This window comes from Heteronotia binoei, chromosome 14, assembly GCF_032191835.1.
Source record: "Heteronotia binoei isolate CCM8104 ecotype False Entrance Well chromosome 14, APGP_CSIRO_Hbin_v1, whole genome shotgun sequence".
In the NCBI taxonomy this organism is placed as follows: Eukaryota; Metazoa; Chordata; class Lepidosauria; order Squamata; family Gekkonidae; genus Heteronotia; species Heteronotia binoei.
The window spans coordinates 72,238,970-72,377,232 of record NC_083236.1 but is presented as its reverse complement, the minus strand read 5'-3'; the positions used below and the strand labels follow the sequence as shown (position 1 = coordinate 72,377,232).

At 52.0% G+C, this 138,263-nt stretch overlaps 8 protein-coding genes across 8 annotated transcripts; 2 read left to right on the top strand and 6 right to left on the bottom strand.

The window, feature by feature from the left end:
- Positions 1–10,264: 10,264 nt before the first annotated feature.
- CHST6 (carbohydrate sulfotransferase 6) lies at positions 10,265–13,280 on the bottom strand. Its single transcript, XM_060254391.1, has one exon. The coding sequence runs from the start codon at positions 13,272–13,274 to the stop codon at positions 12,096–12,098; it is 1,179 nt and encodes a 392-aa protein (XP_060110374.1). The 5' UTR covers positions 13,275–13,280; the 3' UTR covers positions 10,265–12,095.
- Positions 13,281–18,364: 5,084 nt separating this feature from the next.
- On the bottom strand, positions 18,365–31,268 carry TMEM231 (transmembrane protein 231). The gene is made up of 7 exons (XM_060253881.1): positions 31,154–31,268; positions 30,901–31,064; positions 30,053–30,181; positions 22,098–22,241; positions 21,514–21,595; positions 21,296–21,404; positions 18,365–18,545 (listed from the first exon to the last, which is right to left on the bottom strand). The coding sequence occupies exons 1-7, from the start codon at positions 31,266–31,268 to the stop codon at positions 18,365–18,367; spliced, it is 924 nt and encodes a 307-aa protein (XP_060109864.1).
- A 111-nt stretch (positions 31,269–31,379) lies between these two features.
- GABARAPL2 (GABA type A receptor associated protein like 2) lies at positions 31,380–35,641 on the top strand. The gene is made up of 3 exons (XM_060254217.1): positions 31,380–31,565; positions 31,655–31,883; positions 35,157–35,641. Exons 1-3 carry the CDS (start codon positions 31,532–31,534, stop codon positions 35,245–35,247), a joined length of 354 nt encoding a protein of 117 aa, XP_060110200.1. The 5' UTR covers positions 31,380–31,531; the 3' UTR covers positions 35,248–35,641.
- A 5,951-nt stretch (positions 35,642–41,592) lies between these two features.
- Positions 41,593–52,432, bottom strand: ADAT1 (adenosine deaminase tRNA specific 1). The gene is made up of 9 exons (XM_060253704.1): positions 52,268–52,432; positions 51,929–51,994; positions 51,781–51,835; positions 51,113–51,243; positions 49,921–50,461; positions 47,284–47,429; positions 46,781–46,880; positions 45,344–45,430; positions 41,593–41,900 (listed from the first exon to the last, which is right to left on the bottom strand). Exons 1-9 carry the CDS (start codon positions 52,428–52,430, stop codon positions 41,768–41,770), a joined length of 1,422 nt encoding a protein of 473 aa, XP_060109687.1. The 5' UTR covers positions 52,431–52,432; the 3' UTR covers positions 41,593–41,767.
- Positions 52,433–54,547: 2,115 nt separating this feature from the next.
- KARS1 (lysyl-tRNA synthetase 1) lies at positions 54,548–68,181 on the bottom strand. Its single transcript, XM_060253676.1, has 14 exons — positions 68,091–68,181; positions 67,706–67,829; positions 67,309–67,474; positions 66,175–66,268; positions 61,531–61,717; positions 61,329–61,454; positions 60,833–60,952; positions 59,880–60,042; positions 59,537–59,710; positions 59,180–59,265; positions 57,381–57,466; positions 56,928–57,054; positions 55,220–55,363; positions 54,548–54,728 (listed from the first exon to the last, which is right to left on the bottom strand). The coding sequence occupies exons 1-14, from the start codon at positions 68,144–68,146 to the stop codon at positions 54,639–54,641; spliced, it is 1,743 nt and encodes a 580-aa protein (XP_060109659.1). The 5' UTR covers positions 68,147–68,181; the 3' UTR covers positions 54,548–54,638.
- Positions 68,182–68,296: 115 nt separating this feature from the next.
- On the top strand, positions 68,297–77,384 carry TERF2IP (TERF2 interacting protein). Its single transcript, XM_060253675.1, has 3 exons — positions 68,297–68,381; positions 73,952–74,070; positions 76,555–77,384. Exons 2-3 carry the CDS (start codon positions 73,972–73,974, stop codon positions 76,993–76,995), a joined length of 540 nt encoding a protein of 179 aa, XP_060109658.1. The 5' UTR covers positions 68,297–68,381; positions 73,952–73,971; the 3' UTR covers positions 76,996–77,384.
- A 9,780-nt stretch (positions 77,385–87,164) lies between these two features.
- CHST4 (carbohydrate sulfotransferase 4) lies at positions 87,165–88,412 on the bottom strand. Its single transcript, XM_060253880.1, has one exon. The coding sequence runs from the start codon at positions 88,410–88,412 to the stop codon at positions 87,165–87,167; it is 1,248 nt and encodes a 415-aa protein (XP_060109863.1).
- Positions 88,413–101,575: 13,163 nt separating this feature from the next.
- TAT (tyrosine aminotransferase) lies at positions 101,576–115,294 on the bottom strand. Its single transcript, XM_060254197.1, has 12 exons — positions 115,154–115,294; positions 110,027–110,257; positions 109,829–109,933; positions 109,412–109,479; positions 109,050–109,208; positions 107,360–107,498; positions 107,067–107,119; positions 106,662–106,814; positions 106,346–106,474; positions 102,907–102,990; positions 102,628–102,726; positions 101,576–102,013 (listed from the first exon to the last, which is right to left on the bottom strand). Exons 2-12 carry the CDS (start codon positions 110,253–110,255, stop codon positions 101,879–101,881), a joined length of 1,353 nt encoding a protein of 450 aa, XP_060110180.1. The 5' UTR covers positions 110,256–110,257; positions 115,154–115,294; the 3' UTR covers positions 101,576–101,878.
- Between the last annotated feature and the right edge of the window lie 22,969 nt (positions 115,295–138,263).

Sequence of the window (138,263 nt, the reverse complement as noted above, 5' to 3'; positions counted from 1 at the left end):
TCTTTCCTGAAACAAAGTAAACTTTTCGCTGTTGTTGAAGTCCACATCTGACAATTTCGTTTGTACAAAAAGTTATATTATGGTGTAATTATGTAACGGTATAGCTTTTAATTTCTGTAACCTAGGGTATGCAGGATCAGTATATGATGTATTCTATGGTACTTAGAAAATGTAAATGACATATTATGAGAGACATATCTGTATTTGAAATAATTTCTCTTTGTTTGTATGTGGAAAGGATAATTTAAATAAAAATCATTATTTTCCTAAAAAAAAAAAAAATCATTATTTTCCTAACCCTAACCCTAACCCTAACCCTAACCCTAACCCTAACCCCTAACCCCTAACCCTAACCCCTAACCCTAACCCTAACCCTAACCCTAACCCTAACCCTAACCCTAACCCTAACCCCTAACCCCTAACCCTAACCCCTAACCCTAACCCTAACCCTAACCCTAACCCTAACCCTAACCCTAACCCTAACCCTAAACCCTAACCCTAACCCTAACCCTAACCCTAACCCTAACCCTAACCCTAACCCTAAACCCTAACCCTAACCCTAACCCTAACCCTAACCCTAACCCTAACCCTAACCCCTAACCCTAACCCTAACCCTAACCCTAACCCTAACCCTAACCCAGGCCGCAGGGTGACCATTATACCTATCGATGTTCCTGTTTCATTTGTTGGACCCGTCTGATGTCTGAAGCATAATCTCCCTTCTCCACCTTCTGGAAAGATGGCTGCTGCACAATTTCCTTACTTCCTATTCACAACCTTACTTTTTTACCCAAAGCGATCGTTCAAACTTCTGGCAATTTCAAGTGAAAAAGTAGGAAACCCCAGAATTTCACCAGATCCAATTTTTTTTGGCACTTCAGGAGTTAAAAATTGTAGGCCCTGCATCAAAGGAGCCTTCTTCACTGTTGGCCACTGTTCCAATAATTTGTTTTCTTTGGTCATCATTATTTTTCTCGGGGTGGTTTGTGGCATAATGGTATTTGAAGGTTTCATCCCTGTCAGTGGCAAAACCTCAGGGAAGAACAAATGAAATAAATCTTGGTGTAAAGCCACCTTATTTCCCTTTCCCATAGGTTCATCTGATACCATGCTCTCCTGATGTAATAGGACCCTTCCTTCTTCTCCCTCATATTCCAGTACTGTATGTACATCTTGTAAGTTTTGTCCCTCCTGTCCCTGAGGGTATCAGTTTCATTTTTCACACTGAGCACTTCCAAGGGACTCTAGATCCTGAACATGCTCTGACTTTGGATAATCCTGTTCTTGGGGAATGTCTGAATTTTCTTCTTCTTCCCCTAAAGACAAAGGTAAATTTGTAGATGTAATTTTAATGTCTTCCTCCATCCTTCTCTTTTTAGGGTGTGGGGGGGCTGGGAGAGAAATAGGTGATCTTTCCTGATCAGGAGAGAAAAGTCTCTGTTGTTTTTGTGAACTCTGTTCCCTATAGGTAGTTGTCTCAGGGCCTATGGTCTTAGATCTAGACTGGAAAATAGTCTGAAGAACATGTAGTTTTTCCTTCTTTAGAAGCCAAAGTATTGCATAATATAGTTTTCTGTCTAGCCAATTAGACAGAGCAATTCCTCATCTTCTTGTAATTTCTCATCTAAATAATTCACATTGCTTTCCAACTGAGAAAGACTGGATCATGAGAGAATGAATATAGTGAAAAGGAGGAGGGAAACCCCATTGCACCCGGGGACTCCTGGCAAAAACAGCTGAGGGGGGGAGGGGCAAGACAAAAAGCTCTTACCTTGAATTACACTGTGTTGGTCTTAAAGGTGCTTTTTGTATTTCTTCCCTGGGATTGAGGAGCCCAGCAAAGCAGCGTTTCTCTTTTGCCAAAGGGAGAGGGAGGGAGGAAGAGTCTCAGCCAATGGAGGAGCTTGGCTCTGGAGCTCTGCTGTGTGATTGAGAGAGCCTGGCATAGCTCTAGCTTTGACTGAGAGAGCTTTAGCTGTGCCAGGTTCTCTCAATCACACAGCAGAGCTCCAGAGCCAAGCTCCTCCATTGGCTGAGACTCCTCATCTCTCCCCATCCCTTGAGGAAGAGGGAGGGGAGAAGGGAAAGTGTTAGGAGAGGCTGCTTTGCTGAGCTGCCTCAATCCCAAAGAGAAAAATGAAAATTGCAGCAACAAAGGCAGAAGAGAAGGAGAAGGAAGCAGACCATGGCGGACTGCATAGAAGCCCTCTGGGGGCCAGATTAAGTAGCAGGATGGACATTTGATACACCTATTATAGGGCATATATAGCAAGAGGGACACTGTTTGTTTTGAATCCCTTGCTCAGTCTGGTGCTGTGCTAAAAGTATTGTTGTGAACATTTTCTTTTAAATAAATACTTTATACCTTTGGACACTGGTAGTGGGCTCTCTGTACCACATTGTCTTGAACATGCTAGCGTGAAGGTGGTCAGTTGGTATAATATATTTGTTTCAACGCAATGAAGAGGAGAGGTGGTAGTGATCATAACTCTTTTATTAGATACAGCGTGGTATAGAGCTGCACTTGAATACTGGAAACTGGGCCAACAGGGCCAATGATATATACACTCAAAGTTCCCACACTAGCATGCTATTGGACTATTCAAACCATCAGGGGGGCCTGTGATTGGAGGAGGGCAGCAGGGGTTTGGATCCTGCTGTCTATTGTTCCTGAGTCCCCAAGCTCAGTCCTAGAGGCTCCAATGAGCCAGGCAAGAACTCCATATAATAGCCACAATTCAGATCACATATACAACATTTGGCAAGGGGTTGTTCCTCCAGGGGTACACAAGGCAGTAAACGGTCCCAATGATGACCAGGTGTTGGGCAGTGGAAGTTGCAAAGCCTGGAAGGGAAGCTGGGAGTCCTGACCCTCCCAGCAGGCAATTCCTACAAAGGCCAGGTGGTGGCAGCAGTTACCCAAGAAAGAGAAAAGCTTCTCAAGGTGTTGAGAAAACTTTTGAGAGCAAGGTGGAACAGGCCCTGCAGGCCTGAGCAGGCCCGTTCTGCCACACCAACCATCTGAATTGCACCCAGAAACAAACTGGTAGCCAGTGATGCTCTTTCAGTACTGGTGAGATCAGGTTTCTTCCTGTTTGTACCAGGAAACAGCTTGGCAGCTGCATTCTGAACCAGTTAATAGCCTCCTGAAAAGCATGTGGTGTCAATCTACCCTGGATGTTATCTGGGCATAGATCATTGTGGCCCGGTCAGGATCACAGCCCATATTCCAGCTAGAGTTGCTATGGATAATATGTGCCATGGATTAATTTTTGGACCTTCTCCTGCAGGGCTGGATCTGATCTAAAACAGAAGCTGGAAAGTTCACAGCTGTAAATACTACACCATAAATGTATTTATAAATAATTACAGGTATATTTTCTGCAAAAATACAATTACAAATACTGTACAACTCCGTGATATCAAAAGATGCAGAAATCTCAAAAGATACAACATTGACTCAAAGGAATTGATTCCTGCACTGCTGAGATGAGTTGCTTCTCAACGGAGAAAAAGTCTCAGTGCACCTAAGTTTTGCAAAATCCCCAGTCTGGAGTATAATATCTTATACAGAGATGCAGTCTCTTCTCAACCGCCCATGTAGACTATGGAAGAGTATGGATGTCCCCCAAAATGACAAAGGGTTGCTAGCTGAGATCAGCCATTTCAGTGTGACGCAGTAACAAAAAAGGCTAATGCTGGGGGTGTATCAACAGAGGCATAACATCCAAATTGGAAGATGTCATAGTCCTGCTGTACTCTGTACTCAAGACTGATATCTGACAGCAATGTTGATTCTGTGAACTAAGGCAGATCATGAAAAGGAGGGCAGAAAGGCTTGCGTCAGGGCCCCTTTTTACACACCCCAGGAAATGCTGTTCAATACTTTTGCAGTCAGGCAACAATTTCTCTCCAGGCCAGTTTTGCCAGGGATCCTGGAGAGGTTTTTGTTTTTGTTTGTTTGTTCGCCATCTTCTGTGAAGGTTGGAGAAAACTTAATGAGAATGACATAGAAGTGTGAGAAATATAAGCAAAATATTGGAAAATGTGACTTGGATAAAGCAGTTGCGAAACAGGAGAATTTAGACCGGCTATGTCTGTAAACTGATACTGAAAGTGTGTTGGAGTATTTTGTGCCTACATTGTACAAATCCGGACTTATTTTTAAAAGTAAAAGTTGAAATATCAAACCAATATTTTTGAGTGGCTTTTTTGAAGATCAGAGACTGATAAGAGGTGTATTCTACACGGAGCTGTTGCTTATTTTCTGTCTCCTATCCATGTGACTTTTTTTCTGTTGTTCATCTTCTGGAACAAAAGCAGGGGTCACTGGGGTGTGTGAGTAGGGGGAAGGCACTTCTGAATTCCCTGCATTGTGCATTCCCTGAATTCCCTGACATTGCTGTCAGATAGCAGTCTTGAGTACAGAGTACAGCAGGACTATGGCATCTTCCAATTTGGATGTTATGCCTCTGTGCATTATGCAGGGAATTGTACTAGATGGCCCTGGAGGCCCCTTCCGACTCTATGATTCCTCCAAATCCCTCACCCTTGCAATTGAGACAGTGGGCTTCTTCAGAGCACAGGCCTGTCTGTTTGGCTTTAGCAACACAGAGGGATGACGCTAGATAAACAGGAGGCCCAATAATGAGCTCACTGCAAGGCACATCAGATGGGGCTGCTCTTCAAAAACAACTACTACAATTAGATCCAAATAAGGTGGTTTGCCTGTGAACCAGAAAAACTTATTTCCTCCATGTGACACCTGCCAGTCCCCCCCCCCACACACACACACACCCTGGCTCCAGTGCTGCTGCTGCTTCTAACCTTCAGAGCCTGGCCTGGCCTAGATCTCACCTGCCCAACAGACAGCCTCTCCCTTGATGAGGCCAAGTACAAACTGTTCCTCCAAGCCAGCACCTTCCTTTCTCTGCCCTCCCATGGAGATGTTTGTTCTGTCACACCCGCGCCAGGTGCTTTGGAATGAGCTAGCAACAAGGAGAGGATCTTTAGCCTCAGCACCTTTAAGAAGGGCACATGTCTTCCCAAAGGACGTCAGAACAGTCTGAAGAACGCAGGCAAATTACAGAGAAAATAGATGCCATCTCTTGTGGGTCAGCCAGGACTCCCCAGGAGAAGATCCTCTGAGTCAGCAGAAGCTTTTTCAGCCTCTCCCTGTTCTGGAGGAACCTGCGCGCCCTTGAGATCAGGGCCCTGCGGGACTTATTGCCATTCCACAGGCCCTACGAAATAGCTGTTCCATCAGGCTTTTGGGCATCCAAATTACTTCAGCTTCACCTTTCCATAGCCCCTCCCCAGTGCCTTGCAGTCCTCTGATATTTCCAGACACTGGAGTTTTTGGTGTTACTTATATGTATGTCCACCCCACACATACGCAACATAAGGCATGGGTTCTTGTTATTAACTGTGATTCATTTATTTATTGTTTACTATTTATTGTTTACTGTTTTATCTTCTGATGTTTATGATGTAAGCCACCCCACCCATTTTGGGGACAGGGTGGAGTATAAAATGAATAAATGAAATGAAATGGAAGAAGTTGGCAAGCAAGAAGATGAGCTGCAGGCTGGTCGGAGTTTACGGTTGACAGCTGATGCAGAGCCACCAGCACCTTCCAGCCCTTCTCCAACAGAGGAGACCCAGGTGAGCGCTGGGAACAAAGGCTTAGAATGGAGCTCTGGGAAGGAAGATGAAACGTGCCTCTCCTGGCCTGACCTCAGCTGCTTGCTGAAGATGTGTAGCTACAGGGTTCCTCTCAAGCAGCTGGCTGCAAGAAAGACCTTCCAGCAGACCCTTCTAAATGCTAGCCAAGGGAAACTGCTCCATGTGGAAGCAGCAAGTCACTAACCTCTTGATTCAGTGGCCACAGTTCTCTTCTGCACCTCCTGGACCAGCTCTTGACTCTCACTCTGGAATCTTGCTCCCTGTGCTTGTGAATGGCCTTGGACTGTTGAACCTTCCTTCCTGTATAACGCTCGGAACTGGCCTTTGCCAGGGGCGGATTAACCATTAAGCAGACTAAGCACACGATTATGTGACTTATTGGGTTGCTTGTGGACCCAGTGAATGTCAGCACCACAATGGGCCATTTGACAAATGGTGTTGCAATTTTGTCAGTGGGAAGCCAAAGAGATACTGTTCACAGAGGATATTTTTTAGACTAAAAGCCAATGGTGAACACTACAAGAGAGAATGGCTGTTGTACTCTCCTTCAAAAGGATCAGTTTACTGTTTTGTTTGTAAACTATTTGCACCCAAAGGGTCAACGCATTTTGCTAGAAATGAGGGATTCAGTGACGCGAAACACTGCTGTAATTGACATCCATGAAAAAAGTACAACTCACCGAGATGCCATGTTGACATATTTAACTTGGAAACAAGGCTTAGGCTTGACACAGCCACTGGAAAAACAAATTGAAGAGGAGTACAGTTACTGGGAGAATGTACTTCGGTGTGTTGTAGCAGTCATTTGCACACTGGCTGAACGAGGATTGGCATTCCGAAGAAAAGTGGAAAAAATTGGGTCTCTCAATAATGGGAATTATTTGGGGCTACTCGAATTGATGTCGGTTTGACCCATTTTTGGCTGCTCACATCACAGTATGGGAAAGGCAACCCTTCATACCTGTCCAAAAACGATATGTGAGGAACTTATTGAGTTAATGGCATAGAAAGCGTACTCCGTCATCATTGACAAAATTAATGTTTCTGGGTACTTCGGTCTGTCTGTGGACTCAATGCCTGATCTTTTGCATGTTGACCAACTGAGCATGGTGCTCAGATACTTGCAAGGACAGCCAGTTGAATGATTTATCACATTTTTGGAATTACAAAACCACACTAGTGAAACTATGGTACAGCAGGTGTTGAAGTACTTATGTGATTGTAAATTGGATTTTGCTAAATGTAGAGGGCAGTCATATGACAATGCTGCCAACATTACAATGGCATGCAGCAAAAACTTTTGGATGCAAATCAGTTTGCCATTTATGTACCCTGTGCAGCTCATTCACTAAATTTAGTTGGATGAAGTGCTGTGGTGGCAACCTCTGAATCCCAGAGCCAGGAGGCAACATCAGGAGAAGGCCTCGGCCTCTATGCCCTGTTGTTAAACCCCCAAAGGAAATGGCTGGTCATTATGTGAGACTGGATGCTGGACTACATGGGCCCTCCCTGGTCTGACCCAGCAGGGTTCTTCTGAAGTTCTTCTCAGGGGAAGGCCTTGGCCTCTCTGTCCTGTTGTTGGCCTTCCAGAGGAACTGTCTGGCCACTGTGTGAGACAGGAGGCTGGACTATGTGGACCCTCCTTGGTCTGATCCAGAAGGGTTCTTGTGATGTTCTTCTTAGGGGAAGGCCTTGGCCTCTCTGCTCAGTTGTTGAACCTCCAAAGAAAATGGCTGGCCACTATGTGAGACAGGATGCTGGACTAGATGGACCCTCACTGGTTTGATCCAGCAGGGTTCTTCTTACGGTCTTCTCAGGGGAAGGCCTCAGCCTCTCTGCCCTGTTGTTGGCCCTCCAGAGAAACTGGCTGGCCACTGTGTGAGGCAGGAGGCTGGACTAGATGGATCCTCACTGGTCTGACCCAGCAGGGCTCTTCTGATGCTCTCCTCAGGGGAAGGCCTCAGCCTCTCTGCCCTGTTCTTGGCCCTCCAGAGAAACTGACTGGCCACTGTGTGAGACAGGATGCTGGACTAGATGGGCCCTTACAGGTCTGATCCAGCAGGGTTCTTCTTAAGTTCTTATGCCGAGTCAGTGATTGTTTTATAATGAAGAAGAGAGACGAGACTGGATGCATATGTTACCCTTCTCTTGGAGTCTCAGAGTGGCTTACCATCTCCTTCACTTCCCCTCTCCACTACAGACACCCTGTGAGGTAGGTGGAGCTGAGAGAGCTCTTTCAATAAATTGCTCTTAAGAGGAACAGCTCTGTGAGTCCTTGTGACTGACTTGAGGTCAATGACCATTAGGATCTCGCTGGTATGATCTTTACATGCTTTCAGTACCCAGGGTGGACTAGAATCTACAGCACAAGTAGTGGCCTTCACAGATCCCCAGATCCTAGAACCACAGAATCCCAGAGATGGAGGTGTCCTCTAGCCCAACCCCCCACTCAATGCAGGATCAGCCTAGAGCATCCCTGACAAGGGCTCATTCAGCCACTGTTTAAAGATTGCCGGTGAAGGGGAGTTCACCACTTCCTGAGATAGCCCACTCCACTGCTGAACTTCTCTTACTGTAATATAGATTCCTTATATCATATATACCATATATTCCTTATATTCAGCCAATACCCTCCCGCCTGACATTGGAACCTACCCATCTTGTCCATTCTGATCCTCCCGCTTCCACCAAAGGGCTCCACATGACCCACAAAGTCATGCATATGGGGGCCCAACATACAAGGCAGGTGAAGCTGAGAGTGACTGGTCCAGGGTCACTCAGCAGATTCCTTGCCAAACCAAGTGCAGGGTGAGAGGGCTGCTGTTCCCACCTTTTGGGTTTGGGCTTGGTGCCCTGGGATTAAGGGAAAGGGGCACTGTTACCAGGCAGAGACTTTGGACGGTCATGGGGCTTTCCAGTCTCCCAGGAACGTGAAGGAATGGAGCTTGAGTGCAGTTCTTCTCCAAATGCATGAGGATTTGAGGAAAGAGCTCTTTCTTTAGTCAACTGCCCCGGGGGCTAGAGCTGGACCTTTTTAAGGATCATCTAGGAAGGGCCATAGGTGCTTAGCACCTGGAAGGGTCAGCCTCCAGTTTAAGAAAGGGTCAGGCTGTGGCTGAGGGGAAAGGCCTTGTTCTACCTGGTTAGGTGGCTGGAAAGACAGATATGCTGGCTGGAGGGCCACTCCCAAGACTTGATGGTGTCCTGCTGCAGACCCTGTAAAAAGCCTCAGGGTGTGGTCATTGGATAAACAAGTGTCCACAGTAGCAGGGCCAGTATTTTTCCAGACCAGGACTGCCAGTTGGCTCATTTGTTTGGGTCAGATCTTGCCACTTTGGTCCATGGAACAGTCACCGCCAGACTGGACTACTGCAATTGGCACTGTGTAGGGCTACCCTTGAAAGCACTTTGGAGACCACAGGTGGTTCAAAATGCAGCTGCCAGTTGCTTACTGGAACATCATAATCGGCTCACGGTACTCCAGTTCTGTGGCTACGCCAAGTAGTCTCCAGATCTGGAACCCACAAACCTATGGGGTCGCCTCTCCTGCTACAACCCCTCACATATACACCCTTTGGTCATCGTCTAGGGGCCTACTGCAAGTGCCTGGTCCCAGGGGGCCTTGGTTGGCTATCACCAGGGGAGGGGCCTTCTCAGTTGTAGCCCCTACCCTGTGGAATACTCTCTTGCAAGACACCTGTGCCGTCCAGGGATGACCTTTGGAGGGTAACCATGTTTGGGCTGTTTTTATTAGTGGTATGGAGATGGCAATATATTTTAATGTTAATATTTTATATTCATTTTTATTTTATCTTATTGGTTTTAATGTATGTCACCACAAGATCATTTGAATGAACGGCAACTAAACAATCTAATAACCCATGAAGAGCTGCTGCCAGGCAGAAGATGATATTGGATTTATATCCCACCCTCCACTCTGAATCAGTCTCAGAACAGTTACAATCTCCTTTATCTTCTTCCCCCACAACAGACACCCTGTGAGGTGGGTGGGGCTGAGAAGCTCTCACAGAAGCTGCCCTTTCAACGACAACTCCTACAAAAGCTCTGACTGACCCAAGGCCATTCCAGCAGCTGCAAGTGGAGGAGTGAGGAATCAAACCCGGTTCTCCCAGATAAGAGTCCGTGCACTTAACCACTACACCAAACTGGCTCTCAAAGACAGACCAAGGCTCTGATTTGGCATAAGGCAGCTTCCTATGTGTGGCTGTTGGAGGAACTGTGGTTCTGCTTGGGAAGCAGAAGGTCCCAGGTTCAATTCCCACCATCTCCAGGTTGTTGTTGTTATTGTTTTAAGGATCAGTCAGAAGGTGATGGGAAAGACCCTTTTCTGCCTGAGGCCTCAGAGAGCTGCAGCCCATCAAAGCAGACAATGGTAGCCTTGATGGACCAGGAGGGGGGTGGGGAAGGTCTGATTTCAGCATAAGGCACTTTCATATGTGGCTTAGCCCAATAACCCCTCCACAATTCCAGGCCTACAAGACATGGCTTTCAAGGCACAGTGGTGGTGAAAAACATATTTAAAGGGTATAGCTCAGTATGGCAGGAATCCAATTGCGGCTTAAAGATTAACAACATTTATTCCAGCTTGAGCTTTTGGCGGTCTAGCTTCATCAGGTGCCGGAAGTGTCCACACAATACACAGATGCATTTATATTACGTGCAAAGAGCAGGAGGAGGGGGGGCCATTACAAAGAAAGGCCAGTTTGAAGCAACATGTGAACAAGAGAAGAGGCCTCATAACACAGAAAGGGTGGGTGAGAGGCATTCCCTACATTTGACAGGGAGGCAAAGTAACATTAACCGCAAATCATTCTGAACTAAGGAAGGTGCAGAGTTAGGCACAATAACCATTGAAGTAAAGGGTACAGCTGAACTAACTAACATTTGTTATAGGTGGGAAATGCTGTTTAGCATCTATCATGAGTGAAAAATTGCGGTCCTTGTTCAGACCCAGGAAAGTGAGCACTGTAAAACATTATAAGATCTTTTCCTTCTGACTCTGCAGCTCCGCTGTTAGCAGCTTTTAGTATAATTGTATCCACCTAATGACTATACAGTTCAAGTATCTGCAAAAAGTGAGCGCTGACTCATGAATGCTTTTGCTGAAATGCATTTTCTAAAGGTCTTTAAAGTGCCACTAGATTCCTGTAGTGTTCTACTAGTGCAGATGATACAGTTGCCCACATGGAAGGGAAAACTGGCTTCCAGCAGGTCTCTTCTGCCCCCAGAACATGGCATGACTATAGATTTCATTAAATTGGGAGTATTGTTCCAATTGTGTATTAAAATGGAACTGTCTAGAATACTACCATAATGGCTACCTTATGAAAACCAACAGTTGTGCCCTTACCAACATTCCAATATAGAAACAAAATAATAATTTTTGAAGTTCACCCCCCCCCACTCTGGATTAACTGAAGGAGAGCCACGATCAAGAGGCTGTAGTGGCAGGAAAAGAAATGTCTACCAAGCATAGCATCTTCCTTCATTGTGGCAGGAATGCATTCTTTTCTTCATACATTTGCTCTGCTGAAAAAAATCTGACAATTGTAATGTAAAGTATTTACCCCCTTTCCTGCATTTACCTTCCTCACATGGCAGCCTGTCCTCTCAGAGGGGAGTACCAGGTCCAGAGCGGCAGAGTGGCTGCCCAGTGCGTTCCCAGGGCACAATAGGATGTCTGCCGAAGCAGTTAAACATTCTCTTAATGAAACAGATTCTGTTCCTACAAATTATAACCTTCTAATAGAACTCTATTATAAAGTAACATTGCCCCAGTTCCAATACAGTCGGGAGGAGTGTTTTGCTTGCTTCCCCACAGCACTGTGGTCCATTCTTGCATCTCCCAGGATTTTCTCAACTTTTCTCTGGTTGTTCTCAAATCCACTTTGCTGAAAACTTTTGGGAAAGATTGTAAGAAAGCCTAGATGGCTTCCACAACAGAAAAGGCTTTTTAAAAATGGAAGCTAGGAATTCAGGGAACCTGTTGCATACCAGCATAATATTATATCAATAGTATGGATTTTTTTTAAAATGAAAAAGTGCCAGAGGCCTGGGAGAGGGGGATTGTTACTGACAAGGAACTGGGGCAATGGGGAAACCTGCCCATGGGAGTCCTATTGCTGCTGTACTGTACTGGCGGCCATACCAGCAATGGGGAAACCACACAAGCTACTTCCCCTGTGGAAACTGCCATACACTGAGATGCTGTTTCTTCCTCCACTTCCTCTCTCCCCCAGAGAACAATACTCCAACTGTGCTTTGTTTCTTAGTTCCACTCATTCCAGGTCAGGGAAACAGGAAACAGGAACAACTTCAAAAACTGGATTCCTCAATCAAAATACAGTCTCTCCCCCTCAGCTTGGAAATGAACAACAGAATACAGTCACTCAGTTTTGACTAAATGACGCCCAACTGAATTGGCTTCTTCGATGTGGCAACACTAAATCCAACGATAAGTCCTTCTGCTCTCTCTCAGAATCCACAGCCTGGTAGCCGAGTATCTTTATAGCCCCTTTGCAAACTTCCTGCACTCTCTGGACCTTCTGAAAAGGAAGTACATTCCTCCATGCCTGGGAGACATTCACTGCATCTCGAGAGGTGATCAGGAAGGCTTCCTTCTTTCTACTCGGTCCTTGTCCGTGTGTTATGTTATAGATCCAGCTCTCAAGCTTGGGGGTCAACTGAAGATCAGCAAATGTGTACATTGCTGTAATTTCTGGTAAGGGATCCCTTACAAGATCTTCAAATCGGATCAACAAGTAACGATCTTTGAGAAAGCTTGGAGGCTTCAGAGTGGCGGTTTCATAAATCTGAACGTGGCTCCTGCAGATCTCCTGCAGAACTCTGTACTCAGGGTCCTCCACTTGAGAGCCATTGGTGTTCAGGACAATCCCATTGTCCCGGGCAAGGGCTTTGACTGACTGTTCCCGGGACTTCACAACTGCCCGGGGATCACGAACCAAATGGATGATTTTGAGGTTCAAGGAGGGGTCGGTGAGCAGAGGATAAAGCACTCTCAGGTCAAAAAACCGGACCTCCTTGATGACAATGTGGCTGTAAGTGTGGCAGGCCTCTTCCACTTTGCTGAAGGGGTACTTGCCGCAGAGGGTCTTACAGGCACCCTCTCTGGTGATGTCAGTGCGCGGGAAGTGCTCACAAGCAGGCTCCGTGCACAGGGCCCGGCTCACCGCCCACTGGAAGAGATGGGACAGGTTTCTGTTCCAAGGCATGTAGGCATCAAAGACGGACATGTCACACTTGAAGACGGACCGGATGAGGTCTCGTACCGCCATGTGCAATACCTTGGCGCTGTTTTGGGACATGGTGACCCACACGTGCCAGGCTGGCTCCATCAAGTAGAAGACGTCGGGATGCTGGCTGAAGAGCTGGCCCACGAAAGAAGACCCCGACCTCCAAGAGGAGAGGATGAGGAGGTGGGTCCGGGCTGGCTTCTCCGCTGAGGGAGCCGGGAGGGTGCCCTGCTGGGTGTACAGGAACAGCAGAAAACCCGTCTGGATCACCACCAGCACTGCCACGGTGGTGCTGGAAACGCGGAGCCTCGCCATGCCAGCCGAAGCAGCGGTGGCACTGGCGGCGGCGGCGGCAGCAGCCTGGGAGACTGCAAGGGAAAGGCAAAAGGGCGGCAGGTGAGGAGGAGGAGAAGGAGAAGGGGACGACCTCAGCCTGGGCTCGGCTGCCCTGTCCGAAAGCGCGGCCAGCCTGGGCACCTCGCCCTGCAGCTGAAGAGCCACCACTCCGGGCGGCCTGCGGGGTACAGGTGCGCCGGCGGCCGGGGAGGCGGGGAGGCGGCCCCCCCACCCCCACGCAGCCCTCCTGGCGGGAAGGGGCGGCCGGGACGAGTGCCCAGCCCGGGCCGGGGCCGCCGAGCGAGGAGGAGGAGGAGGAGAAGGACCCCCAGACGCCGCGGGACAAAAACGGCTCCCGGGAGCCCGCCCCCCTCGGGTCGAGGCCGGCCGGCCGGTGGGCGCTCCTTCCCTTCCCTTCCCTCCCCCTCCTCAGCCCAGCCCCGCCTGGCCCGCCCCGTCCAGTCCCCTCCAGCGGCCAGCCCGCCAAGAAGGAAGGAGGCAGCCCCGACGGCTGGGGAAGGTGGCGCCGCCCGCCCGCCCGCCCGGCTCACCTCGGCGGCTGCGGGGAAAGGACGGGGCGCTCGCTCCGTCCGTCGGCCCCCGGCAGGCAGGCAGGCAGGCAGCGCTTCCTTCCCGCAGACAATGAGCGGCTTTCAGACGTGGCCGGCCGAGCCCGGAAGGAGGTGGCGAGGAGGGGCAGGCCCAGCAGGGAAGGGGCCGCCCTCCCCTCCCCTCCCCTCCGCCTCCTCCTCCCCTCGCCCGAGTGCCCCCCGGCCTGGCCCGGCGGCGGGGCGGCCCGCGTAGCTTCACGTCGGGGCGGCAGGGAAGGCCGCGCGGGCAACGGCCGTTCTCTACCCCGCCCCGCCCCGCCGCGGCTCTCTTGCCTGGCCTGGCCTGGCTCTCCCGCCTTCCTTCCTTCCTTCCTTCCCGGGCGCAGCCTTGGGAGATGCTGGGCGAGGGGCAGGGGCGCCGTCCCAAAAGAGCATGGCCTAAACCCCCCTTTCCCCAAAGCTGGCCTTCTGGAGGCTTCGGACAAGAGCTCAAAAGCTTGCCCAGGGCTTTCTCTCATTCTGGGCGCTGCGTGCATTTGGCTGCTTGTGTTGGCGGTTTACATCTTTGTGTTTCAAATCACACCCAGCTCTTTTAGGCAGGGGGCAAATCAACCACACTCCAAAGACATTCACCAAATCAGTCACTAAAGCACAGGCTAGGCTTCTCCCCCCCCCCCCCCCCCACGAAACTGCAGACCATCTCCTCATAAAAGCACAATTATTTCACACTGGGCAGTCATGACTAAACAGAAAAGAAGAAAACAGGCATTCGGCAAGCCCCGTTTCACCTATGCTGCCGCAGCCGGCCACTCACACCTCCGTCCACCACAGATCCAGGGGGGCAGCCCTGCTGGTCTGAAGCAGTTGGGAGTCCTGGAGCGCCTGGCAGACCCACAAAGCTTTGTGTGCATGCACCCTTCTTCAGACAAGCTGACATTCTGGGCAAAACTTTGTTGGTCTTAAAGGTGCTACTTGACTCCTACCTTTCCCAGTGGTGGCATCTTGCCTTCGGAGTGCCCTCCCCTTGCTTCATTCTCCTTTAGGCACCAAGGCCAAAAGGGTTCCCAGTTGCAGCAGGAGCATCTCTGGCCAGAAAAAGGAATCCCTAATTTTGACATGGAGGTAAGGTAAGCTTCAAAAAGCCATGCAGCTTGGTCCCAGGGGTGTCCTGTTCCTTTCTGGCCTCCTTGCCTCTTGGATGTATCCCCCCCCCCCCAATTATTATAACTGCTACAATCTAATAATGTTGCATGCCACTGAGTTTTTTAAAAAGTTTATTATACCTGGCTTCTTCAGAAACGATTTAACGCAGCTAACAATGAAAATTATCAATACAAATATCCATTTGAAAAAATACATGAGTACTTTCAAAACAGTTCAGTAAAACTCATTTATAAGCGATGAAGTGTTGCCCTTTGGAACTGCAAGAGTCGCAACCTTTGGAATGATTCGGCTCCCCAGAATCACACTCAGAAGAAAGGCTTCACACATCGTCGTTTGAGCTGAATCTTTTTTCTTTTTAAGTCCACAGTCTGTTAGAATCCCATGGCATTTTCTGGACAGGCATTTGCTCACCTTTCTTTCTGAGCAGGTGGCCTGCTCACCCACCCCAGGAAGCCTGGTCCCACAGCACCCATCAATCCTCTCCCCCTTAATACATTTTTGAAAAGTAAAAAATATATATATCTCCTCCCCCCCGTTTCTGAGTCATCAGGCGTCAGCAGACAGAAGGGCCCTCTGAAACAGGTGCCCCCTTGACTCAGCCTGCGATGGCCCTGCCTGTGTGGAGCTCCGCTCTTATCTCGTTGCCTCTTTCCCCGTCCTGCGCCCCCTGCCAGCCTCCCTTCCTTCTCCAAGCTGCCACAGGAGACTGGTCACTCCATAAGACACACATCCACCCAGAAACTGCCTCACTTTATGCGGAGCCTAGATCCAGGTGGGCAGCCGTGTTGGTCTGAAGCAGAACAAATCTAGAGCCCAGTGGCATCTTTAAGACCAACAAAGTTTTATTCAAGGGTCTGAGGAAGTATGCGTGCACACAAAAACTCACACCTTGCATCCAAATTAGTTGGTCGTAAAGCTGCCAGTGAACACAAAATTTGTTTGCTTACTGAGCTCAATCTTGTTTATTTCATTTATAACATTACATCATTCTTTTCACTTCCATTTTATCCTCACAACCACCTGAGCGGTAGGCTAGGCAGACAGCAGGTGAGTGGCCCAAGCCTCCATGGCAGAGGGAGGATTCGAATCTGGCTCTTCTAGATCCTACTCTGACACTTTAACCACCACAGCACACCAGGACTTGTCTCATCCGACTGGCAGCAAATCCCCAGGATCTGTCCCAAATGAATGACATCTAAACCCGGGGATGGAGCCAGCCGTCTTCTGCATGCAAAGTCACGGGCCCTCCTCAGTCCAGTACACAGAACAAAGGACTGGAGAGTTGGATAGGTAATGAATTCGCCATTTGCAGACAATCATAAAGCAGAATTTAATTGAACCCTCAGTTTGCAACCACAGGCCTCACAAACAGTTCTTGGGCCAAAAATGAAACCAGCAAGTCCCCACGGGACACACAGACATGTATGCCAGGAGGCAGAGAGACATGTATGCTTGCACACAAAGAGGGGAAAAGAGATTCTACCCAAGATCTTTTAAAAATTATATGCCCCAAATGGGACTGCCTGCCTCCCAGCAATCTGCCAGTGCAGTAAAGAGGGGAACCACTTCTTGTGAGCTGCTCTGAGACTCTTCGGAGTGGAGGGCGGGATATAAATCCAATATCTTCTTTAAGGAGCAGCTCTTTAACCAGAGAGCTGTTATTCTGGGCAGGGCCAAGCAAAGCGGGGACAGCAAAGAGCAGGACATCATGTGAGCCCACCTCCTCTCAGGCCTATTGAAACAAGGGTAGAGGGAAAGGCCAGACTGCAGCCCAGGCCCTTCGGTCATTCCAGCCCTCAACAGAGATGCAGGTGATCACGTGACATTCAAGGACCTGTGAACTTCTGTCTGTATGAAACTCTGTGGATACTGGGGTACGCTAACCTGCTATATGAATTGTATGACTAGTAGCTGGATTGCATTGAGATTTATTATTCTGTATTGTTTTAGTTCCATTTAGGAAGCCAACATAGTTTGGACAAAGAACTAATCGAAACACAAAAACTTACCTTGTGATCGTTTGGCTTTTTGGAACTTGGCTCTTTGGAATTTGCCCTTCACAAGCAGTGGCCCACTCCTACAGGAACTATGATTTGTATACTTTGAAGAGGAATCATTATTAATAGGAGTGAGACCTAGTGGTTGGGAATTGAACTTTGGGACGTCCTAAGCATTGTGTTTGTATAATATATATTGTGCATTGGTTGTGGACCACAAGCCATATGAGAAAAAGTCAGAGATTAGTTTGATATGCCTTGCATTGTCTAAATATATTTTATTTCTATTATAAGACTGTGTAGTGGTCTGAACAGCGTTTTGTTTCCTTCTTCTCTTCTTGGCACTGTCCCCCCGCCTTTTCCTTCTTTTGTATATGAAGGAGAGGCAGCTGGACCAAGCCCCCTCCCCCGGAGAGCATCTTGAGCCATTTGCTGAGTCAGAATGATGCCGCACTTGCCTCACAAACAAACCCAGAGGCAAGGAAGGTGGCCGGGGGTGGGGGTCTTGAGGTGAGACAGGGACCAGTCCCGGGCAGACAGAGCAGAAGCGAGCCAAGGACCTCTGCATAACTGTGTTGCAGGCCACTCCCTGACCCTAGAAGAAAACACTGGCAGGCAGGTTGGGCTACTCCCTCCCTGCGGATCCTGCCTTCCCCACCCGTGGCTTATCTCTCTCGGTGCATCAGATGGGAACAGATGTGAAGCGGGAGGAAAGTGCTGGAGTTGACTGAAGGGAAATCAATTTCCTGCAGCTGGCCTGGGCTGGGCCAGGAGGCAGGTAGTTTTCACCCACCTCGCAGAAGGCACAGATGGCTACACTCCCTCTCCTTGGGAAGACGACATCATGGTGGAAGTTCTGTCCTCTGAGAAGAGGGGGCTTGCTGCTTCACTAGGCTTATTCTTAAAATCCCTGCGTAGATGCATGATACCAAGCCATGTCCAAAAGTCAAGGGTGAATTGCAGATACAAGCAATCAAGAGAGGACATCTCATTAACACAACTTTTGAAAGAAAAACCATCCTCTTACCTGCTAAAGAGCCACTGCATGGGCATACCCAGACTGCATCTAAAATACACTTAGATCAGGGGGGAAAGTCAAAGGAGGAGCAATTGCTGCTGTGGAGAAGACTCTAGTACCCAACAGCAACTGAGAAAGAACATTTCAAAGCAGGAAAGCCAATAGGTGAGCCAGCAGACAGCAAAATCATCCCCTTGCAGAGGGGAAACAGAACTGCCACGGATGTGCTTGGGTCTTGAAAGAGCAATAGCACACCGTCCCGGTGGGGAAGAACCCCGAAGAAAGTGAACGCAGGGCTACGTGGCTTCTCCTATAGCTGTTCATGTTTGATTGCCATTTTCAGGACTGGTGCTCTTTGTGGGACAAAATGGAAGAAGCTGGTAACACCGGAGCAGCGAACAGCACCTGATTCTGGAAAAGGAAGGGTTTTATTCTTTCACAGATCCAGAGAAAAATCAGTAGAAGGCAGACATACTGGATCCAGGCAAACTTGATCATTTCCCAGAAGCCTGGCTGATATGTAACAATAGTCAAGGAGGACTTAGATTTCAAAATATAAGCACACATGTGAAAAAATACACACTTCAACCACATCTAGCCAGAGCAATGGGAGATGGAGAATACTTTCAGAAAGTGTGTGTGTGTGTGTGGGGGGGGAACATAAGAACATAAGACAAGCCATGTTGGATCAGGCCAATGGCCCATCCAGTACAACACTCTGTGTCACACAGTGGCCAAATATATATACACACACACATACACACATTGTGGCTAATAGCCACTGATGGGCCTCTGCTCCATATTTTTATCTAACCCCCTCTTGAAGCTGGCTATGCCTGTAGCCGCCACTACCTCCTGTGGCAGTGAATTCCACGTTAATCACCCTTTGGGTGAAGAAGTACTTCCGTTTATCTGTTTTAACCTGACTGCTCAGCAATTTCATCAAATGCCTATGAGTTCTTGTATTGTGAGAAAGGGAGAAAAGTACTTCTTTCTCTACTTTCTCCATCCCATGCATAATCTTGTAAACCTCTATCATGTTACCCTGCAGTCGACGTTTCTCCAAGCTAAAGAGCCCCAAGCGTTTTAACCTTTCTTCATAGGGAAAGTGTTCCAACCCTTTAATCATTCTAGTTGCCCTTTTCTGAACTTTTTCCAGTGCCATAATATCTTTTTTGAGGTGCGGTGACCAGAATTGAACACAGTATTCCGAATGAGACCGCACCATCGATTTATACAGGGGCATTATGATACTGGCTGATTTGTTTTCAGTTCCCTTCCTAATAATTCCCAGCATTGGCCTTTTTTATTGTAATTGCTGTCTTGACATTTTCAGTGAATTATCTACCACGACCCCAAGATCTCTCTCTTGGTCAGTCTCTGCCAGTTCACAACCCATCAACTTGTATTTGCAGCTGCGATTCTTGGCCCCAATGTGCATTACTTTGCACTTGGCCACATTGAATCTCATCTGCCACGTTGACGCCCACTCACCCAGCCTCAACAGATTCCTTTGGAGTGCCTCACAATCCTCTCCGGTTCTCACCACCCTGAACAATTTAGTGTCACCTGCAAACTTGGCCACTTCACTGCTTACTCCCAACTCCAAATCATTTATGAACAAGTTAAAGAGCATGGGACCCAGTACTGAGCCCTGCGGCACCCCACTGCTTACCGTCCTCCACTGGGAAGACTGCCCATTTATACTCACTCTCTGCTTCCTATTACTCAGTCAGATTTTGATCCACAAGAGGACCTGTCCTTTTACTCCATGACTCTCAAGCTTACTAAGGAGCCTTTGATGAGGAACTTTATCAAAAGCTTTCTGAAGTCAAGGTAAACAACATCTATTGGATCTAATTTGTCCACATGTTTGTTCACCCCCTCAAAGAACTGTAACAGGTTAGTGAGGCAAGATCTTCCTTTACAGAACCCATGCTGAGTCTTCCTCAATAACTTGTGTTCATCAATGTGCCTACTCATTCTGTCGATAATGGTTTCTACCAACTTTCCCGGTATTGAAGTCAGACTGACTGGCCTGTAATTTCCCGGATCTCCTCTGGAACCCTTTTTAAAGATGGGGGTGACATTTGCTACCTTCCAGTCCTCAGGAACGGAGGCAGATTTCAATGAAAGATTACATATTTTTGTCAGGAGATCCACAAGTTCAACTTTGAGTTCTTTCAGAACTCTTGGATGTATGCCATCCAGACCTGGTGACTTATTAGATTTTAATTCGTCTATCAGTTGTAGGACCTCCTCTCTTGTCACCTCAATCTGACTCAGGTCTTTCAACACCCCTTCCAAAATAAGTGGTTCTGGAGCGGGCAAACACTTCTCATCTTCCACTGTGAAGATGGAGGCAAAAAATGCATTCAGCTTCTCAGCCATTTCCCTATCCTCCTTCAGTAATCCTTTTACCCCTTGGTCATCCACGGGCCCCTCTGCCTCCCTGGCTGGTTTCCTGCTTCTAATATACTTGAAGAAATTTTTATTGTTGGTTTTCATGTTTTTTGCAATATGCTCCTCATAGTCCCTTTTTGCCTGCCTGATCACAGTCTTGCATTTGATTTGCCACAGCCTGTGTTCCCTTTTATTAATCTCACTTGGACTGGCTTTCCACCGCTTAAAGGAGTCCTTCTTACCTTTTACAGCTTCCATTACTTTGTTTGTTAACCATGCAGGCCTTTTCTTATGCCTGTTTGTGCCTTTCCTAACTTCTGGTATATATTTTATTTGAGCTTCTAGGATTGTAGTTTTAAATAGCCTCCAAGCTTCCCCAAGGGTTTTGACTGTATTTACCTTTCCTTTCAGTTTCCTCTTCACATGCTTCCTCATCTCAGAGAATTTTCCCCTTTTGAAGATAAACGTGGTTGTGCTGGTCTTTTGGGGCTACTCTCTATTTATACAAATGGTGAAATCAATAACGTTATGGTCACTGCTCCCAAGCGGTGCAATCACTTTTAGAGGTCATCTACCAGTGGTGGTGAGGGGGGTCCTGATGCCCCTTTGCTCAAACTCAGTATCTGCTCTCTCTTTCATTGGCCCATCATTTCCTCACTTACATCTCACATATTTGGTCATAGGAGAGGAGCCTGCCACACCTCAGTCTGTCCAAGGCTCATCTCCCACCTTGTGTGCCCCCCCCCCCCGGCAGCAGCCTGTCTACTCATTCAGATCGGAGCATCCCATGCCAGGTTTACCCAACTCTACTCAAAACTGCCCTACCGCTCTCCTGTGTGCCAGACCGCCCAGCAGTCAAAAGGATATACAATCAGTTCCACTGGGTAATGGATGGTGGCCTGGATCACAAAAGGGTCACTGGGTGCTCTTCCAACCACCCAGATGGGGCCCGTGTCAGTAGACAAAACTGTTGTGACTGCAAAGAAAAAGCAGGATTTTGCCATCAATAACCAAAGTATTCTGGAAGAACACATGCAGACAAGTCTAAGCTGTTCTAGGAAAGGTTGTGTTGCATGCAAGCTTACCATTTCTCGCCTGATATGCTGCCACTATGTTCTGGAGATCATAATCCTGGGCAAAAGGGCTTGAGCCATTGATCACCGATACCTGCCACAAGAGCACCAACAGTCATCCTGAGAGGGACGACCTGCCACACTCTCAGACAGCAGCTACAGTCAACTGGGATAACTACAGAGGTTCCCATTATGAGCTTCCAGTCGCTTCGATGCTGAGGAGCCCTCAAAACCGTGGTACAGACATCCTCTGACCAAGGCTGTTCTGTATTTCTGGCAACTGCACTAATCCTTGATACCATCCCCTGTGCTAAGGACCCCAACAGGTGGATTATTATGCTGTAACATTTCTGCCATTTTAAAAGATGCTGTATGTTTATGCACACTTGTAAACAATATGTGACAGGAACAGTAATTCTGCATTTGCCCCACTGATTCCAAGAACTGTAGGCAGCTGCAGCAGCCCTTCCAACCCTCTTATCCTTTTCTGAGTCATAACAGCCTCCCACCAGACTGCACTACTGCAGACACACCTTTTACTGGCCTCCCCCCGCTGAGCACAGCATTTCACTCCAGCCACACCAGGCAGCACTCACATTGTATCTGTTGTCCAGCCCACAATGGCCAAGCGGCTGCCTCTGACGCAGCTTCAGGTCTCCGTTCACGACGACTCGTGACCCTGGCACAGGGGAGAAGGACTGGAGGTAGGCCATGCTCTGCATCACAAATGTGGACATTCTCTGAAACGGCAGCAGCAAGCAAGGAGCGGGGTTTGTCTTTGGCCTGACCTGCTGTCTCACACAACAGACTGCCTGCCTGGGCCTGTTCCTCTCCTCTTGTGTCTGTCTTTGGCTCAACCTGCTGTGTCACACAATGCAGGAAACTCACAAACTCCTCCCCCTAAATTCACAGGATCCTCACTGCTGTCAGATGGCCATCTAGCCTCTGTTGAAAAACCTCCAAAGAAGGAGAGGAGAGCCCACCACCTCCTGAGGAAGCCTGTTCCACTGAGGAATCGCTCTATCGGGAAGTTCTTCCTCATGTTGAGCCGGAAACTCTTTTGATTTAATTTCAACCACTGGTTCTGGTCCTACCTTCTGGGGCCACAGAAAACAATTCCACACCATCCTCTATATGACAGCCCTTCAAGTACTTGAAGATGGTGATCCTATCACCTCTCAGCCACCTCCTCTCCAGGCTAAACATCCCCAGTTCCTTCAACCTTTCCTCATAGGACTTGGTCTCCAAATCCCTCACCATCTTTGTTGCCCTCCTCTGGATCTGTTCCAGCTTGTCTATATCCTTCTTAAGATGTGGTGCCCAAAACTGAACACAATACTCCAGGTGAAGTCTTACCAGAGCAAAGCGATACCATCATATCATGGGATCTGGACACTATACTTCTGTTGATACAGCCCAAAATTACATTTGCCTTTTTAGCCACCGCATCACACTGTTGACTGAGGTTCAGTGTATGATCCACTAACAGCACAATCTGGGGGGGGGGGGGGCTGAAAGCACTCTGGGAGTGGACTTGCCGCTACATGGGCGCCAGAAGCATTTGCACCGACGTATGACCAGTGCAGCCACAGTGGAGGGGAGTTATGTGGGCGGGGGGCCACCCCAGCGTCACTCCACCCGAGAGCAGCTGCACCTGAGCATGGGCGGAAGTGAGGCGGAGTATGGTGCTCAGGCAGAGGAGGGGGTGGAGTTGGGGGCGCGGCCAGGCTTAGGCAGCTTCCTGAGCAGTTTGGCCCATGACACGCCCCTCCCTCGAGAGGCGCAACGTTACACCTGCAAAAATAGCGGCGTGTCCCATGGACACTCGTTGAAACCAAAAACAAAGGTTGCTTCCGCCACTGCGGAAGCTTGCAAACCCCTTAGGGAGCGGCGTGATTGCCTCACCAATCCCCTCACCCCTCGGCCTGGCAAGCCCCCTCCCCAGCGCCCAATCGCCCCCCCCCCCTCCTAGAAATACTTCTGCTCTGCCTCACACAACTCAGTTGTTAGGGACAGGTTTGCATGGCGGGAAGTTCTGCTGGCGAGCTCCCGGCCATACAGACTTAGAGTGAGGGACAGGCAGGCACGTTGGTGACGAGTGTTGACTGCGCAGTTGCTTTGACAGTAGCTTTGACTTGCGAGGGGGAGAGCTCTTGGTTCTGGGCTTCTGGAGGCTCTGCATGTGAGTGAGGACGGTCGCCCACGGCTGGATAAGTTTCATTGTCCCCCCCCCCCCGTCCTCCCCCTCCCCTTCCCTCGCTCTTGGCTGCTTGGTGTGTGAGCGTCCCTGGCACTTGAACCAGGCAGTTGGCACTGGCTGAGCCCGCTCTCCTGTGCTGCTGCCTGCTTCCCTTGGTCTGCCCTCTGCCGCATTCCCATCCCCTGGAAGGGCATGGGAGGGGTGGTGGCAGCTGCCCCGATGCGGGGAGGCGGGTCAGAGACTGTCCCTTTAAGAGAGCGCCCGGCTGAAACTGCTTGCTCTTCCAGCTACCGCCCCTGCAGGTGCTCTTGATTTCTGTCTCTGTTTTGCAGGTGGGACTCAAGCACAGAGGCTTCCATGTGTGTCACTCCACTGCCCCCCCACTCCCTCAGCTGTTTCTGCCCACCACTTGGAATGCAGCCCCACCCACGGCGAGACTGCCCAGCGCGCTCCAGGGAAACTGTTGCACTCTGTTCTGAAAAAATAAAGTCTGAGCTGTGCCCTCTGTTGTCTCTCCTGCTTGGCATCTGCTGCGCATTCCCAGGGCAACCCCCCCTGTCAGTGGCCTCTCCAAGGGAATGCCTGGGAGGGTGGGCAGACTTGGTTCTTGGGGTGGGGGGAAATGGGCTATGAGCCGCCACACTGCCCCCCTCATGGCTGGACAGGGGAGGGGGAGTGGCTCCCTTCAGCCTGCCCGGGCTGACGGCCTACCCGACCGCACAGGGCTGTTGTGTGCAGGGCACTGGGGAGGGTGCTGCTGAAGTGGATGCATGCCCAGCAGCTCGCACTCTGAGTTCTGCGGCCCCCAGGGGAGGTGTTCCTTGCACATAGCAGGGGGTGACAGCAGGGCAACACCGGGGGAGGGCTCTGGGTGGTGGTGTCTTTCGGACGTGGTCTGGCCACTCCCAGACACACACTCCAGCCGCTGTCTAGGATAGCGAACTCCTGCACTTGGGACTTCCTGCTTGTCTACGCATGCCTCTGCCTGCCATTGGCAGAGTCTCTGACAGCGGGAGGGAGCGGGGGGATTGACGGCCTCTCAGGCACAGGCTTTCTGTCCCCTCGTCCGGTCACGTACAATGGGCTGGCCAATCCCGTGGTCCCGCGCGAGCCTGTGCCTCCCCCACCCCTGCCTCAGCAGCAGGCCAATGGCGTGCGCCTGGGCAGAATCACCATGGCAAAGGGTTCTCTCTCGCTCATCAGGCCGCTCTTCCCCCTCGAAATGTCTTTCCTTTGGGAGCCAACTATGGCCGCAGGCGCTAGTTCTGCACTCGAGCGCAGCTACACAGCAGCTCTCTGGATTGGGCTGAACGACCCCTAGATCCTTTTCGCACATACTACTGCTAAGACAAGCCTTCCCCATCCTATAACCATGCAGGTAGGAAAAACCCAATGTCACTTCACCGGATCTGAACTCTAGACTTCTGTTGACACAGCCCAGAATCACATTGGCCTTTGTAGCTACTGCATCACACTGTTGACTCATGTTCAGCGTATTATCCACTAAGACCCCTAGATCCTTTTCACACATACTACTGCTAATACAAGTCTTCCCCATCCTATAACCATGCATTGGATTTTTCCTACCTAAATGCAGAACTTTACATTTATCCCTGTTAAAATTCATTTTATTGGTTTTAGCCCAGTTTTCCAGCCTGTCAAGGTCATCCTGTATCCTGTTTCTGTCTTCTTCTGTGTTTGCAACCCCTCCCCATTTAGTATCATCTCAGTTGAAAAGAAATGGCTCTTCTGGAGGGAATGCGGCCTATATTTCAGCAGTGTATTCTTGGTATGCTGTGGGCTCCAGAGTCATTCCTAGACAGAGGCTGACCAGGCCCGAGCGGCGCATGCATGCATGCTGCTGCTTCCGGCTCAGTGAGAAGTAGCAGTCCTTCCTTCCAGTCGCACCCAGCCTTTGGCACAGGCACTGAGTTCTCAGGCCAACATCCTGCTGCCCTTCAGTCTCTCTTTCTTCCCCCCCCCCCTGCAGTCCCCCCCTCCCCAAAAGAGGGCTGTAACCTTCTTGGAGCAGGAAGATGAAAAAACCATAAATAAAAAAATGTTTTAAATTATATAAGGCACCGTCTGTATAGAGGAAGCTGACGCCAGCTGCATATCAGATGCCATCTTAGCAGACCAAAAACTCAGCCCTGTGCATTCACTCCAGTCAAAGCTCACTATAAGCAGCAAGCTTACGCCCTGGAAGACTCCCACCTTGTTTCTGTCCTCTCAGAATGTGTGCACTGGATAACCCTGACCATAGTTTAAGGTAGCCAAGTGCCATCTTCAGCCAGGCTTGCCAGCCAGCCTGATTTACTGGTGCAAAGAGCTGAGACTGCATGAAGAAGGGCATGTATCAGGTAGATAAAGCAGCCAGGAATTTGTGCAAAATTTTGAGGGGGAGGGACAGTGCTGGATCAGACCAAAGGTCCATCTAGTCTACTAACCTGTTCTCTGTCACTGCAGCTCTGACAGAGAGAACTCCCCAAGACAGTGCACAGGAATGCCACTGGTGCATTTTTGCCACAGGAGTGGTTTGGCATCATGATTAGTGGAAGAGTTCCTCGTTTGCTGAAGAATACAGTTACAACTCCTAGATTTTTTCCTCTTGAATTTGCTTAGTTACTATGCTTGAGTGGGCAGTCTCTCCTTGCTTACGGACAGCATCTCATCTACAGAGGCTCCTCACCAGGAATCAGAGACGTAAATCCAGGGACTATACCCGTCAAGAGCCCCGTGGCGTAGAGTGGTAAACTGCAGTACTGCAGTCCAAGCCCTGCTCATGACTTGAGTTCAATCCCAGCGGAAGCTGGGTTCAGGTAGCTCGCTCAAGGCTGACTCAGCCTTCCATCCTTCCGAGGTCGGTAAAATGAGCCCCCAGCTTGCTGGGGGGAAAGTGTAGATGAATGGGGAAGGCAATGACAAACCACCCCGTAAAAAGTCTGCCGTGAAAACATTGTGATGTGATGTCACCTGAGTTGGAAATGACTGGTGCTTGCACAGGTGACTACCTTTACCTTTTTCAGGCCTGTCAACAAACCCAGCACCAGCTCTGTCCCCAACATAAGCTGCAGCCTCAGAGAACCACAGCCAGAGCAGCAAGTACTGAGTAGGCAGACTCAACAGTTCACCTTGGTATAAGGTAGCATCATATGTACACTCAAAGGTGCTGCTACAGAACCTAATAACATTGGCCTCACGAGCAGAGGCTCATCCTGACATGTGATGGAACTGGTCCTTGCCTCCCAACCATGCGCACGTGCCACCTACAAGCACACAGACTGTAAGTTCAACACTAAGGAATGACCGAACACACTGCTCATGTGGAAAACTGTTAAGAGGGACAGGTCAGAGGGAAACGCTTCAGGCACCCACTTGGGGAGGGACAGTGGCTCAGTGGTAGAGCATCTGCTTGGTAAGCAGAAGGTCCCAGGTTCAATCCCCGGCATCTCCAACTAAAGAGTCCAGGCAAATAGGTGTGAAAAACCTCAGCTGGAGATCCTGGAGAGCCACTGCCAGTCTGAGTAGACAATACTGACTTTGATGGACCAAAGGGGGTCTGATTCAGTAGAAGGCAGCTTCATATATTCATACGTTCTTCATCCTCGCAGGCCCTCTGCCGCAGTTATGAAGACTTCAAAGAAAGCTCTAAAAGGCAACTGCTTTGGAAGGATTTCTCAGCAAATCCGATTCCATTCGATTGGGTCTTAATGAGAATGGGTTTATCGATCTAACAGGAGAAAGAATGGGTGACTTAAGCTTTTTTCCTTCTCCGAGCAGGGGACAGAGTTTGGGAGGAATAGAATGCTAGAAATCTTCAGAAAACAGATTGTTAGAGATCTCCAGAAAATGCTTCTTTGACCTGGCATGACCTGGTCAGGGGAAGAACAGATATAAAAACACTGTGCTACAGGTCTGTTTTCCTTGGGCCCTGCATCCATGAGGACACACAGACTCTCCACTGGGAAGACAGCCAGTGACCATGTGCTCTACTCAACAGCTAGAGCAGGCTTCAAAAAGGAAACTCTAGGAATCTGTAACATCCTCAGCAAAAAGAGCCTAAGTAAAAGGAGCCATCTGATGGGGCACGTATAGCGAGTGGGACTGAGGATTTGCATTTCCCCCCATTTCTTTTGTAACCCTTGTTCAGTCTGGTGCTGCGCTAACAGTATGTTTTTACATTTTTTCTTTTTAACTGGGAATAAAGTGCCCCACCACCCATGTGAAGGCATTCATTCCCTTCCCCCCACCTCAAGGGGGGGCTGATCTCTGCCATCTGGAGAGTGACTGTAATTCTGAATGATCTCCCGCTGTCACCTGGAAATTGGCAACAGTGGTTCCCAAGAAGGAAATTACTGGTTTGGAGGGTGATGTATGGCACTGTACCTGTCTGAGGTCCCACCCCCTCCTCAAACCCCACCCTCTCCAGACTCCACCCCTTAAATCTCCAGGAATTTCCTAACCTGGAGTTAGCAACCCTATCTCCTTCCCTTTATCTGCCCCTCTGACTTCAACTTTCCATCGCCTTCCACCTCCCTGCAACCTCTACATTAGAAAAGGACAGTCCTCCTCCACAGTAGGGGGGGGCACCAAAGCAGCTTATATCATTCTCCTCTCCCCACTTTGATCTGCACAACAACCCTGTGAGGCAGGTTAAGCTGGAAGTCTGTGACTGGTCCGAAATCACCCAGCCAGCTTCCATAGCAAGAACCTGGGTCTGGGAGTCCCTACTCTGAAGCTCCTAACTCCTATGCCCTCCTCAAAACTCCATCACAGAATTGCCATGAATTTCCCACCAACCTGGAACTGGCAGCCCTAGTCAGGACTGGCCCCAACGGCCCCCTTTCAGACCAACACTCCCTCTCTAATAAAGCTCCCTCTCTTAAGTATAGGACTTCAATCTCTGTCTCTCGCTTTCTCTCCCTATCTCTCTCTCTCTGAATATGGCTTGGTACTACAGGATGCCATTTATTCCCCTGTCTGTCTGTTTCCTTTCCAGAGGAGGACAGTGGAGTCCTCAGCCAATCAAGGGAGCCCTCAGCCAATCGAGAGAAAGCCGTCCCTACTATTCTGTTCCTCAGCCAATTGTGAGGCTTTCTCTATGACTCTTTCCCTCCTCCATCCCTCAGCCAGTTGAGGGAAGGCTTTTTTTTCTCTCCTCTGCAAAGCAGAGTGACAGGTGGCATAGCCAATGGGAGAGCCATAAACTGCCAGAACCAAGGTTGGTTGCCTTTGACTGACAGAAGCGGCTTGGCTGGCAAGCAACAGGTGGGAGAAAGGAGCTGAGTCAACCAATGAGTTTTCCCTCAAAAGCCAAAACAGAACTTGAAAGGGCCTCCCCCATGCCTTTTACTGAGAGAACCAAGCTTGGTTGCTTTTTACTTAGAGAACCAAGATAAGTTGTCTAGCAGCAGCCACTGCCTAGCAATTTCCCCAGAGGGCCAATCAGGCCTCATCTGTCCCAAGGCCAAGAGCAGAGTCAGCCAGTGCTATGCAAGAACAGTTGATTGATGGCTTGACAAGCCACAGGTTGATGCACTTCAGTCCCACCCAGTCCCAGTCAATGAGGGAGCTTGGATTTGCCAAGATGAGACATATATAGGATACATATTTTATCACTGGGTGCTGGGAGTGGTTCTCTGTACCACTACCATTTTGGCTATGCTGTCTTAAAAGGAGCACCAGGGGGAAGACAGGCAGTAGGCAAGTGGCTACTCCCCCAGGGCCACACACAGCAAACTGTCCCCATGGTATTCAAGCGCTAGGCAGTGGGAGATAGAGGCAAGGCCTCAGAACTTGGAAGGGAAGGTGGGAGTCCTGACCCTCCCAGAGAGCAAATCCATACAAAGGTCAGGTGGTGGCGGTAGTTATGAGACAGAGAGAGATACTCTCCAGAAGGGCAGGGCGGAAACAGGGCCTGTGGGCCTGTTCTGCCACATCTATTATGGACTGATAGCTGTTCCTGTCTTCCATATTTTCTGGCTACACACAAAAACGTCACATATCTACTACAACCTCTTATAATAAATGGCCTTTGTTTATATTTGCCTCTGCTCTTTATTTATACAGATATATTTATCCACTGAAAATATCTCATATATTTGATGACCATAAGCCCTCCCATTAAGACTCTATGGTTTATGCTGCTAGCTGTGCATGGGCTAGAGAAGTAAACCACCCACCATCTTAGCTGAGCCACAGGATCGAGGCCACTCATTTCCCATACATCAGGAGGAATCAGAAGAAGGTCTACTCAGAATCCCATGTTGCTTCGACCCAGTGCCCTTAGAACTGCAGCCCAGAACCTTTGACGTGTTGCAGAGACAACAGCCGGACCTCTGGGATACTCACTTGTAGCTGGTAACTGAAAGTCAGAATGAGCTGTATCCCAAGTATTTGCTCTGTGGATTGTAGGGGAAGCTCCAGCTGAAAATGTAATAGGTCCATCACGCCATCTTGATTGATGTCTTCCTCTCTAGCCTAAGCAGCAAAAGGGAAGGTTTGATCAGAACAGTTCTAGAGACAATTACCTCAGTTTCAGAGCTGCTTCTCTAGAGCCCACCTTGATGACCACACAAGGAACTGCCGCTACACTGACCCCACACAGCAGCTCACCTGGGGTCCACAATCTCACAGCTCTGATAGCAGTCGAAATGTAGTCACCAGGATAACCTACCACAATGTTAATTAACTGTTGTATGGTATTGTGTATGGAACAGCCAGAAGATCCTAGGGCTGTCTGACAGCCAGAAGTTCTGGCTCTTTCAGCATTATGCCCCACTAGGTGTTGAGCTAGACTTGTTTACAAGGCAAGAGACAATTCAGAGATGGTTTCTGGATCACGCCCCTGGTCTCCCATCCAAATACCCTGCTCAGCTTCTGAGACCCGACTAGCCTGGGCAGGGCAATCTGGAGGTCCAGGAGAAACTGGTCTTCAGGGAAGCCCTGAGGACACCTGGGGATTGCAGGACTCTACAACAACCCACTGAACAACTTCCACTGGCCCTGCACCTGGTGTGTGGTTGGACGTGGTCCCATCGCCCTTTCTGCATGAGCGCCCATGCAGCCTGCACTGCTTCCTCGGGGGGGGGGGGGAGTGGCGCGCCGGTGCTGGGGTCGCCCTCCAGGGAGCTGAAGGGGGGGAGGGAGGGAGGGGAGGCGAGGCTCCTCCCCCCAGCCCCAGCCCCAGGGCGGCGTACCGAGAGGCGCGGGAGGCGGAGGCGGGCGCCCAGCAGGCGGTTGCAGGCGGCGAAGGAGCTCCAGCCCAGAGAGCCGCCGCCTTGCGTGAGCGCGGCTAGGAGCCCCTGGTGCAGGAAGCGGACGGAGGGCTGCTCGGCGTAGCTGCTGCGCTTCAGCCAGAAGCCTGCGGGGGGAGAGAGAGAGAGAGCGGGGCGTCAGGGAGGGATGGAGGCGGATCCCCGGCCCGGCCGGCCCGCTCGGCCCCGCACACACCGTGGCTCCGGAAGGCCAGCAGCAGGGGCGGCAGGACGGTGAGGGCGGCCAGGAGGGCGAGCGCCAGGGCGGCCAGCGAGCAGAGCCCGGCCCGGGAGCGCCTCCCCGGCGGCATCCTCGTCTCGCCTCCACCGTCCCCATCAGCGGGTCCCCATGGCAACGCGGGCGCCTTTGTCGCGCGGCGTGACGCGGCCTTCGCGGGACGGGCCACGTGACCGCCTCCCTCCCTCCCCCCGCGGCGTTGCCGGGAAACCCGCCAGCCGGAAGCCCCGCCCCCTCCTGCGCAGGCTGATCTCGGCCTGGCCTGGCGGGGAGAGGAGAGGAGGGCGCGCCGCGCAGTGACTGGCAGCAAAGGCCCCGGCCCGGCCCGGCAGCACCATGAAGTGGATGTTCAAGGAGGACCACGCGCTCGGTGGGTGGCTTCCCGGGGGGGGGGGGGGAGGCCCTGTTGCCCCTCCCCTCCCCTCCCCTCCCCCGCTCACGCCCCTCCTCTGTCCGCAGAGCACCGCTGCGTGGAGTCGGCCAAGATCCGGGCCAAGTACCCCGACCGCGTCCCGGTGATCGTGGAGAAGGTGTCCGGCTCGCAGATCGTGGACATCGACAAGAGGAAGTACCTGGTGCCCTCCGACATCACCGTGGCCCAGTTCATGTGGATCATCCGCAAGAGGATCCAGCTCCCCTCCGAGAAGGCCATCTTCCTCTTCGTCGACAAGACCGTCCCCCAGTCCAGGTGAGAGGGGGCAGCCACGCCCAGGCCTCCACTCGGCAGCCCCTCGATTCCCTTGGGGTGGGCACTGGCTTCTTATCATCAGTTTTACAAGCCTTGTTGGCTCCCTATGGCTCTCTTCCCTCCTTTTATGGAATTAACTTGCATCCCTTCCCTTCAAAAAAAAGATGAGTTGGATCAAGTCCTCCTTGCTCCCTTTTGTGTTTTGAAAGCTGCTATCCCGCTCGTGCGGAACAGCCGACCATTAAATCCCTCTACAGTACTAAGAATCACTCTTAGGCAGAATGGCTGGAAAGAAATGGGCAGTGAACCTCCTTCCGTAGGGCAGGGCCCAGGCTGGCTTGTGCAGGGGGAGGGAGGTGGCCTTCCTGGTATTCCACACAGAAACTGCCTGGGGGCTTGAAGGCAAAACCAGCACTTTGAGTGGAGGCCAGTAAAGGAGATGCGCTCTTGCATGGTGGCTCCACTCACTTTGGCAGCCCCCCATTAGCCCTCTGAGCATCAGTGCAAAGGCACCCCCAAACAGAGGATTTGGCAAGCCTTAAAAATGCTGCTGTCATCTCTAAGAGCCAGGGTTGCTTTTCAGCCTTTAGGGTTTTGTGTGTTGTTCATGTAGTGTAGTGGTTAGGTGGGTTGGACTAATATCTGGGAAATCCGGGTCTGAATTTGCACTTGTGCCATGGAAGCTGGCTAGGTGACCTTTGGCCAATTACACGTTCTCAGCCTCATCTACCTCTCGGAGTTGTTGCGAGGATACAGTGAAGAGGAGCATGGTGTCTGCTGCCTTGGGCCTCTTTAGTGAGACAGGCAGAATATAAACAGAACCAGTGTTTCAATGACCCTATGTCCTAGCCATTGCTAGACATGCAAAACTTCTGGCAATCTGGAAGCCCTGGGGAAGGGTGAAAAGGAATGGAATAGAAATTGGAGGGAAATTTAAATGTATGCAGTATGTATCTTCCTGTTTAATCTCTAATTATATTACTGCTGTAATAAAAATGCACCAATTGTAACCTAATTAGAATATAAAGAGTTGTATTATTTAGTGTATTAACAAAATTCAACAGTGTAACTGCTTTTTGGAATTTGCTGAGCAAAACTGCAGAGAACTGCAAACTGCTGCTGCACAGTGTGTTACCTGAGTACATACTTAAATTCTGTCACCTGAGAAGTGAAAAGCTGAAGGTAGAAAAGTTCTGCAATAAGCAAAAGAAAATGCATTATTTGGCTAGAAACTATTAATGTACAGTCTCAATAGACAGAGCTAGCAGCATATCTGAATATCAAGCTGAAGTTTATAACATCAACAACACTGAACTCTTATAATTAAATGCATTAGGGATATCAGTTCTCATTAGAGATATCAATTCCTCCTGATGGCACCTGGATTGTTTTTTTGTTTTGTTTTGTTTGGCCCCTTGTGACACAGAGTGTTGGACTGGAGGAGCCATTGGCCTGATCCAACAGGGCTTCTCTTGTGTTCTTATGTTAACTGTTGCTAAGAGCCAGTTTGGTGTAGTGGTTGAGTTCGCAGATTCTTATCTGGGAGAACTGGGTTTGATTCCCCTCTACTCCACTTGAGCTGCTGCTGGAATGGCCTTGGGTCAGCCATAGCTTTCATAGGAGTTGTCCTTGAAAGGGCAGCTGCTGTGAGAGCTCTCTCAGCCCCTCCCACCTCACAGGGTGTCTGTTGTGGGGAGAGAAGATAAAGGCGATTGTAAGCTGCTCTGAATCTCTGATTCAGAGAGAAGGGCAGGGTATAAATCTGCAGTCGTCTTCTTCTAAAATTATTCACGCTTAAACAATAAGCACACTTGAAAGTGTTGCATATGTTTACAGTAAATATAGGAATTACTGCTACCTGATGCTATAGGGGTAACTGGCACAAAAATTTCACATTATACCTTCTCAGTGAATAAAACCTTGTCTTATTCTAAGTTAGTTACTTCATAGGAATTTTTTTGTGTTCTTCAGTCTTCCCAAATTTTTCCAACAGGAAAAATGGGGGGGGGGGGGAATCTTGGGAAAAAGTAAAGGGGAAGTTTTTAGGTTTTGTAATCAATCTTCCCACCTCCACCTTTGCACCTCTAAGTGTTGCTTCCACACAACCTCATCCTGGCTATGGATTTTTTTAAATTAAAGTGTTGTAGAATGAAAACCTCATCTCTAATCCTATTCTAAATTTTCTACAATTTCTTCTGATTTTATTATCACCTTTAAAAGTTCTGCTTAATTGAATACTGGAGCCAGTGTGAGACAGTTAAGAAATGAATTATCAACCACCACTAAGTAGGCTAAAGTTAACACACAAATAGACAATGCACAAACACTTATTATAAAACAAACATTCTGATGTACAAAACTTGCTTATCGCTCCACCTGTACTGAGGGTGCCCTAGAGACACTGCAGTGATTGGCAGTTCCAGCGATTTGTTGAGCCAGGTGTCCTGCAGTAACGTGCGGTGGATGTTCCGCCGAGGCACGTGTCTGGTGACCACAGCCAGGTCACCTTTGGCATCAGTTGCTAGGAGCAGCTCCAGGGATAGCAAGGAATCAGAGCAGCTGGAGTGTGAGACACAGGCTCACGTTCCCGCTCTGCTGTGGTGCGGAAGACAATGGTGGGAACAGCATTGCTCTACATATATCACAGGGACCATAGAGTCAAGGAAGCTAGAAAACATCCAGGGAAGAAACTGCCCCACAGAATCACTGAAGGCAAAGATACCATGGCCTAAGGGTTACCTCCAATAAGGGGGTGCTATTCTTGCCCCCACCCTGTTGGACCCGAGGCTGATCTCAAGAGGCAGAAGGAATTAAGGGAGAGTGCAAAAATGCTGTAATCCTGCGTGACTTCAAGTACCATTACACAGACTACGCAAATATTTGTGTGCTTGAGTTGCACTGTAGAAATGAGATTCCTGCGCACTGGCACAGTTGCCAACCAGGGGGAGCAATCATGGGCTTGGTTCTGGGCGTGGCTGAAGAGCTGGTGTGTGAGGTGGATGCTGTTGCACCAGTTGGGCACGGTGGCCACAAGGCTAGTACAGTCCAGCATTTTGCGCAATGTTATGGATTTAATAGGCAGCCCAGCACTTGGCACAGTCTCAGGTCCTTTGCCCAAAGGCGGCAGGCAGGAAGTGCTTGTGCCTTGAGGCTCTGGGGCAGGAGCTCCTTCCTGCAAGCCCATGCTCACAGGTGTGCCGTGGCTTCTGGTTCAGTGTGTACTCCGCTTTACTTCCTTGGCTGGTGTCTCACTGCCTCTTTTTCTTCTTCAAGCCTGACTATGGGGCAGCTGTATGAAAAGGAAAAGGACGAGGATGGATTCTTGTACGTGGCCTACAGTGGAGAAAACACGTTTGGTGTCTGACAGCATCTCCCCTCCTTCGCCTCTTCTTGTACATAGCTTGTGGTTTGTGATCATGACCCTCCCTTGGCTTATCCTGCATCCGCCACTGGGTTGATTTAATGTAGTGATAGATTTTGGTTTGTTAAGACTAGTAATTTATTTCTGTTGCACATTATCATGGCTGTAAATTCCATCGCCTCCCTTCCTGAGAAACATTTCATGGCATTATTGTTTACATATTGAAGCAAAGTAGTTGAAATTGGGAGGGGGGGGGTTTGAAATGTTTAATTATTATTTAATGTCATGGGAGCTTCTTGGTTATCCTCAGCAGTATCAAGATACTTATATGTTGATGTATATGTTCCTCTTGGTGAATTCCACTAGAGGCTGTGATAATTAAAACTTCTCTCACAAACCTGTGGTGATTCCATTATATTTTCCAGCTTTGTGTTAACGAGCAGGCTCCTGTGGCTCTACTTGCCCTTCAGCAGAGCTACAGTGGGGGTGGAGGGACAAGGGCAGGCTCTTCTTTTGCTTTGGAGGTGGAAAGTGGCAACCAAACTGCTTTGGCAAAATTTGTGCAGATTCTTTCTCTGAATAAAGTGGATGTTCTTTGATATGTTTCACAAAATAACCATAACCACACTTTCTAGCAGTTTACAAAGGATAGAAATTGTAAGCTAACAAGTCTTTAACTTCTGGCTTTCACTCTTAAATCTTTTTTTAACCAATTATGCAGTGGCATGCTGCTTTTTTAGTTAAGAACATAAGAGAAGCCATGTTGGATCAGGCCAACGGCCCATCCAGTCCAACACTCTGTGTCACACAGTGGCAAAAATTTTTATATATATACACACACACTGTGGCTAATAGCCACTGATGGACCTCTGCTCCATATTTTTATCTAAACCCCTCTTGAAGGTGGCTATGCTTGTGGCCGCCACCACCTCCTGTGCCAGTGAATTCCACATGTTAATCACCCTTTGGGTGAAGAAGTACTTACTTTTATCCGTTTTAACCTGTCTGCTCAGCAATTTCATCGAATGCCCACGAGTTCTGGTATTGTGGGAAAGGGAGAAAAGTACTTCTTTCTCTACTTTCTCCATCCCATGCATTATCTTGTAAACCTCTATCATGTCACCTCTCAGTCGACGTTTCTCCAAGCTAAAGAGTCCCAAGCGTTAATCATTCTAGTTGCCCTTTTCTGGACTTTCTCCAATGCCTCTAATAGCCTTTTTGAGGTGCAGTGACCAGAACTGCACACAGTACTCCAAATGAGACCGCACCATCAATTTATACAGGGGCATTATGATACTGGCTGATTTGTTTTCAATTCCCTTCCTAATAATTCCAAGCATGGCGTTGGCCTTTTTTATTGCAAATGCACACTGGTATAATTGACATTTTAGCACTCAAATGTGATCGTTTGCCAGAGTAAATGCCTGATAACCATGGAACAGATGTACATTATCCTCATTGTATGTCATGAACACAGAGGCAAAAGGAGGAATCATTTCATAGCTTGACCATTTTCTCCCTTTTCAGTTCCTCCAGGTGAATGCTGCAGGACTGGTGTGTGGCTAACAATTCCACACCCTTTGGCTCATGGAGGGTAGATATGGGTTAGGGGGACAGAGAGCACACTTGGGCAGCAGTGTTCCCTCTAAGCTGCGGAGTCTTGTGAGCAAAAATTCTACTTTGTGAGTACTGCCATTAAATTTGTGAGCCTGCAGAAATTAGTTTCCTTGAGCTAAGACAAAAATGTGTGAGCCAGAGGCTAAAGCATGGATTTGTCTCAAACAGGTCTTGCCAGACCAACCTGATTTCCTTCTTTAATCAGGTATTAGGAAGGGAATTGGAAAACAAATCAGCCAGTATCATAATGCCCCTGTATAAATCGATGGTGCAGCCTCATTTGGAATACTGGTCACACCTCAAAAAAGTACAATTCTGGTCACACCTCAAAAAAGATATTATAGCACTGGGAAAAGTGCAGAAAAGGACAACTAGAATGATTAAAGGGTTGGGACAGTTTCCCTATGAAGAAAGGTTAAAACGTTTGGGGCTTTTTAGCTTGGAGAAACATTGACTGAGGGGAGACATGATAGAGGCTTACAAGATTATGCATGGGATAGAGAAGGTAGAGATAGTGGCACTTTTCTCCCAATATGAGAACTCTTGGACATTCAATGAAATTGCCGAGCAGTCAGGTTAGAACTGATAAAAGGAAGTACTTCTTCCCCAAAAGGTGATTAATATTTGGAATTCACTGTAACAGGAGGTGATGGGAGCTGCAAGCATAGTTTGGACTGCGGGAGCACTGTTGATGTGGTTTACCTGGATTTTAGTAAAGCTTTTGATACAGTTCCCCGTGACATTCTGATGGGCAGCCTGGAGGACTGTAGACTGGACTATAGGACAGTTCAGTGGAGAGGACTACCTAAAGAGTGGTTGTCAATGGAGTTTCGTCAGATTGCAAAAAGGTGTCCAGAGAGGTGCCGCAGGGCTCTGTTTTGGGCATAGTTCTTTTCAACATTTTTTTCAATGATCTGGATGAAGGGGTGGAATGGCTGCTCATAAACATGAAGTGGTGGAACTGCTGCTCATGAACGGCTGCGGGTGCAGAAGAGAGCCTGGAGGAAGAGCCCTCTGAGGAAAGGCTGAGGAGGGCCTTGGGAAGGTTCAGCCTGGAGAAGAGGAGATTGAGGGGGGACAGGAGGGCTCTCTTTCAATATTTGAAAGGCTGTCATTTAGAGGAGGGCAAGGAGCTGTTCCACTTGGCAGCCAAGGATAGGACTCGAAGCAATGGGCTCAAATTACAAGCAGAAAGGTACCGGCTGGATATTAAGAAAAATTTTTTTTAACAGAGATCAGAGGTGGAGCCAGCTGCCTAGGAAGCCCTCCTTCATTGACAGTCTTCAAAACACAGCTGGATGATTATTTGTCAGGTGCTTTAGGCCAGTGGTCCCCAACCTTTTTGGCACCAAGGACCAGCTCTGTGAAAGACAATTTTTCTACAGACCGCCGGGGGGGGGGGGGGGATGGTTTTGGGATGATACAACTGTGCACTTTATTTAGGTCTTGCAAGCTGAAGGTATTGCCGTTCCAACAAGAAGGAAACCTGGTAGGGATCCAAGACAGAGCTCCATGATGTGCTAAGGGGGAAGAAAAGGGAAATGTTCAAGAAATGGAAGCAAGGACATACCTCTAAAGAAGAGTATCTATGGGTTGCAGGGGTCATTTTGTAGAAAAATAGGTGGTGGAGCTCATCCAGGGATTGTTATGCAGCTGCACCTACTATTCAATGGAGAAGGAGGTGGAACTCTCAGAGATTCAGGAGCTCCACTGACTCTGAGGCCTGATGGGTTGTAGGCACTGCAGGTCAGCCGTTGGAGAGGCCAAAGCACACTGCGCTAAAGCTGGCCAGGGAGGCTCGCTACAACACCCACTGTTGGGTGGAAATGGAGAAACTTGGACAGAGGACAGAGAAAGCTGAAAAGCTTCATGCCTATTTTGCCTCAGATTTCCCCCTGAAGAAGCGAACAGGCTCATCTAGAGATGGGAGTGGGCAAGGCACAGCGTCCAAGCTGCCTGGTTGACATGGGCAGAGAGAAAGCTGAGAAGCCCCTGGCTGCATTGAATGAGTACAAATCCCCCGGGCCAGATGGCATGCACCCACCAGTGCTCAAAGAAGTCTCTAGAGAACTTTTGGTCCATCGTCTTCCAGACCTATTGGAGGGCGGGAGACATGCCACAAGACTGGAGGAGGGCAAATGTTATCCCCATTTTCAAAAAAAGGGTGGAGGGATGACCCAGGAAACTAGAGGCCAGTCAGTCTGATCTCTGTCCCAGGGGAAATACTGGAGCAGATTTTAAAGGGATCAATCTGTGAGCATCTAAAGGACTGCTTGGTGATCTGAGGAAGTCAGCACGGATTTGTCCCCAACAGGTTCTGCCAGGACCTCATTTCCTCCTTTGATTGAGTCACGAGCTTCCTGGGTCGAGGGGATGCTGTTGCTGTTGTGTACCTGCATTTCAGTAAAGCTTCGGGCAGGGTTCCTCATGATGTTCTGATGGGTAAACTAGAAGATCATGGACTGGACTCTAGGCTAATTAGGTGGATAGGGAACTGGTTGGAGAACTGCACTCAAAGAGTAGTTGTCAATGGCATTTCATCTCAGTGGAGGGAGGAGTCCGGTGCAGTGCCACAGGGCTTGGTTCTGGGCAGGGTACTTTTAAATATTCTTATAAATGATCTGGATGAGGATGTGGAGAGGCTACTCATTAAATCTGCAGATATCACAAAATTGGGAGGAGTAGGGAACACACCAAAAGATATAGAATTCAGCGAGATCTGAACATGTTGGGAAAGTGGGCAAAATGAGCAACATGCATACTGGATGAACGAGATCTTGGGGTATGGGGGGACTGTAAGTTAAATATGAGCAGCCAGTGTGATGCAGCAGCAAAAAAGGCAATTGCAATCTTGTGTATCAACAGAGGCATAACATCCACATTGCAAGATGTCACAGTCCCGCTGTACCTGGAGTTCTGGAGGCCTCGCTTCGAAAAGGATGTAGACAGAATGGAGCGGATGCAGAGGAGAGCGACAAGGATGACCAGGGGCCTCTGAGGAGGAAAGGCTGAGGGACTTGGGAGAAGAGGGGGGACAGGATTGCTCCCTTTAATTAAAGTCTTTGAAGGGCTGTCACTCAAGAGGAGGGCGGGGCGCTGTTCCAGTTGGCAGCAGAGGAGAGGACTCACAATAATGGGTCTAGGATGGGAAGGTATCAGCTGGATATAGGAAAATTGTCTTTACAGTCAGAGTTGTTCAACAGTGGAATCAGCTACCTAGGGAGGTGGTGAGCGCCCCCACCCTCACTGGCAGTCTTCAAGCAGTGGTTGGATGAACACTTGTCTGGGATGCTCTTGAGCAGGAGACTGGACTAGATGGCCTCTATGGCCCCTTCCAACTCGGTGGTTCTATTAACAAAGGACCCTCCCCCCAAAATAAACCCCACAGAGGTAGACTGCCACTTGTGGTACCCCCTCCCTCCCTGCTTCCCTGTGCATCTCACAGGTCGGCCTCCTCCTTTCCCAGGGTGGACACAGGGTGCCCTGGGCTGCTTGGAGCCTCCTCCCTAGCTGACAGAGAGGCTGGCACCAGGCAGCGCTTCTGGGCCGTGACACAGGAAAGGAGATGCCCTCTTGCCTCTGCCTGCAGGGGGAGTGGTGACCCCCACGCCAAGGCAGCCTGCCAGCAACAGAGTGGGGGCAACTGGACACCCTGGTGGATGTGCATGCATGTCCAGGATGATCTCTCTCTTTTCAAAGCCCCAACGTGAAGCAGCAGCTTGTTTTCCATTTAATATGGCAACTGCTGTTTCTGCAGCAACCAGCTGCAGGACACATGGGCTTTCGACATCACAAAATGTGCACAGCCCTTGAGAAATGTCAGATGTCAGAGCCAAGGCTCAGGCCCAGGGAACCTGGAGCCTCCACCTCTTCGTGCTTGGGTGAGGGAGGCATTGCAGTGGGCTTCTAGCGGCTGCTCTTGCCCCAGGAGGCATGCCAGAGGCTGTGTTCTCAACACCTCCACCCAGACTCAACAAAGCAGGTGGGAATTCTGCTCAGCCAAGCGTGGGGCTCCTTCCTGCCGCACCCAGCTTCAGAACATGAAGGAAACAAACAGGGCCCACTGGGTCATGTTTCTGGGCCTCCCGAGTTCAGCAGAGCCTTAACTTTGTGAGGAATAAGGAGGCACCTAAACATGGCAAGGCAGGGTCCCAACTGTGCTAAAAGCAGCTGGAATGGCTCTTCTGACTCACTTGGGGAACAGCTCGAGGAACGCACAAGTCAAACCGGCAACTCTCAGAAGTGGGAGCCGGATACCTGCCAGCCTCTGCTTGCCTGGGGCCAGCCTCTCCCCCCACAGGAGGTGCTGCTGCTGCCACCCCTGGCAGGTGCCTTCAGTCAGAGCTCCTTCACCTGAAGGTTGGCGAAAAGCCAGTTCGGTGCAGTGGTTGAGTGCACAGACTCTAATCTGGGAGAACCAGGTTTGATTCCCCACTCCTCCCCCACATGCACCTGCTGAATGACTTCAGATCAGTCACACATTCTTTCAGAGCAGTTCTCTCAGAGCTCTCTTGGCCCCACCTGCCTCAGCCTTCAGGATGTCTGTTGTGGGAAGAGGAAAAGAAAGGAGATTGTGAGCCACTCGGGAGACTCCCATCTCATCCTTTTCTCTCCAGCAGCTTCCGCTTTTAGGCGAGTTCCCTTGGTTCAAAACAGCAGACTGAAGAATCACCTCTTTTGGTGCCTCTTTTTGTTGTTCTTCAGTGTCTACAATTGAAGGGGCATCAAATATGATTCTCTGAGCTGAGGAGCCAACCTCTTTATCGAGAGCCCTGCAGCATGTGTGGAACTTTATTTACCTCATTTATAGGAACACAATCCAGACGGGTGCAAGTGGAAAAGGCAGTCCTGTCAGCAGCAAGGCAGCAGAGGGAATCCGTTCTCTCGCCAGCATGGCTCCTTCCTGCTAGGTGAAGTTCAGGTAACCCCGGCTATTCCTCACCCAGGAAGAGAAGGCCTGGCTCCACAGCTCTTGCCAAGCCTCTTGGTAACCGGTGGCAGCTTCCTTGTACTCCCAGTAGGTCTGCAGTCTCTTAGATCTGAAGAGGAGGGGGCGGGGGGTGTCATTTCCCTGACTGGCTCTCCCTCTGCCACCCCCTCCCAAACACAAAAGGAGACTTCCCCTTCGGCAAAGGCCTTGGCCTAGAGGAGGCCACCTACGAGAGTGCTCTGGCATGGGGCTTCCTGGCTGAGCAATGGCCCCCCTTTCTGAACAACTGGTCAACACTACCCTATGGACCCCACCACCACCACCTGGTGAGACACTCCACAGCTCTTCACACCTGAAGCCAGCAGAAAACTCTCACACTTATCAGGAGGGTCCGCTGCCCAAGCAACACTTGTCACCTTTCAGTTGTGCAGCAACGCAGCCTGGTTCACCAGAGGCAGACCAGTGGGAGAGGGAGGAGGTCACAAAATGAGGACAGGAGCAGTGTTCCCTCTAAACTGGGTTAGCATGAGCCAGCTCACAGATTTTTAGCCTCCAGCTCACATGTTTGTCTTAGCTCAGGAAGAATGGCCCCAGAGCACACGAAATAATGCCGGAGCTCACACCTTGAATGTAGAATTTTGCTGACAAGACTCTGCAGTTTAGAGGGAACACGGGTCAGGAGAAGAGGCTCCTTGTTCTCTTTCAAATGGATCCCAGAGGAAGGATTATGGAGGAGAACTTTGGAAAGGCTCCTGAGTCCTCTTAGCTGGGGACAAAAGGACAGTTCCTCTTATTAAGGATTAAAAACTGGTGAACAGTAACAGAAAGGAGAGTGTGGGAATCACTGGACAATGGAGGGAAGTGAGCAGTGGGCTCCCAGAAGGATTTTTGGGGGGGGAAGGGGAGAGTGCTATTTAATTTGTTCATTAATTATTTGATAGTGGTGATGAGCAGTGTAGTGGCTGAGTTTGCCAGTAACACAGAATTATACAGGAAGCTGAAAACCAAGGGCAACTATGAAGAACTCTAGGAGGATCTCTCCAACCATAGAGGTACATCTAAGATGATGCACAGTGGGACAAAATATTCTACCTTCCCCTGTACAGATCTCAAAAGGGACATTGCTGAGCTGGAAAATGTGCAGAAGATGATTAAAGGCTTGGAGAGTAATTTTCATATGAGGAAGAGTCTGGGACTTTTCCTTTTAGAAAAGAGATGACTGGGTGGGGGTGGGCAGGGAGATAACTTGAAAGGTTTAAAAAAATATTCATGGGGTAGAGAGAGTAAATAGAATTCCGCCTCTCCCAAAATACCAGAACTCAAGGGCAACCAATGACTTTTGATGGGCAGTAAGGAGTACTTATTTAAAAAGGTAAAGGTAGTCCCGTGCAAGCACCAGTCATTTCCGACTCTAGGTTGACGTTGCTTTCACAATGCTTTCACGGCAGACTTTTTACGGGATGGTTTGCCATTGCCTTCCACAGTCATCTACACTTCCTCCCCCCAGCAAGCTGGGTGCTCATTTTACTGACCTCGGAAGGCTGAGTCAACTTGGAGCCGGCTACCTGAACCAGCTTCCGCTGGAATCAAACTCAGGTCGTGAGCAAAGGGTTCCGACTGCAGTACTGCAGCTTTAACACTCTGCGCCACAGGGCTCTTCTTTATTTACTTATTTACACAGAACCATTAATATGTGGCATTCTCTGCCAGAGGAAGTAGCGATGGCCACAGGTATAGATGACTTTAAAGGGGGATGAGACAGATTCATGGATGAGAGCTCTATCAGCAGATGTTATCCCTGGTGACTCAAGGACACCACATTTAGAGGCAGTAAGACTCTGAATACTGATACCAGGAGATGTCAGGAGAAGGCCTCAGCGTCCATGCTTTTTTGTGTCAGAATGCCGAACTAGATGGACTACTGCTCTGATCCAGCAGGGCTATCCCTATCGGTGTGGTGCAGCAGTTAAGAGCAGCAGACAGGGTTTGATCTCCTACTCCTCCACATGCAGCCAGCTCAGTGACTTTGGGTCGGTCCCAATTCTCTCAGCCCCACCTACCACACAAGGGGCTGATTGTGGGGAGAGGAAGGGAAGGAGATTGTAAGCCACTCTGAGACTCTGAGTGAAAGGTGGGACATGACTCCAATCTCCTCCTCTTCTTAACTGCTATGCTTGTGATATTCCCTTCGGTGTGCTTTCTGCAAGAAGTTATTGTTGGCTGTCTCTGAAAGCCTCTACCTACCCTTGCATGCATGAAAAGACTACATACATTCATGTTCAAAGAAAATGAGGGGTCTGTGCCCACCCTGTGGGGACATGATCAAACAGCATCTGGCACACACCAGCTGCATCCAGTTTATAACATGTTTCCCCACCGGAGCTATGACAGATTTCAGCCAGCCCTCTGTAAAAGAAGGCAGCCAAAAGAAGGGGGAGACTGCCAGAGCCAAGTGGGGAGGCAGCCTTTTGAAAATCAAGATCAGCCAACTGCACGCGGAGCTCTTGAACTGCTGTGATCAAGGCCCAACCCACTGGGGAACTCTGCTGAACTAAGCCCCCGGGCCCCGTCAAAGGGAGGAAAGGCTGGTTCTACTCAAAACCAACTGAGTCCCATTTTCCTGGACAGAGACAGAGGGGAAACAAGCAACAGACTCTAAGAATTCCACAGGAAATTGCCAAACTGCTGGGGGGGACATGATGGGGACAGGATGTATCAGTTGCATAACGGACACCTGGCCAGCAGAGTACAAGCACTGCCCTCACAGCATCGAAGTCAGGCCTGGGCTCTCCAGCTTCCAGATGGTGCAGGAGCCAAACTGCCCCAAGCCATTTCCTAGGCTGAGAAAGATCTGCATTTCTGGAACGCTTATGATAAGCCTGCAGCTATGCAGAGCTGGTTCCTGCCAAGACAAGCCACAAGGATGGCGTGGAAATGTTTTCTGTTGCCCCAGGAGGTCAGACCAAAACCAATGGGTTGAAAGTAAATTTAAAAAGTTTCTGGCTCAACATCAGGAAGATCAGTGGAACAAGCCTCCTTGGGAGGTGGTGGGCTCCTTTAGAGGCTTTCAAACAGAGGCTAGAGGACCACCTGACAACAACGTTGACTCTGTGAACTTAGGCAGATAATGAAAGGGAGAGCAGGAAGGGTTGCATAAGTGCTTAATTCTCATGGCTTTCTTACACACCTAGGGATCGACATTTTGGGATCAGTCAGCAATTTTTCTCCAGGCCAGTTTGGAGGTTTTCTCTGGGATCCTGGAGGCTTACTGCCACCTTCTGAACATGGAGCAGGGGTCACTGGGGGTGGGGTTGGGGGTAGGCACGTGACTCTCCTGCATTGTGCAGGGGGTTGGACTAGATGATCCTGGACATCTCTTCTAAGTGGAGCACAGGAATGGTGGCAGCAGCCTGCTCCCTAAAAACACCCATCTTTAACTGCAATATAGAGGAGGAAAGGACAGGAGGGGGGCAAGATGGGGAGAAGGGAAACAAAGGCAACCCTCCCGGGCCAGGGAAACCCAGAACACACCAGTCAGAAGGATTTTCCCACCTGAGAGTTCCTGGCAAATTCTCCTGTGGAATTTGGGCCACTATCTTCAGGAATTCATGGAATAGCTCTACCTTGCAGATCCGAGACCTGCCAAAAGAGAGATCAAATTCCTTCTTTCTTCCCTTTATAATGTTAATAAACATTTTGGGGAAGGGGCTGGTTTTAACTAAACCAAGCAAAGACAGAAGTGTTAATTGACTGATCCAAATCAGGGTTCCACAAGTGTGCAATTTACCTTTGACAGATAGCCAGAGACCCATGAGCTCCACCGTGTCTGTTGCAGCACCCCAGGATTTCAGCCTCTCCACTGCCCCCCGCCGCCCTTCCTGTATCCTGAGGTCTGCTGAGCTACATCCTCCCTGATGGGGAGCTGCCAGAGTGCAGCGGGACATTCTCCACTGCAAGGCATTAGGACAGTGCCTCTGCCCATTGAAGGGACCATCAAGACACTCGGGGGCTCTGCCGCCATTGTGAAAACTATGCAGCAGCCCAGTTGCCTGTTTCTGGGAGGAAGCCAAGAGGCTCAGCTTCAGCCCTGAACGGCCACCCTGAGTGACTTCCCCTTCTCCACAAAGCACTCCAGTGAAAACTGGTTCTGCTGCCTGCCTCAAGGGGTACAGAAAGGAAATTTCAAGAGGCCCCACAACACACCCCAGGTGGACCGAAGGTAAGTCAAAGTTTGGGGGCTTTGGGGTACAACCAAGCTGGTGGCCTGTCCAATATGCATCACAAGGACAAGAGGAACACGATCAACCCTGCCACCTCTGCAGGACAGTCAGCAAGCAGCAGAGGTTTCCCAAGCATAAGCTGGCTGTCCAAAACCTGGAGGAGATCAGGATGAAGCATGCAGAGCCCCCCTTTGGTGGCTGCTATTCAGCTGTTCCTGTCATTGTGCTTACGATGCCATTTTTATCCCACCTTTCCTCCACAGAGCTCACGGCATTGCATGTGACTTCCTGCTCCTCTGTCTGGCCCTTCCAAATGAGGTTATGAGGGGAAGGGGTGTGCACACACTAGGCCACCAGATCTTTTCCAGGATGACACCAGGCTTCTCAAACTTAATCCAGCCCACTAAGTATTATGCCAGATGGCTCTTCTTTGGTGCAGCCCAGCAGCCCCAACACTGCCTCTGCACCGAGGGCCTCCAAACTACCAATCCAATCCTCTGCCCCTCCCTGGCAAACTCACAGCCCCACCCCCAACTCTCTGTGGCGGGTAAATGAAGAATCGAACATCCACCATAAAGCCATCCGTGCTTCAGTAAATCAGGTATGGCCCTTGCTCTCTCACACCCCTCCCTCCCAGGAGTGGGTGTGCACCACACACACACACACACAGAGTCTTTGGTTGTGCTGTGTCCAGCCTTCAAGAGAAGGGCAGGAGGGACTCCAGCATGACTGTGGTCTCTTTGAGACTCCTCTCCGGCTATGAACACACCTACACTTCAGGCTGCCAACCGCTTTTTTGGTGGTCCCCTGCTTGAAGCCGTTGGAAGTGACGTCCAGTGGGTCTTCAGGAATCTTGCTCCAGCTGATGGCTGATCAACAGAGGACCAAGCAGGAGTTACTTGCTAGGCACACAGAGCACAACACCCAGCATCCCCCAGCTCCTTTCTGCACCCTCCCATTCCTCAAAGGCACCACCTCTCCCTCTCCCTGAGCCTGCCTTTCCCGTGCAGTCTTTGTTGCCATCCTCCCCCCTCCCAAAGCCCTGCAAACAGCCCACCCACACTGTCCAAGCTCAGAGCAGAGGCTTCTCTTATCCACAGCCTTCCTCCCAGCCCTGAGCCGCCACATGTCTGCTTATGCTGGGGAGATGGGTGAGCTGCAGTTTCAAAGCAATTTGGCTCCCACTGCATCCAGGCAACTTCCCCCATCATCCCAGGGACCCCTCCTCTCCTCAGCTGCTCTCTGCTTAGGCAGGCCTTAGTGCTCACTCACCTGCCCCACATGGAACCACCTTGCCTTGGCTCTGAAGATGGTTGTCCTCAACTGCTTGCCGGCTGTGGTTGAAGCGCAAACAAGACTGCAGGATTTTCACCGGGTAAACCTGGAAGCCATCTGGTAAATGAAAAATGTGCCGACACCTGCAGGCAAAAGACAACATCCAGAAGAATGAAACAAACCTCCTCTCCCAAGCTCCAGAAGGCAGGGCAGTGGCATCATCACAGGCTGTTGCAGAAGTGCACCCCCAAGGTGATGAAGGCACTGGAATGGCTGGAGGGTGGAAGGGCCTGGGACCTTTCAGAGCCTGCCAGGGGGGAGGGGGTGGGCCATGGAGAAAGCAGAGAAAACCTTTTGCCTCTTCCCCATAACAAGTTCAGGGGCACTCAACTGAGCTGATGGGCAATAGGTTCAGGAGAGGCAAACAGGAGGCCTCCTGTACTCAAGAAGGAATTACATTACGGAACTCACTGCCAGTAGCCTTAAAGATACCAGTTGGTTAACAGATGCTCCTCTCCTGCTGTTTTCCATCCAGCAGGTATATTTCTACATTTTCCCTGGTTCCTCAAGCCAGCAGTTTAATGGATTAGAAGGCTTATCATAGGCCAGAAGAGGCCCAAGAGGAAGGACCGTATCTGTAGGATCCCCACAGGGTGGAACAGCTTCCCAAGATCACCACAGTGCCTTGAACCAAAGTGAAACACAGAGGGGTGGCCAATGAAACTGCTGCCTGGTCTGCAGTGGAGCAGCTAGATTTATTTATTTGGTCGGCTTATATTCTGCCTTTTTCCCGTAAACGGGCTCAAGGCTGATCACAACATATAAAAATAACAATAAAACCCTACATATCAAACACCAAATTAAAATTAATAGTAAAAGCAATGAATAAAACACACCACCAGCAGACAGGGCACAGCATATCAATAACCAGTTGTAGATACGAGGGCAGAAGCTTTTGAAACGGAAGCATCTGATAAAGGGGCTGTTATACCCCAAAACCCTGTGGATCTCTCAGGAGCTACGGGACTCCAGATTAGCTGCTCTGCTCCTGCCTCAGCCGCCTCCTGCATTGACTGAAGCTTCCCAAATGTCTTCAAGGGTAGCCTCGAACAGCATACATTTCAGTAGTCAAGCCTAAAGACTACCCAGGCTTGCGGAAGCACTCCAAACTCAGCCCTGTCCAAGACGGTCCCTCCTATGAGATGGCAATGGGGAAAGGCCCTTTTGGCTACCTGCCCCTCCCTGGGATGCAGCTCTCTGCCAAGGCAAAGGAGAGAGCTGCCCGGGAAGTCTGCCCCACAGACCAATTGGGGCTGACAGGAGCCATTGTCCTTCTGCGTCCAAGTGCTCCTCCCCCCTTGAGGTAGGGGACCCCCCCTCGCTGCTGCCACCACCACTGACAGCAGAGGGGGCCAAGCCTCAGAAATGCCACCAGAAATAAGCCTCCAGGGGGAAAATCAGAGAGCAGCGGCAGAAAGACGCATTTCAGGAAGCAAAAACCCAACCACACGCTTGGTGCTCCAAATCTTCTTCCTCACTGGCCCCCCAAGCCACTTTCGGCTGTCAAGGGGCATCTGCCTCCCCTGCCTCACTGACACATCCCCAGTGGAATGGGCTGGGCCACCAGGCCTTGCTCAGCAGCTGTTGCAAGCAAGCAGATGGACCAGATGTGAAGAACTGCATTCTTTTTCCTCCTGGGAGGTCTGAGATGAGCAAAGCCTCCACTGTGCATTTTGTTTCACACCCCCCCCCCCCGGGCAGAGAACAGGCATGGGGAAGAGTTGTGCAATTGCTTCTTAGATGTACTTCTACCCCCCCTTCATTCCAATGCTAATAGATCTAACAGGAGAGATCACAATCTTCCCTTTCTCCAAGCAGGGAACAGAGTTTTGGAAGAACGGAATGCTACAAATTCTCCAGGAAAGAGAAAAAGCTCCCTTAACCTGGCCAGGGGGAGGAGAAACAGATATGATAAAAACTCCTTGCTGCAGGAAGGAGGTCTTTTTCCTTGGGTGCTGACTCCAGAAGAGCACACAGACCTCTTCCCTGGGAAGGCAGTCATTGACCATATGCTCAACCAAGAGCTGGAGCAAGTTTCAAAGTAAAGGTCACTCTATAGGGATCTGTAACATCCTAAATAAAAAGAGGCTGTCCTGTATTCTAAAATCTGATAGGGCATGTATAAAGAAAGGGACAGAGGACTTGTGTTGTACCAATTTCTTCTGGTATCCCTTGCTCAACCTGGTGCTGTGTTAGAAGCATGCTTGTAAACTTTTAAATATTTTTAATAAATATTTTGCAACTCTGGATGCTGGGAGCAGTTCTCTGTGCCGCATCGCCGTCCACCAGTTTGGACGTGCTATTTTAGAAGGGCCAGGGCAAGGCCAGCAGTTGGCAAGCGGCTCCTCCTCCAGCAAGATGTCCCCGCCACGACCAGGTGCTGCTGAGCAGCGAGAGACACAGAGGCCAGGCCTCAAGACCCTCAACCTCCCAGTGGGCCATTCCTTACGAAGGTTACGTGGTAGCGGCGGCAGAGAAAAACCCAGCAGGGCAGGATGATGGAAATGGCCCCTGCAGGCCAGAGCACCCCCGGTTTAGCAGTTCTTCAGGATGGCTTCCTCACAACTCACTCACCGTGCCACAATGGCCCTCTCCATGGCCTCCTGGCTGTAAGGACATTTGCCACCCACCACCACAGCTGACATGTAGATGGGTTGCTGGAGGAAATGCATCAGGAGGGCGCCCTGCCAGCCCAGCACATTCCAGCGAGCCAGCTTGTCACTGCAAGACATGGAGGCAGTTCTGGGCCCACGGCCTGGCTTGACCCGCAGGAGCCCCGTCGTGTGGTACCCGCTGCCAGGCTGCTGGGAGTCACCTGCGTCTCCTGGGACACACTTTGCCCCAGTCCTGTGGACATCCGTTGCTTGGGCAGGGCTGCAGACAGCTGCAGGGCACTCAGCAGCACCCAGGGCAGGTGGACGGGCAAACCCCTGTGCTGAATGCAGGGCATCCACTTTTATTCTCTTGGGGTAAGGGCCAACTGCAGTCTCTTCAGCCTCCTTTTCATTCCACTGCCCTCCAGAGTTCGTGCTGTCCCTGGGAGCCAGCACTGGGCTCAGGGGCTGGCATGGCTGGGCCTCCTCTTCTGTCACTGGGATTATGGAGGCATCCCCACCTGGAAGAAATGGCAAAGCAGCTCAGAGAAAGACTCTCCTGGGGACAGGCATCACCAAGGTTGCCAGAGGGGGGAGGGGAAGCAGGGCCAGAGGCACCATTCTCCCCACCCCCAGGCAGATTCAGGAACACAGGCATGCTTTTGGGAATGTGTCCATGATGCAGCATCAGAAACATCACTCAAGCATGCATGCTGCTTTCACCAGCAGCACTGGGGAGGGAAATCACAGGAGTATGAGATGCGGCCAGTTCCAGACAGATCAGCTGTCCAAAAGCATGAAAGCAAAATGCAATACCAAGGCTACAGCCAGCCCTGCGTGAAACACTCCCGTCTCCTTCACACTCACCATCGGTGGCAGAGAGCCCTCCAATCCACATCAGAGGCACCCGCAGCCCTCAATTCACAGAGTTCACTCTGATTTACCCAGGTTCTGTGCCTCATTTCACTCCCCTTCCCCCAATCAAGTCCCTCAGGCTGAAAGAAGTAGATCAGGGCCCAGAGCCCTCCAGTTGCTCGTCTGGAAGGGAGGGGAGGATGTGTTGCAGCCTCCTTGCTAGAGCTAACCCCCAAGACTTAACCCCCCTCCCCACTGGAGATGGCTACTCCGGTGGGGGGCAAGAGAAGGCCCAAAGACCAACTCAACATACTCACAAGGGGTGTGACTAGAGAAAAAAACAAAGGTGATGTGTGGTCTGAGAATCCACATCCCTTGCTTAGTTCCTGGGCTAAAGATGCTGGTTTCTTGTTGCATGGCTGCTAGCCACAGCTGGTGAAGGAGGTACCTAGTGGGAGAGAGAATCACTTCCTCAGGAGACAAAGAACCAACCCTGCCCCCCTTCCGCGCCCGACACAGTTCCTGGGTCTCCCTACAAAGGTACCAGGAAGTACTGCTGTCCTTCCCCCCTGAAGAGAGAGAAGGCAGTCCCCAGGGAGCAACCCCCACCCCCAGCATTGCTGTCGTTCTCCTCCATATACAACCAAGTGATTCTAGAAAGAGCAGCTCCCAGGCAACTTCTTCACTCCTGGGTCTCTTTAAAGTCAGGTACCTGAGTCTTTGCTAGTGAGAGACAGGTGAGCCAGGACTCAAAAGTGGAGACATCGTCCACAGATGTCCCCCAGAAATTAGCTGCACGACTAACAGAAGGGGACGTGTGCATGCCAGTGTTTCACCTGTTACATTCTGACAGCTCTTTAGTAGCCCACATGTTGCAGCAAGTGGCACCATGCTCTCCTGGCAAGCCCCATGAGGAGCCCCAAAGGAAGACTCCCGCTGGATGAGAGACTGATCAGCCTTTCAGAACCCTGCAGTTCCTGCTCACCTCTGGAAGCTCCTCTTCGCCACCACTTCGGCATGGCTGTCGTTGAGAACGTCCCCTGCAAGACCAGCACCCAAGTCAACCGGGGGGGGGGGGGACTAAGCCCCGGGGGGCCAGCAGCTGGGGGCAGGGCGGGAGGCACTGTGCTTACCAGTCTTCCTCATCTGGGAGTGTCCTATGCATTTTGTCCCAGTTCCCATGGCAACAACCTCCATAGCTACAAAAGAAAACCATGTCAGGCAGAAGAGGGAAGGAGAGAGAAGTGTGCAGGGTGAAGAAGACGGTAGGCTCAAGGCGGAGAGTCCCTGTGTGGGAGGCTGCAGCAGCGGGGGGAGGGATTTGGGAGCCGCCAGGGGGGGAAGGCTCTGCCAGCCTCTCCCGCCGGCTTCTTCCCGGCTCTCCTCTCCTCCTCCGTCACCTGGCGGGAGGGGTGCCCCGCCACACACGGGAAGGGGAAGGCCGGCCTGCCTGCCCAGGGCTCCTCACTCACCCGCCGCCTCGCCTCCTCCTTCTGCTGCCCCCGGCGGGGCGTCGTGCAGCTTGAGGACGGCGGCCAGGAGGGTCCACTGCCCGCGGGCGGGGTCGGGCTTGCCCCGCTTGGGCAGCCGCGCCTCGTAGTGGCGGAAACAGGCCTCGGCCGCCGCGCCCCACATCCCGGATTGGCCACCTCCCCCTGCTGGGCGGGAAGGAGGGCGGGGCCCCAGACTGACTGACAGGGAGGAGGAGAAACGGTGCCCCGCCCCCACAGCCCCCTCCTCCCAGGCTGAGGCGGGAGGAGGGCGGGGCCTCAGACTGACTGACAGGGAGGAGAAACGGTGCCCCGCCCCCACAGCCCCCCTCCTCCTCCCAGGCTGAGGCGGAAGGAGGGCGGGGCCTCAGACTGACTGACAGGGAGGAGGAGAGACGGTGCCCCGCCCCCACAGCCCCCTCCTCCCAGGCTGAGGCGGGAGGAGGGCGGGGCCTCAGACTGACTGACAGGGAGGAGGAGAAACGGTGCCCCGCCCCCACAGCCCCCTCCTCCTCCCAGGCTGAGGCGGAAGGAGGGCGGGGCCTCAGACTGACTGACAGGGAGGAGGAAAGACGGTGCCCCGCCCCCACAGCCCCCTCCTCCCAGGCTGAGGCGGGAGGAGGGCGGGGCCTCAGACTGACTGACAGGGAGGAGAAACGGTGCCCCGCCCCCACAGCCCCCCTCCTCCTCCCAGGCTGAGGCGGGAGGAGGGCGGGGCCTCAGACTGACTGACAGGGAGGAGGAGAGACGGTGCCCCGCCCCCACAGCCCCCCTCCTCCTCCTCCCAGGCTGAGGCGGGAGGAGGGCGGGGCCTCAGACTGACTGACAGGGAGGAGAAACGGTGCCCCGCCCCCACAGCCCCCCTCCTCCTCCTCCCAGGCTGAGGCGGAAAGAGGGAGGGGCCTCAGACTGACGGGGGAGGGCGGGGCCTCAGACTGACTGACGGCGAGGAGAGACGGTGCCCCGCCCCCCATCACCGCCGGACTCGGAGGGCGCCCTGGCCCGCAGTCCCTCCGCAGCCGAGCCGCGTGTCTTCGGCAGGCTCGGCTCGAAAACGGCGCCCCCGGGCAACCAATCGCGGCAGCCCTCCTTCTCCCCAGGCCCCGCCCACAGAGGCCCGAGGGGGAGGAGCCCGGCGGCCCTGTCTGCGCCTGCGGAAGGAGCGCACGTGGCTCCGCCTCGCACTAGAAGGGGCAGCAAGCCGCCCCTCAGGGACCGTGCCCGGCCCCACTACAAGTCACACACCTCTCCCGTGGTTGCTGCAGGACCTGCAAAGAGCATCTTCGCTTTCCTCTTGACTGTTCCCTCTCCGCCTTCCCTGAAAGCCCCCCCCCACCTCCCCTTCCCTCCCCCAAGGAGCTGCTGCCAGCCCAGGGGCCTCGGGCCCCCTCTACTCTGTATATCCTCAACTTTCCACTTCTTCTAACAGTCTCTGGCCTTCAGCTATATTTATAATTACTGCATTTATGCCTCCATCTTTAGCCTCACTGGAGATGGCAAAGGGGCACACATCTTTTGCCTCTGAAAGGCCCAGTCACCCAGCAAACTTCCAAACGGGGAGGGGGTGGGATTCCAAACTGGGTCTTCCAGATCCTCCCCTGAAGCACCAGTCGCTACATCACACTGGTTTCCAGGGGTGGGGGGCAGCTGCCTGGCTGAGTAAGGACAGCCATGTGGTTTCAGGCCCCACGTGTCCTCCCTCCCATGAGCCAAATCAGCCCTTGGCACCCCCTCCCCTCAACTTTTGCTGACAGAAACCAAGGCCAGAAAGGCTGCCTAGCAATAGCTACTGTGGGCACTCATGTCTTGACACTACAGGCACTTTTCCTTTTTTTGCAAAGCTAAGACGTTTCTCAGTCCTGTCCCTCCGTGGTCCCAATCTCTGGCTTCAAGTATTGATCTTCATCAGGCCTGGCCAAACTGCAGCTGAGGCGCCACGTGTGGTTCTTGCAGCCCCCACCAGCCTGGAGAAGGCATTTCTCTCTAAATCATTTCCCCAAGCCAGCCGGCAGCTTGGAGAATGCATTCAAAGTTATTTTCTTTCCACCTCTCCCTCCCCCATCTATTTGCCTCCCTTCCCACATCTGGCGTTCATGTCTTGTGGCTCTCTAACATCTGACGTTTATTCTTTGTGGCTCTTACAGTGAGCAAGTTTGGCCACTTCGATCTACATTATTTACAGTTCTCAATATGACACCAAGCAGATGGGAGGGGACACACTGAGAATCAAATATACTGATGATGGCAATGAAGATGTGAGGATGAGAGAGCAAAGATCTCCTTTATTCTTGACTGGAAAAAATGCAATTGTGTTCAAGTCTCCAAAGAGCCTCCTCCTCTGCAGCCGGGTGGGTCACACTGAAGTGCCCTCCTCCGCAGGGGGCTCAGGCAGCACCTCCTTCTTCTTGTCATCCGGCTTCAGGGCAGGGAACAGCAGCACCTCCTGGAACAGAGAGGACATCGCTCATCAGAGCCGGCCGAGAAGGCCCCACTCACCGCCATGGAGGGCAGCCACTTATTCCAGGGCACTGCTTAGACACCCCTCACAAATAAAGTGGAAATCATAAAAACATACAAGTAAACAAACCACTAAAATCCAGCCGGTGAAAACCTAGAAGCATAAATGCTGAGCGGGCCAAGGGTTCATCCCCTCAGAACAGTCCTCATGCTGGAACCAGGTTATACAAACCATTTTTTTTAAAAAAACCCTACCTTAATAGGCAAGAGCCAGTGCTCTGAATTGTGCCCAAAAGCATGGGAGTAGCCCGCCCTTCAAGCCCGTTCTGCGACTGCTCGGAGCGTTAGAGGCATCACTTGGAAACGGGCCTGGAAACCAACTGGCAACCAGAATAACGTTTTCCAGAACTGGTAAGATGAGACTCTGTATTTCCTAAGCCAATTAATACCCCCTCTGGGCACTGCAGGAATTCACACCTTAATGTTGTTTGAGTCGGTCAGGAACATCGCCAAGCGGTCGATGCCCATGCCCCAGCCAGCGGTGGGGGGCAGCCCATATTCAAGAGCTGTGCAGAAGTTCTCGTCAATGAACATCGCCTCGTCATCTCCAGCAGCTTTAGCCTAGATGGCAAAGGGGAAAGAGGCAAGAGCAGTCAACCTTGGCAGCAAATGCATCAAAGCCCTCCCCTGCCAGAGTTCGCCCTCAAATTTCAAGAGGACATTGACAAAAACAAAAAGGTTCACACCCGCCCAGTCTGAGCAGAGAATGACAGACAAGGCCCGCGGCCACCGAACATGACCGTCTGGCATCTAGGCTGGCCAGCAAGGGCCACATTTGGGACAGATACCACTAGCTCCTATTTGTGAAAGTAAAAAAAATAATCCTGCATTTACAGGAGATTCATTCCAATGAGACAGGGGACAATCACACATTGCAAATTCCTCCGCTTTCAGCCACAAGTTAAGAAGATGACACTGGATTTATATCCCGCCCTATACTCTGAATCTCAAAATGGTCACAATCTCCTTTACCTTCCCCACCCCCCCCCAACAGACACCCTTGTAAGGTGGGTGGGGCTAATAGAGCTCTTACAGCAGCTGCCCTTTCAAGGACAACTCCTACAAGAGCTATGGCTGATCCAAAGCCAATCCAGCAGCTGCAAGTGGAGGAGTGGGGAATCAAACCCGGTTCTCCCAGAAAAGAGAGCTCTGGCTGATCCAAGGCCAATCCAGCAGCTGCAAGTGGAGGAGTGGGGAATCAAACCCGGTTCTCCCAGAAAAGAGAGCTCTGGCTGATCCAAGGCCAATCCAGCAGCTGCAAGTGGAGGAGTGGGGAATCACACCTGGTTCTCCCAGATAAGAGAGCTCTGGCTGATCCAAGGCCAATCCAGCAGCTGCAAGTGGAGGAGTGGGGAATCAAACCCGGTTCTCCCAGAAAAGAGAGCTATGGCTGACCCAAGGCCATTCCAGCAGGTGCAAGTGGAGGAGGGAATCAAACCCGGCTCTGCCAGATAAGAGTCCGCACACTTAACCACTACACCAAACTGGCTCTTTGGCAAGAACCACGAGAACTGAAAGGACAGCAGATAGGTGAGGTTGCCTTAAAAAAAGCAAGAGCACGCATTCCTTTCAGCCAATATTGCCCCCTTCGGCATACTCAGGCGGCTCTGGGGAAGGCCTTTGCCAGTCTTGCTACAGGAAATCTCAATGACCTTCAACCTCAAGCATTCTGACTGCAAAGCCTGCCCCCGGCCACCAAGCTGCAGGTGCCAATGAGGGCAAGAGCTCTCTGATGATTCTTTGTTCCGCCCCGTCTTCTGGAAGGCAGCACAGATCCACCCAATGCCCCTGATGTGTGGGACAGACACACTCCTATGCAGCAAGCTTTGGGTGGCGGGGCAGTGAGGGAAGAAAGGAGGGGACACCCAGAAGGTCCTCAGCCTGCAGGCCCTGCCAGTGACAAAGCAGATGCCGTGCCTAACATCGCCCACAGTAAATTCTTCAGAGCAACAGGCAGCAATCCAAGAAATGGCTGTGGGGGAACAACTTCACCCCCCCACACACAGCCTCAGTAACATTCCTGTCCCTCCACAAAGTGACCCCCTGATTCATTGTGGGGAGAGGGAAGAAGACGACGACATTGGATTTATATTCTGCCCTCAGCAGCTCAAGTCCTGTCTTGCACCTTCGCCTGATCTGCAAAGAGCTGCCGCTGCCGAAAAGGGTCATTCAGCTCTGTGTATGCGTTGCACACTTCCTTCTTCATCACAAAGAGCTCAAAGCGCTCCGTCAGTCCTTGCTGCACACGATGCCTGTGCAGATGCAACAGGGAAGAAGAGGATGAGAGCACAAAGATGGCCAGCACCGCTCCCAGCCCACAATTCAGCCCCCACCCCGCTGTGAGTCTCCACACTCATCTTGTCTCCACCTGCAGAATTCCTTTCCCTTCACTTAGCAAGAGTGCAAAGCCTCTGCCCCACTGCTTTAGAGACTTCTGAAGCATTCTCCAGCAATCATCAGCCCTAGCTGAGGTTTGGAATCATAAAGCAAGTGAACTTCTGAAGAATTATAAATTTTACACAACCCCGCCTGACCCACCAAAACTTCTGAACGCATGCACATCTTTTCATATACTTACCATTTGGCCAGGGGGCTCATGATTTGAGGGTGATCACAGATAAATGTGGGGTTGATGCACGTCACTTCCAAATACTCCCCAACCAGCTGGAGGGGGAAAGGGGGGCATCTTTCAGTTGGACTGCTGCTCCTCGGTCTCAGGCACAAGACTGTGATCCACAGCAACACCCCCTCCCTCCTGCTGCTGGCGGCCTCAGAGGAAGGCCAGCAAAGAAATGTGGCTCTCTGGGTCACAGAGCCCAGGCAGCTGCTTGCCAAAGGGACCAAGCCACCACTCTGCAAGTCCCCGGGTCCATTTTTCCGGCAGAAACAAGACTACTGACCCAAACTGCGGGTCAACAGGTGGCAGGTTCAGGCCCTGGCCTCAGGGTCAGGTCAGAGGTGATGTGAAAGACCGCCCTCTGCATGAGGCCCCGGAAGGCAGCTCCAAGCCACTGTCTGTCTCCCTCAGCACCCCAAAGCCAGTTTAAGGATGATAAAACTTCTGCCCTTCCTTACGGGGCTGTTGTACGGGTTACACAAGCCTGGGCGTGAAAGGTTTTGAACACCTGAAAGCAGGGCTTTTCTTGTTTTTTAAAAAACTTATTTGCATATTAAGCCACACCCCTGTCATCACCATTGTTTCACACAAAGCTTTTATGCAGAAAAGGCCCAGCAGGAACTCATTTGCATATTAGGCCACACACCGTGACACCAAACCAGCTGGAATTGCGTTCCTGCTCAAAAAAAGCCCTGCATGAAAGTATTCATTAATGGTAGCAACAGCAGGCAAGCACTGGGTGGGACTGGAATGTGACAGAACCAGCTCAGCCTGTCAGTTTAGCCCTTGGACCCCAACAGAGGCGAGGGAGGCCTCTCACTTCCTGGTGCTTCATGTCAAAGGTTCGGCCTCCCCTCTGCAAAAAGAGAGTCTGAGGGCAGCCTGCCAGGCAGGTATGGGAACTGCTATTCTCCTGCCCCCTGCCCAGGAAAGCAGCCAGCAGGGGAGGGGAGGGGGCACTCCCACAGGCCAGACCAGATGTGGCCAAACTGCCGCTCTTGGACATACATTGTGTGGCTCTTGACGCCCCCACTGCCACGTTGGGCTGCCTGGAGAAGGCGTTTCTCCCTTTAAATCATGCCCCCAAGCCACGCCAGTTAAAGTTACTTTCTTTCCACACCTCTCTCTCTGTCTTGTGGCTCTCCAACATCTGAGGTTCATGTCTTGCAGCTCTCTAACATCTGACATTTATTCTATGTGGCTCTTACATGAAGCAAGTTTGGCCACCCCTGGGCTAGGCGTATCCAAGCCACAGCAGAAAGCAAGCCCCTGTGCCCGGCTCTGCCCAGCCCAGCCCAGCCGGTGGAAGTTTGCTTCTACTAATGCAGTAAGTGCAAAGGAAAGAAGGGAAGGGTCACAGTGTCAAGATCCTGAGCTCCAAGGCAGTGAGCTGCAGCCCAGCCTCCAGTGCTCTTTGGGAGGCAGCTGAAGCAATGTGGGGAAAAGGGGGACTCCTGCGTTAAAGCAAAGCTATAAAAACAGAAATGTCAGGTGAACCTAGAAACACTATGCTATCAAAACATTTATTACAAGAAAATAAGAATGGGGTGATGAGAAAACCTCTGTAGTCTCTACTTTTGAGCAGCCTCTGCTTCTAAACAGTCTAGGATAAGAAATGCAAGCGTGCACACAGGCACTTGAACCTTCCAAAGCCTCTGTTATTAAACAGACCGCAATAGAGTACACAAGAGCGCACGCAGGCTCTTTTTCCCAAACAGTCTACAACTGAACAAATCCAGTGTGGGTCCCTCTCCACTCACCTTATCAAGGAGCCGGGCTGTGGTCCGAGGGGATGGACACTCAACCCCCCTCTCTTCACAGAGGGCATCAAGGAAGGTGCGAGTCTCTGTGGACGCAAAGCAGAGATATTCCTGCAGCTGTGCTTCCCCCACCCCCGAGAAGAATCAGAATCAGGCGCCTGGAATGGCCGTCAACACCGGCTGGTGGGCTCAGCCAGCAATGCCAACACACAGCCAGAACAGCCATGCCACAACCCAGCACACTCTCTTGGAAAGCTCTCAGACAAAGGGCTTCATATGCAGGACCAGCAGCAAGCGCTGGGCTTGTCCTCCACAGCCAATGAGCAGGAGAGGCTGCAGGGAGGCACCCCCCCTCACCTTCTGTCTCAAACTGGTCTGTCCCAGGGAGCTTCACACCCAGCACTCGCTCCAGCTCGCCCACCATGCTGATCCTCTGGAAGGGCGGAGTGAAATCGATGTCATAGGCCTGGCCTTCAGGGCCTTCGGGATGGTATGTCACCTTGTAACCACCCGTGATGTACTTCACCATTCCTGCAAGGAAAAGGCGATGCTTCACGCCTGTCCATGCTCACCCCCCGCCCCCACATATGACCCTCCCTCAAGCTAGGGTTGCCAGGTCCAGCTCAGGAAACATCTGGGGACTTTGGGGGTGGAGTCAGGATTGGCAACCCTACCTCAAGCCCACCTCCCAGTCACCAACCTGAAAGCAGGTGCTCCGTGATCTCCATCAAGTCATGGTAGTCTGCATAAGCCATGTAAAACTCACAAGTGGTGAACTCTGGGTTGTGTGTTAAATCAATGCCTTCATTTCGGAACTGGCGCCCAATTTCATAGACCCTGTCCATTCCTCCAACCACCAGCGTCTGAAATACATAAAAGCCACGTGGTCTCTTCTGGAGGAGAAACAGAATTGCTCACACAGGCAATGACCCAAGGGCGAATTTGAGGTTTTTCAGAGCACATCAGAGAGACTGAGAGGAGATGCCTCAAGCAGCTCCCTCTTTTCCCAGCTCCTTCCTTCACACAGACCTGCCTCCTAGATGGCAGGCCACCTCTCAGCCAGCAGAACCCAACAGAAGCAAGGAGAACTCCTCAAGACCCGAGGGGGGGTCTGTTCCTCTGAGGCTTTTCCAGAGCACATGAGAGAGACTCTGAGAGGACATGCCTCAAGCAGCTCCCCTCTCTTCCCAGCTCCTTCCTTCACACAGACCTGCCTCCCAGATGGCAGGCCACCTCTCAGCCAGCAGAACCCAACAGAAGCAAGGAGAACTCCTCAAGACCCGAGGGGGGTTCTGTTCCTCTGAGGCATTTCCAGGATCCTGGAAGGGTTTTTTTTAAAAACCATCTTCTGGGTATGAAGCAAGGTCACTGTGTGTGTGTGTGTGTGTGTCTGTGGGAGGGGGGGAAAATATAATTTCCTGCATTGTGCTGGGGGTTGATGACCCTGGATCATCAGCTCTATGATTCTATAGCTTTTAAGTCTTCCACAGTTGTTCTGCTCAGGACCCCTACAGGGCAGTCCTTCTACTGAACAAGTCTCTCCTGCTGCGCAGCAACTGTTCCCTGTGTGCCCCCCTCCCCCGTGCCCATAACATCCCCGGCTACCCCAGCATCACGCAAAGCAGGCCACTGCCCGTCCTCCCGAGGCTTCACCTTGTGGTAGAGCTCTGGTGCGATCCTCATGTACAGGTTCATGTCCAGCTCATTGTGGTAGGTGATGAAAGGCTTTGCCACAGCCCCCCCAGGGATGATGTTCATCATGGGCGTCTCCACCTAACAAAGCAGGCAGGGAGAAACCAGCAACACTTATCTTCCTCCTCCTTCCGCCCAGGGGCCATCCAAGCACTCTGCATCAAGGGTCTGGCCCTCCACGAGTTTGAGAGGCCCCTTTTCCACAGTTTCTCAAACCCAAGAGAGAAGAATGAACAATTAATATCCTAAAAGCCCTTTGCATTTAAAGTATGCCTGACTTTAAAACCAAGCCCATGATACAGTCGTAACAACAAAATCAGAGAAATCCACCCATAACCCCAAATCTGTTTATTGAACCCACAGCAGAATCAGTTTTAAACAGAACATGAAATGACATCCAAAGAACAGTAAATCGCATGCAAGCTGGCAAGGGCGGCGGGAGGGGGGAAACACTTACTTCCAAAAATCCCAGCTCATCTAGGAAATTTCGAATGTACGTTATAATCTTTGCCCGGATAATGAACTTTTGTCTCACAAAATCATTAAGAATTAAATCCAGGTATCTCTGCCGAAATCTGGTTTCCTAAAAATAAATGTCTCCGTTTAGAACACAAAGCAAACTAAAAGGAATACCCCAGAGGCCCAGCTTTGGCTAATACCTTGTCCTTGAGCCCAAAATGAAGATGAGGCAGCATATGAAGACAGGGTGATAGCAGGGTGATTTCAGAAGGAATTATGCTCAACTCCCCCTTCTTTGTCTTGCCGGGATTCCCCTGAACCCCTATAATGTCTCCACGCCGAAGTTTGTTGTTAATACACAAATATTCTTCTTCAGATTTGTAGTTTCTGAAATTTAAAAAAAAGAAGTGACTGCTGGACTTGTAGATCGGGGGGTAGAGCCTAGCCTTCCTTGGGGTAGAAAAGCAGACCTTTTAAAGATTCTTCTCTTTTCACCCTGCAAGCAAAGCACATGTTCCACCAGTAAGCACCAGTCTCTCCCCCAAAGGGAAAGAACTACATGCAGTGTTCTATTGTCTTTGAAAAAAGTGAGCTGTTGGGAAAACTGGACGAATTTCAGGGCTATGTAATCCTGGGCCACGGACAAAAGGATATTCTCAACTTACCAAGAGACCACAGTGGGACAAAAAGACATTGTAAGTTTCTTGGGAATAAAGAAAGTTATGTGACCGCATTTGTTACGTTAACAGGCTAATATCTGCTGCATCAGAACAGTCAAGACGACACTTCTTGCCAATGGTTTTATGTCATCTGATTTCCAATACTGTTAGTTGATTCTGGTTATATGTCATATGCTTGTATTATCTTGGTGGTGACTATTGCTTGTTCATGCTTCAAAGAAAAGCAACCCCGTGCATGGCTGACTTTGGACTGCAGCAGGCGCTAATCAACATGCCTGAGAAAAGAACTCTTTTGAAAAGACACTCAACAATGTTTGAGTTGCCGGGGGGGGATTTATCAGTTAGATATTTTGAACGCTTTTTGCCACCTTGAGTTGATTCTGTCACTAACTTCCATGCCTAAGGAATAAGTATCTGGCCCTGCCCTGGGTCATTAGTCCTAACAAGGAATGTCTTGTTGTGAACATGTATCTCTTCAATAAAATCCTTATCTGATTCACACCCAAGAGCCTGAGTTGGTGAGAGCTACACAGAACCTGACAGAACTCTTGATGATAATTCCAGTTATCCACATGTGCGACCTCAAGAGCATATCCAAAAACAGAGACTGGAAGCACCTAAAGCATGCTTCCTTGCAACCTCTCTATGTACCAGTCTTCAGCAATGCCTACAGTCTTTGTGTATCCTTCCCACCCCATCCCCCCACCAGAGATGGCTTAGGTTACATTGCCTAGTATGATGACAGGACACCGACAAGATGCCACTGAGAGTAAATAATTACTCCGGCCATGAGAAAAATTTCAAAGCCAATCAAGCTTATGAAGGATGTAGGACTACAGGAACTTGCTACACATTTTTTTTTACAATCTACTAAATAGTTCTACATTGCAACAGAAAGGCTATAGCAAGAAATCGGGAAGCTGCTTTTTAACTTTCAACCAATTTATGACAAAGCAGGAGCAAAGTAGGGAAATCATAATAAGCCTAATACAAATAAAAATTCCTCCACACAGGAATAAATACAAAATTGACATAAAAGCTGTCCGCCTGGGATGACAGACCATCTTAGGATGCCCAGGCTGTAATCATTTATCTTCTCTGCCATGACATCCAATCTCTGAGGACCCAGAAAAACAACTACCTCTTCAATTTATTTATTATTTTTCTTTAGATTTCTATCCCGTCCTCTCCGCAAGCGGACTCAGGACGACTAACAGTCAACTCAAACATCTATAATACAATTTAAAACCAATAATATACATTTTGTGGTGCTGTACAACTTCGACATACGCAGGATCTTTCTTTTTCGGTTAGTGATCCTATAATGTTTGTAGCTCCTCAGTGGTGTGAAGTGGCAGTTCTCTCCCAGTTTAGGCACTGAAGGCCTGTTGGAATAATTCAGAATTGAGAAAGATTCCACAGGGCCCTTATGGACTCCGGGAGGGCATTCCACATTTCTGGTGCTGCCCCCAGGAAGGCCCTAACCCATGTGGAACACAGTCTGGCCTCCTTTGGTCCAGGGACAGACAGTAGATTTTGAGCGCAATCCAGAGGGGCGGGCGGAAAGTCTTTTGGAAGCAGACCAGCCGGTGCGTGAGCGCAGGAAGGGTTTGCGCCAAAGTATGACCAGCGGCACCAGAGCGGAGGGGAGGTACGTGGGCGAGGGGCTGCCCGAGGGCCGCACCCGAGTGCGGGCAGAAGTGAGGTGAAGCGCGGCGTTCAGGTGGAGGAGGGGTGAAGTTGGAGGCGCGGCCAGGCTTAGGCGGCTTCCTGAGCAGTTTGACCCATGACACGCCCCCCCGAGAAGCGCAACTTTACACCCGCAAAAACTGCGGCGTACCCCATAGGCACTCGTTGAAACCAAAAAAAGGCTGCCACTGCTGCTGCGGAAGCTCGGAACCCCCTTAAAGAATGCCGTGACTGCCCCCCCCTCCTAGAAATACTTCTGCTCTGCCTCACACAACTCAGTTGTTAGGAAGAGGGGCGCGTGGCGGGAAGCTCTGCCGGCGAGCTCCCAGCCATACAGACAGGCAAGTTGGTGACAGGTTTTGCACTGTGCAGTAGCTTTGACAGTATCTTTTACTTGCGAGGGGGATAACGAGGTCTCTCCCCTGGAGCTAACTGCTCGTTTCCAGGTCTCCAAAAGTTCCGGGCTCCCGGAGGCTCTGCATGCAAGGACTGTCGCCCATGGCTGGGTAAGTTCCACTCCCCGCCCCCCGCCTCCTCCTGCCCTCGCTCTCGACCACTTGGTGTGCGAGTGTCTCTGGCATGTGATCCAGGCAGTGGGCTCCAGCAGGGGGCATCTGTTGACCCCGCTCCCCTGTGCTGCCGCCTGCTCCCTGCCCTTGGTCTGCCCTCTGCCGCGTTTCCAACCCCTAGAAGGGCATGGGGTGTGTGTGGCAGCTGCCCTGTTGCGGGGATGTGGGTCAGAGACTGTCCCTTTAAGAGAGCACCTGGCTGAAACACAGTCTGCTCTTCCAGTCGCTGCCCCTGCAGGTGCTCTGGATCTCTATCTCCATTTTGCAGGTGGGACTCCAACAAAGTCTTCAGCATGTGCCGCTCCACAGCCCCCCCCCCCACTCCCTCAGCTGCTTCTGCCCGCCGCTCGGAATGGAACCTCGCCCAAGGCAAGACTGCCCAGCGCGTGTCAGGGACTGCTGCACTCTGTTCCGGAAAAATAAAGTCTGAGCTGCGCCCTCTGTTGTTTCTCCTGCTTGGCATCTGCTGCATATTCCCTGGGTACACCCCCCCCCCCGGCGGTGGCCTCTCTGAGGGAATGGCTGGGAGGGTGGGCAGACTTCATTTGGGGGTGGGGGAACGGTCTATGAGCCGCCATGCTGCCCCCCGTGTGGCTGGACAGGGGAGAGGAGTGCCACCCCTCAGCCTGCCTGGGCTGACAGCCTACCCAACCCCACAGGGCTGTTGTGCACAGAGCACTAATGGGGGGCTGATGAAGTGGACTCAGAGTTCTGCGGCTGATGCACTCGCACTCTGAGCTCTGCGGCCCCCGGGGGAGGTGTTCCGTGCACATGGCAGGGGGCATCAGGGCAGCATAGGGGTCTCTGGGTGGGGGGGCATCTGCTGCTGGGCTGCTCACTCCCAGATACACATTCCAGCCGCTGTCTATGACAGCGAACTCCTCCACTTGGTACTTCCTGCTTGTCTGCCTGCCATTGGCAGAGTCTCTGACAGCAGGAGGGTGTGAGGGGATTGACGGCTTCTCCATGGTCCCGTGCAGGCCTGTCTCGCCCCCACCCCCACCTCACCACCAAGCCAGGCTTCTTGTGTGTGCATGCCCAGCCTCACTCCTGTTCCCCCCCCCATGTTGGTGGGCCGTCTCTCCTTTGACTGTGATGGTCTGCCCATCATTGGCTCCGTTCTCTGTTTGGGGGCGGGTTGGAGATGGCTATCAGCCTCTCTGGGGCCATCTGTCCCCATCCCTGACTGTCAGGAGCCATGGTGCATGCACCAGGACTGGCCAATGGGGGGGTGGGCTGGCCCTCCCCTCCAGCTGCCTCCACCTCCCTTCTGTGCCTCTGCCAGCGGCATTGCCATAGCGACCGTCTCCCTCATGGCAAGCTATCCCTCTCCCCTCCCCATGCTCGAGCATGCTGAAGTCCTCAGGAAGTCTACTAGCAGCGCACCAGCTATGCCATGGCCAGCCGCCCCTTATGTCTGGATTGGGCTGCCCATGGGGAACATGTGGAGAAAGGCAGTCCTGTAGATAGGCAGGCCCCAACCATAAAGGACTTTAAAGGTCAAAACCAACACCTTGAAACAGACTCGGAACACAACAGGTAGCCAGTGCAGCTCTTTTAGCACTAGCCAAATGTGCTCCCATCTAGAGAGCCCCATTAACAGCCGCGCTGCAGTGTTCTGCACTAGCCGTAGTCTCCAAGTCAGGGTCAAGGGTAAAGAGCATTACAGTAATCTATTCTCGAGATGACCATAGCATGGAGCTAAGTCATCATGCTCCAGAAAAGGGCCCAAAGATGAAAAAAGGTAGATTTGGTAGTGGCTGCTTCCTGGGCCTCCATTGCCAGAGAGGACTCCAGGAGCACTCCCAAGCTCTTGACCTTAGTGGCCGGTATTAGTGGCACCCCGCCAAGAGCCAGCAAAGGGAATAACATCTTAAGCTCTCGCTATCCTTCTAGCGATGGTTACCTGGAGTTTGCCATAACTTGTAACTTAACTCCCTCTCCACGAAGATCGTAGAAGATCAGCTTCCCTCCAGAGGCACGTTTTGCATGGATCCGACCTACAGAACAAGTTACAGCAGGACAAGGAAGTCTTTCCCCCCTGCACAGCAGAGGCACACCATAGTCAAAGAGTGTGGTGAAAACAGAAACAGCATCACTGGAGGAATGAAAATGTTTATGGGAGAACCTACAGCTCAGCAGTAGAGCCTCTGCTTATGCATGCAGGGGATATGCTCCAGCCATCACCAAAAAAAATCCTTCTTATCCAAAACCTTGGGAAAAGGTTTTTTATCCATCCAGATACAACGTAAGTGGCTCAATTATCTGAATCAGCAAAAGACAAAGAGACCTTCAGAGTCTCAAAAGAGGCTTACAATCTCCTTCCCTTCCTCTCCCCACAACAGGCTGGTGGGGCTGAGAGAACTCTGAGAGAAATGCTGTTGAGGGAACAGCTCTTTCAAGAACTTCGACTAGCCCAAGGTTACTCAGCGGGTATATGTGAAGGAGTGGGGAATCAAACCCATTTCTTCCACACACTTAACCACTACACCAAACTGGTTCTCTGTTATGTCTTTGGTAGTGTTGGAAAATGCCCATTCAGGTCACAGCTGACTTATGGTGACCCTGGAGGGTTTTCAAGGCAAGAGACATACAGAAGTGGTCTCCCATTGCCTCTCTCTGCAAAGTAACCCAGTATTTCCTTGGTGGTCTCTGATCCAGGTAGCAACCAAGCCAAGTCTGCTAAGCTTCTGAGATCTGACACGGTCATATGACCTAGGCCATCAAAGGTCCTTATGCCTTACAGAAAGCTGCTGCAGTGAGAGCAGCTGGAAACAAGCTTGTTCAGACTGACCGCCTGTCTGTTGACACCTTCACCACAGGCCAATCTCACAGAGCGGCAGCAGCTGAAGAGCTAGAGCAGAAGACCTCCACATGGGCCAGATCCTGAACCACCAGGTCCCCCTGAGGGGCTTTCTGAGGGGTCCCACTGCTCCCCCACTCCCATGATGCTGCTCAGGCTGGTCTGCAAAGTTCCTCCTCGGGCACCACAGTAATCCACAGCCACCATTGTCCTAGCGAAGGGGCACGATGCCTTTACCTGCCACTCTCACTGTGACCTCAGCCAAGTGATCGCCCGCCTTCAGATGGCTGTACTTGTCTATGAAGTCTGTAAGGGAGAGATCCACGTGGAACTTGTGCGGATAGGGATCTTCAGGCGTGCCCTTCAGCAGCTGGATGGCCTGGCTGCGGATCTTGTAATATTGCTGCCAAAACACAGGGGCCGGCGACCCATTAAAGCCTCAGCTGCACGTTGCCTTGTCTCCCCCCTCCTGCAAGGCCGTGAGAAGAGCTGCAAGGGGGGGGGGAGAGAAGGCTTGCCTGCGCAAACCCTCGAGGCTGGGCTCCCAGGCCGCGGGGGGGGGCAGAGAGGTCTGTCGCTGGAGCCCGCCCAGCCCAGCCCTGGAGAGAGAGGGGGAGGGGGAGGGGCTCCTCACGGTGGCGTCCAGCAGGGCGTCCTCGTCGGCGGCCCCCTCGGCGGGCGGCTTCTCGCTCTGCTCCTTCTGCTTCGCCTCCTTTTCGGCCACTTTCTTCTCCGCCTTCAGGCGCCGCTTCAGCTCGCTGCGAGAGAGAGAGAGAGAGGGAGGGAGACGGCGAGGCCTGCGTCAGCGCCCCCCGCCCGCCCGCCCGCCCGCCACACTCACCCACCCACCTGGGCTGCTGCTGCTGCTGCTGGCGCCGGCCGCGAGGGACAGGCGGCGGAGGCCGAGGGCGGCCGGTGCTGCAGCAGAGCGACAGAGGCCAGGCCGGCCGGACCCCTCCCGACACCAGCACCAGCCGGGCCCGGGAGAGCATGGCGGGAGGACGGGCGGGAGGACTCACTTCTTGCTGAGGCGGGGCTCGGCCTCCGACCCCTCCCTCGTGGCGGGCGTCGCCATCTTGCCGGCAGCGGTCGCTCCCGGAAGCGGAAGCCACGTGGGCGGGGGAGGAGGAGTTATGAGCATGCGCACAGCCTCTAGCCCCGCCCACCTTCCCTCCCTCGCCGGGAGTCGGGTGTCGGGGGATGAAAGAACTTCCGGCTCCCTGAGGAAGAACTTCCTGCGGCTCCGAGCGGAAGAGGTGGGCGGAGACCGCTGCTTCCCAGGGCTGGATGGCAAGGAGGGCCCTGTGAATGTAGGGGGGGGATTGGTGGGATTCCCGCATTTGCAGGGGGGCTGGACTGGATGACCCCGGAGGTCCCTTCCCTCCCCGTTTCCATCAGGCTTCCTCCCCGGGAGGTGGGGGGCGGGCTCTGCTTCCCTGGAGGTTTTCAAGCAGCGGCTGGATGGCCGCCTGACAGCAAGGAGGGCCCTGTGACTGTAGGGGGGGGGGGATTGGTGGGATTCCTGCATTTGCAGGGGGGCTGGACTGGATGACCCCGGAGGTCCCTTCCCTCCCCGTTTCCATCAGGCTTCCTCCCCGGGAGGTGGGGGGCGGGCTCTGCTTCCCTGGAGGTTTTCAAGCAGCGGCTGGATGGCCGCCTGACAGCAAGGAGGGCCCTGTGACTGTAGGGGGGGGGATTGGTGGGATTCCTGCATTTGCAGGGGGGCTGGACTGGATGACCCCGGAGGTCCCTTCCCTCCCCGTTTCCATCAGGCTTCCTCCCTGGGAGGTGGGGGGCGGGCTCTGCTTCCCTGGAGGTTTTCAAGCAGCGGCTGGATGGCCGCCTGACAGCAAGGAGGGCCCTGTGACTGTAGGGGGGGGGATTGGTGGGATTCCCGCATTTGCAGGGGGGGGGGTGGACTGGATGACCCCGGAGGTCCCTTCCCTCCCCGTTTCCATCAGGCTTCCTCCCCGGGAGGTGGGGGGCGGGCTCTGCTTCCCTGGAGGTTTTCAAGCAGCGGCTGGATGGCCGCCTGACAGCAAGGAGGGCCCTGTGAATGTAGGGGGGGGATTGGTGGGATTCCTGCATTTGCAGGGGGGTGGACTGGATGACCCCGGAGGTCCCTTCCCTCCCCGTTTCCATCAGGCTTCCTCCCCGGGAGGTGGGGGGCGGGCTCTGCTTCCCTGGAGGTTTTCAAGCAGGGGCTGGATGGCCGCCTGACAGCAAGGAGGGCCCTGTGAATGTAGGGGGGGGGATTGGTGGGATTCCCGCATTTGCAGGGGGGCTGGACTGGATGACCCCGGAGGTCCCTTCCCTCCCCGTTTCCATCAGGCTTCCTCCCCGGGAGGTGGGGGGCGGGCTCTGCTTCCCTGGAGGTTTTCAAGCAGCGGCTGGATGGCCGCCTGACAGCAAGGAGGGCCCTGTGACTGTAGGGGGGGGGATTGGTGGGATTCCCGCATTTGCAGGGGGGTGGACTGGATGACCCCGGAGGTCCCTTCCCTCCCCGTTTCCATCAGGCTTCCTCCCCGGGAGGTGGGGGGCGGGCTCTGCTTCCCTGGAGGTTTTCAAGCAGCGGCTGGATGGCCGCCTGACAGCAAGGAGGGCCCTGTGACTGTAGGGGGGGGGGATTGGTGGGATTCCTGCATTTGCAGGGGGGCTGGACTGGATGACCCCGGAGGTCCCTTCCCTCCCCGTTTCCATCAGGCTTCCTCCCCGGGAGGTGGGGGGCGGGCTCTGCTTCCCTGGAGGTTTTCAAGCAGCGGCTGGATGGCCGCCTGACAGCAAGGAGGGCCCTGTGACTGTAGGGGGGGGGATTGGTGGGATTCCTGCATTTGCAGGGGGGCTGGACTGGATGACCCCGGAGGTCCCTTCCCTCCCCGTTTCCATCAGGCTTCCTCCCTGGGAGGTGGGGGGCGGGCTCTGCTTCCCTGGAGGTTTTCAAGCAGCGGCTGGATGGCCGCCTGACAGCAAGGAGGGCCCTGTGACTGTAGGGGGGGGGATTGGTGGGATTCCCGCATTTGCAGGGGGGGGGTGGACTGGATGACCCCGGAGGTCCCTTCCCTCCCCGTTTCCATCAGGCTTCCTCCCCGGGAGGTGGGGGGCGGGCTCTGCTTCCCTGGAGGTTTTCAAGCAGGGGCTGGATGGCCGCCTGACAGCAAGGAGGGCCCTGTGAATGTAGGGGGGGGATTGGTGGGATTCCTGCATTTGCAGGGGGGTGGACTGGATGACCCCGGAGGTCCCTTCCCTCCCCGTTTCCATCAGGCTTCCTCCCCGGGAGGTGGGGGGCGGGCTCTGCTTCCCTGGAGGTTTTCAAGCAGGGGCTGGATGGCCGCCTGACAGCAAGGAGGGCCCTGTGAATGTAGGGGGGGGATTGGTGGGATTCCTGCATTTGCAGGGGGCTGGACTGGATGACCCCGGAGGTCCCTTCCCTCCCCGTTTCCATCAGGCTTCCTCCCCGGGAGGTGGGGGGCGGGCTCTGCTTCCCTGGAGGTTTTCAAGCAGGGGCTGGATGGCCGCCTGACAGCAAGGAGGGCCCTGTGAATGTAGGGGGGGGATTGGTGGGATTCCCGCATTTGCAGGGGGGCTGGACTGGATGACCCCGGAGGTCCCTTCCCTCCCCGTTTCCATCAGGCTTCCTCCCCGGGAGGGGGGGGCGGGCTCTGCTTCCCTGGAGGTTTTCAAGCAGCGGCTGGATGGCCGCCTGACAGCAAGGAGGGCCCTGTGACTGTAGGGGGGGGGATTGGTGGGATTCCCGCATTTGCAGGGGGGTGGACTGGATGACCCCGGAGGTCCCTTCCCTCCCCGTTTCCATCAGGCTTCCTCCCCGGGAGGTGGGGGGCGGGCTCTGCTTCCCTGGAGGTTTTCAAGCAGCGGCTGGATGGCCGCCTGACAGCAAGGAGGGCCCTGTGACTGTAGTGGGGGGGATTGGTGGGATTCCTGCATTTGCAGGGGGGCTGGACTGGATGACCCCGGAGGTCCCTTCCCTCCCCGTTTCCATCAGGCTTCCTCCCCGGGAGGTGGGGGGCGGGCTCTGCTTCCCTGGAGGTTTTCAAGCAGCGGCTGGATGGCCGCCTGACAGCAAGGAGGGCCCTGTGACTGTAGGGGGGGGGATTGGTGGGATTCCTGCATTTGCAGGGGGGCTGGACTGGATGACCCCGGAGGTCCCTTCCCTCCCCGTTTCCATCAGGCTTCCTCCCTGGGAGGTGGGGGGCGGGCTCTGCTTCCCTGGAGGTTTTCAAGCAGCGGCTGGATGGCCGCCTGACAGCAAGGAGGGCCCTGTGACTGTAGGGGGGGGGATTGGTGGGATTCCCGCATTTGCAGGGGGGGGGTGGACTGGATGACCCCGGAGGTCCCTTCCCTCCCCGTTTCCATCAGGCTTCCTCCCCGGGAGGTGGGGGGCGGGCTCTGCTTCCCTGGAGGTTTTCAAGCAGGGGCTGGATGGCCGCCTGACAGCAAGGAGGGCCCTGTGAATGTAGGGGGGGGATTGGTGGGATTCCCGCATTTGCAGGGGGGGGGTGGACTGGATGACCCCGGAGGTCCCTTCCCTCCCCGTTTCCATCAGGCTTCCTCCCCGGGAGGTGGGGGGCGGGCTCTGCTTCCCTGGAGGTTTTCAAGCAGGGGCTGGATGGCCGCCTGACAGCAAGGAGGGCCCTGTGAATGTAGGGGGGGGATTGGTGGGATTCCTGCATTTGCAGGGGGGTGGACTGGATGACCCCGGAGGTCCCTTCCCTCCCCGTTTCCATCAGGCTTCCTCCCCGGGAGGTGGGGGGCGGGCTCTGCTTCCCTGGAGGTTTTCAAGCAGGGGCTGGATGGCCGCCTGACAGCAAGGAGGGCCCTGTGAATGTAGGGGGGGGATTGGTGGGATTCCCGCATTTGCAGGGGGGGGGGTGGACTGGATGACCCCGGAGGTCCCTTCCCTCCCCGTTTCCATCAGGCTTCCTCCCCGGGAGGTGGGGGGCGGGCTCTGCTTCCCTGGAGGTTTTCAAGCAGGGGCTGGATGGCCGCCTGACAGCAAGGAGGGCCCTGTGAATGTAGGGGGGGGGGATTGGTGGGATTCCTGCATTTGCAGGGGGGGGGGGGCTGGACTGGATGACCCCGGAGGTCCCTTCCCTCCCCGTTTCCATCAGGCTTCCTCCCCGGGAGGTGGGGGGCGGGCTCTGCTTCCCTGGAGGTTTTCAAGCAGCGGCTGGATGGCCGCCTGACAGCAAGGAGGGCCCTGTGAATGTAGGGGGGGGATTGGTGGGATTCCCGCATTTGCAGGGGGGGGTGGACTGGATGACCCCGGAGGTCCCTTCCCTCCCCGTTTCCATCAGGCTTCCTCCCCGGGAGGTGGGGGGCGGGCTCTGCTTCCCTGGAGGTTTTCAAGCAGGGGCTGGATGGCCGCCTGACAGCAAGGAGGGCCCTGTGAATGTAGGGGGGGGATTGGTGGGATTCCTGCATTTGCAGGGGGGTGGACTGGATGACCCCGGAGGTCCCTTCCCTCCCCGTTTCCATCAGGCTTCCTCCACGGGAGGTGGGGGGCGGGCTCTGCTTCCCTGGAGGTTTTCAAGCAGGGGCTGGATGGCCGCCTGACAGCAAGGAGGGCCCTGTGAATGTAGGGGGGGGATTGGTGGGATTCCTGCATTTGCAGGGGGGTGGACTGGATGACCCCGGAGGTCCCTTCCCTCCCTGTTTCCATCAGGCTTCCTCCCCGGGAGGTGGGGGGCGGGCTCTGCTTCCCTGGAGGTTTTCAAGCAGGGGCTGGATGGCCGCCTGACAGCAAGGAGGGCCCTGTGAATGTAGGGGGAGGGATTGGTGGGGTTCCTGCATTGTGCGGGGGGGGGTGGACTGGATGACCCCGGAGGTCCCTTCCCTCCCTGTTTCCATCAGGCTTCCTCCCCGGGAGGTGGGGGGCGGGCTCTGCTTCCCTGGAGGTTTTCAAGTAGGGGCTGGATGGCCGCCTGACAGCAAGGAGGGCCCTGTGAATGTAGGGGGGGGATTGGTGGGATTCCTGCATTTGCAGGGGGGTGGACTGGATGACCCCGGAGGTCCCTTCCCTCCCTGTTTCCATCAGGCTTCCTCCCCGGGAGGTGGGGGGCGGGCTCTGCTTCCCTGGAGGTTTTCAAGCAGGGGCTGGATGGCCGCCTGACAGCAAGGAGGGCCCTGTGAATGTAGGGGGGGGATTGGTGGGATTCCTGCATTTGCAGGGGGGTGGACTGGATGACCCCGGAGGTCCCTTCCCTCCCCGTTTCCATCAGGCTTCCTCCCCGGGAGGTGGGGGGCGGGCTCTGCTTCCCTGGAGGTTTTCAAGCAGGGGCTGGATGGCCGCCTGACAGCAAGGAGGGCCCTGTGAATGTAGGGGGGGGATTGGTGGGATTCCTGCATTTGCAGGGGGGTGGACTGGATGACCCCGGAGGTCCCTTCCCTCCCTGTTTCCATCAGGCTTCCTCCCCGGGAGGTGGGGGGCGGGCTCTGCTTCCCTGGAGGTTTTCAAGCAGGGGCTGGATGGTTACCTAAGAGAAACGAGGACCCTGTGACCTTGGGCAGGTCCTGAGAAGGAGGGCAGGAAAGGCTGCCCCAGGGCTTAGTTCTCATGGCCCTTTCTCGCACGCCCAGGGAGATGCTCTTTGCCACTTCGGGATGAGGCAGCCTTTCTCCAGGCCAGTTTGGCCCCAGGGATCCTGGAGGGGGTTTTTTTGTTCGCTTCTTTTTCTTTTTTGCCGTCTTCTGGCCATGGAGCCGGGGTCACACTGTGTATGTGTGTGAAGAGGTATTTGTGAGTTTCAGCTCTATGATTCTAAGGTGCACCTGTATTCAAATCTAAGTCTTCTATTACAGCTCCACACAGCCACTCTTTGAAGCTAGAAGCCTTTTTTTATGGTTATGCCACTCTCTTTAACAGCACCACAAAGAAAGACAGCAATGGACGTACCCCAGCAAGAAGATCAAAGGTGCTCCGCAGAAGGATCAAAGGCACCTAGCATTTTCCAGCTGGCTAATCAAGAATTTGAAGGCAGCGAGGTGCTCATTCATTTCACTTGTTCTGCTTTTGTATGTGACATTGCAGACTATGGCCGCTGTATGTTTAATGCCCCGCACCTTCCACCTTTCTAAACGGGGAATGGTTTAACTCCAGAAAATTTTAAGTGCTCTCTAGAGTACCCTTGTTGACTCTACAACAGGGGTGGCCAAACTTGCTTAGCATAAAAACCCCGTAGAATAAATGTCAGATGTTTGAGAGCCACAAGACATGAACATCCTATGTTTGAGAGTTGCAAGACAGGAAGGCAGGCAAATAGATGGGGGAAGGAAGAGATGGAAAGAAAGCAACTTTAACTTTGTGTTCTCTAGGACCCTGGCTGACTTGGCTCAGAGAAGTGATTTAAAGAGACAAATACCTTCTCCAAGCCAGCCAACAGGATAGTGGGGGTTTCAAGAGCCACACTGTATGTGTGAAAGAGCCACAGTTTGGCCACTCCTGCTCTACAATATCCTTTGCGAGAGCTGGATTATCTACCATAAATACCATGGCATTGTGATATTGTTTTATTTTCAGTTCTTTCTATATCACAATGAATCCTCCAAACGTACTCAATGTTATTCCTTTTCTCTCTTTGTCTCTTTTCTATTTCACTTCACTCTTGCTGTCAGACTTTTACCCTTCCACACTGTTATTCCTTTTCTTCTGCTCCTCTCCCCCCCCCCCCACCCGCTGCCACCTGTCTGCCTGTTTTCTTTGCATTCCAGAATTCATGGGGGGGGGCTCCTCACTGCTTGCCTCCCCAGTCCTCTCTGCACCAGTGCGTCATGGTTCTCTGGGGGGCTGCTGTCTTCTTGGGGTTCCCAGGAAGCTGCTTCAGATAGTGGGCACCGCTCCCCCTCCTGCCCATCCAAGCTGCCCTGCTGTTGCCCCCTTCCTTCCCCAGGACTCTCCCAGCTCCTGCTGCTGCCAACCGCCCCTGGGGGTTGCTGCCATGTGGTTCCCTGGCCATCTCTTTTCAGCCCAGACTTCAGCTGGGCCACAACTGCCTCTTGAGAGCGCTGCTGGTGGGTGGAGCAGCCCCCCCATCCGCAGGCCGCCAGAGTTCCTTCCCGCCCAGCCATCTTTTTCCTCCAGCTGCTGATAGGAGGGACAGTCCTTCCTCCGCTCCCCTCCAGCAGCTCTGCTGCCATTTCTAGGGCCTGTAGTACACCTCCCCCCAGCCTTTTTTCTTGCGTTAAGATTTTTCTGCAAGCCTGGGGAGTCTCCAGAGTTTGCAGAAATTTTTTACTTCTTTGTAAATGGGCCTGAGCCACAGATTCAATTATCCAGAGATTTGGCTATTAGTATATAGATCATCTGTGATGTTGGAATACAGAAAGATGAAACTTGTCATTTTCATTGGTTCTGTATTTTTTCTTACAACAAGTTGTCAAAGGTGACTTCTTGCTTTTGAAGCTTGTCTTAAAAGAGATTTTCTCCCCATGTCTGTCTCCATCTTCCACCCTGTGTTTGCTACTTAATTAATCACAGGCTTTCTCCCTCGGGGCTGTGAACAGTCAGTGCGCAGCATGTGCTGATGCTGGCTAAGTCAGGTTGGCTCTTTTGAGCCCCATGTCCCCAAGTCCTCTTTGCCCTTGCTTTAAGGAAGCAAGGGAAGGGACATTGCTCAGTGGGTCTTGTGGCCACCAGTGGTTGAAACAGCTGCTGCTGGCAGACAGGTGAGCTGCCAGCCCTATGCCAGGCGTGGAAATCTAGGGCCCAACACCCTTCTCCTCTGCCTCTGGGCTCTCGTGCCAGACCCCAGGAAGCTGCCTGGAAGAGAGGGTGCTGGCCACAGAGAAGAGAGAGTAAAACCACCGCTGCAGCAGCCACGCAAGGGACAGGTATGGGGAGGGACGGGCAGTGGTGAGGATGGTTTTGCACCCCTTTCTCCACAGCCTGCGTGCTCTCTTCTGGGTGCTGCCTTTGCAGTGTTCCGGTTTCCTGAGCCTCGTGTTGCAGAGAGTATGGCAAGGCTGAGAGGGATGCAGAGGGACTCCACTGCTGGCTGGCTGGCTGGCTCACAGCATTCATCTGCAGCGGGAAGCCTTGAATATCCGTTGCTTTTCCTTTGGCAGGAGGCAGAAGGCCTTGGCTGTTCATTCTCCCCTGAGCTGGAGAAACAGTCCCCAGTTGGCAAGGAATGGGAAGGGGGTGTGCCCAGGTGGGTCCTGCTCTGAGGCTCGTCCGGCCGCAACAGGCTCCTGCAGGGGGAAGCCCGTGTGCCCTTTGCTCCCCTCTGCCTCTTCCCTCCCCAGGCCCCAGTGAGTGAGTGGGCTCTGCTGAGGCAAGCACCCTCTCTTTCCAGAACCTGCACGGGGGTGGGGGGGTGCAGCTCTTTCAGCGGATGGTGTCATTAGGAGTGTGGGGCTCTGCAAGTGGTGTTGCGTCTCCTGGGGACAAGGGCCAATGGCGTTATTCTGAATCCCACCAAGAAACAGCTCGTGTTCATCCTGAAACGTTCTTCTTTGGCTCCCTTCTAGTTGGAAAGCGAGAGCACAAGCCGTTCAGGGGGCATGCTCCTGAAACACCCTGAGCTCAGAACATCGGAAGAAGCACCAAGGAGTCCCAGAGTCCGGCTGGGAGGGGCCCCATCCAGTGAAGGTTCTGATGTCCCTCGGAGCCCGTCTTCTGGGCCTTCTGAGCAGGTGGCAGCGGCAATTGAAGACATGAAACGCCTCATGGAAGAGTTTGGTGTGGACCTGGCCACCGTGACTCAAGCATTTCTGAAAACCAGTGGGGAAGTCACGGCCGTAGCCCACTGTCTGCAGCAGACTGGCTCGCCTTCAGAGGACTGCCTGCCTCTTTGGACCAGGCAGGATGACCTCGACCTGCTGGCAGGCGACGATCATCTCAGAAGCAAGCTTAGAGCTAAATACGGAGAAGAGAACGTGAACAGCCGCGTGGCATTCAGGAAGACCTAGTTTGAGGGAAGTGCCTTTTGTGAGGGTTACTCTCCTTTCAGGGAGGGAGTGGGGAGTAGAGGCTTGTAGGACCAAGGCCAAGGACTTGCCTCTGAATCTCCGCCATGACCAAATGGACTGTTGTGGCTCCATTCTGCCAACTGTATAGAACAGGGGTGGCCAACGGTAGCTCTCCAGATGTTTTTTGCCTACAACTTGCATCAGCCCTTGCTGGCTGGGGCTGATGGGAGTTGTAGGCAAAAAACATCTGGAGAGCTACTGTTGGCCACCCCTGGTATAGAACACACATACACCCCGCCCTCAGGGTTATTTCTTGTTATCACAATGGCAGCTGTTTGGTTACTTTTGAGCAGGCAATAAAACTGTATGAATCTGCCCTTTTTTTACAACATGAGACTGCAGCTGTGTTTCAGTCTCTGCTGCAGGCCTGCAGCTATTGGATGGGGGTGGCAGGCCTCTCCATTAAACTTCCCCTTCTACCTGCTGGAGAGCTTCAGAGCAGCAGTGGCATTCGGAGGCGGCCAGCCGCAGGGAGGGCATGGAGCTCAGAGTGGCCAGGCTGAGCCCTGGGGTGGGGGGAGCCAGCTCATATCCTTCAAAGAGGACCCTCCATTTCAGCCCACATTTTTGTCCCACCCTCCCACCCCCGGGAAGCTACTCCAGTCGGCTCTCCTCCGCACCGTTTGGCCAGGTGGTCTCTGTTCTGGTCTCCCAGATTTCCAGGGAGGGAACTGGAGGACAAGACTGGTCACCATGGAAATGCTCTTGCTTTCAGCCAGGGATGTAAACCAGCCTGAATCAAGAGCAATGGAGGACTGGTGAGCGAATTGGCAGTTTTGTTTCCAAATGGCACTTTCACGCTCCTGCTACAAACCTCCAGCAGGCTTGGAAAGGAACAGAGTCTCCTGTTTTTGCAAATGCTACAGCATCAGAGGCTGTCCTGTAGTTGATAGGAGTTTTTTGGGGGAGGGGAATATAGTTGGATGAGACTCCTACTACTCGGTGCCATTTATAGGGCCAAAAGCAGCCCCTCCCCCAGGAGTTTGTTTTTCCTTGGCAAATCCCACCCTAGGCCTCTAAGCATGCATGCTGCCCAGGGGGTTTAAAAAAAGTTTATGATGTCATTTTGTGCCCCATGCCCCCCCCCCACCTAACGTTTTATCCCCTGGGGCCCCCGTCTAAAATTTTCTGACTACGGGGCTGCTCTGCTGGGAATTGCATCTTGTGCCTTTCTACACTGTGTGAGCAAGGCCTCTTTCAGATGCATGCCAAAGAACTCCGAAAGTGGTATTTCTCATCCAGTCAGCTCTGCAGTAAGCAAGTTGGCTGAATTCCTGACAAGCACAGAGTCTAAAGCACCAGCGTGCTGTCTGCCGCTCACACTGGCTAGCTGGGTTTCTCCAATATTCAGACAGTTGGGTGAAAATGGTGTTTGCTGATGTTTTGGAGCTTTTCATATTCCCCTCTTCAAACCTTTTAATGGCTTTGGCCTCACTCATCGCCTAATCTACCTTTTGGTCTTCCCAGAAACAAAATTGTCCCATTCTTGCACCATCTCCAATTGGAGGAGGGCTGTGGAGGGAAAAGGCCTGTGGCGTGAAATGCCGGAAGAGCAAAACAGCCCTTTCCTCTTTCCTGGGAACTGGATGCTCTGGCTCCCTGAAGGAGGCCTTTGTCTCTGGCCCTCTGCAAGAGGGAAACTCAGTGGCTGCGCCTTTACCCTTCAGCAGCCGCAGAAGCCCCCACCCACCCGCCGCTGCACCTCGTAAGGAATGCAAGGTACTCAGGGACAGAAACCATCCTTCTAGGGATGGAAAGCTGCCCTCAGCCCTGGTTGCTTCCAGCAAAAGATCTCGTGGGGATCCTGGGATCTTTCTTGTGCCCTTGTTGAGTTGCTGGTGGAGATGGAGGAGCCCGAGAAGCCTTCTGACCCACACATTGTGGGGTGGTGGTAAAGATACTTTAATCATTAAAAGGTAAAGGTAGTCCCTTGTGCAAGCATAGAGTTGTTACTGACCCATGGGTGACATCACATCATGACGTTTTCTTGGCAGACTTTTTGTTACGGGGTGGTTTGCCATTGCCTTCCCCGGTCAACTACACTTTCCCCCCAGCAAGCTGGAGACTCATTTGACCCACCTCGGAAGGCTGAGTCAACTTTGAGCCGGCTGCCTGAACCCAACTTCCTCCGTGATCGAACTTGGGTCGTGAGCAGAGCCTGGACTGCAGTACTGCAGCTGACCTCTCTGTGCCACGGGGCTCCTACCTTACCCATACTCAGCTTTGAAGGTGCACTGTGTGTCTTTCTCCATCATCAGTGCAGGTTCTGGAAAGAGTGCTTGCCTCAGCAGAGCCCACTCACTCACTGCGGCCTGCCCTGCCACTGTGTGTCTTTCTCCATCATCATCAGTGAAGTAGGCATGATGCCCACGCACATGTCGTGGGGGCTGTTTCTAGTGGCTGCACATATTCCTTGTGGCCTAAGAGGCCCGTCTGGCTGGAAGCGTTTCCCTGGCCGCACCTCCACCCCCACCCCTCCTTGGCGCTTAGAAGGCTGATGCATCTAGTGAGATTAAAGTGAGAAGCAGCACCTGTCACAGACCTCTTTGACTGGCTCCTAAGTGGTTTTGAGTCAGAGCGGTGAGAAGTCACAGTTTCTAAAACTGAATGGAGAAGGTGGCCGCAGGGCATCGGTGAAACCACGAGCTGTAGCCCGTATATCTGCCATTAGTGAAGCCATGAGGACATTGGCTGGCTGGCTGTCACAACTGATGGTGCCCAGGTCAGGGCTTACATGGCAGAGTCTCTGGCTCACACAGAGGCTGTCGAGGGGGCTTTGAAGGTCAAGGCAAGCAAGCAGGAAACAAGGCTGCCTGCCAGTGCAGAAGTCTGAGAACAAGGCAGACGTTCTGTGTGCACAACAATTAAACCTTTCAGCAAACATGTTCTGGATCAACAGCAGTCCCTAGTCTGTCTTCAGGAATGCTCCTCCCACATAAAGCACTTGGAGGTAATCTGATCTGAAAGTCAGTTAGAAAAGCCCTCCACAGACAGAGTCTGCTGGTTTCCTGGTATTAGGACTGGGAGGCAGTCGGGCGGGGAGGGGGCCCTCCGCAAGATCAGGGACTTCCCAACCAAAGAGCTGATTGGTTGGGCCTCCCCCACCACCAGCAGCAGCATCTCTTCTGTATTTCCTCTTGCCCAGCGCAGTTCTGCCTTCAGCCACTCCTTCGGTGAGGGGGCAGCTCTGCTGTGATGTGACACCACCCCATGGGTCGGTAATAACCAGTGCTTGTACAGGGGACTACCTTTACCTTTTAAATGGAGGTTTGATGTAGATATGCTGTCTAAATTCAAAGTGCTGCAGACACCTCCCTGTAAAGGAGAGTCCCTCTGGCTTCCATGGTGTAGTTCTATCCGCAAGCATTCTCTTGACCACCAACGCCATCTGAGGGCAAGCCTGCCTGTTTGCTGATTACTTGGTGGGTAAGGGCATTTCTTGTGGCAAGGGGCTACTCACACAGCTCTGAACAACGGTAGAAGTGAAGAGGGCCAGCTACTGTTGTGGTCCATCGCAACAGTGTCCTCATTGTTCCATCCTCCCGCAGTGCAGATCAGGGGGGGGGTTGCCTGGGTGTTGGAGGTGAGGTTTGCTTCTACAGGTTTTTCAAGATTTGTTTGAAATATGAGCTGTTCTCCAGGGGTGCTGACTGTTGGATCTGGTCAGTTCATTGCCGATGGATTAAAGAGGGCTTAGAGACTTGGCATGAAGGGATCCGTTTTCCTACCTGGGCTCTCGCACAGGGCAGGTCATGCACAGGCAGCTGAAGGCGGGGCCAAGAGCTCCTCCTTTGAAAAGAAGTGGCGTTTATCTGCTTAGACAGGTCATGCAAAAAAGGCCAAGTGGCATCCACAACACTCGCAGATCTCTCTCTCGGCTTGACTTCGCAAATGAAGATTTAAGAAGGGTGCAGTAGTCCACGTCTGCTGCAGGCTCGCTGGTGGCTGACAAGACCAATGCGGGACAGGCAGGTCCGGCCACAGTGGCTGCAGGGAAAAGTCTGATTTGGGGTTGGTGCTGTAGCAGTACGATTCTTCCTCAATCTCCTTTTGTCCTCAAGACCAGCTATGCGTGCGTCCTCAAAGGAAGAGACAGCCTGGTGGATGGTGTGCCTCCATGCTTTGCGATCTGAGGCTAGGTCAGACCACTGGTGATGGTTGATGTGACAGGTGCCAAGGGATTTCTTCAAGGAGTCCTTGTACCTCTTCTTTGGTGCCCCTCTATTTTGATGGCCGGTGGAAAGTTTGCCATACAGGGCAATCTTGGGAAGGCGGTGGTTTTCCATCCTGGAGATATGCCCTGCCCAGTGCAGCTGCGTCTTCAACAGCAGTGCCTCGATGCTTGTAACCTCCGCCCGCTTGAGGACTTCAGTGTTGGTCACAAAGTCACTCCAGTGGATGTTGAGGATGGTGCGAAGGCAGCGCTGATGAAAGCGCTCAAGGAGTGGCAGATGATGACGGTATAATACCCACGATTCGGAGCCGTAGATGAGGGTTGTCATCACAGCCGCTTTGTAAACATTGATCTTTGTGCCCTTTTTCAGATGCTTATTGCTCCACACTCTTTTATGCAGTCGGCCAATAGACTTGCCTTTGCCAGTCTATTGTCAATCTCCTTGTCGATCTTGGCGTCTGAGGAGATGATGCACCCCAGGTAGCTGAACTGCTGGACTGTCTTCAAAACTGATTCACCCACAGTGATGCAAGGAGGGTGATAATCTTCCTGGGGTGCAGGCTGGTGGAGAACTTCTGTCTTCTTCATACTAACTTCTAGGCCGAATAGCTTGGCAGCCTCTGCAAAGCAGGACATCATATGCTACAGAGCTGATACCGAGTGGGAGACAAGTGCAGCATCATCAGCAAACAGTAGCTCTCGGATAAGTTTTTCCACTGTCTTGGAGTGGGCCTTTAGTCGCCTCAGGTTGAACAGGCTGCCATCGGTGCGATAGCGGATGTAGACACCATCGTCGTCATCTAAATCTACTGCGGCTCTTTGAAGCATCATGCTAAAGAAGATCGTAAAAAGAGTTGGCACGAGAACACAGCCTTGCTTTACACCTCTGCCTATTGGGAAGGGCTCCGAGAGATCGTTGCAGTGTCTAACTTGGCCTCGCTGGTCTTCATGTAGCTGGATGACCATACTGAGGAACCTTGGGGGACATCCTAAACATTCCAAGATTTGCCACAGGCCGTTCCTGCTAATGGTATCAAAAGCTTTGGTAAGGTCGACAAAAGTCACATATAGACCCTTGTTCTGTTCCCTGCATTTCTCTTGGAGTTGCCTGAGAACAAATACCATGTTGGTGGTGCTCCTGCTAGCTCTAAAGCCACACTGGCTCTCTGGGAGGAGTTCTTCTGCAATGGTGGCACCAGTGTGTTCAGGAGTATTCTAGCAAGGATTTTGCCTGCGATGGAGAGCAGGGTTATCCCCCGGTAGTTGGAGCAATCTGACTTTTCCCCTTTGTTCTTATGTAGAATAATGATGATTACATCGCGAAAGTCCTGTGGTAGTTTGCCTTGTTCCCAGCAGGTGACAAGTACTTTGTGAAGAGTGCTATGTAGTACTATGCCCCCATGCTTCCAGATCTCTGGTGGGATTCCATCAACTCCCGCTGCCTTGCCACTTTTCAGTTGCTTGATGGCTTTAACAGTCTCTTCTAGGGTGGGGATCTCATCCAACTCTGTTTTCACTGGTTGAAGTGGGGTGAGGTGGATTGCTGAATCTTGAACTACGCGATTGGCACTGAAGAGAACCTGAAAATACTCCGACCACCGGTTCAGTATGGATGCCTTGTCTGTGAGGAGCACTTGGCCGTCTGCACTACGCAAGGGACTCTGAGCCTGATATGATGGACCATATACTGCTTCAGGGCTTCGTAGAACCCTCTTAAATCACCAGTGTCTGCACACAGCTGGGTTCTCTCAGCAAGCTTGGTCCACCACTCGTTCCGAATGTCTCGAAGCTTGCGCTGGAGGTTGCTACATACAGCGCGAAAGGTTGCTTTTTTCCCAGGACTGGAGGGCTGAGCAAGATGTGCTTGGTAGGCAGATCTCTTTTTCACCAGTAATTCTTGGATCTCTTGATTGTTCTCGTCAAACCAGTCCTTGTTCTTCCTTGTGGAGAACCCGAGGACTTCTTCAGAAGTCAACAGGATGGTAGTTTTTAGGTGTTCCCAGATTGCTTCTGGAGAAGGATCTGTGAGGCAACTGGGGCCCTCAATTCTTGTCTGGAGTTTTGCCTGGAAGGCAGCTCTAACTTCGGCTGACTGAAGGCTGCCGACCTGAAACTTCCTCCGGGGGATACCGCCTCTCCTGAGTGTAGATTTAAAGTGAAGACGGAGATTGCAGCGTACAAGACGATGATCCGTATGACATTCTGCACTGGGCATTACTCGGGTGTGTAAGATATCTCGAAGGTCTCTCTGGCGCACCAGAATGTAGTCAATAAGGTGCCAATGCTTGGACCGTGGGTGCATCCAGGTTGTCTTCAGACTGTTCTTCTGCTGGAAGATAATGTTGGTAATGGTGAGCTGATGCTCTGTGCAGAATTCTAGCAGGAGGCGCCCGTTATCATTGCAGTTGCCAATGCCGTGTTTGCCAAGTACTCCTTTCCAGGCTTCCGAGTCTTTACCTACTTTGGCATTGAAGTCGCCAAGGATGATCACCTTGTCCTCCGTAGGGGTCTTCCGTACGAGGTTGCGTAGATCAGCATAGAACTTATTCTTTTCTGCAGAATCTGCTTGAAGGGTTGGGGCATACACACTGAAGAGTGTTGCATGCTGCTTGTTTTGAAGAGGGAGGAGCATAGACATGATGCGATCCGAGTGACCTGTTGGCAGGTTTTCGAATTTAGAGGCAATGGAATTCCTGACCATGAAGCCAACGCCAGAAAGGCAGCTCTCAGCCTTTGACTTACCCGACCAGTAAAGGGTATAGCCAGCACCGTGTTCTTGAAGACTACCTTCCTCAGGGAAACGGACCTCACTGAGAGCTGCTATTTCAATATTCAACCTGAGAAGTTCGTGGGCAACTAGAGCAGAGCGTCGTTCAGGGCGACCACTGTCTACTGTGTCAAGCATGGTTCTGATGTTCCAACAAGCAAGCTTTAGTCTTTGCACACTTTGTGAGGCAGGTGCATGCCTTTTCTTTGTTGTTATTTTTCAACCGCAAGTAAGGATGCCCGTTGACCGCGGCTATCCAAGTGGGGGGGGGGGGGGAGATGAGCTTTGTTTAGGCCACCTTTTCTAGGCCCCTCTCCATACAGAGCAAGCAGTGCTGTCCCTAAATAAGGCTGCTTGGTCGTTCAGGGTGCTGCCAAAAAATGCTTTCGTCTCCGGGTCAGCATCAGGCGACCAATACCCTGAACCGCCTACATGCAGGATCGGGACTGCGGCTTCCAGTGGCATCTTCCACCTGCCGTTTCGCCCCTTGCCCATCGCTGCAGGACTTGGTATGTTGTGGGTTGTGGATGTGGATACCTTTCAGACCTGCGCAGAAGAATTTTTAGGTGAAGCGCAGTGTGCGCAGTACTGGCTCCACCCTTTCACCATGGGGTCATCTGCCATGGCCAGTAAGCCGGGATGCCGGCAGAGAGTCCTCCAGGTGGTAGATGTTACATTAACGAGCTCTGTCTGCCCGGGCTTGATGTTAGAGTTTTCTTTCTCTTGGCTGGCGAGGTTGGTGAGCGCAGCCTGCCCATCCGGTTATACCGCCGGACATTCGGTAGCACCATGACGTGGCAAACTCTGTGAAAACGGGGGGGACCAGCGAGAAGGTGTTGCCACGGATGCAGTAATGTAGGAGAGGCCATTGCAGTGACCATCTGCCAGGCATAGCCAGACAGTGACCACGCAGCGTGCACTACACCGGGAAAGGAGAGGCGATGTATTGCACATGCACTTACCCGGGGGGGGCAGAACACCAAGGAGGGAGCCCCCCCACCCCCACTCGCAGATCTATTGAGCTGTAAAATGGAGCCCACTCTCCCCAGGGGGGAGCTGTCTGTGGGGAAGGACCACTTTGCGTGAGGGATGTGGGGGGACACTTCTACGCCAACTGTGGAAGGTCTGCTGTCCCAGAGAGCTGGTGTCACCTGTCACCTGAGTGGATTCAGATCCTCTTGCCCAGGGCCCCTCTGCCCACCTGCTTCGGCCCGGCCTCCAGGGCTTTTCTTTTGGCACCAGAACGTACGGGAATGGTGTCAGGGGGTGTGGTCTAATATTCAAATGAGTTCCTGCTGGGCTTTTTCTACAAAAAAAGAAACCCTGCCTACCTTCCTTTATGCTGTATTCCACAGGAGTGCTCCCCCCTTGCCCCGAGGGATTTTGGGGAAATGGCCACAGTGCTTGTTGTGCTCTCCTTGTCCTAATGTTTGCCCCCCTCCAAGAACCTTCATCCTTGCTTGAGGAAATCCCTGAACTTTCTTGGGGACTTCTGTAGCTAAGGCTGGGGCACAGTCCCCATTGCCTTGGCCGTCTCCTCCTCCCCACCCCCCTGCTGTGGTTGAGAATTAGCCAGCCGGGCTGGGGAGGGCAGCTTGTGGGTGACTAGACAGAGCTTTCCTTTGGAGGGGTGGAGCACCCACAGTGCTGCTTTGTCAGCCCCAGCTCTCTCATGGTCTCCACTGAGGTCCCCTCTGGTATTATAGGCCTCCGGGGTGGGGGGTGGGGGAGTGGCAGAATGCATCTCTGGGCAGAAATAAGTCTTATCCTACCTTTGCAGGAGACAGGAAAGCAGAGGGCTGGCCTTTGTGCAGTCACCTTAAGACAGCAGAGCAATCCTACTGGATCATAGTATCTAGTCCAGCTATCAAATGCTGGAACGCTATCAAGTGCTGAAGGATTGAGATTGGCAGTGGCGTTCCAGAAAGAATGTAGAAAATTCAAACAAAATAGTAATTTGAAAAGCCAGGAAATGAATTACTGCACTGAACCTGTGAGTACAAAAGACGATCCCTTGAAGAAGGATACTTCTGAAACAAAATTTTACCGGTTCTTTTATTATTCATTGGACTACAGTTTGAATGTTGCCTGGTTCTTTGGACAGAAAAAGCAATGGCAACACAATATAAACAGAGATCTAAAAACAATTGTGTCAAGATTACAGTTTGACACATTTTACAAAAATCTATAGTATTGTGCAAAAACATCCAATTAATATTCCAAAACCATAGATCACATAGAGAGCATAAAGTCCCAAACGGAAACACTGTTTCTAAGGATGACTCCAAGGAATTTTTTATAAAAAGTCTATAAGTAAGTTACTCAGAAGTAAGTTCCAAACAGAGTCCTCCCACTGATGTCGGCTTCCGAAGGAGAAATCCTTGCCTTCACGCAATCACCGGCTTCAATCGCATTCCGCTGCACCTGCAGCTTCTTCACAAAGACAACTTACAAGGTCCTCAGACCGGCCTCTCTCAAATGCCCATATTAGAATTTTCAATTGGCGGCCAATTTGGAAGCCGACATCAGTGGAAGGACTCCGTTTGGAACTTACTTCTGAGTAGTGTTACTCCTTATAGACTTTTTATAAAAATCTTGTCGGAGTCATCCTTAGAAACAGTGTTTCTGTTTGGGGCTTTATGCTCTCTACGTGATCTATGATTTTGGAATATTAATTGGATGTTTTTTCACAATATAATATATAGATTTTTGTAAAATTTGTCAAATTGTAATCTTGACACAATTGTGGCAGTTGTGTCGTGCACAGGATGGTTTGCTGTCTGTATCACTGAATTGTTTACTAGCACACAGAAGTTGCAAATTGTGGATTACACTGAGAATTATTTTCAACACAGAGTGTGTCGTTTTTCTCTAGTTTTGTTTACCTCCATGGTCCCAATCTCCACTGACGTCAGAAGGACCCAGGGCAGCTCAAAGGTATCAATGAATTAAACACAGGTTATATTTATTAGAGGTGCTTGTTGGATCTGTAGTTGAGATGCAAAGTAAGCCAAGCAAACCAAGAGCGTCATTGTTGTGTACAAATCCACTAATACAAAAAGATTTGGGTTTGCGGGACACGACCCAACTAGTCCACCTCCCACAATATCTTCAGGACAGCAAGTGCCGCCTGGGAACCGTCTCTGCAGTCCAGGCCAGCCTCATGATCTACCGGGTTCTTGCCCGTAGCAGAGCCTGGCATGGCAGGTCCTGGTTCTGGAAGCTCCAGCGGCCTGCAGCGGGAGACGGCCCTTCGGAGCTCTGTTGGTTTCCTGGCGGGGCAAGGGACAGCAGCGGAGTCTGCAAGAGGTCCAGTGACAGGTTTGTCTGTTCTGCCTCCGATGCTGCCATCCTGTAGCCCAGAACCCCCATGGCATCCTTGCATGCCTCCTGGAGCTTTGCCACCTTGGGATAAGGTAGGGTCTTCCTCCAGGCCTGGGAGACATTCACTGCATCCCGGGCCCCAACGTCAAAGGCCTTTGTGCCCAGGCCCTGCCCGTGGGTGATGTTGTGCACCCAGGCCTGGAGGCGGGGAGTGAAGCGGAGACCTGCGAACCTGTACAGCTGGGCAACCATGGCCTGGGGATCCCGGACAATATCTTCGTAGCGCATCGACAGGTAACGTCCGTGGAGGAGGCCAGGAAGGCCACAGCTGCCTTGGGCATAAATCTCCAGGTGGCTTTTGCAAATCTCCCGCATCACGGCATAAGGCTCCGTTCCCTTCTGCCCACGCTGGTGCCCCATCAGAATGCTGCTGTCTCGGGCCAGTTCGCCTGCTGTGTGCTCACGGGAGCGGAAGACAGCCCGGGGATCCCTGACCAAGTGAATGATCTTGAGGTTCAAGGAAGGGTCATCCAAGAGAGAGTAGAGCACTCTGAGGCTAAAGAACCGGACCTCTTTCAGGACCACGTGACTGTAGGTCTTGCAGGCCTGCGCCACCTTGAGGAAGGGGTACTTGCCACAGAGGGTCTTGCAGGCACCTTGAGAGATGATGTCACTGCGCTGGAAAGAGCTGCATGCGGGGGGAGAACACAGGGCCCGGCTGGCCTCCCACTGGAACAGGGCTGTTTGGTTCCTCTGCTCGGACATGTAAGCATCAAAGACGGACATGTCACACTTGAAGACAGACCGGACAAGATCTCGAACGGCCATCTGCAGTGCCTTGGCGCTGTTTTGCTGCATAGTGGCCCACACGTGCCAGGCTGGCTCCATCATGTAGAAGACGTCGGGATGCTGGCTGAAGATCTGGCCCACAAAGGAAGACCCTGACCTCCAAGAGGAGAGGACGAGGACGTGCGTCTGGGCTGGCTCCACCTGCCGGGGGCCGTCACAAATGTGAAGCTGAGCAAAGTAGACGAGGGCTGTTGCTGGCAGTGCCAGGATGACAAGCACTTTCAGCCAGTTTGTCTTCGGCATGGCAGCTGGGAGCCTGAGAATGGGACAGAAAGAGCATGTCTGAGAGTGCTGAGCCCTCCCCTAACCCCTTGCTACTGGCCTGGATGATTCTCCGCTTCAGCTGTCCTGGCACCTGATTGGAGGGCAGCTGGTAGCACATGTCTCCTCTGTTGACTGTAACAGAATGCAACATCTGGGAGTCCTGGGCTGGAAGGCTGGGCTGTGAGGTCTTCCCCCCCCAAGGGCAAAGGGTCCAGGAGGGCTGAGTGGGATCTGCACTCAGTCATTAAGCTCCCTGGATGGCTGTGGAGGGAATTCAGGGTGTCACAAGCAAGGGGCTCTACTGGCTGTCACCACTCTAGGAAGGGCATGTCTGGGAGGGCCCAGAGAGGGCGGGGTTTGGGAAGGGAGGGGCCTCAGCATAGGGCTTCCAAGACGGGTAGAAAATCCCTGGAGACTTTGGCAGTGGATCCAGGAAAGGGCGGGGTTTGGAAGGGGAAGGGCCTCCCAAAACTGGGGTGGAAAACCCCTGGAGTCTTTGGGGGTGGAGCCAGGAGAGGGTGGGGTTGGGGAGGGGAGGGGCCTCAGCATGGTGCAATGCCATACAGCCCATCCTTCAAAGCAGCCATTTTCTCCAGGGGAATTGATCTCTGCAAGGCTCCAGAACTTTTATGCACTGTAGTAGTCTTTGAGTTAACCACATTCAAATTGGATTCGTCTTCAAAAAGGGGCTTTTCAGCACAAGGATTTAAAGAGACATTATTCATACAGAACCCTGGAAATTCGGCTATTGTAATTCGTCACTTTTGAAATGTTAATGATTGGATGAATTTATAGTGTTATTGTTAAGAAGCTGTATTGCCTTACATAGTACATACATTGTATATTATATTTTATTTTTTGGTGCATCTCATCTCCGTTTTCTGCTGTCTAGAGATCAGCTGTAAAAGCAGGAGATCTCTAGGCCCCGCCTGGAGGCTGGCAACCCTGAGTGCCAAGCAGAGTGGTTGGTTTGCTGCTCTCAGCACAGGTACTGTGGACTGCCCACAGCCAGCCCCTCCAAGCAGGAGAAGAGGCAGGAATGCAGCCACGCTGGCGGTCCTGTTGACGCTTCAGCCCGCCATCTCCACTGAAAGCCCCACCAACTTCTTCTTTCAGCTACAAAGCATTGCTTTTGGGGGGGGGGACACATACAGCACCCCCTGGACCTGGGCAGCACATTGGGGAGGGACGGTGGCTCAGTGGTAGAGCATCTGCTTGGTAAGCAGAAGGTCCCAGGTTCAATCCCCGGCTTCTCCAAAAAAGGGTCCAGGCAAAATGGTGTGAAAAACCTCAGCTTGAGACCCTGGAGAGCCGCTGCCAGTCTGAGAAGACAATACTGACTTTGATGGACCGAGGGTCTGATTCAGTATAAGGCAGCTTCATATGTTCATATGAGGGCCGAGGCAATGGGCAATGTGCTACTGTTGCATTGGTGCTCCAGAAAGATTTAAAAAGTGAAGCAGCCAACATTTATTTAGTTCTTGAATTTTCATTCCTCCCTTCCTACGAATGGGATTAAGGGGGGTTGCAACATTGATTATAAACATAAAAGCAATTTAAAACGTATTTCCAACTCTTAAAAACGGCTTTCAGACTATAACTGGGGTGGCCAACGGTAGCTCTCCAGATGTTTTTTGCCTACAACTCCCATCAGCCTCAGCCAGCATGGCCAATGGCTAGGGCTGATGGGAGTTGTAGGCAAAAACCATCTGGAGAGCTACCCTTGGCCACCCCTAGACTATACTATACTATCTCACTAATGTCCCACATCAGTTGTGCCGCATTCATGCAGGTGAACCTAGAGCAGCACCCACCAGGTGTTCAGCGCTGCCATCCAATCTGGCTCCTCCCACGGCCACAAGTGAAAAACGAAGACGTCACCTTGGTACTCCAGGCAAGGAAATTGTTATATTGGTGTTTTTATGAGAACGGCACACAACGCACTGACCTTAGGCACATATCTGGGGGTGCATTGTGGCTATGGGGCACTGGCCAAGCCCTTTCTCTGGGGGCTGGTTCCTGTTGGATAGTGCCATGTTTTTAAGGGACTCGGAGAGAAATCTAGGCTCTGGGGTTTTACCTTGTCAATGCCAATCTAATTGGACAGTGCGATGCAGAGGTTCAGAGTCTGGAAATGAGTTCCGATTCCCCTGTTAGCCATGAGCAGCCCTTGTGCCCATCCCTGTCTCCAGGCCACACCAGCGACTACTCACCGCTTGATCTGGAAATTGCCCTCCTTTTTCTGAGTGAAAAGGAAAGAAATCCTTGAGCCATTCTGACACGTTTGAGCCCACAATAAATAACGCTCCCCCCCACTCCAGGAAACCTGGCACAACTCACTCCAAAGAACACAAGCCTGGAGTTTCCTTACCTAGCCTCTGTGCCCAAACAGCCTGCCAGCTCTAAATCACCCCTTTGCTAACCACGACCTCCATGGTAGCTGCAGTTTGCACCCAGAAGAGCAGTTCACCGTCCCCATTTGCCCTGCACACACGTACCCATGCAGGCATCCATAGACCCCCTACCCCAGCTGCCTTACCCGCTGTGTTTTGCTCCACCACCCTTCTGCTCCTGGGCCTGCCTCTCACGGCCCCCCAGGGGTCTGGGAGAGTGCAAGGCTGTGGTGCTGCTGGGTGACTGCAGGAGGAGATGCAGACTCCTGGGAGCTCCAGTCAGGGCACCCTCGGGAGGCGGGGAAGGGTGGGGACAAGCTGGACGGGACTCCACCTGAGGGAGGGAAGGAGAGCCCCGTTGCCTTGGGGAGGGAGGGAGGGGTGGCCATGCAACACCAGCAGGATCCCAAAACCACAGCTGGCCAGCCTCCCAGTCCAGGGCAACAGATCCGCTGCTTGCACAGTCTGCGGGTGGTGCGGTGGGGGGGGGGGATTAGCAAGGCTCAGGGTGGCCTGGACACACCGGAAGGCCTGGCACAGCCAGGACTGAGGGCCATCCCGAAGAGAGAGAAAACCCAGAAAGGTGAATAGCGGGCAAGTGGTTTTTATTTATTTAGATTTATATCCTGCCCTTCCAGCGAATGGGCTCAATACGTTAAAACAATAAAAACAATTCCAATAAACAGGCCTTTTTCTGAACAGGAACTCACAGGAACGCAGTTCTGGCTGGCTTGGCACTGGGGGTGTGTGGCCTAATATGCAAATGAGTTCCTGTGTGAAGCCATGGTGATGCCAGAGGGTGTGGCCTAATATGCAAATGTTTCCTGCTGGGCTTTTTCTACAAAAAAGGCCTGACCATAAATATCATATAATACAACAGTTAAAACAATTCAGCACTATTCTAATCCTGGGCTGACATCATGCTGGTTGTTGTTCTTGCCCCTTTCTCCCTTCCTCCAGCCGCTGGCATCGGCCCTCCTGAGCTCCCCAAAGGCTGCAGGAACTTCTGCTCCGTGCTCCCGGCTTCCTGCTGGATCACCCCTTTGCCCTCAGATGGTGCCGAAGGGAGCGGCTGAAGTGGTTCGTGGCCCTGCCTGGTGTTTCTGGCCTGGGGGGCAGTTGCAGTGCCCTGAGAAAGGGGAAGCTCACCCTGGTCTAGGGTTGCCAATCCCCAGGTGGGGGCAGGGGAGCCCCAGTTTGGAGGCCCTCCCCCCGCTTCAGGGTCATCAGAAAGCGGGGGGAGAGGAGGGAAATGTCTGCTGGGAACTCTGTTATTCCCTATGGAGATTTATTCCCATAGAAAATCATGGAGAATTGAGCCGCGGGTATCTGGGGCTCTGGGGGGCTGTTTTTTGGGGTAGAGGAACCAAATTTTCAGTATAGCATCTAGTGCCTCTCCCCAAAATACCCCCCAAGTTTCAAAAAGATTGGACCAGGGGGTCCAATTCTATGAGCCCCCAAAGAAGGTGCCCCTATCCTTCATTATTTCCTATGGAAGGAAGGAATTGAAAAGGTGTGCCGTCCCTTTAAAGGTGATGGCCAGAACTCCCTTTGGAGTTCAATTATGCTTGTCACAGCCTTGATCATGGCTCCACCCCCAATGTCTCCTGGCTCCACCCCCCCCAAAGTCCCCAGATATTTCTTGAGTTGGACTTGGCAGCCCTCCCCTGGTCCAGCTCCTCTGGGTCTCTGTCAGCCCCCTACGCGGGGAGCCTTGTGTCAGCTGGGGAGACAGAAGGGGGGGCCAGGCAGGCAGCCCTTGAAGCTGGTCGCTCCCCTCTGGAGTAGGGATGTGTGCAAACGCACACACAACATCAGTATTTCTCAGGTTCAGGTATTCCAAACAAAAAAAAATTAGTATATATTCCAAAGCCCAGTATCAGTGTTGTATTGGGATTCGGGAAATAATTGGTTCTGCCATTCAGTGCCATTATACTCCATGGGAACATTCCCCATAGGATATAATGGGCACTGGAGCCCCAAGCTGCTGGGTTTCCTCCCATTTAAACCAAAGAGTGCCGCCTCTCAGCTGATCGGTTCAAAGGGGAGGCTACCTTTCCCACTTCTGCCCCCCTCCCCCGGAGCAAAAGGAAGGGCTGGAATGGCTTCCTGCACCTTGGGAAGGGGAGGCGTTCAGAAATCCCCTTGGCAGCATGCCTCCAGGAGGAAAGGCCCCTTGCCTTCCCGCCACCCGCGGAGGGAGGCTGCCACTGGGCCTCGAGGAGGAAAGGCCCTTTGCCTTCCCGCCACCCGCGGAGGGAGGCTGCCACTGGGCCTCGAGGAGGAAAGGCCCTTTGCCTTCCCGCCACCCGCGGAGGGAGGCTGCCACTGGGCCTCGAGGAGGAAAGGCCCTTTGCCTTCCCGCCACCCGCGGAGGGAGGCTGCCACTGGGCCTCCAGGAGGAAAGGCCCTTTGCCTTCCCGCCACCCGCGGAGGGAGGCTGCCACTGGGCCTCCAGGAGGAAAGGCCCTTTGCCTTCCCGCCACCCGCGGAGGGAGGCTGCCACTGGGCCTCCAGGAGGAAAGGCCCTTTGCCTTCCCGCCACCCGCGGAGGGAGGCTGCCACTGGGCCTCGAGGAGGAAAGGCCCTTTGCCTTCCCGCCACCCGCGGAGGGAGGCTGCCACTGGGCCTCGAGGAGGAAAGGCCCCTTGCCTTCCCGCCACCCGCGGAGGGAGGCTGCCACTGGGCCTCCAGGAGGAAAGGCCCTTTGCCTTCCCGCCACCCGCGGAGGGAGGCTGCCACTGGGCCTCGAGGAGGAAAGGCCCTTTGCCTTCCCGCCACCCGCGGAGGGAGGCTGCCACTGGGCCTCCAGGAGGAAAGGCCCTTTGCCTTCCCGCCACCCGCGGAGGGAGGCTGCCACTGGGCCTCCAGGAGGAAAGGCCCTTTGCCTTCCCGCCACCCGCGGAGGGAGGCTGCCACTGGGCCTCGAGGAGGAAAGGCCCTTTGCCTTCCCGCCACCCGCGGAGGGAGGCTGCCACTGGGCCTCGAGGAGGAAAGGCCCTTTGCCTTCCCGCCACCCGCGGAGGGAGGCTGCCACTGGGCCTCCAGGAGGAAAGGCCCTTTGCCTTCCCGCCACCCGCGGAGGGAGGCTGCCACTGGGCCTCCAGGAGGAAAGGCCCCTTGCCTTCCCGCCACCCGCGGAGGGAGGCTGCCACTGGGCCTCCAGGAGGAAAGGCCCTTTGCCTTCCCGCCGCCCGCGGAGGGAGGCTGCCACTGGGCCTCCAGGAGGAAAGGCCCTTTGCCTTCCCGCCGCCCGCGGAGGGAGGCTGCCACTGGGCCTCCAGGAGGAAAGGCCCTTTGCCTTCCCGCCACCCGCGGAGGGAGGCTGCCACTGGGCCTCCAGGAGGAAAGGCCCTTTGCCTTCCCGCCACCCGCGGAGGGAGGCTGCCACTGGGCCTCGAGGAGGAAAGGCCCTTTGCCTTCCCGCCACCCGCGGAGGGAGGCTGCCACTGGGCCTCCAGGAGGAAAGGCCCTTTGCCTTCCCGCCACCCGCGGAGGGAGGCTGCCACTGGGCCTCCAGGAGGAAAGGCCCTTTGCCTTCCCGCCACCCGCGGAGGGAGGCTGCCACTGGGCCTCCAGGAGGAAAGGCCTTTTGCCTTCCCGCCACCCGCGGAGGGAGGCTGCCACTGGGCCTCCAGGAGGAAAGGCCCTTTGCCTTCCCGCCGCCCGCGGAGGGAGGCTGCCACTGGGCCTCCAGGAGGAAAGGCCCTTTGCCTTCCCGCCGCCCGCGGAGGGAGGCTGCCACTGGGCCTCCAGGAGGAAAGGCCCTTTGCCTTCCCGCCGCCCGCGGAGGGAGGCTGCCACTGGGCCTCCAGGAGGAAAGGCCCTTTGCCTTCCCGCCGCCCGCGGAGGGAGGCTGCCACTGGGCCTCCAGGAGGAAAGGCCCTTTGCCTTCCCGCCACCGGGCCTCTCTCCCTGCTCCCTCCCCCCGCAGAAAGGCTCAGGGGACCTGCCTCCCCTTCAGAGTCTGGCGGTGCAGGAGCCCTGCTCTGCTGGCAGCCTGCCCTGGCTCTTGTACTGAGCTGGGCTGCTTTCCAGCCTCACAGCAGCAGGAGGAGGATGCTGTCTGGGAGAGACGGATGTCCAAGGAGGAGGGGGCAGCCACTCCCATGAAGAAGTGGTGCTACCAGCAGGAACCTCCACTGCAGTTTCCACCCATGGAAGCTCTAGGTCAGGAGTGTGCATTGAAAGGCTTCAGAGTCGTGCCACCTCAGCGGTATGGCTCGTTAGTGAGGGGAAGCCTTTCCTGGAAGGGAGGTATTTTAAACATCCCTCCCCCCTCTCTGGCGTGGCCATGGGCTGTGGCAGGACTCTGGGTAGTTTGGCTTTGCAAAAGCTCTTTATGGGGAACCTTGGTGTCACAACTCCAGAGAGTGGGGATGGGGCTTTTAAAATGTCTCCCCTTCCTAAGTTGCACCGCAGTGGTTCCCTTTAAATGGTTTTGGCAAAGCCAAAGTGGCATGCGGAACCCAGAAACAGCACAAGTTCACCCAGACACAATGCTGAGCCTGAATAAAAGCCAAATAATATCGGCTGTGATTTGGGCTCAAGTAGATTGGTAGCAGAATCAGAAGGGAGGCATTGAGGTCCAAATGGCCTCCCTCTCAGCCATCCTGCTGCACCATCCGGTCTCACCGAGAAGCCCTCTGGCTGACCTGACTGCTGCCCCCTCCCCTTGCCACTCACCCTGCTGCTTGCTGTGTGTGCACCGAATTTGGCTTCTGACTGCCTCCCCGCCCCCATGCCCTTTCCCCTCCCACCCATGCTGAGGCCAAGACTGTGCCCATGCCACCAGCTGCCTCCACAGGCCTGGCTTCTTTCTCAGGGATGCCTAAGCACAACCCACACTTTTCCCAGGTACAGACATCCCCCCCCCAACCGCTGGGTGTTTTGGGAGTTGTGTGCTCCTTCGGTAGGGTTGCCAAGTCCAATTCAAGAAATATCTGGGGACTTTGGGGGTGGAGCCAGGAGACACTGGGGTGGAGCTAGGGGGGAGGGGGGGAAACGGCACCAAGGACTCCAACCTGTTTTTACTGCCACTAACAAAGCCTTTGGCTCACCACCACTTGATTCACTGGGGAGACCTTGGGGGCAGGTCCGGTTCTCTCAGCCAGACCATCAATCTTGCAGGGTCGCTGTGTCAAATCCGGGGAAAGGAGCGGGCCAAGCATTTACCCTGGCCTGATATACTTTCAGGGTTAGCGGTGTTGTTTTTCTCCCAACAAGGGATCTTTGGAGCCAGAAAGGACACGCCTTGTGCCCGTCCTTACCTTCACCGAAGCCTTCTTGACATGCCCCGGCACCTGCAGCGCGCTGGGCAACCCCTGCTGGTAGTTGAAGAAGTTGACGGCTGTCTGGGCGGCCCTCTGGACCGGCGGGCTGGAGGCAGTCAATGTCCCACGGCGACTCAACAGCGGGTCCTTCCACACCAGCTGGGGCCGTTCAGCCAGCAACCCCCGAGCCGCCGGCAAGAGTATGAGCAGTGCCGCCAGCACTAGCAGGGGGGACCCGCTGGAGAGGGCTCGCAGCGGCTGCATCCTTCCTTCCCGCGCGAAAGCGGGCGAGAGCGGGCTTTTCGGCGCGAGGCAGCAGGCGAGCCGAGTGAGTGAGCCGCGGCTGGTGCAGGCGCCCGCCCAAATACAAAGAGGCCGGGGCTGTCCCCCGGCTGCCCGGCCCTCGCTCCCTCCCTCCCTCCTCCCGAGGAGCAGCTATGGTGAGCGGAGGGCGCTCCTTGGCGCCATTTCCCCCCTCCCCCCGCTTCCGTTTTTGGGGGGAGCGGGGGAAGAGGCTGGAAAAACTGGGGTCCCCCGCCAGAGCGGGAGGGTTGGGACCCCTATCCTTCGGAATGCATGAGGGCACAGTCCAGATCATAATGTGCAGGGAGGGGGGGGAGAATAATCTACCTTGCACCACCTTCCCAACCTGTAAAGGCCCTGGAGAGAAAGTGGGGTGGGCATGGGGGGAGGTTTAAGTTCCTTCTCACTGCATGCTGTGTTCCTGATCCAAATGTGGCCTGGAGGCATGTGATCCAACCTATGATGAAGGGATTGACTGCAGGCCATCAGATCTCACTAAATGCCCCCCCAGGCATGGTGCATCAGTCAGCAAAGGCCTCCAACAAACAAGAGGAGAACAGAAGTGGGAAACAATGCAGACGAAGACTGCCTCAGGCAGAAAGTGGAGGAGGGCATGGCAGCGAGGGGCAAGGAACCACCCTGCGATGCCTCCTGCACTGTGCCAGTCCCTATATTAAAATGCCTTTCTGGACGTTTTCACCTTGCACATTCTATGAAGGGGTGCAAGTTCAGGGGTCCTACATGACCTCCCCAAGGTGAGGTGGGGGCCACCACAGAGAATGCACTGAGCCAGCAGGGGCCTTTCGGAGCAGCCCCTTCTGAAGGCTTTGCAGAGAAGCGTGACGCCGTGGCAGCAGGCCTTGGCCGGATAGGCTGCAAACGACAATTCCCAGGACTTTCCGGAAGAGGCCATAATGGTGACCTGGCTTGCCAATCCCCAGGTCCCAGCGGGGGTTCTTCCACTTTCCCAGGCTCCTTCCCACCCCCAGTCAGCCCTGCCCCTCCAAAGCCACCTTGTGACTTTCCCCCTCCAGAGGCTCAGTCTCCGATTGGAAAGGCTTCCTCTTGGGATGGGGTGTCTGTGTTACTTGAAGAAGTTGGTTGCAACTCGTGAGTAGAGAGGCCAAGCCCTCACTTCAGAGTCGCCAGAAAAGGGGGGCGGGGAACGTCTGCTGAGCACTTCATTATTCCCCATGTGGAGATCGATTCTCATAGGGTATAATGGGGAATTGATCTGGAGGTTTCGGGGATTCTGGGGGAGCTGTGTTTTGAGGTAGAGGCACCAAATTTTCAGTATAGCATCTAGTGCCTCTCCCCAAAGTACCCCCCAAGTTTCAAAACGATTGGACCAGGGGGTTCAATTATTTGAGCTCCAAAAGAAGGTGCCCCTATCCTTCATTATTTCCTATGGAAGGAAGACATTTAAAAAGGTGTGCTGTCCCTTTAAATGTGATGGCCAGAACTCCTTTGGAGTTCAATTATGCTTTTCACACCCTTGTTCCTGGCTTCACCCCCAGTGTCTCCTGGCTCCACCCCCAGAATCCCCAGATATTTCTTGAATTAGACTTGATGATTCCAAGGTAACTCCCCCCCCCTACAAGGGTGGCTATTTCCCCTTCCTCCTGGCAACCCCCAAACTTTCATCTCATCTCTCCCTGTGTCTTTTTCTCTTTCCCACCCACCAAATAATCTATCTTTTATCTGCAGTACCGACCCATCAGCTTGACATCTATTCCTGGAAAGGTTTTAGAACAAATAATCAGACAACCCTTGAGCATTTAGAAAGGATGGCTGTGGTGACTAAAAGCCTGCATGGGTTCCTGTCAGACTAAGGCTGATAGAGGAGTGGGGGGGGGGAGCCTGCCTTACCATGGCTTCCCTCCTTCCTCCATGGCGCTTGGGGAGAGCCTGCCCACGGTTTCCACACTTGAATGTGAAGGGGGCAGGGGGCGAGTCTCCCTCCAATGCTGTGTCACATCTATACGCACTCCCTTGCCCAGTTGGCCCGAGGATTTGGGCTGGGTCGCCATGACACCAAGCTGTTCCTGTCTCCTGCCCCACAGTCTTAGGCCAGGGTTTTGGAGGCCGTGGCTGGATGGCTCCAAGGTAGCCAGTTGAAGCTCAGTCCAGCAAAGACAGCGGCGGTCCCGTGCCTGAGTCAGGGGGGGGAGCTGGATCGGGAACCGGGCTGCCCACCCTTGTGCCTACCTAGAAGGTGAAAAGCCTGGCGGTGGTCCTGGATGCCTCAGTTTCACTGTGGCCAAATCTACCTTTTATCATCTTCGGCAGGTTAAACAACTGGCAGCCTGTCTCTCCCCTCAGGACTTGGCTACATGGACATATGCAATGGTCACTTCCAGGCTTGATTACTGTAACTTGCTCTGTGTGGGCTTGCCCTTGCAACTGATCCGGAAACTCCAGCAGGTGCAAAGTGCGGTGGGGCACCTGTTGATGGCGTTGCCTGCGTGGGCTCGCATTCAGCTGATGCTCCACCAACTGCACTGGCTACCAATTGAGTACCAGATCCGTTTCAAGGTTCTGGTATTAACCTTTCAAGCCTTGTGTGGCCTGGGACTGACTTTCCTGAGGGACCACCTCTCCCCGCTGGGTGTCCCCGGCCAGGGTCAGGGTCTTTTCAACCATGGCTCCGACCTGGTGGAGATCAGGGCCCTGGGGGATGTAATGCCATTCCGCAGGGCTCTTCTGCCAGGCCTTTGGTTGAGGCAGTCGGGTGTCCTGGAAGATCTTAGCCCCCCACCCGCTGCTGGCACTGCTGCGGAAGTAACATCTTTCATTTTATACAGCCCAGTTTATGAAGTCTGAGACCAATATTTCCAGCTGGGAAATTGTGTTTTAAAGGGAATTTTATATTGTTTAGTTGTTTGTTAACGTTATTTATATTGATTTTATCTGTTTGTTTAGGTTGTGATCCACCCTGCTTGCACAGAGGTCAGAATATAAATTGAAATAATAAAATTAAAATAAATAATAATAATGAGTCAGCAGTGTGATGAGGTGGCTAAAAAAGCCAATGCAATTTTAGGCTGTATCAACAGAAGTGTAGTGTCTAGATCACGTGAAGTGATCATATTGGTTTTACTCTGCTCTGGTAAGGCCTCACCTGGAGTATTGTGTTCAGTTTTGGGCATCACAATTTAAGAAGGATATAGACAAGCGGGAACGGGTCCAGGGGAGGCCGACGAAGATGGTGAGGGGTCTGGAGACCAAGTCCTAGGAAGAAAGGTTGAAGGAGCTAGGCATGTTTAGCCTGGAGAGGCGGTGGCTGAGAGGTGATAGGATCACCATCTTCAAGTACTTGAAGGGCTGTCCTATAGACGATGGGGTGGTATTGTTTTCTGGGACCTTGGAAGGCAGGACAAGAACCAATGGGTTGAAATTAAATCAAAAGAGTTTCCGGCTCAACATTAGGAAGAACTTCCTGACCGGAAGAGCAGTTCCTCAGTGGAACAGGCTTCCTCCCTGAGAGGTGGTGGGCTCTCCTTCCTTGGAGGTTTTAAAGAGAGGCTAGAGGGCCATCTGACAGCAAGGCTGATTCCATGAATGAGGCAGATCCTGAGGAGGAGGGCAGGAAGGGCTGCATCAGGGCTTAGGTCTCGTGGCCCTTTCTTACATGCCCAGGGAAATGACCACCACGTTGGGGTCAGCAGTTCTTCTCCAGGCCAGTTTGGCCAGGGATCCTGGAGCGTTTTCTTTTTAATTGGGGGGCGGGGTTTGGGGCCATCTTCTGGGCATGGTGCTGGTGTCACTGGGGTGTCGGGTGGGAGGAGATATTTGTGATTTTCCTGCATTGTACTGGGGGCTGGGCTAGATGACCCTGGAGGAGGCTCCCTACTTCCACCTCTTCTCTGATGCTCATGTTTCAGCAGCACAAGGCAGGCTGCTGGTTTGGAGAGGGAAGCTGAGGAGGTGCTGACTCCCTTTGGGAAGCCCCTCCCTGGCCTGAGACACTCTGTAGGGGTTCCCAGCTTGAGAGATGAAGCAGCGGGGTGACCCCTTGTGTCTGGACCTCCCTCCCCACAGCTGTTCAACCAGCACCTTCCCCTCCTGATGGTTTATGGGGGGAAACAGTTCAGTTTCTGTTCTGTATGTGAAGACATGCCTGGACATGTTGGGTGTTGTGTCCTGAGCTTGAGGCACAACACCATAGATGGAGAGGATCCAAAGAGCTGCATCTCGATTGGTTGCATAATTCAAACTGGCCAATCGGGAGGCAGTCTCAGAGAATCCTAGCATCTGCCAATAAGGATGCATATTCTAATGAAGGATCCAAAAAGGGAACAACCACAGGGTGTTTCTGCTTCTTGGGGGCTTTCAGTGCTTAGCAGTTTTGTAGGCACTTTGCAGCCCTGTGAAGTCGCTAATGAAGCGCTTTCATCACTACATCAGAGCGTCCTCTGCTGTTTCCATCTGTGGGTGGGACATTGTGTTTCACTGTGATATATTTTAGACTATGTTGAAGGAAAGGAAATAATTTAAAATAACTAAAAGGTTTACCATGTTGCCTTCGGAGGGGGGTTTGTTGCTGCCGCCCACTGGGTTTGACAGCAGCCTCTGCTCCAAAGGGATGATGGACCTGCGGGAGGGGGAGGGGGGCCCTTCAGGCCAAGGAAAAGTGGTTCCTTGCACCACTCTCAGTGGGGGCGCCCCTCAGAAAGCTTCTCACAGAGCTGGGGCAAGGTGCAAAAATGGCCAACCTCAATAATGAAGGGGCTGGAGCACCTCCCCATTGATTGGCGGGGGAGGAGAGGTTTACCAAAATATGAATGGGAAGGAGTCCATGAACTTGGCCTTCCCTTCAGCCTCTGTGTCCCCCCCTCTGCAGGAGGCATCTTCCAGCTGGCCACTGTCTGGGCAAGCTCTTGCCTGCTTCAGGTGGGAGTTCTATCCTTGGGCCCCCCTGGCTGCGTGGCCTTTGGGGCGGGGGGGGGGCATGGGCCTGCTCTCCCGATGTACAAAACAAGGCTCGCCTACGTGGACCTGATCCTCTGGCCGGCGTGTGAAGAGGAGGTGTGTTCAGCCCTGCTGGGGATGGAGCCTGTCTCTCAGGCAGGGCTTCTCTTGCTGAGGAGGATGGTGGCTGCATCTGTCCGTGTGACGTCTCGTGCACCACTCCCCCAGCCCCCCCCCACCCCGCAAGAAACAGAGCCAGATCTCAGCACAAGGCCTGCCATTTATTCATACAAAAGGAACAATAACTTAGGAACCCAAAGCGGCCTCAGAAGAAATGGGCTGCTCTTTGTGCTGCTGTCTGTGTGCTGGAGCAAGGCCCTAACCCTGCCCTGGCTCCAGCTTGCAGGCTAGCCCTCTCACCCCTGCAGAGCCTCCCTCTTGGCAAGCCGCCCGCCTGCGGGAAGGCTCCACCCAAGCTCTGTGCCAGCGGAGGAGCCCCTCCCGAAGGGCTCTCTGGAGCTGCCTGGCACAGCCCCCTTGTAGCAGCTGGAGGAGTCGCCCTTGGCTACTTGTCACAGTCCAGCTCCTCCCCGCCCTGGTAATGCTGCTCACAAAACTGCTGGATGCGTCGGCAAGCTTCCGCCATCAGATCTGCAGGAACAGTGAGCACCACACGGAAGAAATCGGGATACTCAAAGCACTGCCGGGAGAAATGGTAGAGGACGGTTGAGTTGGCATCCTGGTTCTTCCGCAGCCAAGCCGTGTCCGGCCGGGGCCACTTGGTTCCCTGGTCCCAGAGATGGCCTGGGTTCAAAGACATCTGGACTCCCTCCCTCCCATCTTTGATTTCGGGGGCGATCCCAAAAACCCATCATCCCAGATGGCCCCTGTCACCTGGGGACTGTAGTCAGCTTCTCTGCCACCCCCACAGGCCACAAAGGCCTTGCCCCCCTCCCTCCCCCTCCAAGAGCCAGGGGGCTGTGGGGCTCCCAGCCACATTCTCCTGGGAGGAGGGAGCAGTTCCGGCTTCATTCCAAAGGCCTTTGTCTGCCGGAAGGCCATCCTGAGCACAAGGGGGGGGGGTCGTCTTCAGAAAGCAGCGAGGGGATTGCCAGCACTGGAACGGGGACTCCTCCTGTTAGGCCACAAAGTCCAGTGGGCCCTGGGGGCTGATGTGGCAGTGCTTGTGGCTCCTGGGGTGTGGGCAGAGGGGGCTCCAGAGAACGGGCAGAAGGGGCCTGGAAGCCACAGCAGCCGAAGCAGGACTTAGGCAGGAGAAGTGCCCTCTGGCCTCTTGGGGAGGAAGGCACTCACCGTAGCAGGCAGGCAGAAGACAGACTGCTCAGCAATCAGGCACTCTGTGAACTCCACGTCGTTCTCAAACTCTGGGAAATGCTCCATCTGAATCCCCACCTATGGTGGCAGCAGAGGGGGAAGGCTGAGTTTCGGGGAGTCTGGCTGCCGTGGCGGGGAGGGGGCAGGCAGCAGAGCAGCAGCACTGACACCCCCCCTCCGCAGCTTGCTTTGTGGGCCTCCCGCAGGAAGGCTGCCTGGGCTCCTGGGGTGGGGAAAGACCCAGCCCCTCTGACTCACCATGAGATACATGGCCCCTGAGGGCTGGACAGGCTTCAGGCCACACACAGCAGACAGGGCAGAGTAGCAGAGGTCAGCGTTGGACTGGAGAGAGAAAGCAGAGCAGAACAGTCAAAGGGGTCCCCGCCACTCCCCCAGGGAAGCGCAAGCTTGGTGCAACCGGGGAGGGGGAGGGGCACCAGCATTCGTTGGTCTGTTCCCCACACACAAGTTGCCCCACCCCTTGTTGGGCGGAGAACCCCCAACCTGAACTTCAGCCATCGCAGTGACTATTGGGCAGGGGTCTTCTGTCCAAGCCTGCCAAAGCATTGCTGTGGGGGGAACACTTTGCAGCCGGTGATGTTCCATATCACACATCATGAAAGCCAGCCCAGCCCAGAGAGATGCTCTCGGCGCCTGTACCCCCCAGACCTCCCTGCAGCAGCACCCCAGCTGGGGCTGCAGTGGCACTTTGGGGGGGGAACAAAATCAGGGCTAAGGAAGGGGGCCTGGAAATGTGCTGATTAATCAAAAGCACAAATAAACTGTCTGTAAGTGAGGGGATCAAGTTTGGCCTGTCATTCTTTACAGGTTTCTTTCCAGAGGCTTAACAGTACAAAATAACGCAATCATTATATTTGTTTGTTTGTTTATCAAGCCTAAAAGGTTTATCTGATGTAGAATAATCATTCCACCAAATATCAGTACATAAAATATCTTTGCTATTAACCATTTCTTAGAACATTTTTAAAAAACCATTAATTCAGCCACATGAGGGCTTTGTCACATCTATAGAGAGGGCTTTGGCACATCTATGAAGAGCCAGTTTGGTGTAGTGGTTAAGTGTGCGGATTCTTCTCTAGGAGAACCGGGTTTGATTCCCCACTCCTCCACTTGCACCTGCTCGCATGGCCCTGGCAGAGGTTATCCTTGAAAGGGCAGCTGCCGTGAGAGCCCTCTCCAGCCCCACCCACCTCACAAGGTGTCTGTTGTGGGGGGGAAGGGAAAGGAGATTGTGAGACGCTCTGAGACTCCTCAGAGTGGAGGGTGGCATATAAATCCAATATCTTCTTCTTCTTCTATATCTCTGAGGTTTTAACCAGATTAAACATCTTTCACCAACTATTCCATAGTAACTGAATTAAATTATTGGTAAAGAGCCATCTCTCCAGGATAACAAGAATATCATCTTGTGCTTTTCCAGAGCTTCTGAAAAACTGACATATTGCTTTACAAAACAGCTTCTGTAAGTCAAATGAAACTGGCCACAATCCCTGAAAAACTGAACTGCAGAATGGTAACTAGCAAAAAGTTCTGCTTTTAGGGTTTCCTTTCACCTGCAAGAGATGCCAGAGGCAAAGAGCAGCCGGGGAAGCCTGCAGTGGGAGGCTGGGGCTGGCCTTGAAGCAAACCCTGCTGACGCAACAAGCCAGCTGATAGTGTAACTCTTTATGGATTGTGTTTATGATTTTTGTGCAACGTTTAACAATGGCGCGATTTTATTTATAAACTTTTGTCAGTAGATCGCTGACAAAGATTACAGGAGGAAGAATGTTTTATGGCCTTTCATAGGGTGGCCAGATCATCCCGCCCACCCGGGAAAGTCCTGCCCCTGCCCCCAAATTCCCGCCTCACAGGTTGGCTAACCCGGGACCAATCAAATCCCGGGTTCGCCAAAATCCCAACCAGGATTGCCATTCTTTGGGACAAAACCGGAACAAGAAACTTAAAGAACCGGCGGAAAGGAGTCAGTGGATGGTGCTTTTGCAGTCAGTCCTACCCAGCAAGGCTCCAGTCCATTCCTAACGACCTGTCAGGATATCAAAGTCTCCGTGAATTTACTCATGCAGGTATTAGCTGTAGTAATAAGTAGAGGGACAGAGGCAACGGAACCGAGCCGGCATGGCTAAGTAAAGTTCAAGCAATTCGTTTGTGCATAGTGCTTTCAGTGGCACTCTTGGGCTTTTCCTCCCGCGCGTTGTGTCGCGGCTTTATAAATAGCAATAGAATGACAAAGAATTTGTGGCAGATCCCCCAGTTCCTTCCGAGGCGCGAAGTCGGCTATAATTTACGTACTTGCCCTTCAAGCCCCGACCCAGTCCGAGCAGCCGCTACCTCAACTCGGCGCCGGCAGAACCTGGCCAAACTTGTCGGTCTTCAGTGCGTTCGGCAATCCCACGGAGCCCTCTTTCTTGCTCTGCGCTCGCAGATTAAAGGGCTCGCCAATAATCCCCAATGGAGGTAAAAAGATTAATACATGCCCACCCCCACCCATGGTTGCCTCCAATCTCCGCAGCCGCTGGAGAAGCGTCATGCGTCTCCCCACCCCCGCGCCGGTTTGGGGACTCGAAGGGAGGGCGGTATGTTGGAAGTGATCCAGAGGGGGCCTGTACAGACGCAGAGGGCGGGAAGGCCGGGCACTGAGACGCGGGCAGTTTGCAGTTTAGCTACGCCTCGTGGAAACAATTTTGCAAACTCCGCTGCGATCCTGAAGTTGAACGTTTTTGCTCTGGAAAGGTCCCTGTGGGGCTACTCTGGAGTAAGTGGATCGATGGAAAGTGGATCGCTGGTTCTTGGAGCGAACTTTTGGGTTCCATTGCCAACAGAGAGAATAAATGCCTTGGAAGCATGTTTAGTATTGCAGTTTGCAAACTCGGTTCCCAACCACAAGTTGTAATCGTTATCCAGACCAACGTCCCCCCCCCCACCCTAGCGCTGAATCCAGTCGTCCACTTTCCCACTGCCATGTCCCATCCAACCAAAATTGAAGGAACTTCCAAATTGGAATTGTAAACCTTTTTCGGCTGGGCTGAAACAAGCGGGCTCTCTGAGTAAATAAACCCTCCTCATCTGTGCGGGAAATGGTGCGTCAAATGGTGCGTTGTCTACTAATTATATTAATCTCTCAAAATATATATTTTAAAATTCTAATCCTAAAAGGGGTCCTTTTAATTAAATCTGACAGTTCTCCCCTGGAAAGTAGAGTTTGGATTAAATGGTAGTGGCCTATTTTGGTTCTTCTAATCTTATCTGTCCTGGTGCGGGGAAACGATGTCACAGGAAGTGATGTCACTTCCTGTTTCCGGCGGTGGCATGCCGTCACCGGAAGTGACTTCACTTCCTGTTTGCGGCGGCGCGCGCTTCATTCCCCCCTCAAGGTGTCCCTGGCTGGCCTGCAGATATTATGGCCACCCTAGCCCTTTCATGGCCTGTAAGAGGGAACTTGGTTTCGATTAGATTTGTTTCTAAGAGTAGACTGGATTTTTACTTATATTTTTGCCCTTTACATTTTTCTGGCTGAGCTCTGTTTGTGGGTGGCCTCCCGCCCCCCCCCATGGCTTCCACCCCCCCTCCCAAGCAGCCCAGACCCCTCCCTGCCCCTCGAGGGCACGAGCGACGGAAGCTGAGGCGCTTTGTGGCCACGGACCGCTCCCAGGTCTTGAGCAGCCGCTGGACGTACCTTGAGGAAGCTGAGGGTGTTGTGATAGAACTCGGGGGATGTCCGGCGGAGAATGCCCCCTAGCGCCCCCTGGACAAGAGTACAGGGCCCCAGGATCCTTTGGCTCAGCCTGAGCAGCCCATCTCGGATCTGGACCATGCACAGAAGACAGGTCAGCTCAGTGGGGAGGGAGGGAGCAAAAGGCAGGGGACAGGAGCCCACCCCTCTCCCCCCGGCTGCTGCCTTGGCCAGGGCAGTCTCCCAAGCGGCCTGCCTACGAGGCAGCCTTCTCCTCCCGCCCGCCCCCAGCCTGCTTCCCCTGCCCGGGCGGCTTCACCTCTTTCCCAAAGATGTCTCGGCGGTCATGAAGGAGGATCCAGCCCATCCTCCAGCCGGGCACCAGCCACCGCTTGGCCAGCCCTCCGCACGAGAGGACGGGCACGTTGGGGCTCACTCTGGCCAGGGCTTCGTATTTGCAGTCCGCAAACACCTGCGGGCAGAGGGGGCTCTTAAGCAGCTGCCACCCGGTGAGGCGCGCATTTCCTTCCCAGCAGCAAGGATGCGGCAGCCTTGGGCACGATGAAGGCAGCACCCTGCGCCCCGCCCCAGCCAGGGAGGACGCGCTCGTCGGGGCGCCCCTCTCCCGCCTCCCACGCCGAGGCAGAGCGGAGGAGCCTCCCCGGCCAGCGGCACTCGACTGAAACAATTGCGGGGTGTGTGGGGGGGGGTCTGTGTCACTCACCATCTCCGCATAGATCTCGTCAGCCAAGATGGGCACGCACTGCCTTGAGGCCACTAAGCGAGACAGACAACACAGGGCTCCCGTCAGCCCCGCAGCCACCGGCCTCCTCCCTCCTCCAGCCCAGCCCGGGGAACTTGCGGCATCAGCGGGGCCAAGGAGGAGGAGGAAGAGAGAGGGAACCGTCTGCGGCACAGCAAGGCCCAAGCAGGCCGCAAGCGCAGAGCCGTGGGGGGGTTTCCTGGCTCCCCTCACCTGAGCGAGGCTTTGGGCACACACACACACACACGTCCCACCTGCCACAATCTTCTGGAGGTGGCTTCTGCTGAACACGGAGCCACAGGGGTTGGAGGGATTGTTCACAATCAGGCAGGCCGTCTTGTCATCCACCAGGGACTCCATCTGCTTCAGATCTGCTTCCCAGGACTTCTCTGGCTGGGGTGAAGGAGGAGGAAAGCAAGGAAGGGTCAGGCCAGGGTCCCCTCTACTCAGCCTCCCCTGAGAAACCCCCCCCCCACCACAACACATCTACTTGGGGGCCCAAGGAGGGAGGGAGGCAGGGAGGAAGGAAGGAAGGAAAGATGGAAGGGAGGGAGGGAGGGAGGGAGGGAGGGAGGGAGGGAGGGAGGAAGGAAGGAAGGAAGGAAGGAAGGAAGGAAGGAAGGAAGGAAGGAAGGAAGGAAGGAAGGAAGGAAGGAAGGAAGGAAGGAAGGAAAGATGGAAGGAAGGGAGTGAGGGAGGGAGGAAAAGAGGGAGGGAGGGAGGGAGGAAAAGAGGAAGGGAGGGAGGGAGGGAGGCAGGGAGGAAGGGAGGAAGGGAGGGAGGGATGAAGAGAGGGAGAGAGGAAGGAGGAAGGGAGGGAGGGAGGCAGAGAGGGAGGGAGGAAGGAAGGAAGGAAGCAAGTGAGGAAGAGAGGGAGAGAGGAAGGGAGGGAGAGAGGGAGGAAGGAAGGAAAGATGGAAGGAAGGGAGGGAGGGAGGAAGGAAAGATGGAAGGAAAGATGGGAGGAAGGGAGGGAGGGAGGAAGGAAGAGAGGGAGGGAGGGAGGAAGAGAGGGAGGAAGGAAGGAAAGATGGGAGGGAGGGAGGGAGGAAGAGAGGGAGGGAGGAAGGAAGGAAAGTTGGGAGGGAGGGAGGGAGGAAGGAAAGATGGAAGGGAGGGAGGCAGGAAGGAAGGATGGAAGGGAGGGAGGCAGGAAGGGAGGAAGAGAGGGAGGAAGGATGGAAGGAAAGATGGAAGGAAGGGAGGGAGGAAGAGAGGGAGGGAGGCAGGAAGGAAGGGAGGAAGGATGGAAGGGAGGGAGGCAGGAAGGGAGGAAGAGAGGGAGGGAGGAAGGAAAGATGGAAGAGAGGGAGGGAGGCAGGCAGGAAAGGAGGGAGGAAGAACCTTACTGTTCCCCCTGAGGCTCAAGGAACTAGCTCTGGGGCCAGGATCCCATGTTTGGTGGGGCCCACAGCGAGATTTGTTGTTTGGGGGGGGGGTCGAGGGGCCACCCACTTTGGCAGCCCTGGGCTCTCATCACTACAAGTTCCCCAAGCTAACCCCCCTTCTCCTGGGCAGTCACAGCAGCTCTGCTCCCCCCCACTTCTTATGTGACCTCTTGGCTCTCCCTGCCCCCTTTGTTCTGCACTCTGGGCTAGGAAAGGGGAGAGGGTAAAGCAGAAAGTGCAGCAGCAAGGCTCCTCCTTGTTCAGAGTGGCAGTGAGCAAAGGAGACAGATCGGGGCCCTCCGATGGACGGGCCATACAGTTGGAGGGGGGGGGGTTGAAAGGATGGGTCTGGGTCCTCTCAGGCCTCCCTGTAGCTATGGGCCTGGGGCCAGTCCAAGGTGCTGGCAGGTGAAATGGGTCAGTTTTCCAGGCCTTGTAAACCTGGTGCCTGCAGCATCTCCCCCGCTGCCCCTTCCTGGCCTGCCAGCTGCCTTTGGAAGGAGAGGGGAAGAGCCCTTGCCAGAGGGCGGGTAGGGGAGTGTTTGCTGAGCCTTACCAAGAGGTTGTAGAATTTCACCTCGATGCCCAATGACAGAGCCAGGGTTTTGTAGAGGGAGAAGCCAGGACGCGGCACTAAGATGTTCTGCCCGGGGTTGGCCAGCACTGCCAGGGCGAGTTCAATGGCCTGGCTGCAGCCGCTGGTCAGAATGACGTCCTGGCAAGAGGAGGGGGGCAACAGTCAGCCTGGCAGCAGCAGACAACACTTGGGAAACACCTGGCAAAGACTGGCACCAACAGCCAGAGGCCCCCTTCTGAGACTCCCTCAGAAAGATGAAGGGCAGGTGGGCAGGCAGCCTCTTCTGTGGGTGATGCGCCTCCCTCCCTCACACACACACACAGAGCAACGCAATCCACTACCTGAGCTTCTAGAGGAGCTTCCGGACAGCTGTAATACTTTGCAACCGCCTCCCGGCAAGACTGGTACCCTGAGGGGAAGGGGGAAGAGTGAAGAGAAGGCCTTGGGAGGGGCCCTTGACCTGCAGAGGGCCAAGTCCACATCAAAGCCAGGAGGATCTCTCCCCCCCCTCTTGCCTGTCTTCTTGTCTGTCTTCCTCTGGGTCATGTGGCTTGACCCCCAGAGTTGCTCTCCCTCCCCCGGGCTGTTTCATTCCCCCTGGGGTGGGACGCAGCCAGGCTTGCATTCACAATGGTGGGGGTATTGCCCTAGCGAATCCTCATTCTGCCGCCACCGCTGCTGCTCCCCCAGCAAATGGAGGCAGGACCCCAACAGCCCATCACGGAGGAGGCCAGAGGAGTGCAAAGAGGCCAACGAACCTACAGAAGGAGCATAGCCATTGTAGTTCCCCGTCTCCAGGGCATCCTTCATAGCCTGCGTGACTTCCTCGTCTGAAGGGAGGTTGCCAAACACGGTGGGGTCCCCTGTGGAGAAGTGAGGGAGGGCAAGATCCCAGTTACTGGGGGCAACAGCACAGCCCCCCGATGCACATCCCCCAGCCCTGGCCTCCGGCTTACCAATGGAGAGAGAGATGAGGGGCTTCTGAGGGTTTGGGGTCACTTTCATGCTGTCCACAATGGCACGGATGGGGTTGAAGGTCCTCTTGGACATATCAGAAGCCCTAACTGCCCAGTGGGGCTTGCGGCCCTTCCCCGGGCCCGAAGACGGGCTCTTTCCGTGGAGGCTGAGATGGACATCCTGGAGGGAGCCCTTCCCCTTCTTCACCTGGATCAGGTACGAGTCCATTTCTGGAAAGAAGGTTGGCAGAGACCTTCAGGCAGGCCTCCAGGCTCTCATGCCCCTCTCACGTGGGGCAAAGTCCAAAGGCTGCATCTCCTGTGCACTTCCCATCAGGCACACACCGGCTTTTTCTCCCCACCCCCAGTTTCCATGGCCTCAAACCACCCCACTGAGCCACTGCGGACTCCATTGTGAAACAGATGTGTAGCTACATGAAGGAATGTGATTTGGCATGTTGTCTTAGGAAGGAGAAAGCAAAGAGTCATAACATGCGTAAAGAAAGGAGATGGGCACATTACTTAGCAGAAAAAGAAATACAAAAACAATTCCTTAAAGTTCTTTAAGGATGGAACAAAAAAAATCTGTCTCAGAAAATGAAATAAGAGAACATTTAAAAAGATATTCTGACTATAAAGTTTACACCAGAACACAGAAAAATCCTGGATCAAGCAATAATAATACAAGTTTCCCAGACAATAAAAATATGAAAAAGACTAAAGCACCAGACCCAAACAGCCTAACAGCAATGCATTATGAACATTTTGAAGAAGTGTTTTAATTATACTATTATAAAAAGTTATAAATGAAATAAAAGAAGGAAAGATAAGACCTACAACATGGCAAGAGGCAGCAACATGACCACAATCATATAGACATATATCTTCTCTACTGAATGTAGATTATAAGATTTGAGCTATAATAATGGCAGAAAGGTTAAGAAAACACATACCAAATTTAATACATATTGCTCAAACAGGCTTTGTAGCAAAGAGGTACATGAAAGATAATCTACATAACTGATGCAACTGAATTTGTGAATAAGAAAAAAAAGTAAGTGATTTTATTTTTGGATGCAGAGAAAGCATCTGACAACATAACCTGGCCCTTTAAAAAAATAATAAACTCCAAAATATGGGCTGTGATCTGGAATTTCAAACCTGGCAAGCAAAGATTGTAATAAATGGAGAATTAGCAGAAGCAATTTCAATTGAAAAATGAACATTCTTGTCACCTTTATTATTTCTCCTCGTGACAGAGATCTTAGCTTCAATGATCAGATAAGACAGAAGGATTAAAAGAATAAATGTGGATGATATAGAATTTAAAATGAAAAGCTATACAGATGATGTGGTTCTAATAGTTTTGGATCCACAAAAACTGTTACAGTGGGTAATAGAACATATTGAAGAATTCGGATCCCTTTCAGGATATCAAATTAACAGGAAGAAGATGAAACCAATAATGAAATTTCTAATGCAACAAGAAGATGATGTGATAAAGCACATCCATCAAATGGGTAAATGCAAACCCATCAAATATCTGGGGATAAAATTGTAATATTTTCAAGAACAACTATCAGAAGATTTGGAAATCAATAAAAGTAGACTTATCCAAACGGGAAAAATTAAAAATTTTGTGGTTGGGTAGAATTTCAGCAATCAAAATGAATTGCCAAAATTATTATTTTTATTTCAAATGCTATGTGTATGTATGCGTGTTAGAAAAAAACATTGACAGAGTGGCAAAGACAGAAAAATTTATTTGGAATGGCAAGAAACCAATAATAAGTTTTAAAATATTACAAGATGAGAAGAAGAGAGGATCAGCAGATCAGAATATAAAATTATATTACCAACGTGGCACATCTGGTCTGGATTGTGGATTAGATCAAAAATCCAAAACAAAGAAAGTAAAACTTGAAACACTCGACTTAGATGAGAGTTTACACAATTATCTATGGTTAAAAAAAACCCAGTTAAAATGACAAAATTATATGACAAAAGTCATATAATTAGAGTTGAACTTTTGAGAATATGGTTTACATGTTGGAATGTATTGAGTCCTTCAAATTCTCCACTTATGTCTTCAATAGAAGCTTATCATGATAAGAATACGAGAAAAAAGCACTTTCTTAACAGATGACAGTATGTAGGCACCCCGGGGAAACTTAAGTCATGGCAAGATATTAAAAATGAGGAATTAATAGTTACTATGAATAGTTACAATGTTACAATGAATAGTTATTAATATGTTACCAATCAGCTTCAAGACTAAATAAGATTATTAACATGGAAGGTAAAGCGCTAAGAGTGATGACTGAAATTGAACAACTTATTATAAAACAGAAAGATCATTAATTACATTCAATAGCTCACTGAAAATGTCAATTATACCAGTGTGCGTTTGCAATAAAAAAAGGCCAACGCCATGTTGGGAATTATTAGGAAGGGAATTGAAAACAAATCAGCCAGTATCATAATGCCCCTGTATAAATTGATGGTGCAGTCTCATTTGGAATACTGTGTGCAATTCTGGTCACTGCACCTCAAAAAGGATATTATAGCACTGGAAAAAGTCCAGAAAAGGGCAACTAGAATGATTAAAGGTTTTGAACACTTTCCCTATGAAGAAAGGTTAAAACTCTTGGGGCTCTTTAGCTTGGAGAAACGTTGACTGCGGGGTGAGGTTTACAAGATTATGCATGGGATGGAGAAAGTAGAGAAAGAAGTACTTTTCTCCCTTTCTCACAATTCAAGTACTCATGGGCATTTAATGAAATTGCTGAGCAGTCAGGTTAAAATGGATAAAAGCAAGTACTTCTTCACCCAAAGGGTGATTAACATGTGGAATTCACTGCCACAGGAGGTGGCAGCGGCGGCTACAAGCATAGCCAGCTTCAAGAGGGGGTTGGATAAAAATATGAAGCAGAGGTCCATCAGTGGCTATTAACTGGAACTCTGTCTGGGGCAGTGATGCTCTGTATTCTTGGTGCTGGGGGGGCACAGTGGGAGGGCTTCTAGCCCCACTGATGGACCTCCTGTTGGCACCTGGTTTCTTTGGCCATTGTGTGTGACACAGAGTTTTGGACTGGAGGGACCACAGGCCTGATCCAACAGGGCTTCTCTTATGTTCCTAAGAAGGAGAACAAGTTTTGAATATAAATGCACAAGGAAGTGGATTTTGGACAGAATATTTTTATTGAGAGATAGATAACAGATTTTCCTTCAGGCTTTGGTATATTAACAGAGCAATCGAAGGGGGCGGGGAGCTGAAACTTCTCAGGGAGTCAACTGCCCTCTGTGTTGGCGTATGTCTGAGATATGCCCGCATAAGGGCCACTAATTTATTTTATTTATTTTTGTTGCTTCATATTCCATCTTCCCTGCAAGCAGATGACATCACTTTATGTTACTTTGGGTGGGGCAGGCCCCCAGCAGTCGCTCACAAGTGCTGGCAATGGGGCACAGCAGCTGCCTGGTGGTGAAACGGAGGCATAGGCCCCTGTACTGGCATGGTTGTGGGTCCATTGTTCTGAATTTGTGAATGAACTCTGTTTCAGCAGCCTCGTGTTGTAATCTCCTCTTGAAGCAAGATTCCTAAACTTCTCCAGGCTGAATAGGGCCCAGGGAGTCTTCTCTCTCTGTGCAGGTGCCCATTTCCTCTCCCCCCCCTTCCCGCTCCAGCAGTTTGCAGTGTGCCTGGGACCTGCCCCCCTCCGTATCCTTTATAAGCATCCTTACCCCCCACCACCTTCTGCCTCAGAAGAGATGGCCAGTCCTGCTTGTGTCTAGCAAAGGGAGTTTGGACTCTCAGCTTCTCATCCCCCAAAACCTTTGTTGGTCTCTAAGGAGACAGTGGACTCGAACCCAGCTCTTCTGGTGCAGAGCTAGTGGATGCTGCCAGGCACTTTGAGGGCCCAGAAGAAGAGTTTGCCCCTAAAGCAATTTTAAGGATTTAACCTCTGAAACAGGAGAACATTAATTTGCTTGGTACAGTTCTGGACAAAGGAAAATAATACAACGTAATAAATACTGTAAAAAGAAAGGGGGGAAAGTCCCTTTAATATCCCAGCCCCTGCCGGAGCTTGGCCCGTGTGGTTGGTGTCACTGAATCCCGTCCTGCCTGGGCCAGCCTGGCTGGGGACAACGAGGGCTGAAGCCCGAGGGGAGCTGTATGTCCAGCCGACCACCAGCCCCTGGGAAGCAGCCAGGGGAAGGAGCAGCAGCTTCAAGGGGGACCACAAGTAGTCTGTGTTGGTCTACAGCAGAACAGCTGGGTTCGAGTCCAGATGCCCCCCCACATCAGGGACCTCAAAACTCACCCCAAGGGTCTTCTTGTTCTCTCAGGTGCCCCTGGACTCAAATCAAGTTCCACACATCTCTTAATTCCCTTCATTTCTACCCTGCCTTTCCCTCTGGTGATGATCCAAGGAGTTCAGATTGTTCTCCTGTCTTCGTCCTCACAACGGGTCTGAGAACGGGTCACTGGCTCAAGATCACCCAGCCAGCTTCCACAGCAAAGTGGGGATTCAAACCTGGATCTCTCAACGTCCCCCCCCCCATTCCAAAGCTGCCTCTGCCTGCTGCCTTTGGAGCTATTGTCCACCTCCCGTCATGGCTGCCCGGGGGCTGCGAGTGCCAGCCAGTGAGGCACACCTTCCTCTGCTCTGCTGCAGAGCTCCCAGCCAGCGGCCTCTGTGCCTCGTAGGGCGGCTTGGTCAGTCATGCTGGACGTCTCTCTCTCTCTTTCTTTTGAGAGAGAGAGAGAGAGAAATGGTCCAGAAGGGTTTGGGATGGACCTCACTCTGCCCCGGCTGGCCCCAGGAGAACTCCTGTCCCTCCAAAGAGACCAGACAGAGCCACTGGCATCACCCACCCATACGCTCACTCCCCAGAAAGTGCCGTGTGCGCCAATCTCCCGTGAACTGGCAGTGCTGCCTGGAGCCCCAACACGCCTGTGCCGTTGTCCTCTCCCAGGACTCCTTGGCCAGCCCACCATGCCAGGGAGGGACACTGCAGGCCTAAGATGCTCCCTCCCTCCCATCTTCCAAGGAGCTCAGAGCAAGAGAGAGGCTCTTTTCCTCTTGTCCTCCTTGACTTCCCAGCAGGCCAGCAGTGCCTTACCTGACGAATCTGCCCAGCAGCCGTGGCCCCAGTCCGGCCTGTTTGCTCCTGCAGCTGTTGGGTCAACGAGGAGGAGGTCCTCCAAAGGCAGAGCAAAGCAGCCCAGGTGCTGCCTGGATGGGGCAGGTGCCTTTTATGCCCGCGAGGCAGAGCTCAGCCACCAGCGGCCCCCGGCCTGGTCCCAGCCAGGAACGGGGTGTCTGCCTGGAGGCCTCTCGCCATTGGCTGAGGGGAAGGGCTGTGCTCCTGGCCTCAGCCAGCGCTGCCTGCCTCCAAATATCTCGGGCAAGCCCCCCCTCCCCATTAACTCATTCAGAGAAGGGCTCTCCTCTTTGTCCTCTCCCGAAAGACCCCCCACCCAGCCCCATGGCCCTCCAGGACCAAAGTGGGGGGGGGCTGAATCAAGGAGCCCCCGGCCACCAGCCAGCCAGGTGCACAACGGGTGGCAACAGTTAACCTCGCAGGGCTGAGAAAGACTCACTCCGCTGGTCCTGACGCAACCCAGCAGCTGCAGGGCCACGTGGCAGAGTGTTAATGAGTTCCAAGTGTGCGACCCCCCTTCCCTCCCCCAGCCAGAAGGGGAAGGGCGCTCCCCCGCCCCACGGGACAAGAAGGGCTCTCACTGCAGCTGAGGGGGCTGCCCTTGGGGGCCCCACAGGGAGCTGGCCAATGAGCCAAGGGGTGTGGGGCAGCCAGAGAGGCTGGGAGGGAGCCATGCCGGGAGGGACGGACCTCTTGAAGAACCCAAAGACTCAGCCGCTCAGTGCTCCCCCCGACTCCCATCTCCGCCCCCCATCCTTCTTCCTCCCTGTGGGGGGCAGCACTTGGCCTTGAGCACCCCCCTCCCTTTGCCCCTCTCCCAGTGTGTGTGTGTTGGGGGGGCAGGTTCCAGCAGCAGGGGCATGGGGTCAAGTGACAGTCTGTGTTACATAAGGCAGGGAGGGAAGGGCGAGCCTCGCACACACACCCAACTGGGACTGGGGGGCGGGAGCCCTAGGTCCTGAGAAGGCCCCAATGGCAGGGGAAGCAGAGAGGGAGGGAGGGAGGGAGGGAGAGGAGGGGGCTGCCACCCCCCCCCCTCCCAGCTGCACCCCTCTTGGGGTAGCTCTGGTGTGTCTGCAGCTCCCTCCAGATGCCCACCTCAGCTCCCGGGGCTTTCTCTGGGGAGGAGCCACTGCCTCCCAAAGGGGCCTGGAGAGGGGCAGCCATCCTCTGGGGTGTGCCAGCCCCCTCCTCTCAGGCTCAGCTCCGGCCCCTCAGACAGCTCAGGGGAACCGCAAGGCCACCACCCACCGGCTAGTCTCACCCGGGGACACCTCCCTCCAGGAAAGGCAGATGGGCCTACTGATGGGCGGTGGGGGGGGACCTTGCGTGCCCCACTGAGCAAAAGCCATCTCCTCCAGGCCCTCCCCCCATGCAATGCAATCCCAATGGGAATCAGTCCCCCCCACCCTTGCAAGAAGCAGGAGGGGGCTTCCAGCATCCCATGCGGCTGAGCCCCCAGACATCAGCATCTGCAACAGGCACTGACCCTCCCAAGCCCCATTAAGTGTTTCTGGCTCTCTGGGTGGAATTCCTGGCAATGGGGGGGGGAGGGGCTCCCCCAGGAGTGGCTTCCAGTTCCTGGGCTTCATCCTCAGCCCGCCTTTCTCACTCTGGCAGAAGCAGGGAAGTGGAGGGACAGTGAGAGCACGCAGCCAACACCCTCCCCCCACAATGTTCCCAGTCATTAGCCACGGCCACATACATCCCTCCTCATTGCAGCACCCCGAGGGAGCATTCTTCACATGCCCAGAAACATCTCTGGCGCCCTGCCCAAGAGGCAGGGGGTGGCACGGCTTCTGCTCTTCCCTCTGCCAGGCCCAGTTGAGACCCCCACTCTGCCCCAGCAGGCCTCACTGGCCTAGGCAAGGGGAGAAGGGCCAGGGGGAGGGGGGAGGCCTCGGAGGAGCGGGGTGCTGACCCTGCTGCTGCTACAATTATTTGCCCTGCCAGCTGGTGCCTGGAGCTGGTGGACACTCAAGACCTCCTCGAAAGCCCCACTGGGTGCTTCTCCCAGTCCCACCCAGGAGGTGCCCAGGCTGCCTGCCTGCCTTGCCCTGGCCTTCTCTTCTGTCACAAGCTGCTCTTGCCCGCTCTCTCTGGCAGCCGTGGCAGGCAAGACGGAGGTGTGCCTGCTGCTGTCTTGTCTGGCAGAGAGCAGCCGTCTTGCTCCTTGCTGCACCTTCCTCAGGGAAGTGTCGTGAAGCAGGGAAGAGAAGTGGACAGGAAGCCGCTTTCTCCCATTTGAGGAAAGCCCCCCCCCCCGCCCCCCTTGCTTTAAAGCCAAAGTCAATATTGGGTCATTGCATCACTGGTGTTTGATGTGTGACTTCACATCTTCACCCTCTTGCAAGTTCTGTTGCGTCTGGCCTCTGGCCCCTGGGCCTTGAAGCCGGAGCACTCTGCAAACAGCAGGCAGGGGAGGGGAGGGGAGGGGAGGGGGAGAGCAGCTGGGCACCTGGCCTTGCCTGGCCTGGAATTCAAGGGACAGGCAGGCTCTTGTCCTGTTTCAAACAATCTGTATTGCGTATTGGCAGGGCCTGGATTCTGTCTTTGATAAAGATGCAAATGGAAATGGTGGTCTAGTCCATGATACCACTGGAGGTTTTGGGGTACAGGTCCATGCCTGAATTCTTCAATGATATGGAGAAGACAAGACTGCATGTGGATTTATGGAAGTTTACAAGCACTTCTTCCACTGAAGAGAGAAGAAGCAGAAGGGAGAATAAACCGGAAGTGGTGATTCATGAAACCATATGGAGATATGCATTTTAGGAACAATTTGTCACATTACAAGAAGCTTGCATATGTGATATATGTGCAATACTGGTATTTGTTTGATTATACTGCTATTTATTCTTATGGAATAGAATTTGCATTATATTTGGATACCGTTGTTAGTTGTTGTTCATGCCTTTTTTGCTGTATATGCTCCGGGTGGGGCCTGGGGCTCTCCTGGAATCAGAAGTGGAGAAAATGTCCCCCTGGAAGGAACAGCAGCTCCAGAGGGCAGGCTGGGTGGCACAGGAACCCTGGTGAGCCACCTCCCCAACCGCCACTCTTCCCAGGCTCCCCTTCTTTCTGCACACACACATCCGCCCTTCCAATTAGCGCGTTCCCATCAGTATTACAGACTTCCAGAGCTTGGTCACCTGTGTCCCGTCTCTCACCTGCAAGGTTTAGTCCCTCGTGGAGACAACAGCAATGCCACGAGCAGAGGCAGGAGGCAGGACCTCAGTTGTTCCGGGAACAGAAATCAAACAATGAAAGGCACCTCCCCTGGCTGCCCATCTGTTTCTAGGCACAATTCAGGTGCTGGTCCTCCTCACCTGTAAAGCCCGTGAGGGCTTGGGGCCAGAGTCCTCGAAGCCCCGTTTCCTGCCCACTTAGGCAGGTGCTGACGCACAGGCCCTGCCTTCAAAGGTGAGGCCGGTGGCAACCAGAGCACAGGGCTTTTGCAGAAGTGGCACTTTGCTGGTGGGATGCTGATGCCCTCCCCTTGGAGGCTCATGACTCTCCTTCAAGCACCAGGTCAAGATGGCCAGGGAGCCACATGTGGCTCTTTCACACAGACTCTGTGGCTCTCAGAACCCCCACCACCCCATTGCCTGGGAGCTTGGAGAATGCATTTAAAGTTGCTTTCTTTCCACCTCCCCCTCCCCCTTCTATTTGCTTCCTTTCCACCTTCCTTCCATCTTGCAGCGCTCAAACATCTGATGGTTGTTCTTTGTGGTTCTTATATTAAGCCAGTTGGGCCACCCCTGATCGAGGCTTTTGCTTTAAAAAGACTTGGGGTTTGTTTCTCTTAGAAAGGATTTTAGCCTGAAAACTTTTATTTGAAGCTGGCAGCGGTCTGCTTGAATGGGCTCGGTTCTTATTCTGGGCTGTTTTTTATTTATTGGGAGGGCTAATGCTGGATTTTAATTAATATCTTCCAAGTTTTGTTTTTTGTTAAATGGTTTTTATTTTGTACGCTGCTAGAGGCAGCAAGGCGACATAAGAGTGAATGCGACACAAGCAGCACTTCCATTGATGTGTTGCTAAAGTGCTTGTCTGCAGAATCCAGTGTGCAGTCGGCCCTCCCAAAACTCTGGGGGCAACTCCAAAAACAGCTGTGCTCAAATGGAAAAAGAAAGGCTGGCCAAAACTGGACAGATGCACAGAATCCCACCCATTTCGTTGTGGAGAAACTCTCACTGCAGCCAGAAGATGCAGACCAGCCCTCAGAAAGCGGAAAATCCTGGAGGCTTCAACAGCGGCTGCTGACAGCACAGAAATATTGCTGACGAGGGCCAAACAGAGCAGGCAAAAAGGTTCCAGCTGGGGCAGAGGGCCCAAAGAGGAGGAGCCCATTTTGACACCGTGATGCTGCTGAAGCAGTAGGCAGCATAGCTCAGTGGTTTGAGTGCTGTGTTGTGCTCTGAGACTCGGGTTCTAATCCCCACTCTGCTGCAAAGCTTTTCGAATGTCCTTGGGCTAGCCCCCTTCCTCAGCCTTCTCTACTTCGTAGGGTGGCTGGGAAGATATAATGGAGAAAGGAAATTCACACGCTCTTTAAACTCCTTTGAGGAAGGGCAGATCCTTCCAAAACCTTTAGGGATGCCCTGTGGAGGATGGGGCAGAGATGCTTTTGGTTGTGTGGGATGAGAGGCCTCGAACTGATGGATATAAATGAGAGCAAAGGAGGCTTAGACTAAATCTGAGGAAGAACTTCCTGACTGTAAGGCCAGTTCATCCCTGAATAGACTCCCCCATCAGGAGGCCAATTCTTCCTCAGAGGCTTTTAAGTATTGGTTGGATACCTTCTTGTCAGGGATATTGTAGTTTCTGCATAGTTCAAACCTGAACTTACCCTGGAAGCTAAGATGACCAGAGGCGATTGTACTTTGGTCCCATCATGAGAAGACAAGAGTCCCTGGAAAAGCCAATCATGCCAGGAAAAGCTGAGGGCAACAGGAAAATAGGAGGAAGACCCAATGAGAGAGCAAGGAGGTCACAACAGCCCTCCCTCCGTTTGCAAGACTTGAGCAAGGCTGTGAATGAGAGGACATTCTGGAGGGCCCTCAGTCACAGCTCCCCATGAGCCGGACATGATTTAACAGTACTTCACAGAGAGAGAGAGAGAGAGACAGAGGCAGAAGTGACTCAGTGGGACTTCACACACACACACACAGATCCTGCATTCTGCAGGGGCTGGACTAGATAAAGAGCCCCATAGCACAGAGTGGTAAAGCTGCAGTACTGCAGTCCAAGCTCTCTGCTCATGACCTGAGTTCAATCCCGGCAGAAGCTGGGTTCAGGTAGCTGGCTCAGGGTTGACTCAGCCTTGGTAAAATGAGTACTCAGCTTGCTGGGGGGAAAGTGGAGATGACTGGGGAAGGCAATGGCAGACCACCCCGTAAAAAAGTCTGTTGTGAAAGTAACGTCACCTCAGAGTCGGAAACGACTGGTGCTTGCACAGGGGATGACCTTGACCTTTTTTGGACTAGGTGATCCTGAAAGATGTCCCTTCCAGCTCTTAGATTAAATCAATACAGTAGTAAACAACCAGAATGAAAGGAATTTCAAATGGCTACAGCAAATTACAGGGTTCCAAGATTATGGAAGATGGACTTTTTCTCCCTTTCCCACAATCCTAGAATGAAGGGGGAGGGGCACCTGGGGAGCCCACGGGCCGTAGGTTCAGGATGGGATCCCCTGCCAGTGGACATTGTATTTGTTGACAAAACTGATCCTATGCCTTTCTGCTCTTGGGAGGGACACCAAGGCAGCTAACAGATTAAAATAATGCATGATAAAAACTTCCCTTAAAACCAAACAAAGCACACCATGCAGACAAAACCTTGCTGAAATACTAATTAAAAGACCAGCAATTAAAACACAGGGCAGACAGGAGGTGGCCACAGAAAGGGGTGGGGGAGGCTCATTGGCATGAGAGCTCCCGGATGGTGGCCTCAGGCAGAAATGGCTCCACAGCTGAACAGAGGCAGGGTCCGTCCGTTCCTAAAGGGAACCTCCATGCCTGAGTCCCAGTGCCAGGAAACAGCGTGGGGCTCCAGGGTGGAAGCTGGCCTCTATGCTCTGCTTCTGGGCCCTCCCAGGCCATGTGAGATGGAATGCTGGACTAGATGGTCAGATCTGGCACAGCCCTTGTAACATTCCTACAGTTCCAACCTAGGATCAGCAAAGGGGTAGTACATAAACACCTCGTTTCTTTAAATGAACCTAAGTCCTCAGGGCCAGATGAACTGCATCCAAGGGATCTAAAAGAGCTTGCGGATGTAATTCCTGAGCCTCTGGATATTATTTTTGAGAATTCTTGGAGAACAGGAGAGGTGCCAGAAGATTGGAGGCAAGCGAATGTTGTCCCCATCTTCAAGAAGGGGAAAAAAGACGATCCAGGTAACTATTGACCCATCAGCTTGACGTCTACACCGGGAAAAGTTTTAGAACAAATCATTAAACACTCGGTCCTGGAACATTTAGAAAGAATGGATGTGATAACTAAGAGCCAGCATGGGTTTCTCAAGAACAAGTCAGGTCAGTCTAACCTGATCTCATTTTTTGAGAAAGTGACTACCTTGTTGGATCAGGGGAATGCTGTAGACATCATTTATCTTGATTTCAGTAAATAAAGATAGTAACATACTATCCTTGTTGACAAGTTGGTAAAATGTGGTTTGGATCCTGTTACCCTTAGGTGGATCTGTAACTGGTTGACAGATCGCACCCAAAGAGTGCTTGTGAATGGTTCCTCATCCTCTTGGAGAGGAGTGACAAGTGGAGTGCCTCAAGGATCTGTCCTGGGACCTGTTCTGTCAACATCTTTCTCTCTGTTTTGTTCAACATCTTTATCTTTTGTTCAACATCTTTAACTCTGCTCTGGTAAGACCTCACCTGGAGTACTGTGTTCAGTTTTGGGCACTGCATTTTAAGAAGGATATAGACAAGCTGGAACGGGTCCAGAGGAGGGCAGCAAAGATGGTGAGGGGTCTGGAAACCAAGTCCTAGGAGGAAAAGCTGAAGGAGCTGGGTATGTTTAGCCTGGAGAGGAGATGACTGAGAGGAGATACTGCAGAATTGTTTTCTGTTGACCCAGAAGGTTGGACAAAAACTATGAGGTTAAAATTAACTGATAGAATCATAGAGTTGGAAGGGACCTCCAGGGCCATCTAGTCCAACCCCAAAATGCGGTGCCCAAAATTGAACACAATACTCTAGGTAAGGCCTTACCAGAGCAGAGTAAAGCGATACCATCACAACACGTGATCTGGACACTATACTTCTGTTGATACAGCCCCAAATTGCATTTGCCTTTTGAGCCACTGCATCACACTGTTGACTATGTTCTGCATATGATCTGCTAAGACCCCTAGATCATTTTCGCACATACTACTGCTAAGACAAGTCTCCCCCATCCTATAACCATGCATTGGATTTTTCCTACCTAAATGCAGAACTTTGCATTTATCCCCGTTAAAATTCATTTTATTGATTTTAGCCCAGTTTTCCAGCCTGTCAAGGTCATCATGTATCCTGTTTCTGTCTTCTTCTGTGTTTGCAACCCCTCCCAATTTAGTGTCATCGGTGAATTTAATAAGTTTTCCCTCTATTCCTCCATCCAAATCATTGATAAAGATGTTGAACAAAACAGGTCCCCGAGCAGATCCTTGAGGCACTCCACTTGTCACTCCTCTCCAAGAAGATGAGGAACCATTCACAAGCACTCTTTGGGTGCCATCTGTCAACCAGTTACAGATCCACCTAACGGTAACAGAATCCAAACCACATTTTACCAACTTGTCAGCAAGGATAGTATGGGGAACCTTATCAAAAGCCTCACTGAAATCAAGATGAACGATTTCTACAGCATCCCCCTGATCCAGCAAGGTAGTCACTTTCTCAAAAAAAGAGATCAGGAAATCAAGAGTTTTTGACTAAACATTGGGAAGAATTTCCTGACAGCAGGTCCTCAGTAAAACAGGCTTCCTTGGGAGGTGGTGTGCTCTCCTTCCTTGGAGGTTTTTAAGCAGAGGCTAGATGGTCATCTGACAGCAGTGCTGATTCTGTGAATTAGGCAGATTATGAGGAGGGCAGGAAGGGCCTCATCAGGGCTTAGTTCTCGTGGCCCTTTCTTGCCCACCCACGGAAATGCTGCTCACCACTTTGGGGTCAGGCAACGGTTTTTCTTCAGGCCACTTTGGCCAGGGATCCTGGAGGGAGTTTTTGCCATCTTCTGGGAATGGGACAGGTTTCACCCTGTGTGTGTGTGGAGGTATTTGTGATTTCCCTGCATTGTGCAGGGGGTTGGACTAGATGACCCTGGAGGTCCCTTCCAGCTCCATGATTCTGTGAGGTGTGGCAGATGTCTTTGAGGCATGCGTAGAAGAGGAGTATCCAGAGTTGTCCCATAACTGCAATAGGTCTTCGGAGTGCAGAACTGGTGAGCCAGAGTGCCCTCTAGTGGTCAGAACATGACATTAGGACCCAGGTGAGAATCCCCCCTCTGAGGAGTGGGAGGCTGCGGGGCGGGGCGGTGCTCTCGGCCTGTAGCAATGGGGGGGGGGGGGGGGGGTTCCCGCCTCTGACTTTCTGCCCCGGCCACAGGGGGGGAAGCTGAGTGCCTGCGGGCCACCTTCTCCCTCGCCCAGGATTTCAAGTGCAGGGGAGAGGTGCGGGGAGCAGGCCGTTCAGTGGTGTGGGAGGGGCAGCCCCAGCCTTTCTGCGGGCACGTCCACCGGCCAGCGCGGCCCCTGCCTCCCTCCCTCCCCCGGCCGGGCGCAGCGGAGCTGGGAAGCGCACCTGGCAGGCTGGCGGCTGGGGACAAAACCTTCGCCTCGCCCCACTCCCAGCCGCGCCGCGCCCTCCCCAGGGGCCGGCATTGCCAAGGCCCCGTCCGTCCGGCGTGGAGGGAGGCAGCGACCGCAGGCCAGGCGGGGGCCGTCCCGGGACGGCGCAAGGAAGGAAGCGCGGCTCCGCTCCGCCTGCCGCTGGAGGCGGGCGGGGCGCTCATGGCGACGGCCGAGGGGTCTCCTGTGCAGGGCGGGGGGGGGGGGGGAGGGCGCAGGAGGTGCCCCCTCCCGCAGCAGCAGCAGCAGAGGCCTCCCCCTCCAGCCCAGCCCAGCCCGGCCCGGCGGGGGGGGGGGGGAGGGAGGGAAATGTCTGCTGGGAACTCTGTTAATCCCTATGAAGGATTATTCCCATAGAAAATCATGGAGAATTGATCCGCGGGTATCTGGGGCTCTGGGGGAGGGGCTGTGTTTTGGGGTAGAGGCGCCAAGTTTTCAGTATAGCATCTGGTGCCTCTCCCCAAAATACCCCCCAAGTTTCAAAAGGATTGGACCAGGGGGTCCAATTCTATGAGCCCCAAAAGAAGGTGCCCCTATCCTTCATTATTTCCTATGGAAGGAAGGCATTGAAAAGGTGCCATCCCTTTAAATGGGAGGGCCAGAACTCCCTTTGGAGTTAAGTTACGCTTGTCACAGCCTTGATGTTAGCTCCACCCCAATGAAGTCCCCAGATATTTCTTAAACTGGACTTGGCAACCCAACCTCCGTGCCAGGGGGCTGCCTGCCCGGCGGCCTCAGCTCAGGCCCCTGCGGCAGAGAAGGCTGCACCCCCCCCCCCCCGGCGCTCAGTTGACAGCTGCCTGGCCGGCGCCTTCGCTGCGGGGTCTCCCACCGAGGGGGTCCTGGTCCGGGCCTACCCCCGGAGTGAGGGAGGGGTTTGCTTCCAGGTGCTGGACCAGAGGGGCCTCCGCTTGAGGGGATGCACAGGAGAAAAGCTAGTTGCAGAAGTAACTCCTGTTCATGGGATTTCCTTGTGCAGTCCCCACATGGGTTCTGCGCTTGCGCAGGCCAGCTCCTGGAGGAAAGGTTTTGTGTAGCTGTCATAATAGTGGGAGGAGCCCCATTTTACGGCCAATCAGGTCATTTCCCGCCAATGATGGATTATAAATTCGGGGCTCCTCACACATACTCCTCCGTTGGATTGAGCCTTGACCCGTTTTGCTTGCGTTGTCAGCATACAGGGACTCACGAGGGGCTGGTGGGTGGGATGTGTGCCTGCACAAGGCAATCCCATGAACAGGAGTTACTCCTGCAACTAGGTTTTCATGTGAATTGCCATTGTGCAGTCCCACATGGGAGATTGGTTAGCTCACCCCGTGTTGGTGGAGGGCGAGTCATAAGAGCATAAGAGAAGCCATGTTGGATCAGGCCAGTGGCCCCTCCGGTCCAACACTGTGTCACAGTGGCAAAAAAATTACACACACACACACACTGTGGCTAATAGCCACTGATGGACCTCTGCTACATATTTTTATCTAAACCCCTCTTGAAGGTGGCTATACTTGTGGCTGCCACCACCTCCTGTGGCAGTGAATTCCACATGTTAATCACCCTTTGGGTGAAGAAGTACTTCCTTTTACCCATTTTAACCCGATTGCTCAGCAATTTCATCGAACGCCCACGAGTTCTTGTATTGTGAGAAAGGGAGAAAGTACTTCTTTCTCTACTTTCTCCACCCCATGCATTATCTTGCATTAAACCTCTATCATGCATTAAACCTCTATCATGTCACCCCGCAGTCGACGTTTCTCCAAGCTAAAGAGTCCCAAGCGTTTCAACCTTTCTTCATAGGGAAAGTGTTCCAGACCTTTAATCATTCTAGTTGCCCTTTTCTGGACTTTCTCCAATGCTATAATATCCTTTTTGAGGTGCGGCAACCAGGACTGCACACAGTACTCCAAATGAGACCGCACCATCGATTTATACAGGGGCATTATGATACTGGCTGATTTGTTTTCAATTCCCAGCATTAGGGAATTATTTTATTCCTTTTTTATTGCAAACGCACATTGCCTTGACATTTTCAGTGAGTTATCTACCACGACCCCAAGATCTCTCTCTTGGTCAGTCTCTGCCAGTTCACACCCCATCAACTTGTATTTATAGCTGGGATTCTTGGCCCCAATGTGCATTACTTTGCACTTGGCCACATTGAACCTCATCTGCCACGTTGACGCCCACTCACCGAGCCTCAACAGATCCCTTTGGAGTTCCTCACAATCCTCTCTGGTTCTCACCACCCTGAACAATTTAGTGTCATCCGCAAACTTGGCCACTTCACTGCTCACTCCCAACTCTAAATCATTTATGAACAAGTTAAAAAGAGCATGGGACCCAGTACCGAGCCCTGCAGCACCCCACTGCTTACCGTCCTCCACTGCGAAGACTGCCCATTTATACTTACTCTCTGCTTCCTATTACTCAGCCAGTTTTTGATCCACAAGAGGACCTGTCCTTTTACTCCATGACTCTCAAGCTTTTTAAGGAGCCTTTGATGAGGAACTTTGGGGAGGGACGGTGGCTCAATGGTAGAGCATCTGCTTGGGAAGCAGAAGGCCCCAGGTTCAATCCCTGGCATCTCCAAAAAAAGGGTTCAGGCAAATAGGTGTGAAAAACCTCAGCTTGAGACCCTGGAGAGCTGCTGCCAGTCTGAGAAGACAATACTGACTTTGATGGACCAAAGGTCTGATTCAGTATAAGGCAGCTCCATATGTTCATATGTTCATCAAAAGCTTTCTGGAAGTCAAGGTAAACAACATCTATAGGGTCTCCTTTGTCCACATGTTTGTTCACCCCTTCAAAGAAATGTAACAGGTTAGTGAGGCAAGATCTTCCCTTACAGAACCCATGCTGAGTCTTCCTCAATAACCCGTGTTCATCAATGTGCCTACTCATTCTGTCCTTGATAATGGTTTCTACCAACTTTCCCGGTATTGAAGTCAGACTGACTGGCCTGTAATTTCCCGGATCTCCCCTGGAACCCTTTTTAAAGATGGGGGTGACATTTGCTACCTTCCAGTCCTCTGGAACGGAGGCAGATTTCAATGAAAGATTACATATTTTTGTCAACTTTGAGTTCTTTCAGAACTCTTGGATGTATGCCATCCGGACCCGGTGACTTATTAGTTTTTAATTTGTCTATCAGTTGTAGGACCTCCTATTTTGTCACCTCAATCTGACTCAGGCCTTTCAACACCCCTTCCAAAATTAGTGGTTCTGGGGAGGGCAAAAAGTTCTCATCTTCCACAGTGAAGACGGAGGCAAAAAATTCATTCAGCTTCTCAGCCATCTCCCTATCCTCCTTCAGTAATCCTTTTACCCCATGGTCATCCAAGGGCCCCACTGCCTCCCTGGCTGGTTTCCTACTTCTAATATATTTGAAGAAATTTTTATTGTTGGTCTTTATGTTTTTTGCAATATGCTCCTCATAGTCCCTTTTTGCCTGCCTTATCACAGTCTTGCATTTGATTTGCCACAGCCTGTGTTCCCTTTTACTAATCTCACTTGGACTGGTTTTCCACTGCTTAAAGGAGTCCTTCTTACCTTTTACAGCTTCCATTACTTTGTTTGTTAACCATGCAGGCCTTTTCTTATGCCTGTTTGTGCCTTTCCTAACTTGTGGTATGTATTTTATCTGAGCTTCTAGGATTATAGTTTTAAATAGTCTCCAAGCTTCCCCAAGGGTTTTGACCGTATTTAGCTTTCCTTTCAGTTTCCTCCTCACATGCCTCATCTCAGTGAATTTACCCCTTTTAAAGTTAAATGTGGTTGTGGCGATCTTTTTGGGCAACTCCCTATTTATACAAACGGTGAAATCAATAACATGGTCACTGCTCCCAAGCGGCGCAATCACTTTTACATCTCTCACCAAGTCTCGGGCGTTACTTAGGACCAAATCCAGGATCGCCCCACCCCTGGTAGGTTCTGAGACCATCTGCTCCATAGCACAGTCATTGAGAGCATCAGGACTGCCTGTGCCACAGCAGTCTCTTCTAATGAGGCAGTATCTAGCATATAGTGCTTTACGAATGTATTGGAATAGGACCAAGTTGCTGCTTTGCAAATTTGTGTTAGTGGGATGCCTGCCACAAAGGCCACCGAGGTTGCCGTTGCCCTTGTGGAATGTGGTCTAATGGGTTCTGGTGGCATCGTGCAGGTGAGCTCATATGCCAGGCATATTGTGGCAGTTATCCAATGAGCTATGATTTGCGATGTCGCCGCTTGGCCCCTGTGGTTACCCTCGTAGCAAAGGAACAACCTGGACGAGTTGTGAAAACTTGCTGCATGCTTCAAATAAAATAAAAGCATTCTCTTCACATCTAATGGGGGTGGTCAGGTTTGGAGTGGTCAGGTTTGGATGCAACACCGGGAGGGTGAGTGGGTGTGCCAGATGGAATTTGGAGACCACTTCTGGGAGGAATCAACGGCTGGGTTGCAAAAGTACTCTGTCGGGATAAAACTGGAGGAAGGGGGACTGTGCCTTTAAGGCTGCTATCATTATTATTTTTTTATTATTATTATTTATTATTACTATCTCCCCTACTCCTCAAGTGGAGGTTACCGCTATGAGAAAGACTGTCTTGAAGGTAAGGTTTTGGATGGAACTATGGGCTGCAGGTTTGAATGGTGCTGCAGTTCAGGCACTGAGTACTTTTGACAGTGACCACTGGGGCACCAGCAGTGGTCTGGGTGGGAAAGTATTAGTCAACCCCCGGAGAAATAACTTTGCTAAAGGATGTGAAAACATTGTATAGTCTGCTATTGGTATGTGATAGCGGGAAATAGCAGACAAATACACTCTTATCGAAGAGTTTGCCAAACCAGATTCTTTTAATGACAGTAAAAATTCTAAAATGGTAAGTATGGCGACTGTTGCTGGTTGCATGTTCAATGGCTGTACCCATTCAGTGAATTGTCACCATTTGGCGGTATAGGACATCCTTGTCGAAGGCTTGTATGCATTGTATAGCAGCCTTCGGAGAGGTCGGGATAGGGGAAGGGGGAGTGGGGTTGTATGAGCCATGCGGTGAGTTGCAGGCAAAATAGGTTGACGGCAAGCTCGACTGGGGTCTAGATGAGGTCAGGCGTTGCAGGCAAGTGAACGAACTGGTTGTCTGTTCTCCGCATTAATTGAGGAAACCATGCTTGTCTTCTCCAGAAAGGTGCGGTCACTATTGTGTGGATGCCTGGAGCAGCCTGGCTATTGTTTGGGGTAGGAGAGGTAGTGGTGGGAAAATGTAGAGGAACTCTCCTGTCCAGGGAACTTTGAAGGCGTCTCCGATGGAGCTGGGATCCATGCCTCCTCTGGAACAGAACCTGTGGATTTTTGCATCGGTGTGATCCATGAAGAGGTCCAGTGTTGGTACTCCCCATCGGTTGCAGATATCTGTAAACAGTGGGATTGAGCAACCAAGCATGGCAATCGTTGGCTAGGCGACTGAGCCAGTCTGCTAAGGTATTTCTCCCAGGATATGTATGGCTCGTATGCTTACAGAGTACTCTATCGCTCATTGCCATAGTAGCGTTGCCTGCCTGAAGAGTGTTAGGGAATGTGTTCCGCCCTGCTTGTTGCTTTTTTTATTATTATAAATAAATTTTATTATTATTATTATTATTATTATTATTATTATTATTATTATTATTATTGTAGGCTGTGGACTTCCGGGGGTGGATCATGGAGAATTGAGCCACTTCTCAAAAGAGGAGCAGACCGGAGCCTCTGTTCTGGGCAGAGAAGGTGATCCCAATGCCTGCTGCCTACTTTTCTCAGTGAGGGAATAGAAGATGATATTGGATTTATATCCCGCCCTCCACTCCGAAGAGCCTCAAAGCGGCCCACAGTCTCCTTTACCTTTCTCCCACACAATAAGCACCCTGTGAGGTGGGTGGGGCTGGAGAGGGCTCTCACAGCAGCTGCCCTTTCAAGGACAACCTCTGCTAGAGCTATGGCTGACCCAAGGCCATTCCAGCAGGTGCAAGTGGAGGAGTGGGGAATCAAACCCGGTTCTCCCAGATAAGAGTCTGCACACTTAAATACTACACCAAACTGGCTCTCCTTGGCAAGGCCAAGACATGCTTAGGAGAATTCTGGGGGGATTTACTTTGGCTGACGAGGCGTCCCAGTAGGGTTCCTTTTAGGCTTTGAAGAGTCCCTGGCGAAGAATCGCATTCTAGCGTCTACAAAGGATCTCCGTGGTCATTAAATTGACTTAAATTCATCATGGTTCAATCTTTCTTTGGACTATTCCAATATTTAAATATCTATCTCTGGAAAGAACGGTGTTAAGAAGGCTATATTGAGTTGGAAGGTAAGAAGATCTTTATCATTCCAGGACTAAAATCAATCTTACTTGAAATAAAGATTAAGATTTGGACTTAACTACAATATTCTAAAGTTGTAAAGAGAAGGGGGTAATTTCGGGACATGGAGGCACACCATCCACCAGGCTGTCTCTTCCTTTGAGAACACACGCATAGCTGGTCTTGAGGACAAAAGGAGATTGAGGAACAAACGCACTGCTACAGGACCAACCCTAAATCAGACTTTTCCCTGCAGCCGCTGTGGCCAGACCTGCCTGTCCCACATTGGTCTTGTCAGCCACCAGCGAGCCTGCAGCAAACGTGGACTATTGCACCCTTCTTAAATCTTCGTTCGCGAAGCCAAGCCGAGAGAGAGAGAGAGGAATTTAAGAAGCAAAGTTAAAAGACGAAAAACAATTATTGTTTGGAATACTTGCAGTTTCTGCAAAAAAAACCCCATCGTCACTGAGTTGCTGAACTGGAAGACGTCACAGGAAGTGGCGTCATAAAAGTATTGCGAGATCTCTCAACCATCGAGAACATGATTTCGTGGCAAGAAAAGAAGAAAGGAGCCATTGGAAGAAGGGAATTTTTAAACCTCCTGGCCTTCTCTAGGATTTTAAAACCATAGAAAAATTGTGGCGGCCATTAAAGGAAGGTAAAAAAACTTAAAAGTTTTAGAAAAAAGAACGGGACTGTAAAAATCAGTGGAGCCGGCAGATATAATTATAGAGTGAAACATTTTGGATTATATATCTGGAACTAATTTTGGTGGTCTTTTGGAGAAAAATGAAAAATCTTTCAAAAGGGTTAGAAAAATCGCGGATGCAATTTTGAGTATTTTAAAAACTTTAAAAATTAATATCTCGAGTTAGGAAGCCCTGAGAATGGCGATTTTGGGCTCATTGAAAAGGGCATCTTCTAATCTACAGGACCCTGTGGTTTAATTTTAATTTGGAGAGATCAACTTAAGAGCCTATTTATGCAATGGAAAGACAGTAATGTCTGAACACAAGCTGGGACTGAAATTGACGCGTGCAAGGACCAGCTCACTTGAGAAAGGAAAAATGTCTAAAATACAAGATCAACTGGATGCCATGGAGGCAAGACTGGTTAAAGTGATGAAAGACTTAATAAGTGATAATAAGAAGCAATTAATTAAATAATTAAAAAAAGATATAGAATCAAGTGCAGAAGTGATGAAGACAGAAATCAAAAAAGAACTTGAGGATCTCAGAAAGGACTCACAAGAAACATTAAATAAAGTACATGTGGTTGAAAATAAAATGAAAGATCAAGATTCCATTATTAATAAATTGCAGGAGAAAGTAGTTCTGCAGGACTGTAAGTTAATGGAAAACCAGATACATCTGAGAGGAGTACCTGAAAATGAAGGATCTGATTTAAGGACATATATAATAAGAATCATTGATGAGTTCCTGGAGATGGACCCTGGTGAATGTAACTATTTTTATGACTATGTATATAGAATCAATTCATTGCCAAGAAACAAATTACCAAGAGATGTGGTAATAAGATTTATGTCAAGGAATGGTGGGAAAGATCTTAAGTAAACAATTTGAAAAAACATTGGAAGTGGATGAAAGCAGAGTAAGAATCATGAAAGAGTTGCCAAGAAAGGTTATAAATGACAGAAGACTGTATAAAAAACCAACTAGCTGCAGGAGAACGAAGTGAGATACAGATGGATATTGCCAGAAGGTCTAAGTTTTGAATATGGAGGAAAGAGGATTACAAATGTACAAGAACTGAGTTTTTTTGAAGAAAATAGGGGTTTTGGGGATACAGAATAAAAAGAAGAATCGCTGTGGATTACGAATTAATATCTTGGAACGTAAATGGACTAAATTCACCGCAAAAAAGAAAGGCTACATTTCATTGGATCAAGAAACAAAAATGTAGTATAATTTGTTTACAAGAAGTACATATTAAACAAGTGGATTATAAATTTTTATGGAACAAACAATTGGGCAAAGAATTTTTTTCATTGGCTAAAGAGAAAAAAAGGGAGTGATTTTCTATATTAAACAAGAATTAGATCCAAAATTGGTTTTTAAAGACGATGATGAAAGATATTTAGCTGTGGAAGTGATGTTGAATGACAAAAAGACGTTATTGGGACTGTATGCCCCAAATGGGGCAAAAGACTCTTTCTTTAAAGATATTGGGCAACAATTAGACTAAGTGACTTATGAACAAATAATGGTAATGGGAGACTTCAATGGAACAATTATAAATACTTTGGATAGATCAGGAAAAAGAAATAATGAGGGAAAATTACCAAAGTCATTTTTTGATTTAGTGAAACAAGAAAATTTGGAACATATATGGAGGAAATTTGATCCTAAAGTGCATGATTATACTTTCTTTTCAGCTAGGCACAACTGTTTCTCAAGAATTGATATGCTATGGACTACAAAAGATCTTGGACTTATGACGAAAAAAACAGAGATTCTTCCTAAAGTTGGGACTGGCCACAATCTATTGATGTGGTCTGCAAAAAGTGTGAAAAAGACTAGAAGATGGAGAATAAATGAAGATTTGCTACAGAAAACAGAGATAGTGGCGTCTCTAGAAAAAGAAACTAAAGCTTTCTTTCAGATAAATGAAAAAACAGGTTGCTTACCTGTAACTGATGATCTTCGAGTGGTCATCTGTGCAGTCACACACATGGGTTTTCTGGCTGGAACGAACCCGACTTCAAAGAATTTAAAGCTAGCCTAGGCGTTTATTTTGGCGTGCATTCCCTCCCGCTCTGGAAAGCAGGCATCCACTGTGCATGCCTGGAGTGAGCGGAAGGCACTCCACCCACACAGTTTCTTCTAGCCGCTGTATAGAGGAATCTGAAAAGGTAAGCATAGCATAAACCAGCAGCGGGGAAGGAGGGTGGCGTGTGTGACTGCACAGATGACCACTCGAAGATCATCAGTTACAGGTAAGCAACCTGTTTATCTTCATCATGGTCTCTATGCAGTCCCACACATGGGTGACTGGTAAGCTGAAGTGCACGTAGGTGGGTGCTGGTTCTGAAAAGGAACGGCATGGATTAAGTATGCATATAGACACCCAAAATATTGTACTTACAGGAGAGGAGACTGTAGGCTTCAATCAAAGATAGAGCGAAGTACAGCTTGTCCGAAGGACACGTCTCGCCGTGCATGGACATCTAAGGCGTATTGCGTGGCGAATGTCAATGTAGAAGACCAGACTGCAGCAGCACAGATGTCTTCCATCGGTACCCCCTTGGAGAAAGCCGAGGATGTAGCAAGAGCTCTAGTGGAATGGGCTCGTAAATGTTCAGGTATAGGTTGTTTAGCTAGTTGGCAGCATAACGCAATAGCAGCCACAACGCACTTCGAGAGTCTCTGGGTAGAGATTCTTTGTCCTTGTTTATGAGTTCTGTAGGCTACGAAAAGTCTCGAGTCCTTACGAAAAGGGCTTGTTCTATCAATATAGTAAGCAAGGGCCTGATGTACGTCAAGATTGTGTAAAGTTCGTTGGCCTGTGTCACTACGATTCTGGAAGAAAGAAGGTAAAGTGGTCTGTTTTCCCAGATGGTAAGGTGAAACAACCTTTGGGAGAAAGGTTGGATCAGGACGTAGAACCACTCTGTCATGGTGGAAGACAGTGTAAGGTGGGTCTGTCCGGAAAGCACAAACATCGCTAGCTCTTTTGCCAGATGTAAGTGCCACCAATAGTGCTGTTTTCCATGATAAAAGATGCAGTGGGATAAGAACATAAGAATATAAGAGAAGCCATGTTGGATCAGGCCAACGGCCCATCAAGTCCAACACTCTGTGTCACACAGTGGCAAAAAATTTTATATACACACATACACTGTGGCTAATAGCCACTGATGGACCTGTGCTCCATATTTTTATCTTGAAGGTGGCTATACTTGTGGCCGCCACCACCTCCTGTGGCAGTGAATTCCACATGTTAATCACCCTTTGGGTGAAGAAGTACTTCCTTTTATCCGTTTTAACCTTTCTGCTCAGCAATTTCATCGAATGCCCACGAGTTCTTGTATTGTGAGAAAGGGAGAAAAGTACTTCTTTCTCTACTTTCTCCATCCCATGCATTATCTTGTAAACCTCTATCATGTCACCCCGCAGTCGACGTTTCTCCAAGCTAAAGAGTCCCAAGCGTTTCAACCTTTCTTCATAGGGAAAGTGCTCCAGCCCTTTAATCATTCTAGTTGCCCTTCTCTGGACTTTCTCCAATGCTATAATATCCTTTTTGAGGTGCGGCGACCAGAACTGCACACAGTACTCCAAATGAGACCGCACCATCGATTTATACAGGGGCATTATGATACTGGCTGATTTGTTTTCAATTCCCTTCCTAATAATTCCCAGCATGGCGTTGGCCTTTTTTATTGCAGACGCACACTGTCTTGACATTTTCAGTGAGTTATCTACCACGACCCCAAGATCTCTCTCTTGGTCAGTCTCTGCCAGTTCACACCCCATCAACTTGTATTTATAGCTGGGATTCTTGGCCCCAATGTGCATTACTTTGCACTTGGCCACATTGAACCGCATCTGCAACGTTGACGCCCACTCACCCAGCCTCAACAGATCCCTTTGGAGTTCCTCACAATCCTCTCTGGTTCTCACCACCCTGAACAATTTAGTGTCATCCGCAAACTTGGCCACTTCACTGCTCACTCCCAACTCTAAATTATTTATGAACAAGTTAAAGAGCATGGGACCCAGTACCGAGCCCTGCGGCACCCCACTGCTTACCGTCCTCCACTGCGAAGACTGCCCATTTATACTCACTCTCTGCTTCCTATTACTAAGCCAGTTTTTGATCCACAAGAGGACCTGTCCTTTTACTCCATGACTCTCAAGTTTTCTAAGGAGCCTTTGATGAGGAACTTTATCAAAAGCTTTCTGGAAGTCAAGGTAAACAACATCTATCGGGTCGCCTTTGTTTCAAAGGGAGGTTTCATTAGTTGACTCAGAACAAGGGATAAGGTCCACAAAGGTTGCAATTGACGAATTGGGGGTCGTAGGTGTAGAATGCCTTTGAGGAATGATTTTGCAACAGGATGAGAAAACACCATGCGTCCTTTGATATGTGGATGGAAGGCTGAAATAGCGGCCAAATGAACTTTCAAAGAGGAGTAAGCGAGGCCGGAGTTAGAGAGAGATAAGGTGTATGACAGGATTTGAGAAAATTGTGATGGGCTGCATACTCAGCAAACCGCTTCCATTTTTGAGAATAAGACCTTCTGGTGGATGGTTTTCTGGCATTCGACAGAACGTGTTGGACTTCTGCAGGAAATTCTAAAAACTGATCCTCCATGCAGTCAGTCGCAGGAGCCCTGGATCGTGATGTAGGACCTTGCCATTTTGTTGCAAAAGGAGGTCCCGAGTTTGAGGGAAGTAATGAAATACACTGTTGGAGAGAAGGAGAAGTGTGGTGAACCATGGTTGACGAGGCCACCAGGGTGTGACTAGTATGCAATCGGTCTGATCCAATTGGATCTTTTGAAGCGTTCTCGTTATTAGTGGAATGGGTGGAAAGAGGAAGTGAAGCGGTCCTTTCCATTGGTGGAGAAAGGAGTCTCCCGCAGACTGAGTCGATGGGGGACCTCGCATGTAGAAGCGTGTGCATTGGGTATTGTCCGGGGAAGCAAACACATCTATGACCGGAACTCCGAACATTTTGAAGACTGGTTGGAGATAGCATCGTTTGAATGTCCATTCGTGATCGTTCACAAGTTGGCGACTTAGGGTATCCGCTTGGATATTTTGTATTCCAGGTAGATGCACAGCTGTCAGATGTATGTTGTGAGCAATGCTCCAATGCCAGAGAGCTAGAGCTCTTTTGCACAGACGGGTAAATGCAGTATTTCCCTGCCGGTTGATAGAACACGGTCACAACATTGTCTGATGTGACCTGAATGTGTAGACCGTGAGGAGATGGCAGAAAAGACTTGAGTGCTCTGTGGCCCGCCAAGAGCTCCAGACAGTTGATATGGAGGGATTTTTCGTAGGCTGTCCAGTGTCCTTGCACCGTTAGTGTGTAGAAATGGGCTCCCCAACCCCATCTTGAAGCATCTGTCGTGACAATGGCTGATGGAGGTGATCTCAGGAACGGCATTCCTGCCAGAAGGTGTTGTTCTATTGTCCACCATTTCAGTGCTGGAAAAATGTGATGTGGGACTATTAGTAGAGTTCGCTGGCATTGATGGTGTGGATGGAACAACCTTACGAACCACAATTGTAGGGGTCTCATGCGAAGCCTTGCATGACAGAGGACAGAAGTCGTAGCCACCATAAGGCCGAGCATGCGTTGAAAGATGAGAGCTGTCTGGGTGGGATGAGATATGATGGCATTGGCTGGGGTCTGAATATTGTGAACTCTGTCTGCTGGCAGGTAGGCTTTGGAAGCTATCGTTGATAGGCATGCACCTATAAATTGGATGTCTTGTGTTGTGACAAGATTGGATTTTTGGAGGTTGACTTGCAGGCCTAGTGAAGATAGAAGTGTTAGAGTAGTCGAAATGTCCTGTTGAAGTTGCTCTTAGGATTGAGCCACAATGAGCCAGTCGTCTATGTACGGATATATGGAAATTTTCCGTTGACAGAGTGACGCCACCGCTGTGGTAGGACCCCCAGATTGATAGCTCCAATAATCTATAATCAACGTGTGAGCAGAAATGCAAGCTTAATAAAGGCAGACACAAGAGGCTTGTATTAGCAATGAAAAGCAGAGCTTTTCAGAAAAGAGGAACTAGCTCCTGCAGAGAACATAGTTGCACAAGGTAACCGCAAAGCACAAGCTGACCGCAGAAGCAGGAGTCAGAGTTGTTTACCAGAAGGGAAAGGAGCTGGAAAGCCCCTAAGAATATGTACCCAGTATTCTCCCCCTGCACCCCACATAGGGAGAAACCAGATAAGACCAGAAAGGCCGGATGCCCAGACCACAGTGACCTCGAGTAACACCCAGTAACAGTACTAACAAGACCGAGTCCCCTTCCGAGTCCTCTTTCCTATGACTAAATATGGGCAGAGAACACCTACTAGGAGGGTGTCACGAGGGACAAGAGAAACGGGTATCGGGCCTAGATGGGGAATGATGATGTATGTATTATATGAAAAGAGGAAGTATGTTTGGGGCTCTGAAGGCCTATAAAAGCTGTGATTTTTCTATGCTTGTTGCCCAGTCTCTCTTGAGAGTCTGGCGCCCGTGTGCAGAGGGCCCGTGCACGTTAAATAAAGAAGCTGTTTCCTGATCTTGTCTCTGGCCTCTGTGATTGCGTCGGCTGAAATTGGTAACGTATAAATAGGGTTTTTCCCGCTACATAATTTGGCGAGCCAGCCAGGAGGGGCATTTAGCCCCTTCTATTAGCCCGGCCAACCAGGGCTGGTGGCAGGGGGGATCAGAGCAGCGGTAAGGAGCTCCCAGCCCCTTTTTTGGGCTGACCGTCCCTCTGTCTACCCTGTCCCGGCCTAGGTTCCAGTCGTGGCCTAAATTAAACTAGGAGAACGAGGCAACAGGAACCAGCTTCACGCCTTGGGCATGAGGTCGTGGCAGATTTAGGCCCTTGTGCCCAACGTGATAGATTTCCTCTACGTGACATAATTTGAGATTTGTAGTGAATCCCTCCATATGAGATTGTCTTAAGTCTCGGAGGAAGGCGTGCCTGATCACCACGCAGCAGCATCCAAGGACCTGCGGAACAGGGAAGGGCAGTGTCCCTTCTGACTGCAGTATTCCAACGATTGACTGCATGTGTAGATTGGTATTAGAAAAAAAGGGGAAAAGTATATCTGAGGAAGTGGTTTGTCCGGACTGTGTGAAGTGTGTGTGGTGTGTGAACGAGACGATATCTGATATCGAAGTGAACGGGACGCACAAGTACTCCGTTTCCGGCCCGGGCG

Excerpts from the sequence above, each read along its gene's own strand:
- CHST6 (XM_060254391.1), bottom strand. The coding sequence starts at position 13,274 with ATGGCGAGGCTCCGCGTTTCCAGCACCACCGTGGCAGTGCTGGTGGTG.
- TMEM231 (XM_060253881.1), bottom strand. The coding sequence starts at position 31,268 with ATGCCGCCGGGGAGGCGCTCCCGGGCCGGGCTCTGCTCGCTGGCCGCC. Across the intron at positions 30,182-30,900 it reads TCCGCCTCCCGCGCCTCTCG|GCTAGAGAGGAAGACATCAA; the intron begins GTACGCCGCCCT and ends TTTGCTGCTTAG. Across the intron at positions 22,242-30,052 it reads CTTTCAGTTACCAGCTACAA|AGAATGTCCACATTTGTGAT; the intron begins GTGAGTATCCCA and ends CTGCCGTTTCAG.
- GABARAPL2 (XM_060254217.1), top strand. The coding sequence starts at position 31,532 with ATGAAGTGGATGTTCAAGGAGGACCACGCGCTCG. Across the intron at positions 31,566-31,654 it reads CAAGGAGGACCACGCGCTCG|AGCACCGCTGCGTGGAGTCG; the intron begins GTGGGTGGCTTC and ends CTCTGTCCGCAG. Across the intron at positions 31,884-35,156 it reads AAGACCGTCCCCCAGTCCAG|CCTGACTATGGGGCAGCTGT; the intron begins GTGAGAGGGGGC and ends TTCTTCTTCAAG.
- ADAT1 (XM_060253704.1), bottom strand. The coding sequence starts at position 52,430 with ATGTGGGGCGCGGCGGCCGAGGCCTGTTTCCGCCACTACGAGGCGCGG. Across the intron at positions 47,430-49,920 it reads GAGAGGGCCATTGTGGCACG|GTGTCGGCACATTTTTCATT; the intron begins GTGAGTGAGTTG and ends TTTTGCCTGCAG. Across the intron at positions 41,901-45,343 it reads AATTTGCCAGGAACTCTCAG|ATCTAAGAGACTGCAGACCT; the intron begins GTGGGAAAATCC and ends CCTCCTCTTCAG.
- KARS1 (XM_060253676.1), bottom strand. The coding sequence starts at position 68,146 with ATGGCGACGCCCGCCACGAGGGAGGGGTCGGAGGCCGAGCCCCGCCTC. Across the intron at positions 66,269-67,308 it reads GGTCACAGTGAGAGTGGCAG|GTCGGATCCATGCAAAACGT; the intron begins GTAAAGGCATCG and ends CTTGTTCTGTAG. Across the intron at positions 55,364-56,927 it reads TCTTTGCAGATCAGGCGAAG|GCTAAAGCTGCTGGAGATGA; the intron begins GTGCAAGACAGG and ends TTTGCCATCTAG.
- TERF2IP (XM_060253675.1), top strand. The coding sequence starts at position 73,972 with ATGGACGTACCCCAGCAAGAAGATCAAAGGTGCTCCGCAGAAGGATCA. Across the intron at positions 74,071-76,554 it reads AAGAATTTGAAGGCAGCGAG|TTGGAAAGCGAGAGCACAAG; the intron begins GTGCTCATTCAT and ends GCTCCCTTCTAG.
- CHST4 (XM_060253880.1), bottom strand. The coding sequence starts at position 88,412 with ATGCCGAAGACAAACTGGCTGAAAGTGCTTGTCATCCTGGCACTGCCA.
- TAT (XM_060254197.1), bottom strand. The coding sequence starts at position 110,255 with ATGGACTCGTACCTGATCCAGGTGAAGAAGGGGAAGGGCTCCCTCCAG. Across the intron at positions 106,475-106,661 it reads GAGACATCTTTGGGAAAGAG|ATCCGAGATGGGCTGCTCAG; the intron begins GTGAAGCCGCCC and ends TGCATGGTCCAG. Across the intron at positions 102,991-106,345 it reads ACACCCTCAGCTTCCTCAAG|TCCAACGCTGACCTCTGCTA; the intron begins GTACGTCCAGCG and ends TTCTCTCTCCAG.